Source organism: Panicum virgatum, chromosome 2K, assembly GCF_016808335.1.
Source record: "Panicum virgatum strain AP13 chromosome 2K, P.virgatum_v5, whole genome shotgun sequence".
Taxonomy (NCBI): domain Eukaryota; kingdom Viridiplantae; phylum Streptophyta; class Magnoliopsida; order Poales; family Poaceae; genus Panicum; species Panicum virgatum.
The window spans coordinates 13,367,063-13,500,043 of record NC_053137.1 but is presented as its reverse complement, the minus strand read 5'-3'; the positions used below and the strand labels follow the sequence as shown (position 1 = coordinate 13,500,043).

General features: G+C 48.3%; 4 protein-coding genes, 1 long non-coding RNA gene and 1 pseudogene across 6 annotated transcripts; all 6 read left to right on the top strand.

Annotated features, from left to right (window-relative positions):
• The first annotated feature begins 9,760 nt into the window (after nt 1-9,760).
• LOC120667648 (DNA-binding protein EMBP-1-like) lies at nt 9,761-14,003 on the top strand. The gene is made up of 9 exons (XM_039947686.1): nt 9,761-10,118; nt 10,203-10,301; nt 10,409-10,557; nt 10,677-10,734; nt 10,840-10,888; nt 10,954-11,201; nt 11,375-11,452; nt 12,908-13,033; nt 13,399-14,003. Exons 1-9 carry the CDS (start codon nt 9,951-9,953, stop codon nt 13,570-13,572), a joined length of 1,149 nt encoding a protein of 382 aa, XP_039803620.1. The 5' UTR covers nt 9,761-9,950; the 3' UTR covers nt 13,573-14,003.
• A 20,291-nt stretch (nt 14,004-34,294) lies between these two features.
• Nucleotides 34,295-41,667, top strand: LOC120667639 (mediator of RNA polymerase II transcription subunit 33A-like). Its single transcript, XM_039947677.1, has 12 exons — nt 34,295-34,743; nt 35,364-35,474; nt 36,066-36,410; nt 37,155-37,465; nt 37,569-37,660; nt 37,750-38,086; nt 38,200-38,410; nt 38,729-38,843; nt 39,051-39,212; nt 39,303-39,978; nt 40,108-40,314; nt 40,404-41,667. The coding sequence occupies exons 1-12, from the start codon at nt 34,421-34,423 to the stop codon at nt 41,507-41,509; spliced, it is 3,996 nt and encodes a 1,331-aa protein (XP_039803611.1). The 5' UTR covers nt 34,295-34,420; the 3' UTR covers nt 41,510-41,667.
• Nucleotides 41,668-43,410: 1,743 nt separating this feature from the next.
• On the top strand, nt 43,411-46,016 carry LOC120667632. Its single transcript, XR_005672203.1, has 2 exons — nt 43,411-44,561; nt 45,773-46,016. It is a non-coding gene; the product is annotated as an uncharacterized LOC120667632 (long non-coding RNA).
• An 11,205-nt stretch (nt 46,017-57,221) lies between these two features.
• Nucleotides 57,222-63,703, top strand: LOC120667619 (protein phosphatase 2C 70-like). 2 transcript variants are annotated; one of them, XM_039947662.1, is made up of 13 exons: nt 57,222-57,504; nt 58,556-58,745; nt 58,896-59,069; nt 59,173-59,348; nt 60,000-60,158; nt 61,519-61,659; nt 61,725-61,786; nt 61,941-62,076; nt 62,563-62,657; nt 62,780-62,895; nt 62,995-63,124; nt 63,206-63,260; nt 63,367-63,703. In XM_039947662.1, the coding sequence occupies exons 1-13, from the start codon at nt 57,340-57,342 to the stop codon at nt 63,517-63,519; spliced, it is 1,752 nt and encodes a 583-aa protein (XP_039803596.1). In that variant the 5' UTR covers nt 57,222-57,339; the 3' UTR covers nt 63,520-63,703. The 2 variants fall into 2 exon arrangements, with proteins under 2 accessions (XP_039803596.1, XP_039803602.1); XM_039947668.1 differs by having other exon boundaries at nt 57,234-57,504; nt 61,525-61,659.
• Nucleotides 63,704-65,426: 1,723 nt separating this feature from the next.
• Nucleotides 65,427-93,825, top strand: LOC120695119 (annotated as a pseudogene).
• Nucleotides 93,826-130,894: 37,069 nt separating this feature from the next.
• LOC120695923 (adenylate isopentenyltransferase 5, chloroplastic-like) lies at nt 130,895-132,270 on the top strand. Its single transcript, XM_039979124.1, has one exon. The coding sequence runs from the start codon at nt 130,967-130,969 to the stop codon at nt 132,011-132,013; it is 1,047 nt and encodes a 348-aa protein (XP_039835058.1). The 5' UTR covers nt 130,895-130,966; the 3' UTR covers nt 132,014-132,270.
• The last annotated feature ends 711 nt before the right edge of the window (nt 132,271-132,981 follow it).

Here is a 132,981-nt window from a genome sequence, read left to right as displayed (position 1 = left end):
AGTTCGCGATGACGGCCGCCGCTGTCAATCCCTTCCTCGCCAAACGCGCCAGCGCATCGGTGAGGCCCTCGAGCCTGGCTTGTTGCGCCGGGGGCGACACCCCCCAGTCCCACTTCGCCGGACGCTCCCGAAGAACCTTGTTGGTGAACGCCGGGAGCGTGCCACTGAAGTTTCGAAGGTAGAACCACCCTCTGCTCCACCCGGAGTTGTTTGTCGTCATCTTGCTTGTGATGTAAAGGTTCCTCCGGTTCGGGCGGACAAGGAGCGTCAGGCCACCGGCGCGCGCGAACCGCCTCGGCTGGTTCCGCGCGTTTTCGACGAAGATTTCGCCACGGAACAGGTGGATCCAGAGATCCCAGTGGACGTCGATGCCGAGGTACCCCTCGCAGACGGCGACGAAGACCGCCGCCTGCGAGATGGAGTTGGGGCTGAAGTTGTGCAGCTCCACTCTGTAGTACTCGCACAGGGCCCTCATGAACTTGCTGACGGGGACGCCGAAGCCCCGTTCGTGGGGGCGCACGAAGCTTACGACGTAGCCCTGCGGGGGCTTCGGCTCGGTCTCGTCCGGGTGCGGGGAAATCCACGCCGGAGCCCCCAAGTCCGGGTTCCGCGGCAGCAGCCGCTCGGCGACCAGCTGCTCCAGCACCGCCTCGGTGGCGGAGGAATTCCCCCATGGCAAGGGCTCCTGGATGTCCGACATCTCCGAGAGTCGAGGGTGGATGCGAAAAGGAAGGCTCCGAAATGGCTAAGTCTCTTTCTCTCTCTTTCTCTTTCTCCTTTCTCCTTCTCGCTCTAGGCTATGGGTTCAGGAGGCGACGGAGGCGGAGAAGGCGAAACAGGATGAAGGCAAATGGCCAGGTGAACCCAAAATGCCCACTTTCTCTTCGTATTTATTCACCTAGTCGGGCGCATCCGTAGCCACGGCCCAAATCTACCGCATTGAATGCGGTAGATTTCGCTATCGCTGACGGGTGGGCCCCACGACCGCGGAGTCTCCCACGCGCGCACGCCCGATAAATGTGGCACGGTAACCGGCGGGCGCGGCGCGACTATTGCGCTATCCCATCCGTCAGCCGCCGCCCACGCCGCTTCGTCTGCCCGAGGCTGTCGCCTGAAAAGGCGCGCCCACACCGTTCCGCACAAATCGGGCCGCACCGCCCGCTACTGGCGGAAGACCCGCGCACGCGCGTGGCTCGCGACTCTGTGATGTTTTCAGATCACGACGGAATATTCCTTCCTGGGGGTCCCTTTACCCTCGAAGGAGTCGCGTTTCGAGGCCCTACTGATCAGGGGGTCGAAGCCTGGCCCTTCAGGGGGTTCGACAGGCGCCCCAGATCACCAGAGTCAGGGACTGCAGGGATGTGCCATACAAGCTACCCTCGAACGCGGAGTTCGAGACATCCTACGCAGTGTTCAAGGCCGGTCGAGGGTGCCTAGATGGGGGATCCCATCGAGGGAGAGCATCGAGCCCTCGAACCCTAACGAATGGGTTCGAGCCCCGCCTAGCGAACCCTCGCGAGCGCTTTATGAGGCGTGTCTATGGACCACGAGCCGACCCCTATCGAACGGGGCACGGACGTCCGCTTGAACAACCCGCTAATAGCTCACAGAAGCAGCCATAGCTCGCGGCCCGGGCATGGGTAGCATGGTGTGCTTCACCCCTCCTCCCTGCGGAAGGGCGACGAGGGTCGTAATCAAAGTCGAGGGTTCCCCTGAACGCCTTCACACGGGCCTGGGCTCGGGGGCTCCCCGCACGCCACGGTACAAACCACACCCTAGAATAAGTCGACGACCGTCCATTGTGAAGCTCCATGTGTCTGATCAAACCCTCCGCTATTAACGTACGCTCCCCTAATGGCTAAGCTGAACGCCGGATCGTTATACCAGCACTAAGAATGCTGAGGCCGGCTAAAAAAGTGCCGATGCCGGCTGAAAAAGACGCTGGATGGCCATCCCAGTAAAGCTACCCAATGGGACAACGTTTGTAGCCCTTGGACGAGCACAAACGCTCCTCCAAGGCCTCGGGGGCTACACCCGCGGGTGCGCTGACGCGCCCCCGCGAAGGAGACTTCACACATATTCGAGGGTCGTAACTCTATGTACACCCCTATACCTTCGGTAATCCTCCTCGCAGAGGAGAAAGGGGACTTTATTGCTTAATGCGAATAAAGATTACAAACGGTTACCGGCGCGAAGCCATCAAAAGATACAAACACATTGCCACCTGTGTGGCAATTTTCCCTGTCTTGGGGAGGAGCAAGCGACGAAGATAGGCACCGAGCCCTTAGCTGACGCAACAGCAAGGCTTCTAGGGATGCGAGAAGCGGCCCCCAGACCTCACGGGTCCAGCGGGAAGCTCTCCTCGCAAGCCTTCTTCTAGCGTCTCCTCCACCGAAGACTACGCGGGGGGTCGAGCTGGCGGACAGCGCCCTCCGCACCGTCTCCCCGAGAGCAACCTTGTCGCCTGGGGGGACGATGCAAATAACAGCCGCCCAACCTGGCACGAACGCCATGGTCAGGCGTCTCCATCCCCCTTCAGGCCAGGGGACATCGCGGAAGCAGGACCCCACGGGCCCAATGCTCTTCTGCTGATCCCACTGAACCTAAGGGATGGAGCGCACGCCCACTCCGGTCTTCCCCAACCGCTCGCAAGCATTCCTCTAGCGCCAAAAGCCTAAAAAAGCCAGGCCACCCCGTCCGGGGGCCGGTCACGAGAAGGCAAAGGAAACATTACAAGAGTTGGGCGACGCTGGAAAAAAGAGTTGGGAGGTTGAAGAAGAAAGGGAACCCCACGACCCCTATTTATAGCTGCGCCGGGCACAAAGCTTCACGATTGGCGAAGAGCGGAGGCTTGTATCGTCCGTGACGACGCGGCACTCCACGAACAAAGGATGCTGTAAGGATCACCGGGGTGTCCGACCCTAGAGGGGGAGGGGGTGAATAGGGTCGCTAATCGCTTTTCTATCCTAGGGCTCAATCTAATTGCATAAGATAAACCTAACACATCCTACACATGCTAGTTATGACTAAGGTTTATCTATGCTACCCTCTACTTACCCCAAAAGACTTGCAACCTATAGTCAATCCTAATCAAACTAACTAGGAAAGTAAAGGTAAGCAAGAAAGAGTAAATGCGGAAACGTAATGCGGTAAGTAAAGCGGTAAGGGAGAGGATATGCAAACTCCCGTGAAGACACCAAGACACACGATTTAACGTGGTTCGGTTAGGACACCAAAGTCCCTCCCTACGTCCACGGCCACTTGCTCACAAAGAACAAGTGTGATACCGAGTCTCTTCGCTTGATCACCGTCTTGCCACGCCTCCAAGGCTCCCGACAAGCAAAGGCTAAGTGACACCAAGTCACAAAGACGAGGTCACCGCCACCGTCTATCTCGAAGCGTCACCACGGCACCGTCTTCACTATCTTGGAGCTTTAACACCAAGTAGGGGCCTCCTTCCCCGCACAAAGTGTCGTTGCCACTCCACACCAAGTCGGAGGGTCACACGACGAGTACAAGTGTTTGCTTGCCGCAGCAAGACTTCTCTCAAGGGAGCTCTCGCAAGAACTAATCCCTAATCAAGCACTAAGCACTCTAACAAGTGTGCTTAAGCCTATATGATGTACAATGAAGCTCTATGGTGGTTGGAGATGATCTTTAGCTCTAGTATACTTCCTTGAACTCCAGCACACTCAAATGACCCGGCCTTGGGGGTATATATAGGCAGCACAAGCAAATATAGCCGTTGGAGAAAAGCTGCCAGAAAAACGCTTAACGCCGGTTAATCCGATGCTCCCCAAATCGCCATCGTCGGTTTAACCGGTGATACTAAACTGCCCACTGAAAACTAGCCGTTACGTGTACGGGCAATCAACCGACGCAATCGACCGGTGTATGTAATATTAGCGTCGGTTTAACCGGTGAGTGCAACTGTCCTCTGATCCTTGAAAAACAAACTCTCTGGACAACTGCACCGATGCCATTAACCGGTGCATCATCGGTTCATCCGATGCATGCATTTTTCTTGGTCTGCTTCTGTCATTGCACCGACGTATTCAAACTTCCTATCGTCGGTTCATCCGGTGCCAAACCCTAGCCCGCAGGCCATCTCTGTCATTGCACCGATGAGTACATTTTGCCTTACGTCGGTTTAACCGGTGATACTAAAACTTCCCAGACGTGCTCAAGTCAATGCACCGACGTGTGTAATTTGCTTGGCGTCGGTTCAACCGGTGACTTGATTTCTTTTAGGTTTCAGGGCGCTGCCCTGAGACCCGCGAGGGGCGGCTCCCCCTCGACCCCCGTCCGCTAACCGGGTAGCGGAACCCCCGTAGGGGCGGCCCTTCGGGCCTAGCTTCGCCTCTCTTCTCTTTGTCATCACTTGAACCTAAAAGCCTGAGTATATCATCTAAGCAAACACATTAGTTCAAGTGTTGCGTGTGTCATCAATCGCCAAAATAAAGCAGAGCTGAGCCCCTGGACGCCAAGCGGTGCAGCGTTGGCTCTGGCCGGCTGCCCTCGAACGGCGCGCCGCAAGGCGACCAGGAACGCCGGGGCCAAGGCCCTGCGTGCGGAGCAGCGCGACAAAAGCGCCAGCTGCCAAGCATCGGGCGCCACCGTCGCCCTGGCCCCCCTCAGCACACAGACACGTTTCGTCCTTCAAACAAACAAACAAAAGGGCACGCGCCTCGAGCACCCTGCCCGCGGGCGCACTACCCCGTCTGATGAGTTGTCACATCCGCCGGGCCGGCGTCCCGGCGCGCCTGGCGGGGGCACGGTAGTCTCCGATCACATCAAGGGAGAAATCGCCGAAATACCCTTTGGCCGAATCCCTTGACTCGACCAAAGCCTCGGGGGCTACTGTCGGGTACCACAATTAGGGACACCCTAATCAGGGTACTAAGATCGCTTTAAAAAACACAAACACCTGTTAAAGCAACTGGGCCCACGAAGGCCCACGGCCTGCTTCCCGTCCGGAAGAAAGGAAAGGACTCAAAGAAGCCCAGCGTGCGGCCCATTCACATTCCCCTCGAACCCACTGAACAATCTCCGCCTCGTTCGAGGGTCCCTCTCGGTTCCGCTGGGCAATCTCCGTCTCGCTCGAGGGTAGCGAAACTACCCCCGAGCAGAAAACCAATCTCCGCCTCGCTCGAGGGTAGCAGATATACCCTCGAGCGGGTAACTCATTCTCCGCCTCTATCGAGGGTAGCGGATCTACCCTCGAGCGGTGTCTCATCTCTCGCCTCGCTCGAGGCCGTCCATCGGCACAAAGGACAAACGGCTCTGCCGCCCAACCGCTCGCCGTACGAAGGCATTCAAAGCCAGCCACTCCACCACGGCTCAAAGGACGGGCGGCGTCAGGCCGCCACTCCCACAGTAGATATGACCGGGGTCCCATCCATTGACTCTGGTCACCACACCGCCATCCCGGACGCTGTGGCAGCGCCTTGGGACCTGCGACGCGGGACAAGACGGGCTCGGTACTGCTCCCGCCGACATCCCGGACCTCCCCCCTCCTCTCGAAGGCCCGGCGACGTCACGCGTCCCCCGGACCTTCTAGTGTGCACGCCAGCACTCCGACCAGGAAGTCCGGGGCCATCCCGCGCCATTACTACCACCGGAACACTGCAGGGCGTACGGCGCAATCCTCACAGGACGAAGGACGACATCCAGGACGACAGCGACGCACGCCGCCTTCCCACAGTGTACATCCTACAGTATCCGACCACTGTAACCCCGCGATTCAAGGGAAAACGACGACCTCCATGCCCCACTCGTGTACACCACCCCTCCTTATGCCTATAAAAGGAGGAGGTGGGTTTCCTTTAGCGGGGGCGGGCTAATCTCTCTGGTCTGGACTCTAGTCTGCTTGGCCTCTCTGGCTTCTCTCCTCAAGAGGACGCGCAAGGTCTACAGAGCACTCATCTCCACCGACTCCACTCTTAGCCGAGACTTGGGAGCTTCTCTCCCTCTCTCGCCTCGCTTGTACCCCCTACTACAAGCACTCCGGGTGCAAGATAATACAGTGCCCTCGCACACCCCCTTTGCTGGACGTACGGCCCCGCGGCCGGAACCAGGGTAAACCGTGCGTTACTGTGATTGCCTCTTGCATCATCATCTGGGACGAGAAAACACACAGCATTCACCAGTTGGGATCCGGGCCCCCGGGCCGGGACACCGACAGCGATGGAGCCAACGCAATTGATGATGATCAACGATTTATTTATACCGCCGATGAGTTGCGCATGTTGAAGTTAGACCACGTTGAAGTCCCTGCGGTATCAAATGCTAAGAACCTTAGCAGGATCGATAGAGCCATATGTTAGCCTCCAATTTCTGAAAATATTCTTCCCATGTATCCTTTGGGTATTTAGCTTCCGGATCAACAGTAAAACCTTTCTTTGCTCTTTCCTCACTTAACCTCTGCCTCTCCATCTCCTCCTCCTTCTCCTTCTTCTCATAATTTGTCAAAAGCTCCCTATCTGTGAGGGGCCGTGGGTACTTGCTTCGGTTCCTCCTCCAATAAACAATGCAATCCTCAAGAGTCGCCTTTTCTGCTGCCTTCTTTCCATACTCACGCCGTAGGTCTTCGAGTACAGGCCCTGACAGAAATGACTCAAGGGGCAAAGTAACTTGGTAATCCTTCCTTATCTTCAATTTTCTATTTAAAGTGTCTCGAGATTTCCAAGGCTCTTTTGTTCTGCCCAATTGCAACATTAGCTCATACCGGCCTTCGAACCACTCCCAATCACATGTCTTTCCCTCCTGAAAAATTATTGAGAGCCAAACATTCAGAAATGTTAATATACCAAATACTAGCACAATGACATAATCATAAGGAGTTTCAACTTTGTGGTTAATATACGAACCCAATACTCTCCGTAGCTATTGCCACATTAATATCCATAGCCAAGCTCTGAAGGAACTACGCCTTTTGTGGCCAGAATACCACATTTGCATCGAAGACTAGGAGTAGTTGTACATGGCCATGACTTCTTCCCACTCTCAAATCCTCGCACTTCCTCTTCTGTCAGCCAATGAGATCCAGGACCATAAATATACTCATTGAAGTCACATACCGGCCATCCATCCTGCATGACACATAACATTAGCGAGCATCTACTCCTGCAAAATTAAAGAATCAATGCTACGCTACATGACACTTACTCTAGTCTTTAGCGAGCATCTAAAAAAGGAGTGAACTTTGGAGGGACACCAATATTAGGCCTTTGAAGTTTGGCACGCAATGACATTTGGGAGGATTGTTCACACGATATATAGCAGCTTCTTGCTTCTCTTCCTCTGTCATAGGTGGTGGATTTGGTGGGGGAGGGACCCATCATCTAAAGTCATTGTACGCCCACGACTCTGACCGATAATAAGGGAACAGCCGAATTCTAGGATCGAACTTATCCGGACCATCGATCCACTGAAAGAAAAGGCAGTGGCAATGATTCAATGAATCATTCCACTTGCATATGTAGAATGCTCTACCAGCCGTCTTGGGATGCCTCGATTGCTTCACCTCTGCCAGCTGATTGCCCGGTTCACAACGACAAAATGGAACTGGAAGGGCAGGAGGGACTGGGGCTTCCTCATCACACTCGGATGGGACTGTCCACCACCAAGCAGCTTGTATCGGGCATCGCTCATTGCCATGTGCACTGCAGATACATAAATTCAATTGCCATGTGAAATAATAATAAAAACTTATGGAAACAAAAACAAAATAATTATGAAAACAAAGTATATACTAATTAAGCACAATATACCAGCGCTCAAAATATAATATGTACATTCCTAAAACTATGGAATAAAATTACATGTAACTCATATTAACATCCCCACTACTCAATCCTAGAAATCATATTAATCGATGCATGCACGTACTACCTCACGTCCAAATCGATAGCAGAGTACCATCTAAAATCCTAATCATAATAAAACTATCAACAACACCATCATTTCTCATATCAAGAACCTAACCCTAATAAAAAACCATCAATAACTACTAATGCACACGGTTAAACGATGAGATATTAGGGGCAATACCTTCGGGGAATGGTGGGGAACGATTCCCCGTACTTTTTCCCCTCAAAAAATCCGATTTTGGGGGGATCTGGGGGGTGACGGCGGCCGCCGGCGACCCTGGACGCGCTGTGGTCGGGGTGGAGCGAGGGAAGGAAAGGGAGGGTGGGGGAGAAGGGGCCGGCGGCCCAGGACATTGGCCTTGTCGCGCCAGTGCATGTGGCGCGACAGGGAGGGCCACGTCATCGCCGACGCGGCGCAGCGCTGGCTCGGACCGCCAGCATGGCCACCCTGTCGTGCCATGCGGGCTGGCGCGACCAAACGGGCTACGCCATGCAAATAAAAACCAATATAGGTTAAACTTAAAATATTATTAAAAGAAGTTAAAAATAAAAAATTTCCCAAGTCGTCACACTGACCTCACTTGACACGGCTAGCCAGGAAGAAGGCGCTCTTTTCGTTTTGAAAGAAAGATAATGACACACCTAGGCCGACCTCTTTCTTTCTTGTCCGATCCCCATTGCACGGGTACGTACGTGCACCACGGCCGCGCAACACGGACATGAATCGCGTGCCTTGATTACTCATGAGCTGTTAAAAACTACTCTCTCTGTTTTAAATTATAGGTCGTTTGACTTTTTTGACTCTAAATTTATCCATTCGTCTTATTTAAAAATTTGTGCAAACTATTACTTCAATTCTTTGTTGTGGGTTGTTTTATCAATACAAGATCTTCAAGAATGACTTAAATTTGACAATGTTTGCATAAATTTTTTGAATAAAACGAGTGGTCAAATTTAAAATAAAAAATCAAACAAACTGCAATTTGAAATGGAGATAAGTAGTACACTTGCTTGCGGTGAGCTCCTCTTTTACGGTGTGATGCTTCATCTTTGCCATTCCGTAGGACCCGGTGGTATTGGCTCTACTCTAGGGCTCTTCAAGAATAGGCATGTAGGTAGGAAGTTGTTATCACTTATAGATTTTTACCATATTTGCTTCACTTATAGATTTTTTTCAAGCTCGTTGGTGGTTTTTGTCTGGATGGGACGGCTTGTTGTGCCTCATCTTTATTTCTTTATCGCACCTGCCAAAGATTGTAAGCGCGTAATTGTAGTATACCTAATAACAGATGTAATGATGCTTCAAGTGTTTAACTTGATACTTTTAGAAAACTAGTAAGAAATTAGTTTTTTTATTATTCAATTTTAGAACCACGCGAACCCCTTGGAAATACGCCGCCGGGCCTCTGCAGCCTGTGGCCCCTCCTGGGAGCCGTGGCGTGAGGCCCAAGACCCAAGGCCCAAAGGCCCAGTACGACGACTCCCGCAGCCCGTGCCGGGCCGCCGCTGTCTGAACGCTTCCAGCTCGGTGCGCGGCGCGGATCCCGCCGCGTCCGACTCACCCCCCACGTCCCCCTCCCGCTGACCCGCGGGCCCCCACCCCCACCGCACCCACCGAGCCACCACCTGTACCCGACCGCCCCTCCACCGAATGGCTACTTGTCCTCACACTGGCAGCCACCGCCGCCCGAAACTCCTACGCGCACCCCGCCCCCGCCTCCCCCAGACCCCGACGCGTGGGCCCGGGGCCGAAAGCCCCCTCCACGTGTCGGTCCACGCCGGGCCCCCTCGAGGCCTGCACCAACGGCGAGCCGCCACGTCGGAGGAGCGCCTGCTACGCGCACGCGAGGAGCGTACACGCGGGCGCGGGCCGCGCCGAACCCTAGCGGCCTTTTTGGTCGCTCCGCCCGGGCGGCTGCTGCTGCTGCTGCCGCTTCCAAGCACCGCCCCCCCGGTAGGCTCACCGCCGGCGACGCGCAGGCGCAGGCTCCCCCACAGACCCCAACCGCCACCGCCGTTTTTTTTTTCCTCCCCGCTACACCCGCGGAGATCCCCAGATCTCGGCCGCGGGAGCTCGCCATGGCGTCGTCCTCCGACGAGCAGCAGCCCAAGCCGCCGGAGCCGCCCGCCGCGGGCGCCGTCGTGGCCACCGCGGCGGCGCCGCCGCCGCAGACGCACGCCGAGTGGGCCGCCTCGCTCCAGGCGTACTACGCCGCCGCGGGGCACCCCTACGCCTGGCCCGCGCAGGTAAACTCTTTTTTTTTTGGGCTTGTGTCCTCCGGCGGGTTCTGTTCTTACTAGGGTTTCCTGTGCTCGTGTCCTCCGGCGCAGCACCTCATGGCAGCGGCGGCGGCGGGGGCGCCCTTCGGCACGCCGGTGCCGTTCCCCGTCTACCACCCGGCGTACTACGCGCACGCCTCCATGGCCGCGGTGAGTGCGCGAGGCTCGTCCCCTTCTGGGCGCTCCAGTTCGGGGGAATCGGGCTTGGATTCGGAGGGGTTTTGGTCGTGAATTTGCTGCTCTGGTGTGCCGTGCAGGGCGTTCCTTACCCGACCGCCGAAGCTGCCGCTGCAGCGGCCGCGGCGGCGGCCACCGCGGCGGAAGGGAAAGGCAAGGGGAAGGGCGGCGGCGCGTCGCCTGAGAAGGGCAGCTCCGGGGCGTCCTCCGGCGAGGACGCCTCCAGGAGGTACCGCCTCTCGCTGCTGCCTTGTCAGTCTGGTTTTAAGTTTCCTTTTGTCCCCTTTCCTTTTTTCTGGTTAGATTCTGGTTAGATTCAATTTTTAAATTTTTTGGTTGCGTGTGCAGCGGCGACAGCGGCAGCGAGGAGTCGTCGGGGACGAGAGACAATGACATGGACCATAAGGTGCCAAGCAACTTGCTGTGATGCAAGGGACCGTTTTTAAATCGCATGGTTTTCCTGCAATTAGTATAATTCTGGCTTTCTGTGGCTCGTGTTTGTTCTCTTCAGGATTCATCGGCGCCCAAGAAGAGGAAATCTGGCAACACGTTGGCTGAAGGTTGGTTTTGTCTTTAGCATTTTCTGCTGGAAAGGAGCGGGCGGTTAATGATTGTTGTTTGCCAGGCGAGCCGTCCCAAGCTGCTGTTGTGCGCTATGCTGCCGTTGAGTCGCCATATCCAGCAGTGAAGGGGAGGTCTGCCTCAAAGCTTCCGGTGTCTGCGCCTGGGCGGGCGGCGCTTCCTAATGCCACCCCGAATCTAAACATTGGGATGGACTTCTGGAGTGCTTCTCCTGCCTTGGCCGCTCCTGCGGTGCAGGGGGAAGCGAGCCCTGGGTTGGCGCTTGCCCGGCGTGATAGTGTTACTCAGCTGGTATGATTGGCCTTTGCTTAATCTTATTATGGAAACATCCTGAAACTGATTATATCACGTGCACTGTAGACTGTCTCTTGATTCATTGGTTTTGTCAGCTTATACAAAGTTACAGATCAAAACTGAGTCTTATTCAGACCTATGTATTTGATTAAATATTCATATTTCTTCAGGATGAACGAGAATTGAAGAGGGAGAGGCGAAAACAATCTAACAGGGAGTCTGCAAGGAGATCAAGGTTACGCAAGCAGGTAGTACTGGAATCAGTACATTCTCATTTCCTGTCGAATTTCATGGAGAGAATTAACTCATTATAATTATGTTTTCTTAGTGTAAATTCTGGACATATACACTAGTTTCTGACCAACTTGGTGAACATCTGTTTTCATGGTACCTCAAATAAGACAATGAGATTAGAGTATGCCACAACAATTTGGTGCCAAATTTGTCCAAATTTAGCTGTATCCTGGTTACCCCACCATTAATTGGAATCACCAAAAATAACTCTGATATTAGATTAATGGATATTAGTTTATTTTGTATAGAATAGTGTGCTTGCTTTGCCCTTGGCTCTGAGAAATGTTTTTGTGAAAGAATGTTACACAAATGCTAGAGTTTGATGAACTGAAATACAAATTAAGTTTCAATTACCTTAGAATTTAACTATTTTTTGTGGCCTAGGACATGCTTTTCCTGGTAATGTGCCAAGACCACTTATAGGTGTAAATTTGTTTAGGCAACCAACAATATTGAAATATCTTATCACACTGGAAAACTAATAATCAGGGCAGTTTATTAATTGTCTGGAGCCTCATCTCTTTAGCCACTTCCTTTGATAGGCGTGCAAAAAAAAAAGATGTCGATTTTCGTAATTACCATTTTTGCTCCTTTTTATTCCTTGTTTGTTACTCTTGAACTAATTAGCTTGTCTTGAACGTCATATACGCAAAAACGGAGGGAGTATTTTTTGTGATCTCTAATTCGGTTGTTGCCAGTATTATAGCAAACCCAAAACCTCGCAAAGCACAAGCTTAGATGTTGAATAGTGTTTTCCTGCTAGTAATGTCTGAAAATGGGGAATTTTTGTCAGCAGTGTCTATTAGGTTGTATTTGCTAATTTTTTTTCTAACCTCATCTCACATCAAGATAAATGATCTGGTGCCCCTCTTTATTTCATGCCATTGACCTGCTCTCGGTCACTCACATTTCAATTAAACTATGTTGTTTATCCTCAACTAGACCACTTAGTATTCTTATCTGGCTGCCCGCAGTAGTGATGTGCACTCATCTGTTAAAAGCCATTGAGCGCGCAATATTAGCTTTCAGCTTCAAGATATTATACATTTGCCAGCGAGCTATAGTTTCTCATTCGGCCAACCTTGTAAGTTTTATGCAAAATTTCACTCATGTGGCGTGGGTCTAGCTAGCCATGGGGGACCTGAAAATCCATGTAACTTAGCTACTTAAACCTAAGGTGCCAAGCTATTACCAGTTACTTTGCGCTAGATATATTATAACAGTATGTGGAGTATTAAGTTATTGTGGAGCAATGATTGTATGTACGTGAATAATAGAACTACTGATTTTCTAAGACAGAAACTTGTTGCCTTCATACCCTGAGTGAAATCAGTTTTTTTCTTTGTATTACCAATCTATATGTTTATAATTATGAAAATTGTTCACATTTGCCATGTCTTATTTTTCAGCAAGAGTGTGAGGAATTAGCCAGGAAGGTAGCTGACCTAACAACTGAGAACAGTGCTCTCAGAGCAGAACTTGACAATCTTAAGAAGGCCTGCCAAGACATGGAAACAGAGAATTCACGTCTACTGGTGAGCACATGGAACTCTGCTCTCATTTGTCACCATCACTTGGTGACGTTATCCACCTATCTACATATCCTTTCTTTTATTGTACTTGCACTTGAGTGGTCCAAGAAGGCCGAGCCCTAATCTATATCAGAGCAAATTCCCTCTTTTTTTTTACTCAAAACATTTAATGCAATGAAAAATGAAAGCACGGTTCTCCATAGGGATATGTACATAAGGGTGATCCATAGATAATAATGCTGTTCGGACCTGGAGTTTCCCTATATACAGATTAAAAAAATACAGATTAGGGAAACATTTATTCAATTTTCTTCTTTCACATCGTTTGTTGTCATGTCAACATTTCTAACCTTAGCGGACTTGTGAAGGGTGGGATGGCATACTCCCAGGGACCAAGCGTCACAACCACATTGGGAATGAGCATCGATCCACCAAAAGTGCAGCATCATGACGATGAGGGCCAGCTTCACAAAAACACTAGTAATAACAGCAACGGGAACTACACGGGCGCCAGCCACAAACAGGAGGCTAACACTAGGTGAGAGACAGGAGTGATGAGGAAGTGACAAAGATGAGATGAGGTGTTTCTTATCTAACCACAACACCCATCATCAATCGGTGTGTTTTTTCTTAGCAAAGCTGTTGTTTTAGCCCTCACAGCCCGCCGGGGCCATGTAGAGTCGCCCCACTGCAGCCAAGTATTATTTATGGCTCGTTGCGGTGTGCATTTGTGTTTTCGTGTGTTGTGTAAACCTATTGATGTAGCTATTGTAACAAAACCTAGAGAGCCTAGAGGTTTTTATGTGCTAACTCTCCTGATGAGGGATGTAACCGGCCAATTTGGTGCCTGATCGATGGTTAGATGAAATGCGAGCAAATATCATTTGATAGCCTGCCTCGCCTTGTTGTTTGGATGGTTGCACTTCTGTGGGAGAAAATTTTTTATACGGGTTAATGAAAGTTTGATGGTTTATGTGTTTTTGTGATTGGGTGAATACCATTCATAATTGCCTTACATCATTGGACAGTCATGTAATGGATCTAGCAATGTTTGGAAAGCCATATTTGCATCCAAAGCCCTTGCAAATTACATGCTTGTAAAATTATACACCTGGTTTGGGAAAAGTTGTTTGGATGACACGCAATCTAATTCACACCTGTATGTCAGTCAGCATAGGCGCCGCAGAGTGCGTTGTGACAGGGAGCATGGCAGCCACCATCCTTTCAGAATACAGGTCTCTGGATGCAGGCCTATGGGTATACATCCTGCTCGGATGCAGGCCTATGGCTATACATCCTAGGATGTGCTTTGTAAACTGATCCTTCAGAATGGCTTGGCCCATTGTCAATTTTTTTCATAATTGACAATCAATTATCAGCGGATATCTCAAGGCATCCAAGGGATTTCAACGAGGACCATCAGAAGCTCCGCCGCCGCTGCAGTTGCCACAAGGGCACAACTCGACGTTGCCAGTGTGGCCTCTCGGAGTGTAGACGCCGCAGTGTGGCCTCTCGAGTGTAGACGCAGCGCTACCGCAACTCGATGGAGACAATGCCGGTAGACGCCACGTTGGAAGCTTCAGCGAGGAGCAAATCTTTCAGAAGAGACGCTGCCACCACCGTCCATGGCGCCCACGCTGGAGGAGAGAGAGAGCTTTCGGAGTAGCTGCAGCCGCCAGCGCCTACGCGGGAGGAGACAGGAGAAGACGATGGAGGAGAGCGGAAACAAAAAGTTTCAACGGAATGAATTGCAAATGTTATTAGTTTACCTTACAAATAACCCAAACAAACACTACCTTGCTTGCCATATTCTCATGGCATTGGTTACCGTAGTTCCTGCTTTGCCGATGTCCTGTTTTCATCTTCCCTCGACGTCCACAGCGTAGCGTAAAGGCCTAAATGGTCGTTAGGCTTCACATTTGATCTCCTCCAATTTCTCGAGAATCATAAGACATTCTGTGTGCTGACAAGTATAGCTATATGTGAAGTGGAAATGGGCACTTAGTGAACATGGCAAATAATACTGTATATATTGCTTAAAGGCTGTAATGGATGTATATACACACATACATATGATAGAAACAGAGCTTGCATGCACGTCTCTTCCCATTTTTTTTTTGCCATTCTGGTGTATGCACATGCATTTCGTGTGAATTATTCAACTCATTCATTTGGAGCGAACTCGAACAGTGTCAAGATCTTTTGTGTCCGTTTTCCAAACATACAACATGTTTGTGCAATTTGGCAGATTATGATAAGAACACTAATTTTATTTAGAGTCTGACAAGTAGGTTAGCACTGACGGCATAGTCCTACATGCATCGTCCCGCGTTCTGAAAAGCAATCCTGTGACCGGGTTGACATGCACCGACGAACGACCTCACAACCTTCCTTCTATGGCGATGTTCTCTATTGCTCCTTCCCTCTTTCTCCACGATACCAAGGACTATACATGACCTTTTGGCTTGCCATTTGATTTCCTCCGATTTCTCACAAATCGCCGTACATTTTGTGCCCATTTGATTTCCTCCAACTTCTTAAAAATCACAGCTGTAGTTGTGAAGTGGAAACGAGCACTCGGTGAGAAGTGGGAAATGAGAACTTGATGTGTTCACAGCCAGGGCATGCGTTTGTTCATTGATGAGCTTGCAGAGGGATGTAGCGACTTAGCGAGCATTTCAATCTGAGTGTAAGAGACAACGATGGCATGATAAATGTTGGCGATTTTGTGTGCCAGGACAATGTGCCATATATGGGGTGTGTGGTAAATGACAAATCATGCAGAGTTATTTATGCACATCAAGTTATGCTTTGCATGTTTTGACTGAAGGAGAATGATAGCTTCGATCACCGGCAGAACAACCTTTGGTTTTGGAAGTTTCAGTATTGCATTATACTCTTTTCTCAGGCCTATAGACTTCCTTATTTTTGTATTTCCATTGTTTCTTTAACTGTTTTTACATGCTGTAACGGTGAACCTTAGCATTCTTGCAGTGTTCCTCAAGTTGAACAGTTAATGAAGAGATTTCAAAATGGCAGCAACAGATGGTTTCTTTGCAGTTTCAGATTGCAAAAACTTTACGGACAAATCCTTAATTGTGTGCCCATGTCTCGTTTATTTCAGTAGTAGTGTGTGTGCCCTATTATATTGTCACAAACTTACTAACAAATGTTGGGCCCGAAACATATGCGACAGCACGGGCGGCTCTTTTGTATCAAGTGATGTTGCTTCCCTGCAGAATTGTCTTCAATCTCCTGGCTTCACCTTGATTCTTTAAAACAGGACTAGGTTCCTGAGCTAGACTAGATTAGTTGTGTCTGCATTTGGCTTTATCCGATTTCTCACAGTGAGTCTTGCATATTCAGCGTCATTGCAATGCATCCTTTTACCATTGCGCTCATCAGCCATGATACACCTTAGCATGGACCAACTGACAGAAATTTCAACACTGTGATCCTGAAGTTCTCTTGCAGTACGGCCTTTAATACACAATGAGCCATGGTTCGTGGCAGGGTTTCAGCTGGTGATCCTCTATCTGGTTCTTCACCAGTTGACCCCTGTTTCCCTGTGCATCAATATTGATTAATCATGGACGAATATGGAAAGACCTTATCCGCTTGGTGAAATTGATCGCCATTCCGGCTGCCGTCTCATTCCTAGGGCGCGTTTGGTTTACTTCCCACCGCAACCTGGCTTGCTGCAGCGATGCAGGCTCCCGTTGGCAAGGCTTAGCCAGGCTCATCGCAGAAATTGTTTTGTTGCCTGCACAACCGACGCCCAACAACTTTTTCTCCTCTGCACACTCATCCAGGCAGCTCGTTTCTGCACTGCACGAGCCAGGCTCGGTGGAAACGCTCGAATCCTACATTTCCTGGGAGCCTGGCTCGAGTGGTACGGTTGCATGAGGGTAGCCTAGCTCAAGCGTCCATTGAAGCAAGCAAACACCAGGCAGCTGCATGCCGTCAACCTGGTCAGGGGGCACACAGGCATCCAAACACGCCCCTAGTTGCTTGCTAATGTCCTACAGTAGTTGTTGAACCTTAAAGGCAACCTGGCTTTCCTACATGCTGCTCTGACGACATCATTTGGTACCTAGGAATCAATGGTGTACTTATCAAAGTCGGAAAAGTTATTCATGAATACATTTCACAAGTTTCATGGTGTTGCCGATCAGATTAGGCAATTCGACAACCATGAGATTCGCTGGCTAACGGGCCGGGCTCAGTGAGCCACATCACTCGGGCCATGAACCAGCAAATGATCCTACAAATGTTGGATACTGATGGGATAAGGAAAGGGAAGAAGAGCGGAGAGAGTTTCCAGCAAAATCAACGAGGCTCTCCGCCTCTGGCGGTGTCTGGCGAGTTTCCAGCAAAATCAACGAGGCTCTCCGCCTCTGGCTGTGTCCGGCAAAACATTTGTGACATCCTTTGCCATCCAGATGCTAGTGCCTGACCTCCCCTGTTATCCAGATGATAGTGTCAACCCATCTTACCTTATTTGCTATTGTGATGCCATCACATAGCCAACTGGTGCTTGCACCGGGGTGTAGGAAACAATGGTGAACTTATTTGGCTTCCTCCAGCTTCTCAGAACATATAATTAAGTCCATATTGCTGACACATGGCAAGCCTATGATCAAAGCTAATCGGGTGCTAGGATTTCTACCTTTGTGATCGAAATGGACACCTGATGAAGGAAGCAAAGCTATAATGTGTTTATGGAAGTGTCAAATGCATATATATGCATAGACTCAACAGAGCTATCTTTCCTTAGCAAGTTAGCATTGTGTCAGTTCATTTTTGCTAGCTTATGCATGCATTTCTTGTGCAGTCATTCCACAGGAATGATAACATTGGTTGCCAGGCCTATTCTGTTGCGTCCATTGTGAATTTAGGCAATTGTTTTGTGCAAAAGTCGAAATTTGGTTAGTCTACTAAGTACATATCAGTATAAACATAACCGTTACTGTTGGCAGACAAATAATTTTAAGGAAAAGGAAGCGGAGGGAAACAAAAAATTCCAGCCTTGGTTAATTGGTTTATTGTTGACGGCTTATGGGCCTTAATCTCCACTTACGTTCTAGATGGAAGCCCCATTTTCCTAGTCCTTCCGGATACTGTCGCGTTACCCAATCTCTTCTGCCTCAGTCATCACAATCCACTGCACATCTTCTCTGACATAGATATCCAGATATCCAATTAATCATTATTCATTTCTATCAGCTCGCCCACCGCTGGAGCTAGCCTTGGAGTTTTTTAATAAAGGAAAATCCCACCCTTGAACTTATAGGTGAATATCTACAGCAATAGTTACGGGATTTCTTAGACTCTAAACCTTAAAGCCTGAAACGAGGATCTGAAAACATAAGAAGGAAAACTAAAACATAGAAAGAAATCAAGAAGACTAAGCTTTAATCCTTCTCTTCGTCCACGTTTCATCCTTGCACAATCTTAACACAGCACCAAATCATCACATCTATCCACTTCTTAGAAACTTGATGTTTGAATCGTCTGCTGCCGCTAAGGTAACAAAGCCAAACCGAGAGACCTCCAATGTAACGCCCCAAGAAGAAAATGACATCAAAGATGCCATCGCCACCCCATCCAGCAAGTTAGAATTATGTTTTCATCCGAAGACGATCCAGAAGATTCACCGACTGCAACAGTTGCAAGAAATAGTACAACAACGCCTTAGATGAAAAACGATGAAAAAACACCACCGTTGTCGACGCCATGCAAGATTGGTGAAAGGTTTTCGCCTTGAGCTCCCGCGGTCCCGCCCAGCCCCCCCCCCCCCCCTCATGAAGCCATGGTAACGCCACTGTTGAGATCGGCCTAACGATGGGGACAGCTGGGCATTAGCTCCGGCGGCGCCTCCACGGCTGTGGCGTCAGGGACCAGGTGCTCCGGACAGCATCCGACAATGAAGTCGATGAGCTCCTTGCCGGACTCGTCGATGTCCGCAGGCAGGGACGAGATCCGGAGCAGCATGGCGACGGCCACCCGTGGAGACGCACGGCACAGAGCCTCAGTCCGAGCCGCCGAATCAAATCCCGGTCGCCACCAGCCCTAGATCTGAGAAAGGAGGCCTCGACCTCGCCATCACCTTCATTGCAACTGAGCGGATTTCTGTTGGCTTGCTTGGGCAGCGAGGAGGGGAGGGATGGGGAAGGAGGCGCCACGACTATACATCACGCGCGCTACAAATTTATGATCCATTGCCTAAAGGAAGGCAGCAGCGGGACGTGGGGGCGCGCGCACCAGCGTAGCTAGACCAGGCACGCAGAGCACATGTGCGGCACAGCGTATAGAGGTGCAGCACACCACAGCTCTCTCTTGAAGATCCCTGTAAGTTAAAGTTTTTCATTTTTTATTATTTTTCTTTCATATTTTTATTTAATTAACTTGTTAACTATGAATTGATGTAAGTTGTAGAGCATAGGCGTGTCCTGTAGAGTTCTTTTATAATTTATTATTATATATTAACTTGTTTAATACGTGTATATATATGCTTATAATAATATTTTCTAAATATAGATATATTTTTCTCTGTTTCTGGGTATAACTAATTTGTCCGTAATGCTAAATTATTTGTTCTCTTTGTAGATTAAATTGGTCAGAGATGTTGATTCATTTGTTCGGAGTATTCATATCCCAGTAGTTATCCTATAAAATTAAATATTCGCACTGTTTACTATTTTTGTTCGTTGTACATTATTATTTGTTCGTGGCATTTAACTTTTTTTTGTAAGAATAATTATTTGTTCGTGGTGTTAAAATATTTGTTTGCATTATTTTAAAATTAATTATTTAGTGTTAATAAAATATTTTTAAAATATCGAGAAAACATATGCAAGTGTGGTCTTATTTTTAAGATCTTATCACAAGAAAGATAATGGTGCAATCTAAATTTAATTTGGATGTCCGGTTTTATAGTTATAATTTTTTTTAGGTTTGGATTTGCATGCACATGGTGATGTTAGCATTTTGTCTATGTTTGCATGCATGGCAAGTTCTCTTTTCTATGTTTCTATCGTGCTAACACAAGGAAAAAATCGAACCGCGCAGTGGGACGTGAAAACAGTCCAACCTCATTAATGGGCCGAAACAGCTCAAACAACCGAACCCACCCAGCGTATTTTTTGAGGTGATGGTTTCCTCGATCATCACCTGAAGTGACAGCCCGCGCTGGATAACGAGCCAGCTCGGCTCGTGATAGCTCGATTCGTTAGCATATTGGTTTGGCTCGGCTCGCTAAAAAGCTCGAGCCAGCACCAAATCATAAAAACACATATAGAGATTATAAAAGCAAGTGAGCAACAAACACAAAGTATTTATAATTTTAACACTAAAGAACATAAATCCATCTATCAATTGATCCACAATTCCATAGTTTACACATGACGATAAGTCCAAAATTTCAGGATTGGACTGCGATGAACTATCGAGGGATGTTAACTTGGCTCGTTATGGCTCGCGAGCAGCTCGCAAGCCAGCTCGAGCTGGCTCGATATAAATCGAGCTGTCTTGTTATAAAACGAGCTGGCTTATTATAAAACGAGTCGAGCTCGAACCGAGCGAGTCGAGCGAGCCAGCACGTCCGCTCTAGTAACATAACTGCGCCCGGGAGGAGGGGGTTCGCGCGCGACAATGTTGCCTGAACGAGGCTCAACCAGATGATTTTCGGCCCAATAGTGGTAATTTCGGCCCAAGAGAGTGGAAAGCTGGTGGCCCACAAGAAGTAGACTTATGAGGAGCGGTATGAAAGTCAGACTACTGTAGTTGCATGTTAACTCTTAGAAAGGAGTTCTTTTTCTTTTTTCTTCTCTTCTAATTTTCTTTTACTTCTTATTAATTCTTTTACATTTTTTCTGGACAGATGCGTTTGTTCTTCATGTTAAATACTCAATTTTTAATTTGAAGTATTTTATATATCAATATTTTCATGATGTTGAATTACTTTTTTATTTTGTAGACTAAGGGCCTTTTAATTTTTTATATTCCAACTTATTTAGCATGTGTATATATGGTTATAAAAATATTTTTTATGATGTAGATGCATTTATCTTTATATAAAATTATTTATCTATGTGTAACTAATTTGGTCGTAGCATCAAATTATTTGTTCGATTTGTAGATTAAATTGTTTCGTAATATTGACTTATTTGTTCGTGATATTTATATTTATTATTTATTCTATACAAGCAAATGTTCACGATGTGATATATTTTATTTGTTATATATTATTATTTATTCATTATTTTTAACTTTTGTTCTTTTAAAACAATCTTTTGTTCGTGCTATTATTTGTTCCAAGTAGCTGAAATTTATTTTTAAGTATTAAAAAAATAATTATTTTAAATATCATGTAAATATAGACAAGTGTGATCTTATTTTGAAGATCTTGTCATAATAAGGTAATGGTGCAATCCAAATTTAATTTGGATGCTCGGTTGAATATTTATAGTTTTTTGTTTCAAATTTGCATGCATGTTGATGATATCATCATCTCTGTTTTATTTTGCATGTAGAGAATCTGTTTTCTTTATTATTTTGAGAAATATCTTTTTTCTTTAGACGGAACACAGGGTGCATGGTAACCATAAAATGAGCTTAATTGCAACTCAAAATACCAACTGTGGGTAACTTGACCTCAAGCGGGAGGCTCGGGGTGACGCTGAGTGGAGCTATCACATTAGCCCATCTCTTCCAGGATTTCATGATTTGGACCTAAATTGGCCCAACAAATAGACCCACTAGTGTTTTGTTATTAAAACAAATTTTTTTGTTGCTAGAACAATTTTTTGTTGCGAAACAATTGAATCGTTCCAGCAACCAAAAAAGTTGTTCCGCAACAAAAAAAACATTATTCCACCTTATGTGATGATTTGACTGTAAGTTATACGTGTGACTCCTAATATTTGCCTCTATTACTAAAAATACATTTGCCCCTCAAGCGATATATAACCGCACCCACGCGGGGGCCTGCGTCCGCTTGACTTCCTGTGCTAGCCTTGGAGCTGGAGCTACACCGATAAATGTTGCACGGTGATTTTCTATCTCGTCACGTTTACTATTTTCCCATAAATCATATTTGATGGTTGATTTCCTAAACCTGGCCTCAACATGCCAACGAGAAATATCAAAAACAGGTATATTCTTCTATTTTTTCACAGTATAAACCTTTTCGTAGTAGTGACGTGTTAGTGACTTGTTATCATAGGAAAAGGCCTATTTGAAAACAACAAATTATTGTAAATATTTATTTTAATTTTGTTCCAGAAGTGTGTGATTGTAAATATATTGCTGAAGCCTCGCATGCATACATGGCATATGAAGATGCATGATACAAATAAAAACTTCGCGCATTTGGTGTGAACTCACTCAACTGAAACGATGCGTAGCATCACATCCATTTTGTAGAGCTATCCAATTGCCTTTCTCGAAACCATAGAGTTAGGCAGTTAGCCAATGGTCATCTGATTTGTCACCAAGCCATGAGACACACACCAAAAAGATCATAACATAGGCCAGAGAGAAATTTTTGTCTGTTATGTAAATGTTATAACCTGTTGATCATTACAACTAAATGCATGTACATGCATGTCGTGCGGAAACTCATTCAACTCGAATGAAGCAGCCATTGATTCTTAGACACAAGTGGTGAGTCCATGAACCTTTTGGTACACCGCGTGTAACCGAGGTGAAACCTAATTCTTTTCACTAGCTTGCAAGCAGCTATTATCCAAGTTGGTGGCTAGGTGGCAGGTGCCCATCTATCACTTGCCACATTGTCCAAAAAGAATGCGCCTTATAGCACAAAGGTGTCTGGTTTCAATATTCTAGAAGGCTGCCCATCCTTCTTGCTGCATTCTGTCCAGCACAGTGATTAACTTTTTGCTAAGCCCTGTTTAATTGGTGAAAAGTTGTAGCATATTTTGTTGTTACTTGACAAATAATGTCTAATCATGGACTAATTAGATTTAAAAGATTCATCTCGTGCTAATTAGTTAGACTGTATAATTAGTTTTTTAATTGTATTTAATACTCCACGCATGTGTCCGAACATTCGATGTGACGGGTACTGTAAATTTTTTTTTGGAAACTAAACAGGGCCTAAAGAAATTAGAGCTGGAAGAGAGTCGACAGTGAGAGGTGCCTAACTTTTTTTTAATCTCGAGAGGTGCCTAAGTGCCTAACCTAGTTACAGTTGTTTAGGTCACCAAGACACTAACTCAAATAGAAAAGCAAAAAAAAAAAAAACATCCGTTGATGCCTTATTTGTCATCTTCACCCCCAAAGAGATATATAACACAAAACTGGTGAGCAAACAAGCGTCGCTAATTTTTGGTTCGTGGTTACCAGTCATCTTCAAGTGCTACTACTTTTTTTTTTGAAAGTTCAAGAGCTACTACTTGACCTATCAGCGAAGAACAGGTGGAGTTTGAAGGCGGAGAACGGGTGGAGTTTGAAGAAATATGGGACATGTCGGAGGATGTCTTGTCTATTGGCTTCTTTTTTGCCACAGGATGATATAGTTGATAGGATTCGTGACCTTCTCACTTCATGGTGAATAGGTGCCGCTACTGCATAGTAGTAGCTCTGTGATATGTAATCTGTTGTTTTGTATATAGTGGCTGCATACATGAGTTTTTTGCAGAGGCTAGAACGTTATTATCAATAACCTTGCTTCAAAAAAAAAATCTACCATAAAAGTCGCCAATAGTCTATAAATAAATAGTCTATGAATAACCCGGCCCTTTTTGTGATAGAAGTATGGATTTTGAGGACCGTGTGGCCAAAATTTGGACGTGCTTAGAGTATGGATGAAATGAATTGAAATTAGAGAATTGCTCTGGTATTATATTCTACTGTTCTTATTTTTTTTTGAGATTACACAGTATAACTCAGACACTCACACTCCTATGAGCACACGTGCGCAAACCCTACCCCTATGAGCATCTTTGAAGACTGAGCCGGCAAATCCTCGAGATTGACAAAGCCACCACAGACGCCATACCTTATCTACAATCTATCTTCGCATGAAGGTGCATGCTAATGAACTTTTCATTGTTATCCACTCGTACCTTGATTGAAACTGTTTCGGGCTAGTATGACCAATTAGTGAAAACTATAACTGGCAGTTCCAAGGCCAACATTGTTGTATTTTTCATGCATACAATCCTTGCTGCCGTAGACAATAGCTGACTCCGTTACATAAGGGCTCAAACCATTCCATCTGATGGATCCATACATGATGCTTTGTTCAACCTATATCTTAGAGAAATCACACTTCATGATTCATCTCTTGAAACTGACCTCGACATGCTTGTGACAGCGGTGCATCTTGAAGCACGACTTCCGGATGACTGGACTGGGCATTTGGCTTCTTCCAATTTCTCACACTAAACCTTACATAATGGGAGGCGTATGTGACTTGTAATCGTAGGAAAACCTGTCAAAAAGCAAGATTAGATTGAAACATATATAGTAGGTGCTAGATTTGTCCTTTGAAAGGATCGGACACTATAAAGCTCGATGAAAGTAGCAAATGTAGGATGCACATGAAACATATTGAAGCCAGACATGCAAACATATATAAGCACAGGAACACAAGCTACATAGACATGGTGTTTGTATGCAGCTTGAAACAAGAAGAAAGGAAAGAATGAAATAGTCGTGAAAGACCAGGATGAGAAAGTTTTAATATGAGTTTGTACGTCAGTAATAACACAAAGTTTTAGTATGATTTTGTACGTCAGTAATAACACTCTATATCATTTGTACATTCCTTGGTCAACTCGCCCAAACTTTTGGTCTTTGATGATTTTTTTTGTGGCGAAATTCGTTTATTCAAATCTTGTCAGCACTCGGCAATAATTCAATGCAGACGGCCGGAGTGACCACAGAATTTTCGTTGATTGAAATCTTGGTGGGCTGGGGTGGTCTGCAGTTGACGTACACAAGCAGAGAAGTTTGTGTTAGCAATCGAAGGGAATTGGAGGGGAAAGGAAGAACGAGGCTAGAACAGGATAAGAGCTCGGAGGACATATTCCATTAGGAGAGAGTTCTGATTACATTTCTTGCCGAGTTCTGATCTCGTCTTGTCCTCTTGTAGCTGCCGGCCACAGAATCACACACGCAACTCACGCACGCCACTTACACGGGCCGTTGCCACTCTGGGCCCGACACATGCACACTGGGAGTCTTGGGCCGAGTGGATCGCCGAGGCCCAGGCGTAGAGGAGGAGGAGGTAGCCTTGCTGGTGGTGGTAACATCTCCCCCCTGTAAAGAACCCGCTTGCCCCCAAGCGGGTGCAGCCGGGAAGCGTTGACGGAGAGCTTCCATGTCTTCCCAAGTAGCGAGAGAAGCTGGCCAGCCGGACCACTTCACCAAGACTTGTTGAATGGAGCGAACGCCCTTGGTCACCATCTTCTTGGCCAGTACCTGCTCTGGGAACTGACAAGGAGCATCGAGGTCAGGAATCAGAGAAGAAACCTGATCTGTCTTGGAGATGGCTTGCTTCAGCTGGGAGACGTGGAAAACGTCATGGATAGATGCCGACGATGGAAGTTGTAGCTTGTAAGCGACCGGACCGACTTTGCCGATGGCTTTATACGGGCCGAAGTACTTGAAGGCTAATTTCTGGTTAGCACGTGGCGCCAGCGATGATTGCACATATGTTTGGAGCTTGAGATACACTGAATCGCCCACCTAAAAAGAACGATCAGTCCTGCCCTTGTCAGCTTGCATTTTCATATGGTGTTGGGCGCGATGCAGGTGCTGTTGGAGAAGTGTGTTCATCAGCTTCTTCTCACGGATCCACTCAGAAATGTTTGCTCCCACACCCTGAACTGAAGGCAAACCCAGGCTGCGAGGAGAATACCCGTACAAGGCTTCGAACGGGGAACACCCGATAGCAGAATGAGCTGAAGTATTATACCAACACTCAGCCGAGCTCAACCAATCCACCCATTTTGAAGGGCAGGAATTGACAAAACAGCGGAGGAATGTCTCGAGACATTGGTTGACACGCTCAGTTTGCCCATCGGTTTGAGGGTGGTAACTAGTGCTCATGCGCAAAGAGACTTTGGTCAGCTTGAATAGCTCCTGCCAAAATGAACTGGTAAACACTCGATCCCTGTCAGAAACAATAGAATATGGGAGACCATGAAGCTTGTAGATGTTGTCGAAGAATACTTTGGCAATACCCACTGCTGTGAAAGGGTGTGACAGAGCCAAGAAGTGGCTGTACTTTGTGAATTTGTCGATGACAACCATCACACAAGATTTTCCTTGAGACTTAGGCAGACCCTCGATGAAATCCATCGATATAATTTGCCATGCCATGGAAGGGACTGGCAAAGGCTGCAAGAGGCCAGGGTACTTAGAACGGTCGGGCTTGTCTTGTTGGCAGGTGGAGCAGCTAGCCACAAAAGCTTTAACATCAGACTTCATTGTTTTCCATGCAAACAACTGCTTCATCCTTCTATACGTGACCGGGAAACCGGAGTGGCTTCCGGAGGGAGAGTCGTGCAAAGCTGACAATATTTGATCTTGTAACTCTTTGTTGGAACCCAGCCATATCCTCTTTTTGTATCTGAGAATGCCTTCTTGTAGAGAAAAATGAGGGACGGCTGAAGGATCAATGGACAGTTTGGACAGCAATACTTGAGTAGCCTCATCGTTGTCATAACCTTGAATGATGGCCGATGTCCAGGAAGGGACACAAGAGGAGACCACAGATAAAACCTGGTCAGGAACATGAGGGCGTCGTGACAGTGCATCGGCCACGTGATTTTCAGTACCTTGCTTGTACACAATCTTATACTGAAGGCCTAACAGCTTGGTGAAGACCCGTTGTTGCCACGGAGTGTTGAGCCGTTGATCAGTCAAGTGGATCAAGCTGCGTTGATATGTGAAAATGGTAAATTCTGCATGTTGAAGATATGAACGCCACTGCTCAACTACAAGAAGAATGACCATGTATTCTTTTTCGTAGGTGGAGAGTCCAGCTGACTTGGGACCGAGGGGTTTGCTGATATAAGCAAGTGGATGGCCAGACTGCATGAGGACAGCGCCAATACCATAAGCACAAGCATCTGTCTCCAAGGCAAATGGTTTGCTGAAGTCTGGAGTGGCGAGAACGGGCGCGGAGCTGAGGGCGGCCTTGAGTGCATCAAAGGCTGCTTGGTGAACTGGTGTCCAAACGAAAATGGCATGTTTTTTGAGGAGGTCAGTAAGTGGCCGAGCAATCACTGCAAAATGTCTGACAAACTTTCGATAATAGCTGGCCAGACCGAGAAAACTGCGCAGTTCCTTGGTATTGATAGGTGCAGGCCAGGACACCATATCTTGCACTTTCCTTGAATCTGTAGAGATACCCTCTACGCTGATAATGTGCTCGAGGTAGGAAATCTGCTGCTGTGCAAATGTGCATTTGGACAATTTAACCTGCCATTTGTCATTGGCTAGCAACTGTAATACTTGACGGAGATGGGCAATGTGTTCCACAAATAAATGGTTGTACACCAGTATATCGTCGAAGAAGACGAGCACACATTTGCGTAACAAGGGCTGGAGAGTGCAGTTCATGGCACCTTGGAAAGATGCAGGGGCTCCGCAAAGGCCAAACGACATCACCTTGAATTCGAAATGGCCAAAGTGCGTTTGAAATGCAGTTTTGAACTCCTCGCTGGCCTTCATGTGGATTTGGTGGAAGCCTGAGTTGAGGTCTAGAGTGGAAAACCAAGAGGCACCGGCTAACTCATCCACCAATTCATCAAATACGGGAATAGGAAACTTGCCCCGAACTGTCAGAGCGTTGAGGTAGCGGTAGTCAACACACGGACGCCATGATCCATCTTTTTTTCTTGACCAACAACAGAGGAGAGGAGAATGGACTGCTACTCGGTTGAATCAGACCCTTGTCCAGCATATCTTGCACCTGCTTCTCAATTTCATCCTTGAGGGCTGGGGGATATTGATAGGGACGAATATAGACCGGCTTGGCACCCGCCACCAAGGGAATGGAGTGATCAAATGCCCTTTTTGGAGGCAACCCGTCAACTGGAGCAAAATCTGCTAACACTGCAGCAACTGAAGGGTCGACTGAAGGAGTCAACTTGGCAAGCTGATCAGACACTGAAATTTGCAAATCTGAACCAGAGTGTTGGTTGGAACAAGAGGCAAAAGGCCCTGCAACAATACGGTGGAACTCCCATACGGAATTGACATCCACTTCAACTTCCAGTGGACCTTCATCGGGCTGAAGGACTCGAGCCAGTCCATTCCCAAGATCAAGTCAAAATGCTGGAGGGGAAGGATCCGCAAATCAGAAGTGAAACTGCAATCTTGGATGCTCCAAACCGTGCTGGAAGGTGAGTGGAACATTGCAGAATTTCTCCATTAGCTACCTGAACTGAAATGGGACCAGACAACTGTTGAACACCCTACAACTTGTCAGCAATGTGAGTACTAAGAAAGGAGTGTGAGCTGCCTGAGTCCACCAATATTACCAAAGGAAGATCCTGAATAACACCATCGAATCTCATTGTTTTCGTGCCATCAGCACCGGCCAGAGCTGCCTCAGATAATGCCACAAATAACTGCATCTCGGCTACTGAACCACCATGGTTAGAGACAGAGTCTGTACCTGTCGGTAATAGCTCATTATCATCAGAGGTTACCTTGAGCAAGTCCATAAGTTCCTGCACCAAATGAAGCTGCACAGTCGGTGCGCACTGGTGGCCAGGACGCCATCGCTCTGCGCATCTGTCGCAGAGGCGACGAGCGCGGCGATATGCTTTCAGCGTTGAGAACTTGCCAACATCAGGCCGGCCGGGGACGGGACCGCGCTTTTCTTCCGCCACGATTGCAGCAGTGGGTGTCGGCTTATAAATGCGTGGAGGAGCCGGTAGCGGAAGAGGAGTACGTGGCAGAGGCTTCCACTGAAATCCCGCATCAGGGCGACGGGGACCCCGCTTGTGCACCAGGCCGGCCACTTCTTCCTGCAACAAGGCGAGGGAACAAGCAGTATCGAGAGTGGATGGACGCTGAACAAGAACTGTAGAACGGATATCATCACGCAATCCATCCATGAAACGAATCGTGTAATACATGGGATTTGTGGAGTGATCATAAGCAATGAGTTGATCCACCAATTCAGAGAATCTCTCAACATAATTAGCGACCGTACTAGTCTGACGAATATGGTAAAGCTGCTTAATCAAGGACTCCTGCTGATCTCGGCCAAAACGCTCAAGCAACATAGAAGAAAATTCAGACGAAGTGGATTGCTTAAGACGCTTGGTCACAGATTGAGACCAACACGCGGCCGGCCCGTCTAGCTGGTTCAATGCTAAACGAACCCAATAGCTCGAATCGACAGAATACATCTCAAAGTAGTCCTCACACCTAGAGATCCATAGTTTGGGATTTTCACCATCAAACCGATGAAAATGCAATTTGGGTAACTTGCCTAGCATGTGGTTGTCACGGGAAAACCCAGAGGCAACAGGATTAGAGGGGGAATGGGGTGGGGGGGATGAACGAGAGCACGCACCCTTGACGGGGACGTGGGTGTGGATCAGGACCGATTCGAACTCCGCATCCCGGTATTGTGTTTCAACGCGGTGCCCAGCGGGGCCGTCGGCGCCGGTAGGAGCAGGTAGGTGCTCCGTCGCCGACTGCGGGGTGGGGAAGATGGGAGGCTCTGGAACAACACGCTCGCGGAAGGAGCGATCCCAGAAGCGGGCGACCTTGCCGAGCTCGAGCCGGACGTCCTCGACGGTGGCTTCGATGCGTGGACACCATTCGTCGAACACTTGGGCCGCGTCCTCCAGGCGAACAATCCGGGCGCCCTGAGATTGTTCGAGGTCGTGGAACCGGCGGTCCCACTTCTCGTCATGCTCGGAGAAGCCCTTGCGGAGCTCCTCGGAGAACCGCTGCTGCATATCATCGAGGATGATCTTGACGGCAGGATCCATAGCGCCGGCACATTTTTGGAGGCGGGTGAAGTGGTGATGGTGGGAAACGGGATCGAGGATAGTGAATCTGATACCAGAATGTTAGCAATCGAAGGGAATTGGAGGGGAAATGAAGAACGAGGCTAGAACAGGATAGGGGCTCGGAGGACAGATTCCATTAGGAGAGAGTTCTGATAACATTTCTTGTCGAGTTCTGATCTCGTCTTGCCCTCTTGTAGCCGCCGGCTACAGAATCACACACGCAACTCACGCACGCCACTTACACGGGCCGTTGCCACTCTGGGCCCGACACACGCACACTGGGAGTCTTGGGCCGAGTGGATCGCCGAGGACCAGGCGTAGAGGAGGAGGAGGTAGCCTTGCTGGTGGTGGTAACAGTTTGGTGTGGGTAATCCCGTTTTGAGACCATTGGCAGCTTTAGATCATATGACCTGCCACCATAGGGATCATATGAACTGCAGCTAGTCAGGCGGCAGACTCTTGTTCTCCTTTCACTTGGACTTTATACCAGCACTACTGTCAAATTGATTAACCCATTTCAGTTGCATTACCAACATTACCAATTGTATTGCTTTGAGTAGACCAAATTGCACTGCATATCTGCAGCAGTTGTGGCGTCATGTCTCGGTCGATTACTCCATAGTTGATGGCCAAGAGACGTGACATGCCTGACATGGTGGCAGCAGCAGCAATAATAAAAAATGTTATTCACGGAAAAGATTGAGTGGCCCGCTCATTCATCTCCTTTTATTTGCGAGTAGCCACGACCCTGTTTAGTTCAAAAAAAAATCTACAGTACCCATCATATCGAATCGTTATACACATGTATGTGGTATTAAATGTAGTTGAAAAAATAATTAATTACACATTCTAACTGATTAGCACGAGATGAATCTTTTAAGCCTAATTAATTCATAATTGGACATTATTTTTCAAATAACAACGAAATATACTACGGTACCAAAATCTAAATTTTTTTTGCGAACTAAACACAGCCTAAGTTGGCCGGAGGCTAGTTGACACACCATCCATCACTCGTCACATTGTCGTCCACACACCAAGGATCTACCTTATAGCAAACTTAAAGGTGGCATCCGTCGCATCGAAAAAAAAAGTGGCATCCGTCCGTGCTCTGGCCGCCCATAGTTTTGCAATCCCGTCCATGGTTCACCAAAAAAGATACTTGTAACATGCAACTTCTTGTGAGCATATTAATTTTTAGAAGCAGTGTCACTGACGGCCTCGATCCCTGCTACATATGTAAAAATTGTAAGGGAACGAGCCGTAGCTCGTGTGGCAAGCGCTCCAGCTTTGTTGGTACCAGTCGTGAGATCGAGCCGATTCGATGCGATCTTCGAATCCGAGTGTAGTTGTAAGTTTGATAAATTCTGAGGCGTACCTTGTTGCACCCCGAGTGTAGTTGTAGGTTTGATAAATTCTGAGGCATACCTTGTTGTGGTGCGCGTGTGTGTATGGATATGAACCGGTAGTGCCGTTGTATCTAAACGAGAGTCGTCGACAAACGAAACTATAAACCACACCTTTTACTTTGTTCCCGCAAACTCTTTCGAATCGGAGCGTATGATTTTTGTTGTTTGATTTCCGACGATACTAATTGGTGAGGTTATCCCTAGTTCAACAAATTTGATTTGTCGTAACTTTTTACCATTTCCAACGTGCGCCGTTGGGCAACTATTTTTAACATTTCCGCCGTGCACCGGTCGATTTCTTGAACAGACAGATGAGGAGGGGGAAAGAAAAAAGATCCTGCGCTCCTGTTGCTAACAGCGCCGTGACACGTTGACACTGACACCAGGGTTCACTTGCATGCTACGATTAGAGATTGCAACCGAGTCTAAAAGAATTTTTTTGTTTTTTTTATAAAAAACAGCCGAACATCAGAATCAAAAGCCCAACGCCAACGGACAGTGAAGTACTTACGTTTTGCGGCGTCCATAAATTTCCTCTGGTCGAAGTGAAGCACCGATACAGCAGATGCAGAATCTATCCCTACCAAATTTCTTTTTAAAAAAATCTAGCCCCCGTGCACACCTACTCCGAGCATTCAAAAGATTAAAAAATTGAAAGAAATTGGTGGAAGTGGGGGAGAAAGTGGACTGAATCAGGAAGAAATAAAGCGTACTCTCATATCCTCATCCTCCCCGTCATCATCACCGTGGCGCTTGCCCTTTCGATCCCCACTGACGCCGACGCCGACGCCGACGCCTTGGTTGGTGGGTGGGCCCGCCCAACCGCCGAGCAATCCAGGCAGGCGACGGTGGCTCCTCATATCAAGTGCCGCCGGCGAGCGGCGGTCGGATCGGACAGGCACCCACGACCCACCAGGCACCAGGCGTGCCCCGGCCCGGGCCGTTGCGATCGCCCGCGGAGCCCACGGCGGGGGTAGGAATAGTGGGCGGCCGGCGGGGCCCGCGGCCACCCGAGAGGCCGAGACCGGGCGCGCCGCGCGCGAGCGACGGGGGCGCTCTGCTCTGCTCTGCTCTCTTTCGGCGAGGGGTCAAAGTGGGGGTGCGCGGGCCCACGTGTCAACGGGTGGGGCCCGGTCGGTCGGGTCGGGTTGGCCTTTCGTACGTATCCAGGGAACCACGTCTGAGCGGGCCCACCGCGGTGGGACCACTGCTGGGAACTGGGATCCGGTGCGGGCAGTTGGGGCCTTGGTTTTGTGTAGTAGGGAGTACTAGGTAATTTTGACCGCTAATTACGGTGTTAAATAAAGTCAGTTTATAAAACCAACTCCAGAACTCTGCGCTAGGAACCCTAAAGAATCTAATGAGACTTTTGGCCGCGTGATTAGAGGATAGTTACTGTAGCATCACTGTAGCCAATCATCGATTAATTACTATCATTGGATTCGTCGCAAAAAGTTATACTCATCACTAAAAAAATTTTGCAATACTTTATTTAGCACTCCATGCATTTAAGATTCTTTTCTCGACTTGCATGCACTAGAAACTTTAGTGGGAACCAAACAGGGCCTCGGATTGGAAAGGAAAGTGGCAGAGGAGGGCTCCACCACTTCTATATATTTTCTATATATTTATTAGATATACACGATCTGCATACAAAATTTATGTATCTAGACTTTTATCAAAATAATTTATAGTTTGAAATGAAGGAATGTAATATACACAGATCTTTATAATATATATTGCCCACGCATGTTTTCAGACGTGGTGCTTACAAAAATATATTGGTGCACAAGGTTCTTTTGTCTGATAAAAAGACAGTGATAGATGTGACGGAGTCTTGTTCCAGAAAAATACCACATCTTTTATGGGTTCCCAAGGTATATGTACGTGCAAATCATGACTCATTAGGCTACGACTACTATGAACTATTATAGCACCCGTAAGATTTGGAATGTGAGTTTATTACTCATTACTCTCTCTGTTTCAAATTATATGTCGTTTAATTTTTTTACACCAACTTTGAACACTCGTCTTATTCAAAAAATTTGTGCAAATATAGTCAAATTTAAGTCATTATTGAAGAACTTGTATTGATAAAGCAAATCACAACAAAAAAGTGATATTTTATACAAAATTTTGAATAAGACAAATGGCGAAACTTGAAATAAAAAGTCAAACGACCTATAATTTAGAGCGGAGAGAGTAGTATATATTTAAGTACTCACGAAATACACGTAACACAAGTAACATAGACGGTTGTGGGTAAATAGATGGGGTTGGTGAACCCATCGATGTTGAAGAACTGCATTGACAACCACCACGAAATAAGAACAGGTAAGAAACCATCAAAGAAACCTTTGCTATCACGTGAATGCCATCTAATCAAATCACGACGCTAATAATAGAGTGATACAAGTTTAAAACTCTCCGCATTATATTGCTTAGCTATTCGATTGGGACAATTGAACGCATCAGCCAACCGCTGCCTCATTTCAAAACCATACATCACCCAATAAGTTCGTGTGGATTGTGGTTCAACGGCACATGACAGCATCACAAAATCATTGTTTTTTTAAAAAAAATATTACAACTCTGTGCGAGTTTTGATTTGCTATGAAAAAAAAATACTATTGGCTGATACTAATTTGATGTGAGAGAATGACTGATACTAATTTGAGAGAAAAACAGTACTACCAGCGTACCAGCAGCAGCCCGGCCGACCAGGGGATTTCGGCCGCCCAGCCGCAGACGATCCGGGAGACGGCCCCACCGGGCAACGGCGCCGGTGGTGCGGTGGGCGAAGTGGTTACACCCACGCGACGCCAGCCCACACCAACCCAGCAGCGGCAGACACCACTTCCGGCCCGCTCCAACCGGGCGACGGCGAGCGAGGCGTGAGGAGGAGGAGGAGCACCCACCACCGCGGGCGGGTGCGGGTGCGAGTGCCACGCCCACCCACGCGGCCGGCCATGGCGATGTCGGCGCCGCCGCCGCCGCCGCCGCCGGCCTCGTCCTCCTCACCCCCGGCGTGGCTGGAGTGGGCGGCGGAGTACACCAAGGCCGCGCAGGCGGAGTCCCGCCCGCCGCCGGAGTGGGCGGCGCGGGTGGCGGCCGCCTCGGCCTCGGCCGCGGGGGAGAGCGGGGACGTCCCCTGGTCCGCGGGGCTCGCGGAGGTGCTGGCGCGGGCGCTGCTCTCCGGCGGCGGCGCGCCCGCCGCGTGGAAGTACGCCGAGGCCGCGCTCGCCGCGCGGCTCGCGTCCCCGGCGCTCCTCCTCGCGATCCTCTCCACCAGGTACGGTCCCGCCGCAGCGCTGGCGGCGGCTTGTGTCTCCGGTGGTGTGGTCCGTCCGTGGCGGGTGGTGGGATCGGGAATGGCGAATGCGCGTGCGGTCGGCGCTGAGCTGTCGGGAATCGCAAACGGATCACTTCCACCTCGAGTGCACGCGAGCATTTTTTTTTCCTCCCCTCCCCTTCCGAGTACAATACACGGTTTTACAAGGATGTTGGTGTGCTTGGCCCCAAAAATTCCAGGGGAAAATGTGCTGACAGTGTCAATGTACGTAATCGACAATGTAGATAGAACATAACAGTGGGGGAATGACTTTTTAAATACTACTATAGTCGGTTGGGTACTTGGCGCAGGCTATTCAAGTCTTCGCTGGAAAACCTCGTCCTGTTTTTTCTGAGAGAAGCAGAGTCTTGTAATAACCAACCCAGATAGCTTGACTTGTGTTTTGGAATTTGAAAAAGTAGTTGGATTACCAAGTGGCGAAACCCACTTAGCAGTAATTATTTCATCGGTCGCTATTGTTGTCGTGCAAACTGCAAAGTTTGTGGACCGTGTGGTATGATGGAGTCATGACTTTTCACAGTGTTGTTTTCATGGGCTTCATGTGTCCTTCTGTCGTGCAGGGTCATTCCTCAGCGGTTTTCCAGGCCAATGGAGTATAGACTCTATCTAGAGCTCTTGAAAAGACATGGGTTCAGCTTCCACTATCAGATGAAAGCGGCAAATTTCAGAAAGTGCGGTTTCCCTCCTGACTACTCCCTGTAGTTTCCTAACACGCTCCATGTACCAATCAGTAATTTCTAATGAGAATCTGAGTCACAAGTGCAGTGATCGGTATGATTTAACATTTGTTCATGACAACATTAAAAGTGAAGTTTCAGTTTAAGGTTCTTCTATTTGTATAGTGGATAAGTGGCTGTATCCACCGTTTCCACCTAAGGGCTCCAATTTTCCTCTGATGGGAAGTCTACTTGTCTTGCAGTAATGAATATAATTTATTCGTTGAACTTGTCAAGGCATAATTTATTCCAGAAGGTTTTCTGCAATTTTCCTTATATCTTTCTTTAGACCATTCCTGATATTCTTCTATTCCTATTACTTTTGTTATTGTTCATTGTTAAATAAAAGTTTAGTTTGTTTCTTGAAAATAAGATTGTATGTGCTTATATGTGTGTTTTTTTTTGGCATCATATGCTTGTGCCTTGCATGTTTCTCTAATCGTGCATTCGATCCCTCTAGCAATCTCCACTGCAATGGTAAATTTGTAGGGTTACATTTTCTGGAACAATAAGAGGCCCTTTCTAAAGCCTCTCTTATGTTTGCAGGATCATGGATTTAATAGATGGGAACCTTAGTCTTTCCAAGATATTTGGCATTTCAACATGTGAACCAGGGGTTTTTGTTGTGCATTTTGTTCTCTGTATTTTATGGCAGTTAGTTGATGTTGTTTTGGATGATGAGAGCCTGTTAGAGTTAACCCCAGAGAAGAAAGCTCAATGGCCAACCAGTCCTGAAGATGTGAGCACGTTTGAAGGAACTTTTACTGAACAAAGAACTGAGAAGATTGAGAAGTTACAGAAGATGAACACTGTGACAACTATGGAGCTCATTGAGCATCTTCTTCGTAATAAAGTAATTACTCGTATCCTATCATTGGCACGCGAAAACATGTATGGCTTTTCAACTTTCAGTACTCTTTTACTTAGTTGTTTCAGGTCTTTTTTCTTATCACATGGAAATGATGGATTCATCTATATGCAATAATTTGTCATTAGTAAATTGTTTCCAATAAATTTGTCACATAACTGTACTGCCTCTGTATTCCATAAGCCCATAGACCTCAAAAACTTTACTCAAGCTTATGAAAAATGCCTTGGTGTAAACCTGTTTGTGTGGGTTTCAGCTTTTGGGAGCTAAAAATAATTGCTCAAGATATGCTAGAACATATCAGAACCAATATATTTATGTACTGTTCTCTGTATTGTTTTTCCCTGTGACAGTGTAAACATTTGACTTGATATTCTAGAAGGACTCAGGGTTATGCCAACGGAAAACAAAAGGTTTACATTGGCTGCACTTCTGATATTTTTTTTATTTTACTTCTTAAAGAACCAAGAAAAGTTTTGATAGAAACTGTGGCAATGGGACTCAGCTTTCTGATGGTATGATGGAGCGATCGGTGTGAATGCTAACATTAACTACATACTTCAGTAGTTCACTAGAAGCTCATGACTGAAAGTCTGAAACATAGCAGTCATCTTGTGTTCATATAAATAAATGAAGTAAGGGTGAAAGGATAATCTCACTGAAGATGCCAATTGAATATACTTGCAGTTTTCTTTTCCCCCCCTTGTATGTGTAAAATCTTGCACTTTTAATTTAAATAACATTGTTGAAAATCTCAAATGTTTCAGGCAATCTCACTGGGGTGCATTTACGAACCGGTTGCATTTGCTTGCAACAAACTCATCTACCTTACAAAATTTAGCAATATCCTTGGAACCATTTCAGCAATTGATTCTAGGTGATTGCAATGTATATGGAGAAACTAAACATAATATGCGTAAAAGATTCCACCCAATAGTGGCTTCTAACCCTCTATCTTCACCAAATGGACGATGCCTTGGTGCTAGCTATTCTGCACTATGGATTCCCATCGATATGTATCTTGAGGATTGCCTTGATGGTTCAATCGCCGCAACAAATTCTATTGAGATTTTAAGTGGTAATTTCATCCATCAATAAAAATAAATTCCTTGGTTACCTTGAATGATGAATCCATTGTTTACTATTGCTTTGGACTGCTGCTAAATTGGTGGAAATTGCAGGTTTGGTCAAGGCTCTTCAATCAGTTAATAGATCGACTTGGCATGATGCTTTCTTGGCTCTTTGGATGGCTTCACTTCGCCTTGTACAAAGAGTGAGTCTTCAATCTTCACTATGATTTTTTAGATTTCAGACAACCTTACAGTCTTTCGAAACCTAATTTTGGTCTTTCGGAACAAGCAGGAAAGAGAACCGATTGAAGGTCCTGTACCTCACCTAGACACAAGACTATGCATGTTGTTGTCTATCACAACACTAGCAGTTGCCGACATTATTGATGAAGCAGATTCACTTTGCAATGAAACAGAACTCAACAGTCATACAAAAGAAAAATCGATTGGTAATCTACGGAATGAATTGATGCTAAGCTTACAGATACTTGGTGATTATGAAAGTTTGCTTGTTCCTCCTCCATGTGTTGTCTCCGCAGCCAACCATGCTGTTACCAAAGCTGCGATGTTCATTTCGGGAATCAGTATTAATAATGGCTACATGGAAAATGTCAATGGGATGAATTATTGTATGTGTCTTGAAACATTTATCTTTGAATTACATAAATATTTGACAATCTAGTTTAACATTATAGTTAAGGATGCAAGCTAATCTGAATATAAATTCTCTATATTTTGTCAGCTGGAAATATGCGACATTTGATTGTGGAGTCATGTATCTCAAGGAATTTATTGGACACATCAGCTTACTACTGGCCTGGTTATGTTAGTAATCATGCCAACTCCGTATCTCTTACACTCCCTAGCCAACTTGCTGGGTGGTCATCTTTCATGAAGGGTGCGCCATTGACTCAGTCACTGGTTAATATGTTGATATCAACTCCCGCTCCCAGGTGTGTACCTTTTCCCCCTTGAAAAGTTAGCCTTGCATAATTTGCCAAGCTTTGAAATTGGCAATTACCAGGGCCTCATGATTCACAAAAAGAAAAATATATTTGATCATAATCATCATGTACATGGCTATGTGCTTTTTTTTTGCTTCAAAAAGAAAAAAAACAAAATAAGCAGCCGCATTGTAGAAGAATGTATTAAAAAAATCACTAGAGCTGAGCTATTAATATCCCTATATCGCAGTATCAGCATATTTGTTAATTGTCATACTTTGTTGTTGGTAATAAATCACTGAATGAAGCTCATAAACTTGATGGAAGCTTGGCAGAGGTCGAGAAGTTATTTGAAGTTGCTGTTAATGGGTCAGATGATGTTAACGTTTCTGCTGCCACTGTTTTATGTGGAGCCACTCTTTTACGTGGTTGGAATTTTCAGGTTAGTATATCCTAATTTTCAGATCCATAGTTTGACTACTCTATGTTAATCCTATCTTTGATTAATTTAAAAACAGTCATGTATTTATGTACATGGAAGCAGCATGCATTGCCTCCTTTTGTTTTCTTGGAGAACTAAATCTAACATCTTGCCATTTTGAGGTTATTAATATTTAATATTTAAACGTTGTGGTTTCCTGTCTTGTAGGAGCACACAGTTCGGTTAGTTGTTGAACTGCTTTCACCGTCTGATCCAATTGATTATTCTGGAAGAGAGAGCCAATTGATAAAGCTTGGACCAATGCTCAATGTTATTCTTTCAGGAATATCCGCTGTGGACTACGCTCCAATCTTCTCATTCCATGGCCTGGTATGGTTAGCATGTCCACATATCTTGACTTCTACTTAACAGTTTATATTTACATTTTGATTCTGAACTATTTCCTCCCCATATCACCAGATTCCAGAGCTGGCTGCTGCTCTTATGGCAATATGTGAAGTTTTTGGGAGTCTTTCTCCAAGTGTTTCCTGGACGCTGAGAACAGGAGAGGAGATATCTGCTCACACAGTCTTCTCAAATGCATTCATTCTTCTGTTGAGACTTTGGAAGTTTAACCATCCACCACTTGAGTATTGCGTAATGGGAGATGGTGCTCCAGTTGGCTCGCAGCTAACTCCTGAGTATCTTCTGCTATTGAGGAATTCCCAAGTTTTATCATCCAGCAGTTTGGCAAAAGAACGAAATGGACAAAGAAAATTACAAATTCCTACTTCACATCCATCATCTGAGCATCCTATTTTTATGGATTCGTTTCCAAAGTTGAAGTTATGGTATCGGCAACACCAAGCTTGTCTGGCCTCAACTCTTTCTGGACTTGCTCATGGGACACCTGTACGTAACAATGTGGACAGCCTTCTCAATCTGATGTTCAGAAAGGCTAATAAAGGAGGCACGTCTATAGGTTCTATATCCGGAAGTAGCAGCATAAGTAATTCTTCCGGTCCTGGTGGTGACGATCTACATCTTTGGCCTCAGTTGCCAGCTTGGGAGATACTGGAAGCTGTTCCGTTTGTGGTTGATGCTGCTCTTACTGCTTGTTCACATGGAAGATTATTCCCACGTGAACTAGCTACAGGTTGGTTGTGTTCAGTTTAACACAATTTCAGAAACTAGTGCTACTTTTATTTGAGAATCACAAGAGTAACAAAGAATACTAAACCACCATTCTCATCAGGGTGCTTGACCATGTCTTTTCATTTTTCAGGCCTGAAGGATCTGGCTGATTTCCTGCCTGCATCTCTTGCTACAATAGTAAGCTACTTTTCAGCCGAGGTAACTCGGGGTGTCTGGAAGCCAGCATCCATGAACGGATCAGATTGGCCTAGCCCTTCCGTGAACCTATCCATGGTTGAAGAGCACATCAAGAAAATTGTAGCTGCTACCGGTGTTGATGTTCCCAGGCTAGTTACAGGTGCTCATCCTGTTACCATTTCCTGCCATGAGTTTTGCTACAGCCAACATGCCAATTTTCTTGCAGAATCCAACTCTGATATGTTGCAGGAGGAAGTTCTTCGGGTACGCTTCCATTGCCATTGGCTGCTTTCGTGAGCCTCACAATCACATACAAGCTTGACAAGGCATCAGAGCGTTTCCTTAACCTTGCTGGCCCAGCTCTAGAGAACCTCGCTGCAAGCTGCCCATGGCCAAGCATGGCGATTGTTGCAGCACTGTGGACCCAGAAGGTGAAGCGGTGGAGCGATTTCCTAGTGTTTTCAGCTTCGCGCACGGTGTTCCACCACAACAACGACGCAGTCGTCCAGCTCCTCCGAAGCTGCTTCGCTGCTACCCTTGGCATGTCATCCACATCAGTCTGCAGCTGTGGAGGTGTCGCTAGTCTTCTGGGCCACGGGTACTGCCCTGGCGGTTTCTCACCAGTTGCGCCAGGAATCCTGTACCTTCGGATATTCCGGTGCATCAAGGACTGCTCCATACTTGCAGAAGACATACTCTCCCTTCTGATGCTCTCAGTGAAGGATATCGCCGAAACAACCGTACCCAGACAACGTTCAGACAAACTAAAGAAGACCAAGTATGGGATGAGGCATGGTCAGGTATCTCTTTCCGCTGCAATGACGCAGGTGAAGGTGGCGGCATCTCTGGGCGCAACGCTCATCTGGCTGTCCGGTGGCACAGCCCTGGTCCAGTCCCTGATTCAGGAGATGCTCCCCTCGTGGTTCCTGACCGTGCAGGACCTGGATCAGGGCGGGACCAGCGGAGGCATAGTGTACAAGCTGGGCGGCCATGCGCTGGCCTACCTTGCGGTGTCCTCGGGCATGTTCGCCTGGGGCATTGACCCGACTCCAGTGTCCCGGCGCCGTGAGAGGGTCACAAGGTCGCACCTGGAGTTCCTGGCGAGCGCCCTGGATGGCAAGATCTCGCTAGGCTGCGGCCCCTCACTGTGGCGCGCCTATGTTGCCGGGTTCTTGGGCCTGGTGGTGGAGTGCACCCCGTGCTGGGTGCAGGAGGTTGAACTGAGGGTGCTCAAGCGGCTGAGCAGTGGGCTGCGGCAGTGGGGCGAGGACGAGCTCGCGGTGGCGCTCCTCCGCCGCGCTGGGCCTGAGGCCATGGGCACCGCTGCCGAGCTGATCCTGAGCAGTGAGTGGTGAAGCCGATGCGCGTGCATGGCTGGCATTGTTCGTCGGCCCGTCGCTGATGCTGCCGTCTGTACATAGTCTGCCTATGTGTATGTGTCATGGCGTGTGTTGGATTGATTTTGTCGTTAAATTGTTAGACGCTTTGATCTCGCTAATACTAGCCAATCTAACCGCCACTTATCTGTTTTTGAGTCAATCACCATCCAACAGAAAGCATTAGAAAAAACAAAATAAAACGTTTTAGAACTTTTCTCTTGGTGGGTCTAATTTCAAGTTCTTGAGAAAGAAACTAAAAAAAATAGAGAGTAAAATACACTGGTAGTTCCATAAACTTGTGAGGGTACGTCAGTATGTCGCTTAGGTTTAACAATTTTGAAAGTGCATTTCTGTAACATCCCGTATTTTCACGGAATGTTATATAGTGCAAAAATGTGAAATTTCAAAAACTTTTTGTGTGCATGTGTAATTAGGTAGAAATAATGTAAGGTTGATCTCTTCTTCCATCTCGAATTCCTAGTAAATTAAAAGCAAAACAAATATAAGGATATAAATGTTAGTGTGCTATATTTGGAGTTGGAGTTTATTCGAATCTCCCTTGTTCAAAATTTGGTTTGAATGTTATTGATTGAATTGAGTGGAATTTAGTTTGAATTAAGCCATTCAAACTAAATTCATAAACTAACTAACCTCTAACAAGCCAGCCCAAGACCCACCTAAACCTACCTCAGCCCGGCCTGCCAGCCTTTCCCGCGCATGGCCCGAGCCGGCCCAAACCCGAAGGCCACCTTGGCCTGTGCACACCGCACCCGTAGCCCAACCCGCACAAATCCCGCCGGCCTGATCCGCCCGCTCGGCCTGCTCGCACCGCAGCCAGCCCAGCTTACCGTGCCCCTCATCCCCTCACCCGCTCGCTGCCGCTGACGAGCTGGACCCACGCCGCAGCTTTCCCCTCTCACCCCTGTTCTTCTCTCTCGCACGGGCGATGCCGCGCGGCCCCGCCTCCTCTGCTTTATCCCGTCGCCGCCTGCCTATCGGGGCGCTCGCGTCACCACCTGCTCCGCCTGTCCCCGCTCCACGACACGGGAGCGCAACCACCCGCGGCCGCGACTCCGTATGCGAGGAGGAGACGCCCCTGATGCGCGCCACGTAGCCCCGACCGCGAACCGCCATCCGCGGGGCAATCCTCGGCGTCCGTGCCGCCGTGAGGGCCAAGCCAAGCCCAAGCTTCCGCCTATAAGACACCAATCGGCCTCCCGTGAACCCTAGAGCCCTCGGGTGCTTTTCCTTTCCGCCGTCGGCACAGCAAGAAAGGGGAGAGGAGCCAAGAACAGAGGAGAGAGGGAAGGAGAAGAAGGAGAGGAGGGGCGCCAAGAGAGGCTCGCCGCCGCGAGGAGGAGCGTCACCGCCCGAACAAGACGCCGGCGCCGCACCTGATGGGGGGAAACCAGCGACATCGTCGATGACCCAGCGCCCCGATCGATTCCATCGCCGTTGCTGCGTGGCACTGCTCGGCCCCGACCCTTCACGGCCTCGCCTTGCCACAGCCTCGCGTCCGTCTTCTCCGAGCCACACAGTGAGCGCCGCCGCCCGCTCTCGCTGTCTCCTTGTGCTGCCGGCCATGGCCGATGAACCCTCTCCTAGCAAGCCCCTAGGCCACCCCGTCCCTTCGTTCTACTGCAGGGACCCATCGCCACCGCCATCGCCTTGACCCTCGCTGTCGTGTTCACCACGCCGGCCCGGGATGCCGGTGCCCTGCGTGCGCGTCGCGGCCGCGCTGCGAACCTGGAGCACCAGGGCTCCGCACGCGCGCGCACGCCACTTCCTTTTTCCCCACACACCGGCGCCACGCCACGGCTGTCGCCTCCCCGTTCTGAGTGCCCGACCTCCGCGCATGGGCACCCGGCCGTCGAACCCGAGCCTCACCATGGCCACGGTCGCGCGAACGTGTCGCGCCGCCATAAGCCTCGCCACCGCTCGCTTGCCCACCTTGTCGGCACCACCGCGGGCCTGGAACGCCGGTCCTCCCGCGCGCGTCTCGCCGCCCAGCCTCGTCACGTCCGTGACTAGTGCGACTGCCGCGCGGACATGCCGCGAGCCTATGCCCAGTCCTGCCCGAGCTCGCCCAACCCGGCCTCACGCACACCGCCCCGCCACCTTAACATCGCCCGCTACACCCTCAGCCATGCCTTGCACACACGCACACTTTGGCCACACCGGATCCGGCCCAGCCACACCCGATCCTGCTCCCGCTGACGGGCAGGTCCCGCTTGTCAATGGTGAGAGAGAAAACCGCCCTGCGGGCCCAGCCTGTAAGGGAGAGAGTGAGAGGGAGAAGATGGGCCATGGCCCGATCCAGCGAACTGAGCCGGCCAGACGAGCCGTGGACCAAGCCGGTCCGAGAAGCCGAGCCAAGCTTCTTGGGCCAACCCGAGCCGGCCTTTTCCTCTTTCAGCCCAGTAAACCAAGCCGCCACTCCCTTTTTCCTTTTTACCCAGCTGACATGCGGGTCCCACGCGTCAGCCTCAGGGTGAGGCTGACAGGTGGGACCACTGACATGTGGACCACGCTGACCTGGACGTTGACTGTTGACTGGTCAATGTTGACCAGTCAACGCTGACGTCAGCTTTGACCCCGCTGACGTCAGCATGAACCGACCCTGCGCTGACGTCATGGTGATGTCAGCAGGACACATGGCATTCTCCCGTCCTGCCACGTGTCGGCCCTGTGTGTTTTCTTTTTTCGAAAATCATTTGTTAATTTCAGAAATAGATTTAGGCTTCAAAAATTGATAATAAATTAACCGGAGCTCCGAAAATTATGAAACCAGTTTCATAATTTTTCTAAAATCATGATCTACCCGTTAGAGTAGGTTTTGGTGTGATTTGGATCTTATTTGGATACTTTTGTGTACTTTTGCACTTTGGCCCCCTTAGTAATTCGTATTTACGAATAGGCCCTTAGCGAGGAGGAGCTGATCGACGCCCCGGACGCCCAGAGGACCCAGGAGGACGTACCGGACTACGAGAAGACTCCGAAGACCTAGGACGACTACGAGAAGTCTCAGGTTCACGCCCATCTATGACTTGATTACCTATTAGGCATTGCTTGCTAGAACTGCTATCGCTTTATTACTGTTATGAGATGAACCTGCATAGCCAATTGTGTGCCCTTATTCATTGAACTCCTAATATAAACCATGTTTGAATGGTTGGTATGCTTGCATGTGTATGTGTGGGATTTCCTCGTGATATGATAGTCTTGGCGTGAATGGAGATCCACCATATCAGGAGTTGGTGATTAGGGCTTTTAGCAGGGGGCGAGCAAGTTGACTTTGCTGGGGGTGTGTGTTGGGCACACCCTGCGAGCACCTGTTGCGGGTGCATGTAGGTGTCGTTGGACACGGTTGGACCTTTGAGGTGTTTGTGGGCCATACCTGTATTGGGTGCCAGTCGCAGACCGCTGTGGCGGATATGCATGAGGACGGAGATGCTCGCCCCGGCATATAAGGAACCGGTTGGTGTAACTATGATTAGTGGGACTTTGTGAGCGTGCACACCACTTATCCACTATGCGGGTGGATCCGGTCCGAGGCTATTAAGCGTGGTGCCAAGCCTGTAGGCGGATGTAGTATCGGTGCAGGGGGAGTAGGTGTGGACCTGACATTCCCCGATTCGCGGGATTCAGGGGAATCCTATTCTAGATGGCTTCACAGTCCCAGGGCGACCTCTTGCGAGAGAACGCGCCCAAACCCGGAAAAGCAGGATGGTGCCATGGCTGCTAGTTCTTGTTCTTAGTAGACCGGTGTCTCGATGTCAGTCGGCTGGCCTCCGGCTGGCAGCGATTCGAGTGGGTACAGGTGTACAACCCCTGCAGGGTGAAAACTATACGTATAGCCGCGTACTCGGTCATGTACATTCCTACTCTTCTGTTACTTCCATTAGTTAGTGTGACTTGATACTTTTCTACCTCTCTCTAGTCTACTTTCCTGCTTGGATAGCAGCTGAGGTGCGAGGAGAGGGAGTTCTCGCACCGACTTGGTTATCAGGGACTTGGGTGAGTCTCGGAGGTGTGAGTTGACCGGGAGTCCGGGATGCTGGAATGGAGTCCGGGATGCCGGAACGGCCCGCGTCAGGTGACTTGGCAGATGCTATACTTTGTTGATGCTACGCATAGGAAACCATAGCCTTATCCGTTGACTATTTCTTATATCATAATGCATCCACTTAAAGCTTGCATACGGATGGTGACGTGAACCTATCCCGTCCTTGGGGATAGTTTGGTAGATGCAGGATCTGACTCGAAGATCGACGATGACTTTGAAGGATGGACTAAGGACGACTCGTGCTCCGCTCAAGTTTGCCTGTGGATGAAAGAAGATGTCAAGATGAAGGATACCCCAGAAGTCTAGCTACCGCTTCCGTTTTCTGGTTGTTCCCTTTTAGCCCAATGGGCTTGTACCAGATGTTTTCGTACCACAATCCACTGGTTTATGTAATAATTAAACTTTTGTTGTGTTTTATCGCGAAGTATGACTGTGATATGTAATTGAAATGAGTTCTGTATGTGATAGCTACTGATCCAGGGACTATCACGACGATACAGGGAGTCGGGTTGTCCGTTCAACAACCCGGTTCGTTTCAATTTCTTGGTTTATAAACTTTTTAAGTTGTTCACCGTAGGTCTATATGTATCCACATAACACTGATGTGGCACGTTACTGAGGATGCTAACGTGTATTATGATAAGAATTTATGCTTTTGCCCTTAGCTTCTCCACCATGCCATCTCTAGCCTCTGGTATTCTAGCAAGTCGCTTGTGGATCCCGCCACTTGCCGATTCTTTACTGCATGCAGTCCCTTACGTGAACCGCCTCTACAAATAATATTCTACATGAATCAAAAGAAAAGGTTATCCTATTGCCATCGGTAAAAATTCTATTATGAGGTGATAAGGAAGGTGAAACTGCATCTAGACCCCCTAACGGGTTTTGGTGGTTGAATGACAATACAATTAAAAAATTGATGAGTTTGATGAGTTTTGGATAGGTCTCATTGCAAATATGTATACCAAAATTAATATCTCAAATTGAAAAAGGGCCAGTAAATTGAAAAGGCAAAAGAGACAGTTGCAAGGGTTATTATTTGGTCTCAATGATGGCATGCTTGTATGAATGAGTAAAGATTGATAAAGCATTGATATTTTGATCAAGAAGGAAGAAATGTGATCGAGAGTTCAACATTTCAATAGAAGTGAAGATTTTTGATTGCTTGATCACAAAGTTGGTATATGGATTAAATTTGTTGAATAAATGGAATTCAATGAGTATATATTGTGATGCAAGGCTATGTGTGATTTAAGATGGCAGGATGGTTAAGGGTTAATAAGAACTTGGCTACGAGGTACTAAGCGAGGGAGAAGGACAAGTAAAGGGCTTGGCACCGATGAACCCATGCTAGGTGAAGAAACAAGCTAGTGCTAGAATTTATGGACCAATCAAGGACATGGATAGAGTTGCTAAGCATCAATCTTTGTTGAATCATATGGATTTAGGTTTCTTGAGGATGCAAGTTGAATATTGATTATATATGATGAGAAACCTCAAGTCAGTAGCTCAAGAAGGATAGTGCTCAAGAAAGAGATATGAAATGTTTGCAAACCCTCAAGTGTGATATTGAAGAAAAGCGGCATGGTGAAGATATTCAAGCTTATGATGATTTTATTTTATTTATTATTTGATTTTGAGTATAGGTAATGTCGTACTATCAAGAGGGATGTGACGTTGATAGCTCTGTTTATGTCTTGCTGCTCAAACCTAACCTTTCAAGTGCTAACAAGAGAGAAACACTTATCACAACACTTGCAATGGGTGGTATTGGACATTAATTTAAGTAAGAATGGGTAGTCTCTGAATAAGCTTTCCATAGAGTCCAAGAACATCAAACTTGGAGTCCGGAGTAAAAAGTTATGGACGTTTTAGTTGGACGATGTCTGGAATTTCCAACCTCCATCCAGAGGCGGGCTCAGATTAAAAGAGTGGGTATTCAAAAATGCAAAACCTACAAAAATTTAACTGGTTTAACACTATTATTTGGCAAGTATGCTCTTGATTACCATTGATTAGTAAAAATAATGGGTATTCAATGAATACCCATGAATACCCCCTAGGCCCGCCCCCGCCTCTAGTGGAAATTTCCGGTCCGGGCGATGGAAATTTCCGATGTGGGTGGAAATCTCCAACTTGAGGCGGATATTTCTGTAGGAATATGGGGTAGCAAAAACAAAAATTTTCTACTGCATAAACTAGGATTACTGCAGTTATAGATCACGGGATTACCACTAGACGCGGTTGCGGAACTTCTGTAGCATGTCGGTGTAGTGCAGATAGAAGCCGGCAGTGCAGTTGCGTGAACCTCCTCACGAACAGCTCGTCCTTGTGCAGCAAGCGCAGCACCTCCACGAAGTCCACACGTACGGAAAGAAGCTTCGCTCTCCGATTGCTAGATCTGCGAGAACGAACTAGAGCTTGATGCGCGGGAGAGATGGCGGCAGCCAGCCAAGGGGGCTAGGGTTGGGGGCGCCCCTCCCGCTTCCCCTTGCTTATATAGGCCTGGGGCGCCCCTCTAGGTGGGCCTTAATGGGCCCCACCTTGGGCGCGCCCTTCAAGTGGGCTGCTCCAAGTCCCCACCATGATTCTAACCCTATGGGCCTCTCTAGGCCCATTAGTGCATCAAAGCCCAGTCTAATTTGGATCTCATCCTCATTAGGCTTCTGGCCCTTAAGTGTGTGACCCTATGGGCTCACGCATGAATAGACATGGCCCAGTACTCCTACTAGCCAATAGTTGATAGCGGTCTCTAGTAAGACGTGTCAACTCCTATGCACGCGCAAATCATATATGTCGAGCCGTCACAATCTTATACATGCTATTCCTTTTGCCTCATGTTATTTGGTCTAGCTTGAAGCCGACCACTCTTTCTCGATCCTGTGATTCGGAATCCTTGGTTGACTCTTAACCCTAGCATGGCCATGCATTTCCTGATCCGAATCACTCGAGGGGCCTAGAGATATCTCTCTCTTGTAGAGAGGGTAAATTCCGTCTTGACCGACTATGTCTCACAACATGCTTCTTGACAGACCCGAAAACCACCTTTATAACTACCCAGTTACGGTGCAACGTTTGATGGCTCCTAAGTAAGTCGGTTCACATCTTGAGTACATACGACGATCTCAGGTCTTAGGACACAGCGTACATATTGTGTAATGAGAAGTCATCATCTCGTGTTGGGTCAGTTCAATCTCATGTCTCACATGAGCCCACATTATTAGTTTGATATCACCATGTCCATGACTTGTGAAACGTAGTCAATCAACTAATACATTTGCTAATCTAATATTCATGTGTGTCCTCACATGAACTCCGACTAGGAACACTTTAGAATATTCATACAAGTAAAGAGTTTCACAAATACTTCACATAAGCATTAATCAATGCAAGTTGTCATCCATGAATATTCAAGGAACACTTTATTAACCATAAATACAAGGAAATATGATTGCCTCTAGGGCATATTTCCAACAATTTCTGGTGCGTGCGACGGTAATTTCCGATCGGAGTGAAAATTTCCGACCTGAGCTGACTTTGGGCAAAACGGCTAGTTTTTGGGGGTCTTCTATATATAACCCCCACGATCCTTTCAATTGGGGTGGCTGAGTTCCTCTACGAAACACGCATATACACAGCCCTAATAAGCTCTCCCCTCTCTAGACTTGCAAGAGAATTGAGAAGAGTTGAGAGTGAGTGAGAGAGAGAGAGAGATTGAAATGGAAGATTGAGTGAAAGTGATTAAATCCATTTTTGAGCACCCGAGTTTAAGGCTGGATATCGAGCCGGCTTGTTAGTATAATGAGCTAGCTCAGCTCGGCTCATTATCGTCGCGAGCTAGAAGATAGGCTCGACTCGACTTGTTTGCCAGCTCGAGCTAGCTCATTAGCTCGCGAGCCAGCTCGAATTAACGTCAAGGCTAGGCATCACTGAGGCGAAGCGCAGGGCTGCCATCGTGGCGCAGAGCCACAGGCAGGCGGAGGGGGTGTCGTGTGGGGCGGCTGGTCGGGGCGCGAGGCAGGCGGAGGCGGCGGCTCGCAGGGCCGCCGGCCGCGGCGCGAAGGCATGCGCTGGCGGTCTATCGTCTGGCGGCCTCCTGCCAGCCTGGCCAGATGAGGAGTGCTGGAGGCGAGGACGGTGGGCAGCGGCAGGCGACAGGCAGAGTGTGGGGGTGACCGTGAGGTAAAGATGGGGAGGATCGTGGGATATGTAGAGCTGAACTGATAGAGTTAGGGTTTGGAGAGGATTTTATACCATCAGCTGGATTGGGCTGATATGGGCCGAATTAATTTTGGGCTCGAGTGCTGGCAGCCTTTGGCTCGTTTTGGCTCACGAGCGAGCTAGCTCGTAATCGAACCAAGCTAGAACATTGGCCGAGCCACTAATTAGTTGAGTCGAGTCGAGCTAGCGAGCCACGAGTTTTTCGTCTAGCCATACCCAAGTTCATAGCAAGAAATCATTGAAGCATTTGTTATAGATGCACCCAACGAAGACGTTGGAACTCTCAACGGAGGGATCTGAACTTCGGAAAACAAATCATTGTGTCTCCCTTCTTGGATTGCTTTTTCTTAAGTTCTTGCTCTACTTCATATATATTTTCCTGATCTATCTTGTGAGCTTTTGGTTGCAGGTGGTTGGTTAGAAAGCTTTTACACATCTCAAGTAACATCTTGCAACTTATATATTTGACTAGATGTGGATAGGTATACCTAGATCTAAATTTATCTTTGAGGCTGTCTGAAATTTCCGGAAATATTTGGTAACCACCGGAGATTTCTGACAGAAATTCCTAGTAGACTAATTTTGCTGCAAGTATTTGGGTAAAAATTTCAGAATCATCTGTTCAACCCCCACTCTAGGCGACATCATGGTCCTTAAGGTTCATGCACAAGAAATCGTGGGTTCGAAGCCTAGAAACTAGAAGCTTTTGCTATGTTCTGGTAGTCAAAAGGTAGAAGCCGAAATAAACAACATCGCTAATGAGCTGAAAAGCTAGTTAAGAGATGCTTTCTGGTTTTTGGTGTATTTAGAAGCTAAAAATTTATTATAAAGACAATAGAAAAAACCAACAGCCAAAAAAGAGGTTTTCAGCCAAAAGGCCAGAGATGGGTGGACCTCACTTCACCTACACAAAAGCAAGAGATGGGTGGATGCACACTTGCTACTCTCTAAACACTAATGATATCCTTAATCTTCACTTAAGGAAATTACAAATCACTTCTAGTGCTTCACTTGCTCTTGACCTCCAAATATGAGTATGAGTCTTTTCTAGTGGTAAAAGAGTTTATTTGGAGGAGTAAATATATAGATCCACTCTAAAGAACTAGTTGTTACCCTTCTATTATGCAAACACAATATTGACCGATTGTTCCAGTCAGTGCCTGGAGACACCAGGAAATCTATCAGCAAAATGTCTAATTACCTTTCTACAGAATATTGACCGATTGTTCCAGTCAGTGCCTGGAGACACCGATTGTTCCGACTGATGCAATCACTATCCTTCTACACTGGCACTGGACCTTGCTATCATTCCAGTGGCATTTTGCTGATGTCTAATGCATCACTGACTAATTCGTTCACAACACTACACACGAGCACCGGACCAATCTATCATTCCAGCAGCATACCTTCAAGTACTGACTACCTCAGTTAATGCAAATCAACTAAGCACTAGATCAATTGGTCATTCCTGTAGCATGCTACAGAACCCGGACCGAATGGGTCTATCAAAAACTTCGGTCACTTCTTAGTCTTGATAACTCGTCCAATTCAATTGTTTTAAGTTTCTAACTCTCTTCTAAGCTTCCCATGGCTTATTTGAGCTATATAGTAATAAAATTTAACAAATGTGCATCACACCTATACTCTAGGCTCATCTAGATCGAACTTATACCTTCCACCCTTTTGTAATACGAATAAAGAAAAAACAAAGTCCTATACTACTCCAAGTACCTCTCAACACCCAACAACACCTGAAACTAGCTTATCTTTAATCTTCTCATATTTCATTTTCACCATTAGAGAAAACAACAATGGTAGGGGCCAAGAAAACTATGAAAATCCATCATTGCACTTATTTAAAGATTGTAGCTAGAAAACACATTCTAGTCATAATGATCATATTATCATTAATTGACAAAACAAATTAGGAGCCTAAGCTAAAAATTCTTTAGCTATCTGACTTCCTATCTCATGATGGTCACATAGATTCATACTTATATAGCTTTTCTCATTGTTAGAAATATAGTCCTAGAACATGTTCTCATTTGGCACACCTTGATCATACATTCATGTACAAAATTTTGTAGGATGTTAATTATGGCCAATTCCAAATTTTGTACATTTATTGATTCTCTCTCTCTCTCTTATATATATATTGTATATTTATTGATTCTCTCTCTCTCTTATATATGTATACTCATGAATATTAATTAGATTAAAAATAAACATGCATATTTTTTTTGAAACTCCAATGAACTTTGCTAATATCCAAATTCAAGTCCTTTGTCACTTCTAAGCCATGCTACATTGAATTAAATCCCCTTCAGGTCTCTAATAATATCAAACCGAGCCAACCACCTAGGATAAAATCAAAAACCGATATACATCAAGACCCCAATGCAAGCATGTCAAATATCACACATGGAGAAAATAAGTTCAGAATTTTCTTTCCACTAATTGACCTCCAATTTTATCAGAACCACAAATATGGCACCTGAAATGACCATATTGCCCTCAAGTGCCACCTACTTAACGAGGTGTCACTTTCTCATATAAGCTAGTCATGCAACATAACACCTATTAAGCAAGATGTCACATTTCTTAACCATGAAGTTTTGCCATGGCACATCATGACACTAGGTGTCCAGTTCCCAAACCATCAAGACATGCAAATGCCACCTTACTATACTATGTGTCACTTCCTTAAACACCAAGCTAACCGCCATGACATATAACTGACCAATGTGTCATATCCTCTAGCTTTCCATGCTATCCATTAGCCAGATATGCATTTTTTTATATAGGAAAAGATTGCATTTTGCATCTATAAATAGAAGATGAAAGCCACCAAGCATAGTACCATTTTGTGTTGGGCTTCTCAAGGTGAGTTTTTCCTCACTTTCTCATATTCTATCTTTCTTGCTCATGATCATGGCTAAATGCAATTATGTTGATGCCATGAGAGATGGACATGGATGTCCATTATGGTCAAAAATAGAAGAGAGAATGCAAATCGAGTTGGAGTCGAGCTCCATGGCCTAGGCATGTCAGAGTGCTAGTGAGCCTTTGCTCGCCTTTGGCTCCGATTGCTGTGATCTGCAAAGGTTGTCTTGCCACTGCAAGAGCAACATCCGCCACATATCCACATTGACGGTAGTGGTGCTAAGTCATGCCTAATAGAAGGAGAAGGAGGTGCAAATTAAAAGTGAAGAAGAAGGATACCAACATAGAGATCATTGAGGTGGAGCCAGTGATGATGGTGTAAGCCATCAAAGCCATTGCCATGTCCACAATGTATGCGGTAGGGTTTGAGACTTCCACCCCAAATTGGCTACGAGGAGGGGGTTAAGGGGGTCACCAAAGTCGGGGAAGACAAGTTGTAGATGGTGGAGTGGTCAATCAAGCTCATAATGGTTGCCGGAGAAATAAATCTAGGGGTGACCCTAATGATTTGATTCGCCTTGGGTTGGTGAAGGCAAGTACGATGGCTAAGCGGGATCGATACAGGAGTTGGAGAGTAAGATACTTGTGGTGTGCCATCTACAAGGAGTTAGTTGAATAGGTAGCAGAGGCAAGAGAAGCATCAAGAGCGAGAGAGAGAGAGAGAGAGAGAGAGAGAGAGAGAGAGAGAGAGAGAGAGAGAGAGAGAGAGAGAGAGAGAGAGAGAGAGAGAGAGAGAGAGGAGTCGGGCTCAGTTAGGGTCGAGTTAGGCAAAGGAGGTGATGTGGTCAGGTTGGTACCACCTGGGCCATGATGGTCTTTTATTGAACTGGGCAGGTTGGCCAAACGTGTCTAAGTTGGGCCAAGGTTTGACCAAACATAGATTGGACTGGATTACATTGTTTGAGGAAATTCCCTATATAACACTGAATAAAAATCTGGTTCCTCATATGGCACTACAAAACTTTATCTTCCTTATCTGACACCTAGATTTAACTATTATTCCTTTGTTGACACTTTAGTTATATCAATTATGAACTTCAGTCAATTCAATCTCAATATGTCAGATATTTGGTATGCTGCTAAAAATACTCCTGATATATGGAAAACCTCTATTTTTCATTGAGTAATTATCTAACTAAAGTTGTTTTTGGAAAACATAATCTGCAGCTTTATATTATCCTTTGGATAATTCACTGAAAATTATTCAATTTAGCTGTTGCATGTTCTATATATTTCACCATACACAACAAGAACTTTTATACTAGATGCAGCCGCATGAAACTCACCACATATATCATTAGATAAGAGGAGGGGTAAAGATATCTTTTTGGTGGGATATACTGGCCAAACTAATGGAAGTGTCAAGAAAGAAACAAACTTATATGTCTGATGTCAAATAAAGAACATAAGTGTCGAGAAATGAATGAAAAATAAACACCGGTGTCAAAAATAAGGGATTAAAAAAATTAGTGTATATAGGGAACTGGATTTTTATCTGATGCTATATAGGGAATTTTCTCTTTAAATAAAGGCTAGACTAGGCTTGGGCTTAAAGCCTGATAGTTTGCATGACCAATATAATTCTTTATTCTATAAAAATAAAACAAATATGGCTAATTAACTATGAAACCCTCCAATTTTCTTATAAAGGTGCTAGATAATAGTAAATGCTGCAAAAAATAAAACAAACAGATAATGCTTTCAACTTGTCTTTCCAAAAACAACCTTGTCCCTATGAGAGAGAGAGAGAGAGAGAAGCCTTCTTACATACCCAATGCATTATCAGGAGTGGACAGACCTCAGAGACATGCATGCTAGTTCACTCAAGATCACAGTAGTGTCTCAAATGAAGAGTACGAGGCATAACGCAACCGCCTCGGTTAATACATGGTTAACCGAGGCGGTTGTGTTACGTTGCCTGCCTTGACTAACCGATTAAGGTTGTACGGCCAGCGGCCCAGCAACGGTTAACCGAGGGGGGCCGCCGGCCCGCCCGCCTCCAAGGCCATTTTAAAAAGTCGCAGTTAATATTTTTTTTTCTAATAGTGCGATCTCATCAAATGATCTCATTCCATTTTCAGGTACATACCGAACTGGCAACAGAGTGACAAACCAAGTTAACATCTTTGCCGACGACTAAGGCAAGTTCCAATCCTTACTCATCTTGTTGCTAAACTATGTTTAAAGCGATGTTTTCACCTTATGATATATATAAATGATACCATGCAAGCCCGTTTTTAGGTCCGTGCGGCCCGTGCGACCGCATAGGGCCCTCAAATTTCAAGGCCCCCCCAAAATATAATGAGTATACTAGGTATAGTTATATAGTAAGTTTTGTTCTAGTTGTCTTTTGGCCCAATACGATGCAAACTGTGGCCCAAATATGTCACAGAAGAGGAAACATGCCGCTCGATTGTTGTCTTTCGATCCAATCCGCAAACCGCCGCGCGATCGTTTCCGCTTTCGCCGTCATCGCTCGCTATGCATGACGCGAGTCGTGACGTCTGCACTCCCGCCTTTCGGACTTCGCTGGGCACTCGTTCACTAGGGCCCTAGTTCATAGTTTCGCAATTTGCCGGTACGGCCCTGATACCATGGTAACAGTAACTTCAAAGAATAGAGTAGGCACATGATGCTAAGATTTGGCATCTTGGCGGCAGCTGCTTCTTAGCTTCGTGTTTCCCTTCCCTCTGCTGCTTGTCTCATGCTCATCCGCATCATTCCCCAAAGATTCCTGGTGCGCCTTTTGCTAGCAAATTAAGAATTATTAAATCACATTAGGTTAGTCTCACATCAAATCCAGAGCGACCGACGGATCAAGCGACGATGATGCTAGCTAGCTGCTGCCATGAGCCAATAGTTAACCATTGCCCAGCATGCCACCGCGCGCATAGCCTTGCCGGACACCCGAGAGCTCGCAGCCACACCGTGACCCGGCCGCTTGCCGTCGGCGGCGAGCTGGTGATCGATCTCGAATCATGGCGGAGGTGGGTCGCCGGCGCTGCCCGGCGGCGGTTGGTTGGTTGGTACGGCTGCGTGGGTGAGATCATTTGGTTGACTTGTCTTCGGCCACGGCGCTCCAGTGCCTGCTCGCCACCTTGCCTCTTGTGCCAAAGCAGGCGGCTCGGTTTTTTCTCGAGCCGCGGGTCCCCTGTGCACGTCACCGGCCCGCTGATTTTCCAAATGTACGTGAGGTTAACTTTTCCAATAGATATTAGAGTGCTTTTTCAGGCAAATGAAATCGGCATCAAGAGATGTCCAGTGGGTGGCAACTAAACGTTGCTGTACAGTTGGTCACCTACTACAAAGGAGAGCGTACGGCGCGCTGTAATTGCATTGGCCTAAACCCCCAAGAAAGGACAATCAAATATGTTCGCGGGGGAGGGGGGGCATAGAAATGAATGATAATTTTGAATGATCTTAGTGAACCAGCCTTCGATTTATTGTCTGGCGAATTTTTGGAAAACCTTGATCCCGTTTTTCAGTTTGGATGAAGTCATATGGGACCTTTCTACTCCAACATCACCCCCCCATTTGCCATATGTTATATTATATTCTAATTTATGATATAATTTGTATGTTTAGTAATTACCATGGATAAGCGTTGGTATATGGTTGGACGTTATTATTTGGGACTAAGATTGCAAGTATTACTCTCCCATTTGTCTTTACCCTTCCAAACAGAAAAAAAATCGCATTTTATCTACCTGTGGTGTTACCCCTACGAGGATGAATATCTATATCTCTTTCAATTTTACCCTCAAACAAAACATACCCTTAGCCTTACATGCTGAGTAGAGCCATTTAGAATGACAGAAATAAACTCTCCACTTAACATAGAGATATTCAATGGCAAAACTTAAGAAACAAATTAAGAAGTGCAATCACACCAAGAATTACACAACTAAAAAGAGGGATATAGTCCATGACAAGGCTTCCTTGTTGCTGATTTGTGCACCTTAGGAACATAGTGTATAAATTTTCAATTTTTCTAGCCCACGCGGGACATGCCAATACTGAATTATGTACTAGGATCTCTTTAATTTTAAATCATTTTTAAGATTTATAGGATATGATACATAATAGATAGAATAATTATATGGCGTTTGGAGAATTTTAATTTGGCATGTAGACGTTCTACATACCTATTTATATATTATCCTGGTGGAATAATATAGGGCATGCGAATTTTAAAAGTAAGGGAAATAAAAAATCCACATTTCTCATCAAACATCATTATTTGTAAGACTTAAAGACCTAATATACTATTTGTAGAAATAAATGAATTGTAACAACAAATTATGTTCCAAAAATAAGATGAAGAACCAGAGGTGAAACTGTAAAGAGAGGATCAGAAGAGAAATGTGGGCGTGACAGGTCACAGGAGATGTGCTCAAGATTCATGTGCGCAGCGCAGCAACCAAAAAACCCCCCAAAATGTGCTTTGCCTCCCAAGAATAGGCCTCCCCAAGAAACCCCCGGACAACAGATTAGCTAGCACACGCGCACAGCGAAGAAATGGCGATGGCGATGCAGCCATCTTAGTCCCCTCCCCTTCCCCCCCCTCTCCCCTTCCATGGCCGCCCCTCCTCTGGCGCTCGTCGCCGCTGCCGTAGCGGCGCTCGCCGTCCTCGCCGTCGTCGTCTTCGCCTTCCGGCGATGGTGGCTGCGGCGGCGGCGGCAGCGGCAGCGCCGCCCGGTCCAGGTCGCCGCGGCGGTCCCGACCCCGGTCGCTGTCCAGGTCGAGATCCGAGCTTTCTTGTTTCCTTGTTCCTCTTTCGAATCGCCAAGAGGCGAAGCGGCGGTCCTTTTGATGCGAATCGGTGGTCTCGGTGTTTCTTGGAAAATTATTGTAGAGGCATGGATCGGTGATGGAGTGGGGATTTGGGGGGTTTCTTGGTGAAGCGCTACTAGCGGTGGATTCTTGGGCCTGCTATCTTGGGGCAATTTCTCTTCTTTGTTTGATTTCTTCCAACATTGGCGATTCATCCTGTGTTGAGGTCTATGGATGGTTTTCTTGGCTATTGGCTTGTTTCTTGGGTAGATTATGATAATGAACTGTGGCATTGATGGTTTGGTTCTGTCTTTGGTTCCGTCGTTGTAGCTCGGTCATGGTAAAGGTTGATTAGGCTCTCTTTGTTGCTCATAACGATTGAAGAAAAGTACTGTTATTACATTTTTATGCTTTGTGAGCAGGATATAGATTACTTGTTGTTTTCATAGTTGAAAGATCATGTTCTGAACAATGAATGCCTAATTCCCACATTTGAACAAGAAAACATCTACTGCCTAATAAGAAAGAACTGATTAGCTGAATTACATCTCCTGAAATCTGTTTCAAACATCAGAATATATTGGATTCTGTGAGATAATGAACGCTATTTGATTCTATAACCTCTTCAAAGAAGTATTAGATGGGGTTTCCAATCCAGTTTTTTATTCAGCGGCCATGGTTACAGCAAGAAACACATTTCCTCACACAAACATGTCATTCTTAAAAGTAAGAAAGATTTGTGTCAAAAGTCATGACAGAAAGATTGTAAAAACTAATGCAGCCATCCATGTTCTTAGCCATAGACTTGGGCACTTTCCTTGATGTTATGTTTGGAGTGGTTTCCACATCAGTTGACTCTATGCCTTGAAGGACTTCCTATGCTAACTAATTATACTGAAATGCAATTGTGTACCTAGGCATTTTCATTACCAGAGATACATCAAACTCTTCTTTTTCATTATTGTAGTTTCGGTATGCTTGTAATGGTATTCTAAGTATTCACACTCTCTACTTGCAGGATGAGGATATAGATAGGCCCCTTCTTTCTGAAAGTCAGGAAGGTCACTCTAGCCAGAGTAATAGCTTTCTTGGAAGTTCTGTAGGAGAACCTTCGAAGATTCAAACAAATAGGAGTAATACTTCATCTATAAGTCATTCAATTGCTGATACAGGGAGGATTTATCCTGCTGAATGTTGCACTACACAAGGTGATCAATAATCATACTCAACCCTCTAGTGTCCTAGTTTGAAAATCATCTGTATTCTCATCTATGCTGGATTGCTTGAATCTGATACATCCAATCATGGATTTACAAAAGCATTTTTCCAATTTCTAAAAATTGCTACTGATTTTGTAGGCGAAACTCATGTAATCAATGTTGAAAATGATACTTCTGAAGAGTTCCAATTAGGAAGCACACTAAAGCGGATAACACCAACAAATTGGCCAACACCTGATCAAAAGCACAGAAAAAAGGTTTCTGTAGAGGATAACCATAATGGAAGCATCCCAATGAAGGATAATACATATCGTAAGCTATCCTTCAAACTTGACTTGGACGTTTTAGTAGTCCATTCCTTGCAAAGATTGGCATTTATATGCCCATTTCATCCAATCTTTTGTTAGAAATGCAGATAGCAGCCTTGATCTACAGGTCATAGCTGGTCCATCTCATGGGATAAGCTGTTCTCGGCAGTCAAGTAGACCTTCTATGCTCCCAATAACTCTTGGAAGAGTTCCCCCAAGTGATATAGTGTTAAAGGATTCTGAAGTGTCAGGGAAGCATGCTCGGATAAACTGGAATGCAAAGGTCAGTATTCATAAACTGTTTATGCATTTGTTGTACCTTCAACTCAATGCTGTTTGAGTGTTTGTTTCTCTGTACTTCTAGCTTGCTGTCAAAACTGAATAAGTGATGCTAGTGATCAACTTTATAGTACCATTGTGTATGTTGTGATAATCAAAATTCAGTTGTATGTTTTGTCCAAATTCATTACCTGACAAACTCAATGTTGGGAATTTGGACTCTGGGGCTACATGTTTGATGTTTCAAACCTAATCACTTACAATATCATGGCGGCACGTTTTAGTGAAGCAATTAGTTCAGTAACTAAATGCAAAACTTTATCATCCTTTTCCTGAGTTCTGAGTGGAAACTGTTCCTGCAAGATTTGTCTTTTTTTTTGTAAACATTTCCATATTGTTAGCACCTTATTTGTGAGCAGAAATATATTTGTTGATTCTTTTTTTTTCCCTTGGTCGCAATAGTGAATATATATTGGGTAGAGCATTGACTTGCTAGAAAACTGTGTTGGGTAGAGCTGTCAAATTTTATTTGGTTGTTTCCAGTGTACTGATCATGTCCATAGTTATTACAGTCTTTGAGACCCTTATGTGCTGCAGTACAATAAGATTCTTCTTCATTCAAAAAAGTGATGTTTGATGTATTGGAATATTGCAGACATTGAAATGGGAACTTGTGGACATGGGCAGCTTGAATGGAACTTTCTTGAACTCTCAGGCGGTTCATCATCCGGATGTTGGGTCTAGGCATTGGGGTGAGCCTGCTGAACTTGCACATGGTGATATTATAACTCTAGGGACTTCATCAAAGCTATCTGTAAGTTCCTGATATGCTTCGAGCATCTCTAGTTTCTTTCAAGTTCGGTAACATATTTTGTGGGTCTTACATCCCAGTGGTTCAGTCGTGCAGTGTACTGAGCTTCCATTGTATGTCTTATAGGAGACTGAATCTTGATAAATTGATCTGAGCTGACTTGTTTCTAGAAGGAATTGATTGTATATGGTCATACCAGATCTAAGAAATAATTGCAAAAATTGGACTACAAACATTGACCACTCGTGATCTATATTCTGATCCTTATGATGTGTTCATGAGTCTTGGTCTGAAACACTTCTATTTTGTAGGTTTAGATGGCTATTGTATTCTCATATGTTTAGTTCAGACTTCAGACTGAACATAAAAAATTATCCACCCATTTCCTACTATTCATTATAAACTACCAAACTCCATCCACCTCTAATTCATGCTTCTGGTTGTGTGGCCTTACCCTTTCATTCTGTATGACAAACCATAAATCACTTATCGCCAGCTTGTATATACAATGAGCTTAATTTATGCATATGTGACCTAGTTCATTTTAAAGGTGTAGTCCCCAATAATGATTCTTTGGTGTTCCCTTGTATTCCAAGCCTATATGTAGAATTTTAGAACCCCTTATGATCATAGTCCACTGAATTTCCGTTCATCAGAGAATTTGCTCCCTCAAAATAAAAAAAGATGGCCTAGTATGTTTATCATGTTTATCATGGCGTCGCCTAGGCGACAAGGCGCTCCCCTTGTTTTGGGCTAAGGCGTCGCCTTGGCCCTCCTAGGCGTCGCCTTAGCCCGCCTAGGCAGCTGGGCGGTGGTGACTCGCCACACCTTGCCTTACCGCCGTAAGAACCATGATGCTTATATTGGAGAAATCGAGGGAATGCTACATTTTGTGTCAACCATATTGTCAACGAACTGACTAGTTGGTAGAGCTTGTGTTGTAAAAGGCTTTATGCAGGAGGTGTTTGCGTATAATGGCTAGGTTGTGGATAGGTGCTAGGATTGATGCTGTAGGTGTAGCCTAGCACCTGTGCAGGCCACACAACTGTGTTTTAGAGCAGTGACAGCTGAAAATATGCTGTCTACTGGCTTGCACTTGCTAAGTGATGCTCATCATTGTTTGTATTTATGGTTGCTTGCTTCGTTTTTCTACTTTACCATTTGAGGTTTGGTTGAAACACTCCAACCTTCACACTTCTGTTCATTAGTTGAAGTACGCACACTACATGGTTCTAATGTTTGTTGGTGCTTGTTATTATTCAGCTTATTTGAGCATCATAGCAACATTTCAATTGTTAGTTCTTTGATAACAACTTTCATGCCTTCTTTTTAACACTTGCATTTTGTTGCTACCTCTCTGAAGGTTCAGATTTCACTGCAAAATCAACGAGTTCCTGCTGGAGTTGGTATGGCATCTGATCCAATGGTAGCCCGTAGAAGTGGAAAGAAACTTCCGATGGAGGACATAAGCTTTTGCCAGTGTCCTCTGCAGGGGGTTGAACAGGTGGGTAATGAGAGTTCTTGCAAAGTCTTTATTGCTTTCTTTTTTGATGCCTGATTGCGTTGCAGTTTGGGCTCTTCGGAATCTTTGATGGACATGGAGGGGATGGAGCTGCCAAAGCTGTCAGCAAGTTAGTAGTGTTTCTTTCATGCATGATTATGCATGCCATTGATTTATCCATATATTAGTTAACTCCAATGAAACAACACTTCTTTTTGAATTCTTTTGTTTCAATATTTTAATCTGGATATGCAAAACTGATGTTTTTTCCTTTTGACTTCTAGGATTCTTCCAGAAACTGTGGCAAACATTTTATCTCATCCTGACACAAAAGAACGAGTTCTATCAAGTTCTGATGCTTCTGATGTTCTTAGATATGCTTTTACTTTGACAGAAGCTGCAATCGATCATCAGTATGAGGTTCGCCCTATCTCGTGATGTCTCAAATGCTATTTTTTCAACTAGGTTTATGTGTTTGCAAGGTTGTGACATTTATATTTTTGAACTGGCCCTGTATATCAGCATTGTCAAGAAACTAGCAGTGTTAGTGATGTCAACAATTCAGTTCATATTCATGAAACAGTGTCTTGTTGCTGATCCCTCCCCAGATTCACATTACTTGGTGATTTGGTCCAAAACTTCCGATCTTGCTGCTAAGGCTACTGATAACAGTACTTTGAACGTACCTCACTATCATAGAATGTAAAATCCTCCTTTATTCTAGAAAACAATGCCTAGCCAGAGACAGTAATGATTGTTTGCTTTTGAAATTTTGCAGTCTAATCGGCACCTCTTATAGGCCTTATGTTGTTTATATATTTTGCTGAGTTGTAATTATATGCTCTTCCCTTGAATTAGCCTGGCGAGATGAACTGCTATGGCTTACGATTTTTCTTTTTACCTCAGGGATGTACAGCAACAGCCCTTCTTATTTGGTTTGATCAGAATAAAAATTGTTTTGCCCAGTGTGCTAACCTTGGTGATTCAGCTTGTGTGATGAGGTAAGAGATCACCTAATTTTAGCATACCCTGCCAGCTAATACGTTAATTTTACCTGTTAACTTCCTTTATGAGAACGTTTTGACTAAAATGTCGCCGACCAATAATGACCTAACTTTTTCAGTGTCAATGGAAATACGATTGATATGACCGAAGATCATCGGGTAGCTAGTACAACTGAAAGAGCTAGGATAGCAAGAACTGGGCAGCCCCTGAAAGATGGTGAAGTTCGTCTTAATGGTACAATACCTTGCTCCATTTTGAGTTTGTCCTCCCCCCCCCCCTATGCAATTGATGGTGGAAGTCAAATCAACTCAATGTCTGTTACAATTCCAATAGGACTAAATCTTGCTCGGATGTTTGGAGATAAGTTTCTAAAGGAGCAAGACACGCGCTTCAGCTCAGAACCATATGTGAGCCAAGCTGTTTGTATCACCAGAGCATGTACAGCTTTTGCCGTTATTGCTAGGTAAATGCTTTTTCAATGCTAGAAAGGTAATGCTGCTTATTGCAACCATCTTCACCGTTCAGGTTGTTTGTATGTATGCAGTGACGGGCTTTGGGATGTTATCAGCACTAAAAGGGCGGTACAGCTTGTTGCCGAGGTAAAAGTTCTGAAGCTTGTGCTTTTGCTGTCATTGTTGTGCAGCTGCATTGGCCTTTCTTGCTTGTTTGTAGTCTCATGCTTGTTCTTGCCTCCACAATCTGCAGGGAAAGGAGAGGGACACCGGTGATAGTACCTCGGCGGACAAAGTAGCCAACCGCGTATTGAGCGAAGCTAGGAATTTGCGGACCAAGGACAACACATCTGTAGTATTTGTAGATTTCGACATTCTGAGAACAGACCCTTGTATTGCCAAATGACATGTCGGATTTCGAGGCGCCGTGTTCCATGAACGACCCCCCCTCCCCCGCTGCATATAGCTCCAAATTTTGTTTCAGTCTTGGCTGCACCCGTTTTGTTTCTAATGAGATGTGGTGATATTCACATGTATTACACCGGAATCATCTGTGAAATGGCATAGGAGCAATTTTCATAGTGTGCAAATCTGGTGCTTCAAGAGCCTATGCTTGTATTTCGTTGCAGTACTCTGATTTGTGATCCTTGGGTCAGGTGACTGAGCCGCCCAGCTTGTACTTTCAGCCTGGCAGATAATGCTTGTTGAGCTGCATGTCATGACATCACTTTTACCTTGCTGTAGAATCTGCATCCAAGGTCCAACAACAAGATGGGGCCAAGTGAAAACTGCTGCGATTGCCCAACCACCCAGCAGGTTTTTTCTTTGCAGGAGTTATTGGATGCACGTCCTTTCAGTTTGTGCACAAGGTTGGGGCTCAGAAGTTACCAATTGCCTGCCTGACAGAAATGGAATGCTGTGGGATCTGCCAAGGGCTAGAATCTAGTGGTGCATCTCCTGACACTCCCTTTATCCCCATCATGGAAGGGTCAGGCCGGAAGCAAAGTCCTGGCCCTTTTACACCTTTTCTTTGAGTAATGGCCCTTTTACTCCTTTGTGCAGCCAAAGAATTAGGGCCTCCCAATCCCAGGACCAGCAGGGGTACACATCAGGCTCTTAAATTTCCTCTTTGCAGCAGGGTAAAGAAGCCACTGCATGCAAGTGGTTGCAGCCACTGTGGCAGATCATGGGTGGTGTGCTTGATTTCCTTGCAAAAGATCCTCTTTGCAAGGGTTCAGTGAAAACATGGAAGACCATGGCAAAAGGAGTGATTAAGTACAGTGAACACTAATGCAAATAAAGAAACATCACTGTCAGAGTTTAAGTTTGGATGCCAGGCTTTCTCTTAATGAAATACGTGCACAGGCAAAAAAAAATGTTTGTGTGACAGAATAAGAACCGAAGGCACTGGGGTGCCTTGCCCCTGTCTGTCGCCTTAAACCTCCTTCCATTCCATCCATTCTTCTCTGTCGACTTGGACCCCCTTGGGCTGGATATCAAGCCAGCTCGGCTTGTTATGGCTCGGCTCGTTATGGCTCGGCTCGTTATAGCTCGGCTCGTTAACATATTGGCTCGGCTCGGCTCGTTATACTAACGAGCCAGCAGGCTAGCTCGGCTCGGCTCGTTAGCGAGCTCGAGCTAGCTCGTTTGGCTCGCGAGCCAATGTAGAGAGACAATATGAACACACATCATCACAGAGTATGGCTCGTTTGGCTCGTTCCAATTCTTGCTTCTTATGCTGCTCTTCTTACCCATTTTCCAGTATTGTTCCAATTCTTGCTTCTTATACAACTATTCTAACTCATTTTTTATATAAGCAACCTCTTGTTCATACCTTGAGGAGTCATAAAGCTGACTAAAATAGAACTGAATATATATCATTTTGAACTTAGGGTCAAGGATTGTAGCAATAACCATGACATTGTTCTTCTCTTCCAAATATTTATCAAATTTGTTTAACATTGCAGCACTCATTTTCTTCAAATATGAGTCATTAGAATTTTTTGTCTTTAACAATGCACCCATTTAAATTTGCTGGCTTCATAATTAACTGGCTCGTTATGGCTCACGAGCGGCTCGCGAGCCAGCTCGAGCTGGCTCGTTATAAAACGAGCTGGCTTGTTATAAAACGAGCTGGCTCATTATAAAACGAGTCGAGCTCGAGCCGAGCCATTAACGAGCGAGTCGAGCGAGCTAGCGAGTTACGAGTTTTTCGTCCAGCCCTAGACCCCCCTCTACTCTACCATCGCACGCGCAGTCGCCTCCCGGAATATAATTACCGAAAGAGGGCTGCGGGGGAAAACAGAGAGTGAATAGCAGATTGAAGGAACGGAGAGGGCAGAACGGTCATTTAGAAAAGGCACCGCATTGAATGCCGTGGCGACTGACATTTGTAACGGCCGAGAACACGGCATGGCGTCCATCCAAGAGGACTCGACTCGACTGGGCTACCCTTCACCAAATCCTCTCCTCCCTCCTCGTGCCTTGGCGATCTGGTGGGTGCATGACCTCCGCTCGAGCCGTCTGGTGTGCAGCCACCAGTCAACCCCCCCCTCTCTCTCTCTCTCTCTGGATCGAGCTGGCTGGTAGGTGCACGGCGGACGCCATGGCGGTGCAGAGGGCGCTGCAGACGGTGGCGGAGGTCACGGGGTGGACGTACAGCGTCCTCTGGAAGCTCTGCCAGCACCAGGGGTGGGTGGGTGGACGCGCGCAGCCGCGTGCCCGAGCGCCGCCATCCCGGACCCGGAGCTCGGGCTACTAGCTCTTTCTCTTGCCTCGCATCTCTTCCCTTCTGATCGTCTTCTTCCTCCGACAATCCGATCGATCCCCTCGTGCCCGCGGTCGACGACTGACTACCAATGTTGCGTGTGTCATGACCTGGGTGTTGGGTCACCATAGGAATAGCTGATCGGGTTTAGTACTGGGCCTGCGTGCCTTTCACCTTACTGGGCTGCGCCCATGTACCAACTATATGTATCTGTAGTATCATTTTAATGGAATCATCGATGAACAATTATCTACAGCCGGCACTGCCGAGCCCTTCTTCCTCCTTCCTTCCTCCTTGAGACGGCGCCGCCGTGCTCCTCGCCGTGTGTACGCCGGCAACCCCTCTAGTTATCCTGTGTCGGTCCTTAGGATCGTCACATCTGGTTATCAGAGCCATTTCCTTCGCGAATTTCTTCGAGTCCCGCCGGAGTTGGTGTGTGATTTGGGAACGAATCGAAGAATTTTTTTCTTCAAATCGCTTTCAAATCCTGTAAATCCCAGACGTGGAGACCTTGAATTTGCAAGGATTTGATCCTGGAGCCATTACCTACCACCCAAATCCCCAAATTCGCAAACCCTAACCAATCACCACCGCCACCGCCGCATATCAGCCGTCGCGCCATCTCCCTCGCCAGCTGCTGCCAACCGTGATGACCACCGTTAAGAGTATCGTCGCCGCCTTCGAGCTCGCCAGGATGCGACGCGAGATGGAACGCAGACGCCATCGGGTGGACGAGCTGTACACCACCACATCGGTGGTGCCGGCGACACCATCACCGGCGTCCTCGGCCTTCCGCAGCTCGCCGGCGTCCTCCACCACCCCGCCGCCCTCGACGGCCGCCGCCTCGGCCTCCATCGCCACCACGACGCCCAAATCGACGTTCACTACATCGTCGACTGCATCCACCACTACATCGCCAGCATCATCGGCGCTCCGCCCCACCAGCGACAAGCACGCTTCCGCGCCCGTGACTGCAACGCTGACATCCACAACTGCACGAGCCGACCTGGTTGCAGAAGAGGAGGTCTTCACCACCACACCCGCCAAGTGTTCGACGTATTGCATCATCCACGACGTGAGCGCTGTGCCAGCCACTTCATCAACCTTGTCATCAGATACATCTGCGTCGGCTGCAGCACCAGCTCCGTGGGTGCCTGCTGCGAGTACGTCACCAACACCTACACCGGCAACATCTACTCCGAGTATGCAGGAGGAGTTAGTAACAACCTCGCCCACAAAGTGTTCGGAAGCTTGCCTCAACAGCAATATTGAGATGGTCAAGACCGTGAGCATCATCACCACCGCCATCACCTGGACTGATCCACTGACCTTGTTTCATCCCACGGCTACTTCACAACTGGACATCAACAAGGGCTTCTCATGCGAGAGTATGTGGCATAGGTACATCACAAATTCCACCCTTGCCTACTCGATTGATGTGAAGTATTCATTTCTGGCCACAAAAATTCATGCTCAACAAAATGTGTTGGAAGGAAAGGTTCTGCTTAATCCAGTCTTGTTAGAACTGTTGCCTGCTACCATACTTGACAGTGGACCAAAGTCAGACATTCTGAATGCTGAGACAGTTAACATATCGCCAAAGCCCCCATGGCCAGTAGTCTATATAAAAGCTGATAGTCTAAAGGGAAATTTTACTCCTCAGATATGTTTTAGCCTTTGGCTGTGTATCAGTTGTGATGAAGTTACTAGGAAACATAGGCCAATACCTTGGCCGTCCTTCACTGTCCATACCATGATATTGTGCAGAGTCAATCAATCCATGGTGAAACCTTTAATTTGTGATATCAGTAACGAGTGCTTGCAGCTTGGGCTTGAATTAAATGGAACTACAATGCACATTGATGCAATTAAAGGGAAAGGCATTTCACTGTCACAGTTCAGCATTGTTCCTGATGTTAATTTGCTATGTGCATTGACTATCATTCCTTTCCATTCTCTTATGGTGAGAAGAACAATGATGTTAATCTGTATTCAGAAATCCGGGCCACTACATAAATATAAGAGATATGTGGTATTTCAGCTTTTGGTATTGCATCATGTGGCATTTGGCAAGGTGTCATGGCAAGTGTTACTTCTGTGCTATCCATTTGGAGTACAAGCTATACTTCCATGGTCATATTCTGCATATGAGTGTGCCTTAATTTGTATGGGTGTGGCAAGTATCATATATCTTCTATCAGATGCTAGAAATTGTGTCTGTCATCATGACTGCCTTACTCAGATTCAGCTCAGTTGCATTGGTGTGGGAAGCAACACTAACTTGTCAGCAGCACACATCTCTATGGCTAGCTTTGAAGTAATTCAGTTAGATGGTTTACCATATTTTGCCTATCCATCTACTGCTTCTTTACAAGTTCAAGGTGGTACTCTAAAGTTAAATAGTCCACTTCTCATTGTTGGGGTTCACATCAGATTGTTCTCAGATGATGAAAAGATCTTGCACATTATAGTTGGCCTATATCTTTTGTTTGCATGGTGCAATGATTCTATGGTTCAGAGGGAATCTGAGCGAACAAGACTAATTCTCAAGTGGTCAAGGCCAACTAGTGGGGAGTATAGCTCAGATGATAGAACTGATATTGCACAGCTTTACAGGTGCAATGGTGAGCTTATTACAGATGGGATTTCTGGCCAGACAAAGGTACCTCAGTATTTGCAACTCAGTGCTGTGATTTGGTCTGAAACTATAACCAATCAGCAACTGATCTGGTGGGATCTAGTTGGTATTGCACAATGGGTAAAGTGTAATGACTTGCGACCAATCTGTTTCAAGGCAATGCAACAGCTACTGGGATATGCCTTTGCTGTGGAGCTTTCACAGGAACTCATGAGAATGGTATGTGCACTTCAGAAGATACACTGCTGGGCTTTTCCTGCAAGTCTGGTAGGTCAGCTAATGGTCAAGCCTGAGCAAACAGATGTAACTATGGCTCTACAACAACTAATCTCATGGGATCCAGGTGGCAGTCAAGGTAATCTGTATGGAAACACAACTGCAGATGCAGCGAGTGAAAATGGCACCACTCTGCACTCAAATTCTCTGAAGGCTATGCATATTCTGTGGTGATTATATCTCTTGTTATATTGCCTCGATGCATTATTATCTGGATATCTCATTTATCGTGGTGACACTGATGATATTCTTCGTCTGGAGCTACCTATGAAGCAACTGACCGAAGCATCTGGTAACAGTCTGGTGGGAGGTATTCTGTCAAGTGCTATATGTTCTGTTGGTCTTTTCAATTGCCTGCAATACATGTCTGTGCATACGACACAAAGTAAAGGTTCAAGACTACGAGTTGCTGGCAGCCTAATCTTCATGCCTCACTTCTATTATCTGGTGATTGATGACCCCGGATGACTTGATCAAGCAAGGACAACAAATTTCATTACTTTTGCTATGTCCAATATCTGATAATTATCTGGCAAATGAGTGTCTCACAGCTTGAGGGCAGGCTGTTGCTTAAGGGGAGGAGAATGTCATGACCTAGGTCTTGGGCCACCATAGGAATAGCTGATCGGGTTTAGTACTGGGCCTGCGTGCCTTTCACCTTATTGGGCTGCGCCCATGTACCAACTATATGTATCTGTAGTATCATCTGAATGGAATCATCGATGAACAATTATCTACAGCCGGCACTGCCGAGCCCTTCTTCCTCCTTCGTTCCTGCTTGAGACGGCGCCGCCGTGCTCCTCGCCGTGTGTGTACGCCGGCAACCCCTCTAGTTATCCTGTGTCGGTCCTTAGGATCGTCACAGCGTGGCGTGCAGCGCGCTGGTGTGGGCGGAGGGCCACTACAACGGCGCAGTCAGGACGCGCAAGACGACGGTGGCGCCGCTGGGCGGGGAGGAGGGTCAGGAGGAGGAGGAGGCGGCGGCGGGGCGGCGCCGCAGCCGGCAGCTGCGGGAGCTCTACGACTCGCTGGCGGGGGAGGTCGCCGCCGCTGCTGGCGACAGCAGCCGGCCGAGCGCCGCGCTGGCGCCGGAGGACCTTACGGAGACGGAGTGGTTCTACCTCGTGTGCATTGTCCTACTGCTTCCCACCTGGCATCGGGTAAAGCATTACAAATTCTCACCACTACCGGAAACCGACTCTTTGCCGAGTGCTGGACGCTTTGCCGAGTGCCAAACCACGGGCACTCGGCGAACAATCTATTTGTCAAGTGCCAATAAAAAAACACTCCGCAAAAAAAAAGCTCGACAAATAAGGTTGTTTGCCGAGTGCCTAGGGGTTGGCACTCGGCAAAGAGTTGTTTGTCGAGTGTCAAAAGGTGGGCACTCGACAAGCAACCCATTTTTGAATTTTTTAAAAAAATTAAAAATAGCAAACAAATTTAAAAATTATGAGATTTGGCAAGATGTCATAATATCATATGTGTAAGTTGTGGGAAAAAATTGAGGAGGTTTTGCACACTTTGTCACGTACGTACTTACAAATCGATACATCTTCGAAGAAAAATCAAAGAGTTGAGAAGGATCTGATAAGATTTGGAGTCAAATTGATAATCAAATTGTTGTTTGAGTTCAAAACTTTTTGTATAAACAATAGACAACATAGATTGCTTAACGTGAAATTTTGGTGATTTTTCAGATCCATTTGGTATTTTTAAATTTTTTTTGCTTAATTTCTTTGCCGAGTGTATTTTATTGGCACTCGGCAAAACCTCTCTTTGCCGAGTGCTATAAAAACTTTTGGAGTGTTTCAAATGATCTCGGATGAAGAAACTCACAACATCAAAGTTGTAGACCTAGAAAAGTTAAGAAATTTTGTAGTTCACAACTTTTTTATTTGAATTCATTTAAGATCTCGAATATGTGTTTGAATTTCTCAAATTTGAAATTCAAATTTTGCAAATGACCTCGGATCAAAAAACTTACAACATCAAAGTTGTAGATCTCGAAAAGTTACGAAACTTTGTAGTTCAAAATTTTTTTATTTGAATTCGTTTAGAGCCTCAAACAAGTAATTTAATCTCGGGTTAGTATAATATGTGAGGAATCAAAATAGTATCTAGACACATGTGATGCATGGGTGGAGTGGTAGAGGAGGCTATGCGTGAAGAAAGAGGTCACGAGTTCGAATCATGGCTGACTGGTGTGATGCAACTTGATGATGGTGGATGACTGACTGGTGTGGTTACCGGGTAAAAATAATTTTTTTTGGTATTTTTTAAATGCTGTTTTTCAGATCCGGTTTCGAAAAGTTTGCCGAGTGCCTTTTGACACTCGGCAAAGTCGTCTTCGCCGTCACTACCTTTGCCGAGTGTTACACTCGGCAAAGTCTTTGCCGAGTGGAAAATGGCTTTTGACTCGGCTCCGGTAGTGCAGGAAACAGTCACACTAAATTAAATATAGACAACCTGATGGCTAATTTACCAAATCTAATTCATTTCTTTGTTTCCTCCATATAACAAACTACTAGATTATCAACTCGTTCCTTTAACATTCTTTTCAGAATAATGGATGCTATGCTGCAGCATGCATGCATCAGTAAAGTATTAACTATTTAAATGACAAGGACAAACAGTTTGCATTAGCGCATTAATTACAAAGACAGAAGCTAGGCTCTTTTATTTGTCATTGAAACAAGACAGGCTTTCATATATAAGTGATGAGGCGTGTACATGCATGTGTGTGCTTTCACTTTTCAGGTTGCCTGGGGAGGCAGTTGCAAGGGGAGGCTATGTGCGGCTCTGTGGGGCAAACAAAGTTGACAGCAAAGTGTTTTCAAGAGCAATTCTTGCCAGGGTACATACTGTATCACACCTTTTTTTTTTTGAAACAAAAAACAATTCGCACTCCTTCCGGTCTTAGATGCGGGTCATTACTGTCCAACATGATTTACATGGCAACATAAAATTCATATGTGTAGGTTTGTCCTCGCACGCATTATCATAATTTCATGCGTTTATTAGATACCACAACTATGTTCTAATAGAAATACTTGTCAAAGTTGAACCACGAAGACAATAAAAAATTAACAATTTCACAATTGCAATCATTAGATATCACAGCTATATTTTACTAGAGTATAGCTGTCAGTGTGTGAAATCTTGAGAGCGAGCGCTTGAGAAAAAAAGGATAAAATTTAAGAGAAACTCTTAAGACGTGGTAAGAATTAGAAAGACTAATTAATCATAGGGAAGCATGACAAAAGGTAGTAAGCCTTATGATTGCAATTGAAATTATGAACAACATCACTTTTCTTTAAAGATATGAGAATACAAAAACTAATTTTCCTTATTGTTACTCTTTTCATGTGGAGCATAACAAATATTTGTGGCAACATGTAGCAGAGTGCAGGTATCCAGGTATTCATAACTTCGCCTCAGAAATTACTCGATGTATGAGCCTTATATCACCTGTGTTTCACCACTTAGATAAGTTACTACTTACTTCTACTTTTATCTGACGCTTCATCAAAGTAAAATCCTTAGCATTGAATTTATTATATTTCAAATGAATTTTCCAATACTCAATATCAGCATGATTTCCACTACATATATATTGAATCCCAGGCTTGAGCTAATTAATGCTCATACATTGACATCAATGTTAACGCAGACAGTCGCATGCATTCCTGTTAATGATGATGGTGTCCTGGAAATTGGAACTACAGAGAAGGTGAGTACCGTTAACTGTTATTGTGCTTACTTTTTGGCTACTTAATTATGCATTGTAGAAATGACGTTGGTTAACTGTTATTGTTTTGCAAACTGATCAATAATTTCACAAATTCAACAAGTACTTTTGAACCATGATACCTATTAACCAAATCATTATATGGATATGTTGGAAAAACAGTAGAATCTAACGAACTTATGAATATATTTCAGGTAGCAGAAGACAGTGGTTTAATTCAGAATGCAAGGAGCATCTTCATGGATCAACATGGCATCCCCATAGTGCCTACCCTCTCAGGGCATTCAACTTCCAACCCATCCACACACATTAACCATCAGCCATTATTCCAAACGAAAATGGAAAAATACATTGGTGGCATAAATGTACAGACAAATAATCTCAATCCAGAAGACGAGCACATTGAAACGGAAGATGAAAATGACAGAATTGATTCAGAGACCAATACTGAAATGAATGGTTCACGGCGGCATCTGCCACTGGACAATAAGGGAAATGAGCAGGCAAGGCCCAATGCACGGAGCAGTGAACCGATGCAGATTGAGACGTCGGAAAGCTTAAGGGATGGTTGCACCAACCACGTGGATGACGAGATCTCAATGCTTATGGTTTGCCAGAACGGTAATATTCAAGCACAGTATGAATTAGGTTCATGGCATTTTCCCTATGAAAACATAGTAAGCAGTGAATTCCTACAATCTTCAGGTAATTTGGACTTTATGTACATATTAGGAGTAATGTCAAAGTAGATTCTTCTCATTTTCTTATTAAGTGTGACAATAAGTTAGACTTTCGGCGATGATGATCATGGAGAATTACTGTATCCTAATAGCATTTATTTAAGGAAGCACTGATCGTAATAAGACAAATATAAAAGGTCAACAAGCTATCAGATTCAGGACAGCATAATCTATTAAAAACATCTTGCATAATCTAAAAATGTACAATTTAAATTTTCGTACGGTAAAAAACACATATATCTAAAATTTCATTCTTCAAATTTATTCATATTAGGATTAATCTCTCAAAGTAGATTCTTCCTATTTTCTTATTAAGTGAACATAAGTGTTAGATCGACTTTCGGGGATGACGATCATTTATATGATTACAGAGAATTATTCTCCTATAATTTCTTAAAGGAAACACTGATCATAATGAGACAAATATAAAAAAGGTCAACAAGCTATCACATTTGGGACAGCATAATCTGCTAAAAATTGCATAATCTAAAAAATGTACAATATTTAATTTTTTGTTTGGTAACAAAAACAGACATATCTAAGTTTCATTCTTCAATTTATTCATCCATTTGTTCTTCATCCCAGCGGCACAAGATCAAGCAACACTAGCCGAAATCGCGCACTACATCGAAACGGTCCTGACAATCTTACGGCGCAACGCGTGCCAGCGAGCGCAAGCCGCCCCGAACATCAGAACCTGCTACCTGGCACTCTCTAAGAATTCATCGTTCTCAAGCTGGAACCGTAGAGGAACCAATAATGATCCCCAGCGGATGCTGATCTCCGAAGGCTCCCCACAGAGGATGCTCAAGAGCATTGTCGTGGTGTGGCAAACCACAGCCGGGTGGCGGAAGGCACCCGCCTAAGCCCAGAGGGTGTGTACTCGGGGGTTAGCTAGTCCTAGTTCGATCTCGCTCAAGAACACGATGAACACAGAAATTTAGAGTGGTTCGGGCCGCCGGAGCGTAATACCCTATGTCCACTGTGTGATGTATTGCTTGGGTTTGGAAGAGCTTGGAGCTGAGTCCAGCGTGTGTCTGGGGTGCTCTGGAGAGCGTGTCCTCTCTCGTGTACAGCAAGCGCCTCCCTTTTATATCTCAAGGGAAGCACGCACATGGCCGTTGGTCCCCGACAGGTGGGCCCAACGATGTAGTATAAACTAAGTACTGTTCATACATTAAGTGTCGCAGGCGAAGGAGATCTCCCTCCTGGATTTCCTTGCCTGCTCCCGGAATCCTCCGTCCGGCGTGTCCAGGCGCTGTCTTGTCGAAACGGCGCCAGGCGTAGCCAGCGGCGTCGCCTGCCACGTAGCTGGACGGGCTGTGTAGCTTGCGGCGTAGGCGGCATGATGGAAAAGTGGCGTGCCGTCGTATCCAATTAATGCGGCAGACGGGCTCTGCGCGGGTGCGGCGCAGGCAGCTGCACTGTGTACCTTGGTAATACGCGGCCCACAGTGAGGCCTGAAAAAAGCTGCCCCGCGTGCCGCGGGTGCAGAGCACGCCTCAACCATCCGCATTAAATGCGGTAGATGGGCGAGTCTTTCAGTGGAAGACTCGTGCCCGCGCCCGCACCTACGGGACACGTGGAGACTCCGGACCCCCTGGCGGTATGCTGGCTCTACACGCATGGGAGATCCGGGCAGGCGCGGGGAGGTCCCGGACCCCTATGGGGGGTCCGGGCCCCCGACCGTTGGTTCGGAGCTCCCCTCCTCTTGGGACATGTGGCGTCACCGGACCCGTCCCAGAGCGGGGAGCAGGTCCGGGGCCATTGGCCCGGTGAGGTAGGAGCCTGACCCGTGGGGCCCGGCAGCTCCGCCCCTTATGGTGTTAGTCACAGATGACTATGCGAGTCCTGCCTTGTTGCAGTAGAAGTGGGTATCCCTGGTACAGGGTACCGACAGTGGCCCCCGGGCCCACTTCGAGAGAGAAACAAACCCGCAGGTGGGGCCACTACAACGATTTGGCTCTGCTTAACTTGAAGCCTCTTAGTGCTGGGGTCTTGACCGGCTTTGACCACCCTTTGGGTTATTTGCTACCTCATCATGTCGCAACGGCTTACTGACTTATGGGTCCCACTCTCAGTGGTTCACCTAGTCACGCGCGCGACACTCGGCGTTGTTGCGGCCGGAGTAAACGGGATATTTACCACCGGCGTAGTTCGTGAAGAGCCCGGTCACGCCAGCGCTTAATGCGCGCACGTCAGCTCAGCTTCCGCATCGCTTCGCGCGTGGACGACGGTTCATATTCCGCCCTTTCACACCTTTGTGGTTACCAGCCCTCCCTGACTGGTGGGCCTGGGCCCCCTGTCATGGTTCAGCGGTTAACTCCAGGTGTGCGCGTCGCCTGGGTTGCAGCGATGGTTCTGGGGCGCGCCGGTTGGATCAGGCTTTATAAAGGGACGAGCCGCGTACCGCGGTTACTTTTCCGCATTCGCCTTCTTCCTTCCAATCTTTGCACCCCTTTGCCTTCGAGCCCCCTCGCACCTTGCTCGCCTGCGCAGATTTCTCTACACCTCCACAGCGTGATGGCGTCCCTCGGCCACCCCCGTCGATTCCAGACCGAGGAGGAGCTGAGCACGGTGCACCGCTTGCTAGGGAGGAGCACCCCAGGAGACTGGATGGAAGATCCGAGCAGGCTCGGTTCCCCTCGGCAACCTCTGCGCCGGGGAATTTGTGCTGTTCACCTCGCACATTTCCACCGGTGTGGGGCTGCCGATCTCTTCGTTCCTGCTACTGCTGCTGGAAGACTTCGGCCTCCAACTTCAACACCTCACACCCCACTCCCTACTCCTGGCGTCCATCTTCATCCATTTGTGCGAGATGTTCGTGGGAGTGCGGCCCTGCGTCATCCTCTTCCGCCACTTCTTCATATTGGTGAAGTCCGGGAGGGCGAAAGATGAGGTGGGGGCGTATTACTTTCAGACAAGGAGCGACCTGCCGACGCCTTACATTCCCGGCCTTACTGGCGGGAAGTGGGAGGAGTGGCGCAGGGATTGGGTGATCGCCACCACTGTAACACCCTAATTTTAAATTTCAGTATTTATTAATAAATTAATTGGCTTTAGTTAAATTTTCTAAGGTTTATTGTGTTTAGTTGGCATTTAATCTAATTTTTGTTCCTAATTAATTAAAATTTATCATAGGTTTAAATTTTTGTTGCATTCATGCTGGTGCATAATTTTATTTGAGTGTGGTTTGAATTCAAATTCAAATTTGAATTCAAACTTTGTTCGAATTAGATTTAGAAAGGAGAAGAATAGGAAAAACAAAACCCAAAACCCAAACCCATAGCAACCCAAAGCCCAAGACCCAGCCCAAACTTCTCTCCCAAGCCGGCCCAGCGCGGCCCATGGCCAGCCCAGCACGCTGGCCTAGCCTCTCCCCTACCCCGGCCCACTTCCTTCGCGCTCGGCCCAGCCCGCACACTGCCTCCCTCTCCCACCCGTGCGCGGCCCAGCTCTCCACCCGGCCCAGCCGAGCCCCGCAACGGCCCGCGTCGCCCGCACGCCACGCCCGCCTCCCTCAGCCCACGCGGCCTGCTTCGCCCGCACCGCGCGCGCCTCGCCCGCCCGACCTGCCGGCCCCGCCTGTCGGCGCCGCGTCAACGCCGCAGCCCGCGCACCGCGCTCCCGCTGACGAGGATGGCCCACGAGTCAGCCCCCTCTCTCCTCCTTCCCTTCCCCGCTCCGCGCAACCGCGCCCGGGATCACCGGCGAGCTCGCCGGGATCCCTATCCCGCCGCAATCCCCGCTCGGCCTCCTTCTTAACCCCAGCCGCACCCCCTGCGCCCCATCTCCACCCCGCCGCCACCCCGAAAACCCCAAGCCGCGCCGTGCTTCCGGAGTCGGAGCAGAGCTCCCCTGCGCCGCCGGTGAGCCCTCTGCCGCTCCGATTTCTCGCCGCCACTGGTGCTCTGGCCGCCCTGAATCCCCCTATCCCTTGCAGTGCCCCGCCCGGACTTCCTCGACTGCGCAGCAGGCCCGGAGACGCCCTGCCTCGACCCGTCCGCGAGCACACCGCCGAGTTTCGCCGCCGGTCCGCGCCGCCGCAGCCTCGGCGCCGGACCCCTCTTCGATTCGAGCCGCGGTATGAACCGTCGCCACCTCCCCTTTCCTTTGCACCTATTTTCCTAGATCGTAGGCCGCTCTAGCGCTTAGAACCTCGCTCGCCGGCGAGAGTCTCCTCGCCGACCCGCCGCCGTAGAGCCAGCGCCGCCACGGACGCTCTCCAGCCCCCGCCAAGGCCACCAGTGCGTCACTCATGCCGCGCATGTGCTCCTCGGCCAAGCCACGGTCCAAACCGAGCCTGGGAACGCCGGTTTGGCCTTCTCCGGCGAGTCCCGAGCCGCACCGCCGCGGAATTTGTCGCCGGCGGTGGCACGCCGCCGTTCCCCCGTGCCCCTTTCACCCCGGCCGTCAGATCCGTAACCGACGGGTCAGATTAGATCCAAAAGCCCAACCCCGCTGAGCCATCGGATCTAAAGCTAACGGCCCGGATCTGCGCGTACCCCTTCGGCCTGGCTCTTTTTCTAAAGAGCCCCTGAGGTTTTCTAGAATCAACCCGAGCTCCTAGACAGTTCAAAAGAAATTAGATTTAGGTCCTGTTTTTAGCACTTAACACCCTGGGTTTCTTTAAAATACAACCCGCTGTCCAGCCTGGTAGTTTTTGCGCGCTAGACCCTGGAACTAATGTTTATTTACATCCAGACCCTCGGTTTTAGCAGAAAGCCCCCTGGAACTTCAGTTTTCTTACAAATAAGCCCCTGAACCTTGTTTTTGGCCTAGATTACGCGTTTTAGCTCCGTTTTTAGCGTTCTTTATATCCACGCGATCGTTGTAACGCGTAGAATAGTATTAGAGTAGTTTAGTGCGCTGTTTTTATGTATTGATGTACTGTTTCATAGTTTTTGATAATGTTTGCTTGTATGCTTATTTTTCGTGCATTGTTTTGGCCATGTGTTCGTGAGTAGACGCTGAGCTACCTGAGGAGCCCCAGTACCAGTACCTGGAGCAGCCGTCTTCCGAGCACTTTGAGCAGCAGCCAGAGCAGTACGAGGAAGGCAAGTATAACATGAACCACCTATCACTTTTAAATACAATTTCATACTGCATTTTAATACTGTATGCCTTTAAGGATTTCCTAGCCAGTTTATATCCTTTATATATATCCTTTGGGTTGCATTTTGGTTAGTTGTGCTAGGTTGCTGCGCTATAACACACGTTGGTCCTTTTTAATTAAATTGATTAATGGTTTACTTGAACTTAATTCTGAGAGTGGCACTTTGTGTGGCTTGAGTGGCTCACTTCTCGTTAAAAGATGTTTTTTTAGAAACATGGTTTAGGGGGCCAGCACGGTGCTTACTGCCTGGTTGGCCACTCTCCATAAGGACCGGTTCATAGAGCGACAACCTGGGACAACAGCGCTACCACAAGGCTAGAATGGGATAGACTTGGCGTAATAACTAGATCTTTTTGGTTTGGAGTAACTTACCTGCGGGGCAAGAGTAGTAAGCTTCAATGGTCCCTGCTCCTCCGGCTTGGTCTGTGCTTGGATTGCGCTCCTGTGCTTGTACCCCCGGAGGTGGGCCCCATCGTCGCCGACCTAACTCTCGCGGTTACGCCTTACCAACGAGATTCTTTCTAAAGGCCTCGTAGTGAGTCGCTGGCCATCTCACCTAAGGAAGTGTGATGAACAACTGGCGTAGCTCACGACTTGTGGGTAAAGATGTGCAACCTCTGCAGAGTGTAAAACTGGTATACTAGCCGTGCTCACGGTTATGAGCGGCCCAGATCCTCCTTTTGATTAGTGAAGTTATCTCCTTCCGACGAGGGAGGTGCTTCTCGGGGTTTACCTTGGTGGCTTGGTCTTGGTTTTGGTTCTCAGTAGTGTCATGACTAAACTTGATTAATTACTATGTAACTGGGTTAATGATAATTCATCAACTCGTAGTAAATAGCTTTAATAAAATTTTGCCAACACTTAAAAGCTAATGCAGTTGAGTCAGCCAGCCTAGAGCCTCATAGTTTGTGTTATACTTGTTGAGTACAAGTTGTGTACTCACTCTTGCCTCTTCTCTACTTTTCCCTCTTGGCTACGCTACTGCTGCTCAGTTCCTGCCGACACGAGGGAGTTCGTCCAGCGCTACCAGGACTACGAGGACTTCTAGGTGCTTCGTCTCCCAGTCGACGTCCCTGTGGCGCCCTGCTTCGGCTTCAGAGAGCTTTATCGTATATTGTACTTCGCTTCCGCTGTATCAGACATTTTGTCATTATTGTAATAAATAACATTCGTATTCGCTTTATTATGTCTTTTTACGTGATATGTGCTATGATATACTGTTCATTCTGTTGTATATACGTGTGACTTGATCCTGGCACGTATATGATTGCTCGGTTTATGTTCTTTTATAAACCGGGTGTTACAACCACTGAAGCTAACGAGCGCCTCGCCTTGCCGACCGAGGGGCCCGCCTCTGGCCGTGGATCCTGGAGGGCCAAGCCGTCCCTACAGCCGGATTTCGACTCCGTGCTGGGCGAGATCATGTCGCTAGCGGAGAGCGGCCTCACCTCGCTGCACGTGCTTGGGGACTTCTTGAAGCGCCGGATCGCCCCCCCCTGAGGCAGCGGCCGCGCCCTGCTTGGAACTTCACCGGCCTCAACGACTGCAGCAGGACCCACCGCGGAGAAGGGAGCGACCTGACCCAGGAAGCCCTGGAGGTCCTGGTGCGGGCGGTGACGGGGGAAGCCTTCATCCCGGAGCATCTGATCCTTCCCCAGGGTGTCGTCCCCCTCTGCGAGGACTCGCGCCTGAGGACCGCGGTGTTGGCCACCCTGCCGACTCTTGACGACGGCGGGCTGGCCGCACGCCAGACCGGAGGCGACCCGAACCATGGGATCCGGATCCCTAGTGCGTCCGGGGAACAAGCCGTGCCGGACGTCGCGGGGTCCGGCCCCACTACCAAGGGCAAGCAGGCCGTGGCTGGTAGCCTGCTACGAGCGGTCCCAGCCAGGCCCAGAGCAGCTCCGGTGCATCGTCGGGAGATGCGGGCCGGCGCAGGTTGCAGCGGGGCGACGAGACCCTAGTTGGGGAGCCCGCCACGAAGCGACAGAGGTCTGCCGAGGACGTGGGCCAGGGCAGCTCCCGGGCCACCGGCCATCGCGGGACCTCCGGGGTGGACGCGCCGCCACCATCACCGCCGAGAAACACCTCCCCCCGGCAGCAACAGCAGCAGCGGCAGCCACGGGAGCAGCAGCACCGGCAGAAGCAGCCGTCGGGCCTCCACGGACGCTGGAGACCCATTGTCTCAGGGTTAGTGCTATTTTGGACACATCCCTTATTCTCGGTGCTTCGCTTTGTGCTGAAGGCCCCTTCTGTTTGTTTTGCCAGGGCTCTTCGCCCAAGCGGTTCTTCCGCTGCCGCTGGTCTGTCAGCAGGGGTCCAGGCGACAGGGGCCTTGGTGACGACGGTGGGTACGACGGCGGGTACGAAGAGCGCAGGTGTGGTGGCTTTCGCGAGCCCAGTGGCGCCCGATGCGGCAGTGGCGGATGCGCCAGAGTCAGGCGCGGCCGCATCTGATACGGCGGCGGCTGAGGTGTCGATGTCGAGCGCAGCCGCACCCGATGTGGTGGCGGAGGCGCCAGTGCTGGGCGCAGCCACACCCGACGCAGCGGCGGAAGAGGCACCAGTGCTGGGCGCAGCCGCACCCGACGTAGCGGCGGCAGATACGCCAGTGCTAGGCGCAGCCGCACCCAACGCAGGGGCGGCAAAGACGCCTGTGCTGGGCGCAGGCGCTCCTGACGCAGCGTCGGCGGAGACGCCTGTGCTGGGCGTAGGTGCACCTGGCGCAGCGGCGGCGGCGGGTGCGATGGCGACAAGTGCTACAGCGGTGAACTCAGCGGCTAACGAGGTCCTGATGCCCGCGCCGGAAGTTCCTACCTCCAGCTCCGATGCTATGCAGAGGAGGAGCTGGAGGTGGTTCTTGGTAGGCCGCTCCTGCTGGGCCCCCTGGAGGAGGAAGCAACTCCCCTCCCCTAGGTGCTGGTCCAGGTCCGGCAGTCAATAGTGGAGGCAACCTCCTCCGCCGAGGCAGCCTTCCGGCGGTAGTGGGCTGCCATGGAGAGCGAACGCCAGCGCCTCTCCGACTGGCACACCTGCCTGGAAGCGCACACGAAGGCTGAAGCCTCCCGTGCTATAGGAGCCTGGTCAAAGCTCAAAGCCGACCAAGAGGCCTACCGAGCCAACCTTCGGAAGGTGTTCGACCGAGAGCTTGCAGTATCAAGCCGGGAGAAAGCCCTGGCACAGCGGGAGGAGACTTTTTGCCTTGGAGGTGGTCAGCTTCACAGCTCAGCTGTCCGAACTAGAGACCAGGCTCACTGCCCAGCGGTCCGAGCTCGAGGCCCGCAGCCAGGGCCTCGAGATCCGCAAGTAGGAGCTGGACGGGCTCTCTGGGACCTTGGCTGGATGGCGGAAGGAGCCGGAGGAGAGGGCCAGCAAGCTGGCTATTGCTGAGCAGGAGCTGGAGGATGATAGGAAGTCCCTTGATAGGCGGGAATCCCTCACCGCCAGTATGGAGAAGCAGCTTGAGCGCCAGCGCGACTCCCTCAAGAAGCGGAAGAAGTCGGCGGAGAAGAAGACGGCTGAGCTCGAGGAGAGGCTCCGCAAGGTGGAAGCAGCCAAGGCAGCTCTGGATAGTCGGATCCAGGAGGCGGTCCAGGAGGCGGTCCGGAAGCTGCAGGAGGACCAGCGCGTGGGGGCCCAGCGGATCGTCGACTGGGCGGGCGAAGCGAGCTTGGCGCTGGTGCCATTTGGAATGAGCCCAATCCATGTGGCAGAGGCGCCTGCATCGATAGGTGACACCCTTCCAGTGCTGAGCTCCGCTTCGGATAGGCTCCAGCGTCTGGAGCCGGTCCTTGCTGGCCAGCTTGAAGCCGAGGGCCGCGAACTGATCCGGATGGTGGCGGAGCACATCCTGACCTGCCTCCGGAGCCACGACCCGGCCATCTCGCTAGCCCCCGTGCTTGATGGTCCTGTGGCGGAGACGGAGGCTGCCGCTCGGGACAGGGTGCGAGAGGTCATCGACTTCGTCGCCGCCTACTTCAAGCGGGAGCCTGCAGACTCCTAAGCTGCACATTGTACCTTTGCTTTGTTTTCTTTGAGTTATGTAACAAACATTGTACTAGTTGAATATTTTAATAGAAGAAAATTTCAACTTAGCTATTTGTCAATTGTTCTGGTTTGCGGTACACAGCACCCCGGCGCCCTGGCCCCCTGGCTGATAGGTTCAGTTGCTGGACCTATCGGCCGCCAGAGCTGTAGAAGACGCTTCGGACCCCCGCTTGAGGTTGGTCAAGCGTCCTTGGGCATAGGTGTAGCATAGATTGCAAGCCAAGCGAGCATATTGTTCCCTGTGTAGCAAAAAGAACTACAAATAGGCGAATCAATCTCGCTTGTATGGTAGTAATGATACTGCAACTTAGGTGTTTGATGCATGCAGAATCGATCCGTGATGTCTGGGTCAAAGCGAATGCTCCGGGCCCCCTGGGAGATAGACTCAGTTGGTTTGAGTCTGTCTACCACTGAGATTGGACCTTGATCTGCATGAAATCGTTGAAGCGGATGCCGGGACCCCCTGGTAGGTAGGCTTAATGATATGCGGCTAGGTACCACCAGCCAAGGCTTAACCTGTGTACCACTTCAAAGTCACAGCTTAGTAGCAGGCCCGCGGGACTTATTCTGGACCGACTCCCAGGCTAGTACGAGGTCCGGAGTCCAGATGCACAGGTCCAGGTAGTTCAGTGCTTGTTACAGAGTGGCGGAGTGTGTAGGCTTAGGGTGCGGAACCAGGCTAAGGCACTACACAGGGCTCCGGACCACTCCGGGAAACAACACGACTTTTCCGGACCTGGCTCCGACGCTCCAGACCCTTCCCAGCAGTGGGTGAGGTCACTTTGTCGTACTCGATCCTTTGATATATAGAGCTGGACATGTCGTGTAGGACTTAGGAAGCCAACTCTTGAGCTGGAATGGGGTCCGGACCCCTAATTACCCGGCTCCAGGTACTAGAGCACTCGTTACAGGGTGGCGGAGTGTGTTGGCTTTGGGTACGGAACCAGCTAAGCAGCTACACAGGGCTCTGGACCACCCCAGGAAACAAGTACCCCCTCTCCAGAGTAGGTCCCTAGGGGTCCGGACCCCTCTCCCAGCAGCAAGAGGGTCCGGACCTGTACGGCAGTCCAGCAACTCAATACAGATCTTAGCTGTAGCGACAAGAGTAGAAGTGCACGCGGGGGTTAGAAAGGTAAAATCTCAAGAATCGAAATGCGAAACAAAATTTTGACACAAGGACAGAACCGGGGCAAATCTTTCCTTTGCAACCTGATGTACATGGCTTGCGCGATGGGTGCCAGAGGCCGGGTTTACGAGGGCGGACCTCTACCACTCTGGGCCGCGCGTTAGCCGACGGTGCGATGGATGCCAGAGGTCGGGTTTACGGGGGCGGACCCCAACCGCTCTGGCCGCATGCTAATTCTATCTTATTACAAAGGAAAAACTTATTTCCCTGCTCTGCCTAAGTGTAAAACTTACGCAGATGCTCTATGTTCCATGGGTTGGGCAGCGGCACTCCATCTTCTGTGGCAAGGCGAACGCATCCGGGCCGGCATACCTCTGTAACCTTTAAGGGCCCCTCCCAGCTGGGGGAGAGTTTGTGGAGCCCTGCTCGGTTCAGGATCCGTCTGAGGACGAGGTCGCCAGCCCGGAGCTCCCTACTGCACACGAACCGTTGATGATAGCGCCGGAGCGCCTGGTTGTAGCGTGCATTTCGGATTGCTGCTCGCCACCTTCGTTCGTCAACGAAGTCCACGTCGTCACGCCGCAGCTGCTCTTGCATGGATTCGACAAAAGCCTGGACCCGTGGTGAGCCCAGGTGAATTTCTGGGGGAAGGCATGCTTCAGCCCCGTAGACCAGGAAGAATGGAGTCTCCCCGGTGGCTCGGCTGGGTGTAGTCCGGTTGCCCCATAGTACGTACGGAAGCTCATAAACTCATTTGGCACCATGCTTCTTCAAGCAGTTGTAGGTGCGGGTCTTGAGTCCCCTGAGGATCTCTACATTCACTCTCTCAACCTGTCCATTGCTGCGGGGATGTGCCACGGACACAAAGCATAGCTGGATGCCGATATCCTCGCAATACTCTTGTAAGAGTCTGCTTTTGAACTGGGTCCCGTTGTCCGCGATGATGCGGTTTGGGACACCAAATCTGCACACAATGGACTTGAGGAATGCGACTGCTGACTTTTTGGTGATGTTCACCACTTTTTGAACTTGTCGATGGCGACGTAGAGGAACCGGTACCCGCCGACGGCCCGGGGGAATGACCCCAGGATATCCACGCCCCACACAGTGAATGGCCACGAGGGCGGAATCATCTGCAGAGCTTGAGCCGGTGTGTGTATATGCTTTGCATGGAACTGGCATGCTTTGCAGGACTTTACCAGCTCAGCCGCATCCTGGAGTGCTGTCGGCCAGTAGAAGCCATGCCGAAAGGCTTTGCCAACAAGCTTGCGAGATGAGGAATGACTTCCACACTCGCCTCCATGGATCTCCGCGAGCAACTCGCGGCCCTCTCCCTGGGAAATGCACCGCATGAGGATACCATTGGCGCCACGGCGGTAGAGGTCCCCTTCTACCACCGCGCAGCGTTTAGCCAATCGTACTATGCGCTCAGCGGACACATCGTCATCAGGGAGGATATTGTCTTTCAGGTAGTCGCGGATCTCGGAGATCCATGCATCGGGAGCTTTCTGAGCAGGTGGGAGCGGCTCTAAGTGGTCTCCAGGATCCTCGATAGAGCTCACAGCCCAGAGAGGGCACCATAGGTGGTATGCCGCCGAGACCGCTAGCTTCGAGGTGCTAGCTTGATCCCCTTCACCCAATTCAGCAGGCTGGGCGGTAGGTCTCGCAACCGTCTTTCGAAGACGCCCTCGGGCACGGATGCCCAGGTAGATGCTCTCGCGGCTAGATAATCTGCTACTGAGTTGAGTTCGCGGGGAACATGTTGTAGTTCCAAGGCGTCGAAGTCCTTCTCGAGCTTCCTCACGTGGATGAGGTATGCCGCGAGCTGGGGATTGTTGCAGCTGCAATCCCCTCGGATCTGCTTGATGATTAGCTGTGAGTCCCCCTTTACCAGAAGCTGCCAGACCCCCAGAGACAGGGCTTGCGTCAGGCCGAAGATCAGAGCTTCGTACTCCGCCATGTTGTTGGTGGCCTTGAACTCAAGGTGCACCATGTACTTCAGCTGATCTCCGCTTGGGTCGATGAGGACCACACCAGCTCCGGCCCACTTCTCGCGGGCGGACCCGTCGAAGAAGAGTGTCCAGTGGGGCTTGGTGAAGACTGGTGTCCTGATTTCCGGCTCCGTTGGTCCGGCGTTGAAGTCCGGACCCCCAGAATTGCTTGGGGAAGGAGTCCATTCCGCTATGAAGTCAGCCAGGATCTGGCTCTTGACTGCATGGCGAGACTGGAAGTTCAGTTGGAACTCAGCCAACTCTGCTGCTCACTTGGCGATATTTCCCGTGGCGTTGGAGTTGTGCAGGATCGCTCTTAGCGGGTAAGAGGTCACTGCAACAACTCGGTGTGCCTGGAAGTAGTGGCGCAGTTTCCTGGACGCTATAAGTATTGCATAGATAAAATTATGCGTCTCAAGATACCTGGCCTTTGCCTCATGGAGGACTTCACTGACGTAGTAGACTGGCTTTTGGATGGTCCGGACCCTGGTGACCGGGTCCGGCTCGCCCTAATCCACCACGTCAGGTCCTAGGGGCCCCAGCGGTTCTGGGTCCCCACTGGAATGAGGCTCCTCCGGACACCCCCCCGTCCGGGGTCTGGACCTTCAGGCAGAGGTGAGGCTGACGGGCCCCCGTGTCCGGGGTCCGGCTCACTATCCTTAGCCGGGGAGACCCTGGTGTCTCCCTGGCGAGTTTGCTCCGTCCTTTCGGCGACCAGCACCATGCTGACCGCCTCTTCAGACGCAGCAAGATACAGAAACAGCGGCTCACCGGGCTCTGGAGCCACCAATACTGGCAGTGAGGTGAGATGCTGCTTCAGCTCCTGGAAGGCTTGTTCAGCCTCTTCGGTCCAAGAGAATGGACCGGACCTCCTCAATAGTTTGAAGAAGGGGAGGTCCCTCTCAGCCAGCCTCGATATGAAGCGGCTAAGAGCGGCGAGAGATCCAGTAAGCTTCTTGATGCGGCTAGGAGGCCTCATCGCCTCGATTGCCTTGATCTTGGTCGGGTTTGCCTCAATGCCTCGATGTGAGACCAGGAAACCCAGCAACTTCCCTGCTAAGACGCTGAAGATGCACTTCTCGGGATTCAGCTTCGTGCGCGTGGCGCGGAGCCGGTCGAAGACGAGGGACAGGTCCTCCACTAGTGTTGACCCTACCTTGGTCTTGACCACAATGTCATCAACATACACCTCAACAATATCTCTAACTAGATTACAGAAGGTTTTGTTCAAAGCTCGTACAAACGTGGGCAAGGCATTCCTTAGACCATACGACATGACAATGTAGCAATAAAGCCCATCTACTGTTACAAAAGCAGTATGTTTCCTATCCTCTCTAGACATCTGAATCTGGTGGAAACCAGAGTATGCATCTAGGAAAGACAAAAGGTCACACCCGGAGGTGGAGTCCATGATCTGATCGATACGTGGAAGAGGATAGGGGTCTCTAGGACATGCCTTGTAGAGGCTAGTGTGGTCGATGCACATCCGAAGCTTCCCATTGGCCTTTGGGATGACGACCGGATTGGCCAACCACTCGGGGTGGTGGACCTCCTCGATGAAGCCAGCGTGCAGCAGCTTGTGCACCTCTTCGCGGATGAAGTTCTGCCGCTCCACGGACTGCTTCCGAGGCTTCTGGCGCACTGGCGTGGCGTCGGGGTAGATCCTCAGATTGTGCTCGATCACTTCCCTGGGGATCCCGGGCATCTGTGACGGTTCCCAGGCGAACACGTCCACATTTGCCCGGAGGAAAGTGATGAGCGTGTCTTCCTATTTCTCCCCCAGGTTCCCCGCGATACGGGTGGTCCTGGAGGAGTCCGCCCCGATCTGCACCGTCTTCACGGGGACATCGTCCGGATCAGACGGCTGAACCTTGGGAGCCTTTGCAGGCGCCCTGAGCTGCGAGGTGGACGGGTCCTCCTCGGAACGTGCAGCCTCTGCCGCCAGAGCATGCAGTCTCTCTACTGCGGCGACGGCAGCGGTGCGGTCACCCCGCACGGTGAGGACACCGGCAGGGGAAGGCATCTTCAAGACCAAATATCCGTAATGGGCAATGGCCATGAAGCGATAGAGTGCCGACCGGCCAATGATGGCATTGAATGGGAGGTTCGCCTCCGCAACATCGAACAGAACGCTCTCTGTGCGGAAGTTCTCCTCGGTCCCGAACGTGACCGGCAGTGTGATGCTCCCCAGAGGGAACACCGGATGTGGGCCCACTCCGGAAAATGGGCGAGAGGGAGTCAGCTTGGACTCCGGGATCTGCAGCTGCTTGAACGCTGCATAGCTAATGACGTTGAGGCCAGCCCCACCGTCTATCAGCACGTGATAGAGCCTGACGTTGGATATGACAGGAGCGGTGACTAGAGGTAGTACACCAGCCCCAGCCATATTCTCCGGGCAGTCGGATGGCCCGAATGAGATGGTGGTGTTCATCCACCTTTGGTGCGGCGCCGCCTTCGGGCCCCCTGGAGGACTTCTCGGTGAAGGGTCTTCACGTCCCGCCGGGAGACAAGTTCCCACCTTCCGCCGTACATTACGTACAGCTTCTTGCGGCGGTCGTCGTTGTCGGAGTCGGAGTTGTCGTCATGGTACACGCCCTTCAGCTCGCGAGCGGGGGATTGGTACCCCAGCTCCTTCTCCCCAGCAGCGGCCCTGCTGTCGGAGGCTTTCTCCTTGCCAGGTCGCTGGCGAGGAGGGGGCGAACCGTCCTTGGAGGACTGCTCACGTCACCCACTGACCCGCTTCGCGAGCTTCCGGATCTCGCGGCAGTCAGCGGCGCTGTGGCGAGCGGTGGGATGCACGGGGCATGAACCTCCGCCGCCACCATGCGGGCGCGGGCATTTACCATGCGCGTTCTGGCCCTCAGCTGCTGCCGCAGCAGCTGGTGCCACTGCTGCAATGGCTGGGCCGCCGGGTTGCGGCTCTCCGCGACTCCGGTTCTTGTTCTTCTTCTTCTTGCCACTGCCCTGAGCGGTAGCACCAGAGCCACCAGCTTTGGCGTCTCCGTCTTGGGGGACTGAGTGCCATGCACGGCCCTCAGCGGCCCTGGCACACTTGTCGGCCAGGGTGAAAAGTGTGGTAACACTTTCCACCTCGTACGTAGCCAACTTCTCGAGCATCTTCTCATCACGTACCCCCTGACGGAAAACAGTGATAATAGATGCGTCAGAGATACGAGGAATGGTACCCCGTACCTTGGTGAAGCGCAAGATGAATGCCCGGAGCGTCTCCCCGGGTTTCTGCCTCACGGCGTGGAGGTGAGCCTCCACACCATGCTGCTAGTATGCACTGGCGAAGTTTGCTGTGAACCTCGCGCAGAGCTCCTCCCAGGACTGAATCGTCCCAGGAGTGAGGTTCATGAGCCAAGTCCGGGCTGGCCCAGACAAGGCTACATGAAAGTAGGATGCCATGACGGCATCGTTACCACCGGCTGCTGTGATGGCGGTAACGTACACCTGTAGGAATTCCGACGGGTTAGTGGTACCGTCGTACTTCTCTGGCAGGTGTGGGCGGAACTTGGACGGCCATGCCACTACACGGAGGTGCTCCGCCAGCGCAGCGCAGCCCACCCCAGCCACCGGGGCGCACGCCTGTATCCGGGCGTTCCCCGGAGGCTTGGGTGCTGCCGCGTCCAAGTCGGCATTGAGGTTGCGACCCTCAATGTTGAGACGACGCTCTCGCGCCCTCTCCACGGAGATGCGGGCGTCCTCACCCGGGCGCCTGCGGTTGAGCTCCGCCCGCAGGTTTTCTGTTCGGGCACCCCTCACTGTGGGGGAGCGCACGGAAGCCGACGCACCGCCCTGGCGTCGGTAGTAGAGCACCACCGCGTTGCCAGGCGGAGGCCGTTGCCTAGTCCTTGCAGAACTGGGGGGGGCCTGAGCCAGATAGAGGAGACGATCAACGTCGTCCCGCCACTGCCTCAGGGCGTCTGGCGAAGCTGCAGCAGCCGGAGGGTTGTGAAGCAACTCCCTAGCCGCCGCCAGCGCTCCGCTGCTCGCAGCTTGTGAGGGGGCCCTTGATTGGCGCCCTGACTCTTGCCGGCGAGCAGCGCGCCGCTGCCGACGGTGGCTGCTCCCCAGGCACGGTTGCCCCTGGAGCAGGAACGCGAGAGGCGTGTGGCGTGGAGGATGCCACACCCTCCGTCATCTCCACGTCGTCCACACGAACCATGGAGACGAAGAAGAGATGAAGTGAAACCAGCTATGACCCCTACCCGGCGCGCCAAATGTCGTGGTGTGGCAAACCACAGCCGGGTGGCGGAAGGCACCCGCCTAAGCCCAGAGGGTGTGTACTCGGGGGTTAGCTGGTCCTAGTTCGATCTCGCTCAAGAACACGATGAACACAGCAATTTAGAGTGGTTCGGGCCGCCGGAGCGTAATACCCTACGTCCACTGTGTGATGTATTGCTTGGGTTTGGAAGAGCTTGGAGCTGAGTCCAGCGTGCATCTAGGGTGCTCTGGAAAGCGTGTCCTCTCTCGTGTACAGCGAGCGCCTCCCTTTTATATCTCAAGTGAGGCGCGCACATGGCCGTTGGTCCCCGACAGGTGGGCCCAACGATGTAGTATAAACTAAGTACTGTTCATACATTAAGTGTCGCAAGCGAAGGAGATCTCCCTCCTGGATTTCCTTGCCTGCTCCCGGAATCCTCCATCCGGCGTGTCCAGGCGCTGTCTTGTCGAAACGGCGCCAGGCGTAGCCAGCGATGTCGCCTGCCACGTAGCTGGACGGGCTGTGTAGTTTGCGGCGTAGGCGGCATGATGGAAAAGTGTCGTGCCATCGTATCCAATTAATGCGGCAGACGGGCTCTGCGCGGGTGCGGCGCAGGCAGCTGCACTGTGTACCTTGGTACTACGCGGCCCACAGTGAGGCCTGAAAAAGGCTGCCCCGCGTGCCGCGGGTGCAGAGCACGCCTCAACCATCCACATTAAATGCGGTAGGTGGGCGAGTCTTTCAGTGGAAGACTCGTGCCCGCGCCCGCACCTGCGGGACACGTGGAGCCTCCGGACCCCCCTGGCGGTATGCTGGCTCTACGCGCATGGGAGGTCCCGGACCCCTATGGGGGGTTCGGCCCCCCGGCCGTTGGTTCGGAGCTCCCCCTCTTCTTGGGACACGTGGCGTCACCGGACCCGTCCCAGAGCGGGGAGCTGGTCCGGGGCCATTGGCCCGGTGAGGTAGGACCCTGACCCGTGGGGCCCGGCAGCTCCGCCCCTTATGGCGTTAGTCACAGATGATTATGCGAGTCCTGTCTTGTTGCAGTAGAAGTGGGTATCCCTGGTACAGGGTACCGACAGTGGCAGGCGCTAGCGCCAGATGTCGTGGCTCTAAGAGGAGGGCCACAGCCGGGTGGTTTAGTACACCCGCCTAATCCTTGAGGGTGGATACTCGGGAAAGTGCAAGCTATTCGATCGATCTACCCCTTCAGCAAGAACACATGAGCACTCGAGGATTTTTGAGTGGTCCGGGCCGCCGGATCGTAATACCCTACGTCCACTTGAGAGTAGTATTACCCTTGTGTCGGTGGGTGAGTCTATCCTCTGCCTTCCAGTCCTCTTCTGGACCTGAGTCATTTACTAACGGGTGTCCCCCCTTTTATAGAGTAAGGAGAGCGCGTACACAGGCGTTGGACCCCGATAGGTGGGCCCAACAAGGATGTATACATTACTAAATAGATATTAATGGCGCTACAGTGGTGGAGCATCTCTTGCCGGGTACGCTTCATCGCCTTGTAGATGCTCTGACCGAGGGGGGTCTTCTCCTGTCCCATCAGTGGGATGCCCGTTGAGGCAGTGTAGGTTGCGGCGTAGACTGTTGGGCCTACCGCGTAGGCGTTATGATACTCCGTAGCCGAGTTGTCGTGTCTAACTTGCGTAGCAGACTAATGTGCGTGGTGTGAGTGGCGCCAGCGGCTGTACTGTGCTCCTTGGTAACGCGCGACCAACAGCCCGGCAAAAGTCTCCTTGGGTTCTGCTGTGGCAGAGCGCACTTAATACCTCCCGCATTGAATGCGGTAGGTGGGCAAGTCTTCCCGAGGAAGCTTGGCAGTCACGCGTGTGCCTGCGCCTGCGGACACATGGCGACTCCGGACCCCACCAGGCGGGGTGTCTGCTCCCTCTCTGCTGAGGGGTCCGGATAGTATATGGGGTCCGGAACCCCGTGGGGTCCCGGGCCCCCTAGCTGAGCGCTCCTTTTCTCCGGGACACGTGGCATCACCAGACCCTCTCTAAGCTTGGAACGGGTCCGGGGCCGTTTGTCGGGAGAGTAGGGCTCCGGACTACAGGGGTCCGGCTGCTCGGCCGTCAGGGCGTAGTTAAGGATAACGACGAGACTCTTGTCTAGTCACACCGAGGGTACCCAGTGCTGAGGTACCGACAAGCATCCTGTTCATCGGTGCACCTGCTGCTGGATACAGTCATCAAAGGCACAGGCGAGAGGTCGTCCAGCCACCTGAGCCCAGCAGGGACGACGGCGGCGGCGAAGGCACCAGCCGGCCACGGACAGGACAGGGCCAGGGCCAGGCAGAGCTGAGCGGCAGCCATGTTCTCAAGGAGCGGAGGAGGAGGGAGAAGCTCAACGAGAGGTTCATCGCCCTGCGCTCGCTGGTGCCCTTCGTCACCAAGGTGCCTGCTGTCTGAAATCTGAATGTTTCTAAAGGCTGCAGGCCTGCAGCAAGAAATTATTTAATTTGTTCTCCTGTTGGCAGATGGACAGGGCGTCGATCCTGGGCGACACGATCGAGTACCTGAAGCAGCTGCGGAGACGCATCCAGGAGCTCGAGTCAGGAGCCCGGCTACTACGGATGGACGGCCACTACCTGACGGCACCAGTAGTCCCGGAGGAGAAGAGAGCTCATCAGAGCGCAAGCAGCTCCGCGGCAATGGCGGAGACGGGGAGCAACAAGGTGCGAGCCGTGGAAGCGAGCGGCGGCGCCGGCGGCGCGGGGAGGCCGGCGGCGAGCACGGAGGTGCAGGTGTCCATGATCGGGAGCGAGGCGGTGGTGGAGGTCCGGTGCCCGCGCAGGGATGGGCTCCTGCTCCGGGTCATGCAGGCGCTGCACGGCCGGGAGCTCGGCCTGGAGGTCACCTCCGTCCAGGCCTCGTCGTCGGCCGGCGACGTCCTGCTCGTGGAGCTGCGCGCCAAGGTTAACTGTAGCAAACACTACATCTCCTTTCTAAAATATAATAACTTTTTAACTTTGTCGGAGTCAAACATTTTCATTTCTGACCAATAATATATCCAAAAGTAATTGCTATTAAATAGAAAATATTATATATTATGATAGTTTGGTTTCATTATGAATAAACTAATATCATCTTAAAATTATCAATTTATATATATTTTTTTTCGAGAAAGAGTTCACACTGTTTTTATAGAAAGCCAATAAACGTTCATACAAGTCGAAAAAGGAAAAAGCCGCTGGGGTTTCCAGCTTACAATAGCATCAACTCCTTTTAACTGACAAGCGGCCAAAAAAGAGCGTGAACGAGCACCGTGGAAACAAAACACTAGAACAAAAGCTAACTATAACTACAGGACTAGGGATGGCAACGGGTACAAACCCGTCGGGTATCACTAACCCAAACCCGCACCCGCCAGGATAAAATCGTACCCGTTAAAAAACCCATACCCGTCGCGGGTATGATTTCATGCCCGTACCCGTACCCGTGCGGGTTTTTTTTACCCGCGGGTTTCCCGTACCCGATAGAAGATGCAACAAAATTTAATAGAAAACATAAACAAATACACAATGCATTATAGCCAAATGAGTCTATGAATAGGTAATCATCGATGGGAATGGAAGTACATGAGCCTAAGTCTCTCTTAGCATGTGATTAGACCTTATTTTGATACAAGACCTTGTGACATTAGTATTTAAGGTTATATGTTGTCGGGTTTATTGTACCCACGGGTTTGCGGGTTTGGGTACTTGAAGAACAAATCTGCACCCGCAAACCCGACAGGTACGAAGTTTATCCCATTAAAAAACCCGCGGGTATAGAATTTAGTCTATGCCCGTACCCTAATAGAGTAAAAACCCATCGGGTTTCGGGTACCCGTTGCCATCCCTATACATGACTTTGCTGCAATCAGCTACTCCACGAAGCAGGCATCTCCCTCCCCCCTACTTTCAGCAAAATTCTGAACCCACGTCCGGACCTGCCTCGTCAGGTCATCCAGTCGTCCTCGGTCAGCGTCCTTAAGAAGCAGTCACCACCTCTGCAGATAGGACAAGATTTTGAAAATTATGTTAGCGGGATCGCTTACTAATACATTTTCGATCGCCATCTTGTTTCTGAAGGTCCATAACACCCAAAAGATAATGGTGGAGCAGAAAAGTTTAAAGCTGCATTGGGGTGAGCTCAGAGGTAGCCAGGACTCTAGCATATCCTGCATTGTGTCGGGTATCTTCTCCCACCCCAGTGCTTCTTTGAAGGAAATCCAGATGAATCGAGCTTGATGACATTCAAAGAAGATGTGATCCACGGTTTCCGGAACTCTGCAAATGATACACCTATGATCACCCTTCCACTTTTTCTTTTTCAGGGCTACCCCCGTCTGCAACCTGTCCTAACCTGCCAGCCACATAAATACTTTGAGTTTCAACGGTAGCCGCGAGCCCCAAAGGCGTTTCGTACGCCTGTTTGTTACACCCCTAAAGGTCATAAGTCTATACATTGATCTGGTGGAAAAAAATGCCTGATTTCTCATACACCCATTTGACTTGATGTGGGTGGTCCTGCAATTGTACCGTCTCAAGGAGCTCCATGATATCAGACCATTCATTATATTCATTTTCGTCCAGAGGACGGTTTAAGTCCAAATCCCACACCCCCTCTTTGTAGAATCTGTAGACTGCTCTCATTTTCCTCCTGCTGTACCTGTACATCTTAGGGTATGCCAGTTTTAATGGGATGTCCAGGAGCCAGGTATCTTCCCAGAAGAGAGTCTTCCTTCCATCATTTACTTGGAAGGTGATCCCCCACTTGGCTTTATGTGCTACCTTGAGGATACCCTGCCAAAACTGAGATCCTCTTTTCCTTTTTATCTCCACAAAAGGTGTTGCAGTGTAATATTTGGCTTTCAATAATCTACAGCAAAGGTCATCAGGGTCATCTTTCATGATTCTCCAAGTCCATTTAGATAACAAAGCTTCATTCATGATTCTGGTGTTGATTATCCCTACCCCCCTCTCCCCCCAAAGTCTTTTGGGATGCAGAGGTTCTCCCACTTCATCATGTGATATTTCTTTTTCTGATTTGTGTCCCCCCAAAAGAAATTAGCTCTCATAGAGTCCATCTCCTGGTGGGTCCCCTCAAAGAGCTGGAACATCCCTATAAGATAGGTTGGTACACTACTAAGAGAAGAGTTGGTTAAAATTAGTCTCCCCCCATAAGACAAGTGTTTGCATTTCCATGGTTGAAGTTTTTTCCTCATTTTCTGGGTCATCACCTTGAAATCCTTTAAATTCAGGGTCCTGTCACTAATGGGGATCCCTAGGTAGGTCATGGTTAGTTTCCCCACCTTGCAGTTCAGTAAGTTAGCCACCCTTTGGTGTTCTTCTTCCCCCACACCCATGACAATCACCTCACTCTTGTGGTAGTTGATCTTAAGGCCTGACATCCATTCAAAACAGTATAGCAGGAATTTCATTGTTCTGATGTGTTTGTCATTGTGGCTCACCATGATGACAATGTCATCAGCATACTGCAAGTGAGTAATCCTCTTCTGGATCAAGTGTGGTATCACTCCCTCTAGCAGACCAAAGCATCTGCTGCCAGGTTAAAAAGTAGAGGAGATAAGGGATTACCCTGTCTTAATCCCCTATGAGTTTTAAAGTATGGTCCATTGACACCATTGATATTGATGCACACTTTGCCTCCCCTTACAGTGCTCATAATCCAAGTTTTCAGTTTGTGATCAAAGCCTTTTTTGTCAAGGACCTCTTCCACAAACTCCCAATTGATGCTATCATATGCTTTTTCAAAGTCAATTTTGAAGATTACCCCTTGTAGTTTCTTATCTCTCATCTCATGCATGATCTCATGGAGCATCACAGTGCTGTCAATTATGTATCTCCCCTTAATGAAGGCTGACTGACAGGGGCTTATGATTTTCTTTGCTACCCCAGCTAGTCTGTCCATCAGTAATTTGGTGAAGATTTTAAAGCTCACATTCAATAGACATATGGGTCTAAATTGCTTAACAGTGTTGGCCTCTTTTACTTTTGGCAGTAGAGTAATTATCCCATAGTTTAACCTTGATACAGCCAGGTTGTTCATGTAAAAATCGTTGACCATCTCAAACAGGATATTTTTGACACTCTCCCAGCATTCTTTGTAGAAGGTCACACTGAAGCCATTAGGTCCAGGGGCTATGTTTTCTTTCATCCCAAAGACTGACTTCTTGAGTTCTTCCATTGTGAAAGGTCTGGTCAACCATGACACATCATCAGCAGTGAGCCTGAGGTCCTATGCCAAGGCTATTTCTGTAGCAGAACCGCCCAAATTAATCCGGCTCAAGTGCGCTAACCATCACCCAAAAGGTAATCCCGGCTAACACACACTTCAAACGGAGTAATCCGGCAGTGTTGTCGGGTAAAGTCCCGAAGAATCCACCTGAGCGTCGATCGAACCCAAAGTTTACATGCAGCTCACACGAAGGTGAGTCCAGAGAGTACAACATTTCACAAATATATTACATTACCGAGTCTTAACTTAATCATTACAAACCAAGTTCAAAAACTCAGAAAGGTACTTGAAATTCAAATTGAAAGTAGTTCAGAGTTCAACTGCAGCGGAAATAAAGCGAGTTCTAAACGACGATACAAGATGTCATGATGAAGCCCGTACATGACATCACTCAGCATTGTCATCATTGGCCGGAGTCGTATCCCACTCCACCGACCAACCAGGAGGTAAAGTACACGACCAAGTCAAGCTAGCTATCTGATCTTCAAACGTATCACCTGAAAATAAAGTTGAGCCACAAGCAAGGCTGAGTATACTAATACTCAGTAAGGCTTACCCGACTAGGATATACTTAGTCCTCTAACTAGACATGCAAGGCTTATGGCTGGAGGGGTTTGGTTTTGCCGAAAAGCAATAAAGAGTAAGTCCTTATTTTCAGATTTTAGCTTTCAAGTTCTAGTTCACTTAACCATTCTACATTAGCATCTATCCAATAGCATATATGGTAGAAAAATAATTATCTTTCATCATCCAACCAGATTCATCATCATATATTCCACTTGTTACTCTATGTGGCAAAAGGGTTAAGCAGTCCCAATATCCGTGAGAGGCGGACGATTCGAATCGAATTTGTTAACCTGGCCAGGCAGACCTAAACACACGCATGGGAACCGAGTCCCCACGCAACATTTCTCCTTTCTTTTCGGCTCGTGGATCAGGGTCACCCCCTTCGACTACAAGAGCCCCACGCCACGGTCGACGCCGGGTCGTGACCACGCTTGCACCCGCATGTGGCCGCATGAGAAACAACGTTCAAAGAGGGTGAGGGAAAAGTCCACTCCCCGGGCCGATCAGGTACTTAAGCATACCGATTACCATATTTCTCGGCATGTGGTTAGTACGTTCAAATGCTTAACCACCACTACCACACACTGCGGCCTTAACATTTTTCACTAAACAGACGGGGCATCAACAAGTACCATAGCCCCGCCCATGGACCTTATGATTGCAGCATGTAGTAGACATTCAACTCCTATGAGCTCGCGAGTGACAGGAAATCACTCGACTTCTACCGAATCATTAGCATAGCTAACTAGCGACCTAAACCAACTAGTGTTCAAGCATAGGTACCTAGGATCATGCAACTAAGGTTTCAATCAACTCCTATAAACTTAAATGCACAAGTATATAGAAACAATAAGTTGCATAGAGTTGAAAGTAATAGGTCATGCTCCGGGGCTTGCCTTCCTGAGCGTAGCTAGCCTTGTGCTCTTCCGAAACTTGGTTTGGGTGTTCAGTGGCTTCAGTTAGATTCACTTGAGCTTCGCACTACTCACTCTTGGACTCCGGCACTAGCTCGTACGTACCGTCAGCGAGAGTAGTCGAATCTACATGAATGCATATGCATGAGTTGTTGTGATGGTAACAAAATTTATATTAATCCACTGTAAGATTATAACCTAAGTAACCCAAGTTAAGTTGTAAAGCAACTCATCTACCAAATATTGGGCAATCGTTTATAGAGTATTAATTATCGTGATTTAGTTCATAAAAGAACTAGGGTAATTTTCCAAAACGCCACTAATTCATTCCTAGTCATATAACATGTGCAAGCTAGGTATAAAGTGAAAGTGTAGTTAATTGTATCCTCTGGTCATGAAATTTCCACACATGGTAAGAAACTTAATTAACATCCTACTGTAATAATTTCAGCAAGTTTCATGTAGCAGAAAAAAACATGATAATTATTTTACACAGCCACTGCTAGAAACAAGATTAATTTGTATAGATCAAACCAGGTCAGTACTAGTACTGAAAATTTAACTAAGTGTTTATGATCCTATTATGAGCCAACTGTAAATTTTTCAGATTTAAAGGAGTAGTACACTAGGCATGAAAAATGTAATAAAATAGAGCTACATGGAATAAAATTAATTTTCACAGATAGTTCTACTGAGTTCTAGAGGTTCAAAATTTTCCAGAATGATACAGTACTCAAATAACAGCTCTGGTAAAAATATTAGATTTTTACATGCATAGGAACTTTTTTCCTTGATTTAGTGTAAATATCCATGCTATTAATTAGTTGGAGTGGTTCCACTTATCTAAAAATTCTCAAAAAATTTGTGCAGTAACTAAACATCAATTGAAAGGTTTTGTAAAAGTTTCAGCTCATGAAACAAAGTTAACCATCAATTACAAACAAAACTAATTAATCAAGACATAAAGAAGAATTTAAATAAACCTATAGTTTGGTGTGTCAAATGGACTTCAAATTTTTACAGAGTCCTACACTTGTAGTCTACAACAATCTATCCAAAACTCACCTACATATCATGGCTAGAACTTGAGATTTAAATAAAGGACTAATAAATTTGTATTTAAACTAGAACAAAAACCAGTGAGCAAATGAAAAAGTGCATGTAACAAAAGTTGTAGCTCTAGTAACAAGGAACTCAGATCAATTGTGTTTGTATTTTTTTGATTTTTCTAAGAATTTATATCAATTTTACAAGTTTGCTATTTTTGAAAACAAAAGAAAAAGAAAACAAAATCTTGCATCTAGGCCCCTGGAATGATTTGGGGGCTTGCAAATATGCCCCTGGCCAGAGCCAGGAACAGAGGAGGCGGCGCCCGGCCGAATCCCGGCGAGTCTGGCCGGCGGCGGCGAAGGAGGAGAGGGGGAACAACACGAGGAGGCCACGCTCTACCTCTAGGTGGGCTCGATTGGGGCTGGGGGCGACCAGAAGGGGCTCTCCGGCGTGCAGTAGCGGAGGCGGCGGTGGCGGACAACGGCGGCGCCGCTCTGGTGGCCCTGGGCGGAGGCAAGCGGGCCGGGGAGCTTCGGGGCGGCGAGAGGGATCTTGCTGTGGGGAGTATTGGGGCTGGGGAGAGGCGGAGGCGCGGGGCGCCGTGGAGGCAGGGGGCGGCGGTGGGGCGGGCTTGCTCCGGCGAGCTCCGGTGGTCGGAGTGGACAGAGGAGTTGGCCGGTGAGCTTCACTACGGTGAAGGGAAAGTGGCTGTGTGGTTGGTTTGGGAGGAGGGAGGCCGGGAAGGGGTGCTCCGCGTGGAGCTAGGGGGAAGCGGCGGCCATGGCGGGGCGGCGGGTGTTCTGGCGTAGGGGGGAAGCTCGGCTCGGCTCTGGAGAAAGGGAAAGGAGTGGAGAGGCGAGGCAAGGAGGCTTTGCCTCGAAGCAACGGGGCTCGGCGAGTTAAAGAGAGGGGTGCGGTGTAGGGAACGGCAGGGCAGGCGCGTGCGGCGAGCGGCGTCGCGATGGGGCGCAGCGAAGAGGGTTGGGGCGCCGCAGCGGCGACAAGATGGGGCGAGTTGGCATGCCCGGCAGGAAGCCATGAGTGGAAGCGCAGCGAGGAGAGTTGGCGGCATTGTAGAGCGGCGGCGGCAGGCTACTCTGCTCCACCCCTTTGTCAACGGCGTGCGGGCGTTCGGCAGCGCCTGGTTGTCGTCACTTCCTTGTCGTTCTCCTGTGGCGTATGGTGGCCAGGCGTGCGGCAGCAGGCAGCGTCGCACTGGCAGCGGGGCTTCGCTGCCCACCCTGCCGTGGCACCAGAGAAAGAACAGAGGAGGGAGAGAGAAGGAAGAAAGAGAAGGGAGGAGGGTCAACCAAAGTTTGACTCAAAATGATTCAAATTTTTGTATTGAAACTCGAAAAACGGTGAACATCAAGGTTGTAGGAAATTCAAAGATTTACAACTTTCGTGGTGGGCAAAATTTCATTCGAGTTATGGTTTAAAAATTATTTTGAATTTCCAAAAACCGTGATTCGAATGACTTATCATTTCATGTGCAAAATTTTGTTTTCTCCCCTAGATTCCAACTAGTCATTTGTTAATTAAGATAAGGGAAAGGTTCCTACTCAATTTCATAGGCACAAGTGGATTGATTTGAAAATTAAAGCAATGTATATGTCACTGCACGCGTACACTTGCACATATGCACATATACATATACATATATACACATGCATTTGTAGACAATACAAGAAATGTATTATTTACTCTTGATGATTATGCATGATGACATGGTTAATGACCTTACTAATTATTATCATTTTTTTAAAACACCTGAGGTGTTACAATTTCTTTTAGTTGAACATGACTTCTCTCCTTTCTACCAAAAAGCATTTTATAGTAATCACAGATCTCTTCCTGTATTGCTCTGTTATCAGTGATAGTAGATTGTAACATCCCGAAAATTGACTAAAATAAATCATGCGCTAAGGTGGTGTTTCATCGTTGAGCTCGAGATCCTTCAAAAACTCTAAACCCTAAATCCCGAGAACCATTTCTCTGTCCCGAACACCCGTTGTCCCATCCACCTCTGCGTGCGACGCGCGCGCGTGGCCGACCAGCCGAAGACCACGCCGCGAATCCCGCCTGCACTCGTTGCACGCGACCGTCGCGCGTGGCCGGCTGGTGCCGCATCGCGTCGGCGCGAATCCCGCCCTTCCTCTCTCTCCATTTCCCTCTCCCCTCCTTTTTTCTTTTTTCTTTCTTTTCCTTTTCCCATTTTCTTTTCTTTCTTTCTTCCTCTCTCTCTCGCCCGACCGCTCTAGCGCCGCCCGGTCCCGCTCGGCCCCCCCCTCTGCGCTGGCCCGCTCCCGAGCACGCCCCCGCGCGCCGCTCGCCGCGCGCGCACCAGGCTCGCCCCCGACCTCGCCCCACGGCCGCGCGCGCCCCGGCCGTGCCCCGCCCGCGCACACCGACCGCGCCACGTCGCGGTGTCGCGAACATGCGCCCGCCGCAACGCGCACCCCGGCCTGCCCTACCCCGCTCCCCCTCGTGCGCGCGCCCACGCTCGGCCGCAGCTTGCTTGGCGCACACGCCCGCTCCGCCGCGCCGCCCGCCACCGCCTTGCTCCCTGCCCCGCACTCCGTGCGCACACGCGCACGCGCGCACGCGGCGCGCCGAACCACGCCACCCAGCTCCTGTGCGTGTGCATTGGCCCGACCACGCGCACACGCCACGGCCGTCTGGCCGCGCTCGCGCGCACCGGCCACGCCACGCCCTGCACCCCCGTGCCCCACGCCGCTGTTGCCCGCCGTTGACGCCCGAGCCACCGCCCGCCGCCTCCTTGCCCTTCCAGCGCCGCCGCCTCCACGCTCGCCCACCGCCGTCTGGTGTTATGTCGTAGCCTGGTTAATTATTATTATCATCTGTATCGAGTGTCCTCCAAGGTTTGTACGGTTTTGAACCATCTGATGTAATAAATGTGGCATCAGCCTCCTGGGACTGGTGCTTTGTATCACATTTAAGTCTTCTCTCTTGAGGGGACGCTTCAGGTGGTATCAGAGCCGTAGGTTGGCCGTAGGACGTGACCCTAGGAGCGAAACCCGTTTTCAGGACCAATCACCTCAGGACTTCTCTATCCTTTCCTCACACAAACGCTTACCTTTGGTTCTTGCCCTGTTCCAGATGGCTGACGATGGATGGATCGGCGGAATCTATTTCGCAGAGCCCGGCCTTCCTAAGTTGTTGATACTCAGCCTGGAACACATTGGAGTTGTGGATCCGCCAGAGTTTCTTTACCGGGAGTACGACTCCAAGGGCACTCTTCGGTGTGACCTGATGATCTTCATAGCGAGAAGCACCCGCTACCCTGATGTGGACCCTTGGTTCATCTCCACCACTGGATTCCGTTTCCCGGATACCTATCGGAAAGCCGCCCGTAAGGCCCTGCGACGGCTCCGAATGATCTACAGACATCACCTCCAGCGGACTCCTATGGGATTTTTCCCGCCGACTGAAGGAAGAGGACGCACATGGATTGCCAGGATGAGAGGACTTGGAAGAGAAGAAGAAGACCTGGAAGACACGGTCTCTCACCTATCTATCTATCTCACCGGCCTGGATGAGCTCTATCGCGAGCAAGCAGCACAACTGAAGCAGCAAGTCCACAGAGCAGAAAAGGCAACCCAGGAGCTGGATGAACAACGGTCGAGGACCGTACATGCCGAGTATTCCCTAGCCGCCCTCCAAGTCCAAATGGATGAAAAAGAGGAAGAACTGGAAGAACAGCGGGCAAGAGCCGCACGCGCCGAGGACTCGCTAGCCGCTCTTCAAGCTCGTATGCGGAGGTACGAGGCTCGCTGGGGAATAGGCGGATGGATAGAAGAAGACGTAGAAGAAGAACCCGAAGAGGCTCAATGGGATGTAGGCATTCAGGCCGAAGAGGAAGAGCCCATGGAAACCCATTGGGATGTTGGAACTCAAACTGAAGAAGAAGAACCTGAAGAAACCCACTGGGATAAAGGAACTCAGACCGAGGATGACATAATGGATCAGTATCTCCCACTGAAGAAGCGCCCTCTTAGGATCGAGGAAGAGTCTCCATGATAGGAGTTGTCTCCAAGCTAGAACCTTTAATAATAATCATGTACCCATGAAGTTGTACCCCCCCATGATGCCATAAATAAAAACCATCTACCCCTTTGTGTACCTCAAATAATTGTGCAAGTTTTTCACCATATCTTTATTTTCAGATGGCTGAGGAAGGATGGACCCAGGGCGACTGCCAAGCTGCACCTGGTTTCCCCAGCCTCTTGATCAACGCCCTGGAAAGCCTTGGAGTCACGGAACGCCCAAGATACTATAGCAGAGAGTACGAGCATCATGGCACTCTCCGCTGCCGGGTGATCCTAGTCGTCGCCAGAAGTAACCGCTACCCCGACATCCAGTCATGGCGAGTGACTACTACAGGGTTTAGGCACCAGGACACCTATCCCCTAGCCGTCAGAAAAGCACTTCGTTATCTGTGCCGGATTTTCGAAGGACACCTCACCCCCACACCAATGAGGTTCTTCCCACCAGCCATCAGGACACCAGTTTGGGAAGCTCGAATGAGAAGCCTGGAACGGCGCCGTCATGAAGAAGTCCTCCTGTACCAAGTAGCTACCTACCTAGCCTCCTTGGATCAGATCTTTGACGAGCAAGCCAATTTGCTGAGGGAACAGACCCATCGAGCCGAGCAAGCAGAGCTCGCGCTAAGACTGCAGCAGATCCGAGCAGTCCAAGCCGAGGCAAGAGCCACAGCAGCGGTCAGCAGTGAAGCAGTTGCTCAGGAGAGCCTCAGGCAAGCCCGAGACCGGCGTATGCAAGAATGGGCTAGTAGTGGAACCCCAGTCCCGGCAATAGGAGAAGACCATGTTCTACTCGGAACGCCCGTCATAGGATGGGGACCACTCGTTGGAAACCCACTAGCCCCACCCGAGAATCCTGGAAGGTCTACGGCCGCCACCGCAAGAGAAGCCGTGACACAACCCCGGGAAAACGGAGGTCTAGAGGACGGCGAGCCAGGACCACTCATTTCCCCGGAGGACGTGAGTTCCCTTCCGAGGGAGGAACTCACACAAGCCAATGAGTCTGCCTGAAGCATGAGCAACCGACAAGGAATGAAGCCATGTGGTCCGAAGGAGATCTGTGCCCCCTTTTCTTTTGAAGTTGTGTACCCGGACGTGTAGTACGCGTTCTAGTCGTGTCCCCGTGTTGTACCCCCCCTGCAGTAATAAAGTTGCTTGTGCTTGTTGTTTGTGATGATTGCTTGTTGATTGTGTGCTTGCCGGCAGTAAATAGATACTGCCTTTTCAAAAATACGACTTAAACAACTTAAACATCACCTAATCTTAGTCCCAATCCACTCGTTCTGCAGATGGTTTCCCGGAGCATCACAAGGGCCTCCCGCGTCAGGGACCCTGCAGCTGCTGATGCAGGAGTACACCCTGACGGGCAAAACCATCCTCAGGAAGAACAAGAAGTGAGTCAGGGCAGAGGAGAAAATCATGGTGCACAGCTGCCACCACCACCACCACCACCTTTCGTGGACCTGGCACAAGTAATCCATAACCAGACTCTTATACTGGAGACACTGGCCAATGCTCTAGTGAACAGGCAGCCACGAGAGCAGACCTTTAATGACAAGCTGACAGCTTTTCTGAGGGCCAAGCCACCCACTTTTGCCGGATCCAGCAACCCCTTGGATGTAGATGACTGGCTCCGCGTGATCCAGAGGAAGCTCGAGCCATTTGGGTGCCAGGATCGAGATAAAGTCCTTCTGGCAGCACATCAACTCACCGGGACCGCCTTAGCCTGGTGGGAAAATTACTGCACTGCTGCCAGAGATGCCTCCACCATCACCTGGAATGAATTCGTGAGGGAGTTCCGCCGTTATCACATCCCCTCGGCCACCATGAAGCGCAAGGCAGATGAGTTCCGCGCACTTCAGCAGGGGAGTATGTCGGTGGAAGAATATACTCACCAGTTTATGGAGCTGTCTCGATATGCGCCAGATGAAGTGAACGACGACGAGAAGAAGCAGGACATGTTCAAGAAGGGACTAAACCCAGAACTCAGGACCCTGCTCACTCCTCAGATCTATCCTGATTTCAACACCTTGATGAACAAGGCAATCCTCACCGAGAAGGCTAAGATTGATGAAAGGAAAGAGAACAAGCGCAAGTTTCTGGAGAGTAAGTCTCGCCAGCAGGATCGTTTTCAGAAGACCAGAAGTCTCAGCTACAACGCACCAAGGTCCCAAGCCCCAATGCAGTACAAAACTCAGTCTCAAGTGACAGGACCACGGGCCCCTAACACACAGCCCAGAAGCCAGAACACCATGAGGGCCTCACAGAATAATGCGAGCCAGGTCACCAACAACAACAGCAACGTGAGAGCCTGCTTCAACTGCCGTGAGACGGGTCACTTCATCGCCGACTGCCCCTATGCCAAGAACAAGCCTGCTACTTCGGCTTTCTCCAACACAGCGAACGGACCCAAGCCACAACTGACCGGTGCCAATTGAGTGCCCCTCCGTGGCAACAGCAACAACAACAACAACCAGCAGAGGCAATCCCAGCAGTCTTTTGGACGAGCCCGTGTCAACCACATCGACGCACAGGAAGCTCAAGGAGCCCAGGGCGTAGTACTCGGTGAGTACCTAGTCAGCTCAACTCTTGCAACAGTACTGTTTGATTCTGGAGCATCACACTCATTCATATCCTCGAGCTTTGTGGAGAAACATAAAATACCTACGGTACTACTAAAAACACCCCTATTAACCCGGACGCCCGGAGGAGACATCAGGTGTCAACTGGGTTGTCTACGGGTAAGGATCAATTTAAGTGGGGTAGAGTTTTTAGCAGACCTAGTAGTGCTTAAGTCAGAAGGGATAGATGTGATCCTCGGAATGGACTGGCTAAGCAAACATAATGGCCTCATAGGTTGTACGGACAAGGTAGTACACCTAACAAACCCAGAAGGAGTCTGAGTGACCTGCCACACCCGGGAAAGTGGAGCAAACCCGATGGTATTCAGTATGGAAGCCAAGAGCTTGGAAGAAGTCCCAGTAGTGAATGAGTACCCCGATGTCTTTCCCGAAGAACTTCCGGGTATGCCACCAGATAGGGACATAGAATTTGTCATTGATCTTGTTCCTGGAACCGCCCCCATAGCCAAAAGACCTTATAGGATGGCAGCCTCAGAATTAGCAGAATTAAAGAAACAGCTAGAAGAACTACAACGAATTGGCTTTATCAGGCCAAGCTCGTCTCCTTGGGGAGCCCCGGTTCTATTTGTCAAAAAGAAGGACGGAAGTATGAGGTTGTGTGTAGATTACCGGGCACTAAACGAAGTCACCATCAAGAACAAGTACCCCCTTCCTAGGATCGATGACCTTTTCGATCAATTAAAAGGAGCCAAGTACTTCTCAAAGATTGATCTCAGGTCCGGATATTTTCAGCTCAAGATCAGGGAAAGCGACATCCCGAAAACAGCTTTTGTCACCAGGTATGGTCAGTTTGAGTTTACGGTGATGTCTTTTGGACTGACAAATGCACCTGCCTATTTCATGAACCTCATGAACAAAGTGTTTATGGACGAGCTAGATAAGTTTGTCGTAGTCTTCATTGACGACATACTTATTTACTCAAAGAGTATTCAGGAGCACGAGCAACACCTGAGGGTAGTTCTAGAGAAGCTGAGAATGCATAGGCTATACGCCAAATTCAGCAAGTGTGAGTTCTGGCTGGAGAAAGTAGCTTTCCTTGGTCATATCTTGACCGCGGAAGGAGTAGCAGTGGATCCCGAGAAGGTCGAAGCAGTCTCCAATTGGCAGCAACCAACTAATGTCTGTGAGATCAGAAGTTTCCTCGGATTGGCTGGGTATTATCGGAGATTCATTGAGGGATTTTCTAAGATAGCCCGGCCCATGACAGAACTGCTCAAGAAAGAGAAGAAGTTCACCTGGACGGAGTCGTGTGAAAGGAGCTTCCAGGAGTTGAAGTGGAAATTGACAACAACCCCAGTGCTAACCCTGCCGGATATTCATCGGGATTTTGTCATCTATTGTGATGCGTCCCGACAAGGATTGGGTTGTGTACTAATGCAAGATGGGAAAGTCGTTGCATATGCTTCCCGTCAGCTCAGGTCTCATGAGCAGAACTACCCAACCCATGAATTAGAACTTGCAGCCGTAGTGCACGCCCTTAAGATTTGGAGGCATTATTTGATTGGAAATAAGTGCGAAATCTTTACCGACCATAAAAGTCTGAAGTATATCTTCACCCAGCCAGACTTGAACTTGAGACAAAGAAGATGGCTGGAATTAGTCAAGGATTATAATTTGGAAATTCATTATCACCCAGGTAAAGCCAATGTAGTAGCCGATGCCCTAAGTCGGAAATCCTACGGGCCCAAGAATGACCATTTACAAGAGGAAATGGCACGATTAAACGTGCATATTGTCCCTCGAGGCTGCAGCCAAGTGTTGAACATTCAATCCGCTCTAGAAGAAAGAATCAGGAAAGCCCAGAGATCGGACAAGGGACTGATGGAGATCCGGAGACAGACCGGAGAAAATAAGGCACCAGACTTTAGAGTGGATGATAAGGGAACGTTATGGTATAAAGATAGGATTTGTGTGCCCCAGAAGGGAGACTTCAGACAGATAATCATGGACGAAGCCCATAACTCGGCCTACTCCATCCACCCAGGATCCACCAAAATGTATATGGACCTAAGACAGAAATATTGGTGGGATGGGATGAAGGCAGATATTGCACGATTTGTCGCCCATTGCGATACTTGCCAGAGAATCAAAGCTGAACACCAGAAGCCAGCAGGATTGTTGCAACCCCTACCTATCCCGGTTTGGAAGTGGGACGAGATAGGAATGGATTTCGTGGTGGGTCTGCCTAGGACCCAGAAAGGACACGATTCCATATGGGTAATAGTGGATCGACTTACTAAATCAGCTCATTTCATACCCGTACGAACCAATTACGGCGGAGAGAAGCTAGCTAAGCTTTATGTGGAAAATATAGTGAAATTGCATGGTGTGCCCAGTCGGATTGTTTCAGATAGAGGGACCCAGTTCACCTCAAGATTTTGGAAGAGTTTGCATAAAGCCATGGGCACCAAGCTAGACTTTAGTTCCGCTTATCACCCGCAGACTGATGGTCAGACAGAAAGGGTAAATCAGATTTTGGAAGATATGTTGAGAGCATGTGTTCTCACTTATGGCAAAGATTGGGAACAGAGTCTACCCTACGCCGAGTTCTCATACAACAACGGGTATCAAGCAAGCTTGGGCATGTCGCCGTTCGAAGCTCTTTACGGAAGAAGATGCAGGACCCCTCTGATGTGGTCAGAAGTTGGAGAACGTGCCCTAGTCGGGCCCGCACTCATAAAAGAAGCGGAAGAAAGAGTCACCGAGATCAGGGAAAAGATAAAGGCGGCCCAGTCTCGGCAGAAGAGTTACGCCGACAAGAAAAGACGGGAAGTAAATTTCAACCCAGGAGATTTCGTGTATCTCAAGGTGTCACCCATTCGAGGAACCCGAAGATTTCAGGTACAGGGAAAGCTGGCTCCCCGATACATTGGACCATACCAAGTTCTAAAGAAAGTTGGGACAGTAGCATACTGTCTGGAGCTACCAGAAGAAATGTCAGATATACATCCAGTGTTCCACGTCTCGCAGCTAAGGAGATGTTTGAGGGTACCCGAGGCAGAACACGTGCCAGTAGAAACAATAGATTTACAGCCAGATCTACGGTACCAGGAAATACCGATCAAGATCCTAGATACTATTACCAGAAGAACTAGAAACTCTGAAGTGCGAATCTGCAGAGTCCAGTGGAGCAGACACGGTGTAGAAGAAGCGACCTGGGAACGCGAAGATGCTCTAAAGAAGGAATTTCCCCACTTATTCAGGAACCAGCCGAATCTCGAGGACGAGATTCATTTTAAGTGGGGTAGGTTTGTAACATCCCGAAAATTGACTAAAATAAATCATGCGCTAAGGTGGTGTTTCATCGTTGAGCTCGAGATCCTTCAAAAACTCTAAACCCTAAATCCCGAGAACCATTTCTCTGTCCCGAACACCCGTTGTCCCATCCTCCTCTGCGTGCGACGCGCGCGCATGGCCGACCAGCCGAAGACCACGCCGCGAATCCCGCCTGCACTCGTTGCACGCGACCGTCGCGGGTGGCCGGCCGGTGCCGCATCGCGTCGGCGCGAATCCCGCCCTTCCTCTCTCTCCATTTCCCTCTCCCCTCCTTTTTTCTTTTTTCTTTCTTTTCCTTTTCCCATTTTCTTTTCTTTCTTTCTTCCTCTCTCTCTCGCCCGACCGCTCCAGCGCCGCCCGGTCCCGCTCGGCCCCCCCTCTGCGCTGGCCCGCTCCCGAGCACGCCCCCGCGCGCCGCTCGCCGCGCGCGCACCAGGCTCGCTCCCGACCTCGCCCCACGGCCGCGCGCGCCCCGGCCGTGCCCCGCCCGCGCACGCTGACCGCGCCACGTCGCGGTGTCGCGAACACGCGCCAGCCGCAACGCGCACCCCGGCCTGCCCTGCCCCGCTCCCCCTCGTGCGCGCGCCCACGCTCGGCCGCAGCTTGCTTGGCGCACACGCCCGCTCCGCCGCGCCGCCCGCCACCGCCTTGCTCCCTGCCCCGCACTCCGTGCGCACACGCGCACGCGCGCACGCGGCGCGCCGAACCACGCCACCCAGCCCCTGTGCGCGTGCATCGGCCCGACCACGCGCACACGCCACGGCCGTCTGGCCGCGCTCGCGCGCACCGGCCACGCCACGCCCTGCACCCCCGTGCCCCACGCAGCTGTTGCCCGCCGTTGACGCCCGAACAGCGCCCCCTGCGCCGGTCGCCGCCTCCTCGACGCGTCACATCCCGCCTCACCGTGCGCGTCGACGCCGGCGACCCTAGCACAGCGCCGCCGTTGACGTCGCCGCTGCCTTGCCCCACCTCCACCGCCTCACTTGCCCTATAAAGGGGACCCTCGCGTCGCCCTCGAGCTTCATATCCCGAGCCACCGCCCGCCGCCTCCTTGCCCTTCCAGCGCCGCCGCCTCCACGCTCGCCACCGCCGCCCCTTCACTGGTCCTAGCCGCGCCACCTCCTCGAGCCGCATCCGCCCAAGGTGAGCCGGGGAAAGGAGTCCTCGCTCCTCCCTCTCCCTTCTCCCCCTTAAGCTCTCCCTCCGAGCTGCCCCCACCGGCGTTGCCCGCGGCCGCCGCCTGCCACCATGGCCATGGCCGCCAGAACCCCCTATGCAGGGCCCCTCCTCTAAAATTGGAAAGGGGAAATCGACCCCTAGCGCCGCCTGGCCCTCTCTTCCCTCCTCCCATGCGCCACCGCGGCCCAGGGCCGCCGGCCAGACGCCGCCGCCGCCCCTGTTTCGGTCGGGAGGAAGGGGAGGACAGGGCAGTTTTGCCCAAAGGCCCCCAAGCTTTTCTTCTTTTAGGACCCTTTCACTCTTTTGCAAAAGAAGCCCCATGATTCCCCTATTTAAAGAAAGACCCTGCAACTATATGAAACTAATTACAAATAAACCCCCGACTTTTCTTAGAATGACCCAAAGAATTTCCAAAATTCAAACAAAGCCCCTACCTTCTTAAACTTAATTACAATTAGGCCCTTGGACCCCTACTTAAGTCCTAAACGCTCCCTTGACCTATCATTTTATGCGCCTAACAACCTCGGATCTACCCAAAACTTTACCACGCCTCTCTTAATTTAGTTTTGACCATGCCATTAGAGGCACACCCAAAAATATCACTCCATGCCCTATATTTTATGTGTCCCCGTTTCGAGCTCGACGACAAATCTTTATTTTTCTGTGTGTTGATTGTGTGCTTGTTTGTGTGCACTGTAGACCACGGAGTGAACGAAGGAGAGCCCGTCAACGAGCAGTACTGTGAGCAGGTGAACGAGGACCCATTCCACGACCCCGAGCCCGAAGGACAGGACCTCCCCGAAGGCTACGAAGACGGCAAGTTCAATCTCATCCTTTGATGCATGTTTTTGTCCTAGTTTTTATAAACCCAACCCAACGGCCTGCTTTATAAAATTGCATATGTTTTACTTGCATGAAAACACGGTTGGATAGCCACCCCTTGATTTGTGATGACCATTCCTTGACTACCTAGATTAATGTCTGATTTTGCTTGGACGTTAATCGATTTTAGAACGCTTAGGACTTTATTCATAAATACTACTTGTTTTATAAAGAAAATGTGTGCATATTGGGAAGGGATAAATGTGGTGTTTTTGAAAAAGTGTGTTTAGACGGGATGGACGGCATTTCTGTGTGATTTGCCGATTGGTGTGCTTGTGCCTGTGTGGCAGAGCAAGAAGGGAGATATCCATCTTGTCGTATCTAAGGACCGAGTTGGTGTGTCATCTCACCTAACTCTACTTTCGTGCAAACCACTCGACCGTTGAATGGGCAACGGCGTAGCATAAATCCCACTAGTTGGTGTGATAGCCATCAGGAGAGCTGAGAGCAACGGGTGACTAAGGAAAAGGGATAAGCCCAGAGTGACTTATGCCCGGTTATACCTAAGTGAACGGTCGATGGCCCCTTGGTGCATCCCGTGATGGCTAGTCAGGCTTAGCTATGGTGGGTAATGGCTATGTTGGGATCTACACCGACACGACGGTGTTCGAGTTGTGGTATCCTACTTGTGGGTAAAGTTGCACACCTCTGCAGAGTTAAGAATCTATTCGAATAGTCCGTGCCCACGGTATTGGGCGAGTTACGGTGTGGTCACATAACTAGTGTTTCTTTGGGATGGGGCTGGTGTGAGTTGTTTTGGAATTGTGTCCGGCAGTTGTGCCGTGTGCTACGACGGACGGGGAGTCCGGTAGCAGTTTTAAAACCTGAACTCTGTGTTACTGCAAAAACTGATTTCTAGAAGGTTTTCCGTAAAATAAACCCCTGCATAAAATGTCGTTTTTCTACAAATTAAACCGTAACCTTATCCTTGATTTACCTATGCATATTATTCTGTTATAACCCCCTCCGTGGGTGTGGTTGGACTTGCTGAGTACGTTTGTACTCACCCCATTCTTACTTTTTACAGAAGAAGACCCAGACTTCGTGCCAGACGACGCTGAGTAGGGTTATCGTTCTACACCCAACCTTGCCTGTGGAACCGGCCCTGTCGAGATGCCTCCGCTGTCGCAGTACTCTGAGCCCGTAGTAGACCCTATGTGGTTCGCAGTCTGGTGTTATGTAGTAGCCTGGTTAATTATTATTATCATCTGTATCGAGTGTCCTCCAAGGTTTGTACGGTTTTGAACCATCTGATGTAATAAATGTGGCATCAGCCTCCTGGGACTGGTGCTTTGTATCACATTTAAGTCTTCTCTCTTGAGGGGACGCTTCATAGATCCTTCTGCTTCAATGGAGAAAATGAACTTTTTCCTTTTCCTCCCATTTGCTACTAGATGGAAAAAGGATGTGTTGGCATCTCCTTGAGTTATCCATTTTTCACCCTCCCTCCTCTGCCAGTAAATCTCTTCTGCTTCCATGACTTTCTCCAACTTCTCTTCTATGACATATCTCTCTTTTTGCAAATTTTGGTTGTCTTTTTCTTACACTAACTTCTCATCTATTTCCTGAGTTCTTGCCAAGAGATCTGTTTTAGCCCTCCTATACTCCCCTCTTAGGTTTGCCCCCTAACCTTTTAGAAATTTTTTGAGCCTTGACAGGTTCCCATGGCACTTGTCCACTGAATATGCCCCCACAGGATGTCTCTCCGAAGCTTCCCCCCATTTTTGTTGGATTAGCTCAGAGAACCCCTCTTGAGTTGTCCATTGTTTCTCAAAGAAGAACTGTCTTGGCTTCAGGGCTTTAGTTGTCCCATCACTCAACAACAGAGGGCAATGGTCAGATCCAATCCTAGTCAGGGTTCTGAGAGTACATAGGGGGAATCTTGTTTTCCATTCTGTTGACATCAAAACTCTGTCAATATTACTCATAATAGGGTTCTCCTATTTATTAGTCCAAGTAAATTGCTGTCTGATTTCTTAAGTTCCCTCAGTTCAAAGTGTTCAATGAAGGCATTGAAGGCCCCCATTAATCTGGCATCCCCATTCAGAGAGCTTTTGTCCTCATTCTCCCTAATTAGATTAAAATCTCCCCCCATGATTACACAGGAAGAGTGTGATTATCCAGTCTGGCAGATAGTTCTGAAAGAAAGTCAGTTGATTGTTCATGCTGAGCTGGGTCGTAAACCACTATGAGTATCCATCTGAAGTTGGACAGCCTGTCTCTGATGGTGGCTTCAATAAGGTACTCCCCCACAAACCAATCTTCCACTTCTTTCAGATCATCTCTTATTCCAACTATAATTCCCCCCGAATGTCCTTTAGCAGGAAGCCAATTCCACACGAAAGGGTTACCAGAGATGGATAGGAGCTCCTAACTGGTAAAATCCTGCTTGATTGTTTCATGTATCCCCACTATTTCAACTCTTTCTGTGATGATGATCTCCTTGAGTTGTCTTATTCGAGACCGTTTCCCCATTCCTCTGATATTCCAAAAGAGTGTAGTCATTTGATACTGATTCATTTTAGTTTCCTGCTTAATTTGGTGCTCTTGTTCTTCTTTGACAGGACCCCTCAGGAAGCTCTCTGCATGAGTTGTCTACTCCTTCCAGTGTCAGATTTTCCCCTTCCAAAACATGGGTTTGTGCTAATTTCTGCTGCATCTGAATTATAGCTTGCTTCAGCTATTGCCCCCCTTAGTTTCTCCTCAGCTTTCATAGTAGAAATTGTTTCAGCTATATTATTTTTGTTACTCCCCAACATTACATCACAGTTATAAGCAATTTCCTCTAATTCAGTATCAGAGGTTGAATTTAGAATCTCAAAAGCATTATGAGCATTATGAGATGTACCTGGCAGCTCAAGATCATTGATCTTATGCAGAAGGTTGGGAGCATGTTGTAGTATCCTCCTAGAGCTCTTCCTGGCAGCTTTGACAGGTTCCCTTCTTGCCTTCAGTGTTGTCCTCTTGGCTGATTTGGCCAGCTCCCATCCTTGTAGTGCTTCATCAGGTTCTTCCACTTCTTCCTGAGTTGCCCTCTCTCGCACCCCTGACCATCTGAGTGCTCTTCCTCAGTCAATTGATGTTCCTGCCCCCATTCTGCTTGTCTTTGGTGGAGTATCCAGCTTAGGCCAGCAGTTCTTCCTCATGAGGGTGACAGAGCCTTCTGTGTGCACCAGGAAGTGGACTTGGGGGGGTTGTGAGGAAGCTTTTTCTACTAACTTTTGGTCAGTTTTTTCTGGGGTCTATAGCCCTCCCTCCCCTTCCTGGCTCAATGTTAGTAGCTTTGTGATTGGGTCAAATGAGGCTAGAGGAGTAACTTCAAGGACCTTGTTACTCAGCCCCTCTTCACTTGCAGATTGATAGACCATCATCTATTTACCCCCATTAGCAGAGTTTGGGTTTTGTTGTCTTGGTGACTTGGGTTTGTTGCCTTCATGATAGTTCTGTGGGTTTGCCCAGTCATCTTCACTGTCTCTCTCATCTTCCTCTTCATCTCACCCATCAGGCTCTTGGTTTCTGAGAGGCCTTTTTGGAAGAGGGTTTCTCTTTGGGTCTTCCTCAGGTATGAATCTTATCTCATGCCCCTGTTTGTTGATAAAGATTTCCACACAGCCTCTGATCTTATCAATATCTCTTGCACCTATCTTTACTCTCACTGGGCCCTCTCTGATTAGTGACAATTCATCATTAGCCACTAACTCCCCCCCTAGTTTAGCAATTGGCTTAACAGCTTCAACATTTCTTGCAAAGCTAGGTATCCCAATCAACTTAACCCATCCAGCCTGAAGAACTGATGAAGTGCTTGGGTCCATTTCTGATTTTGATACAACAGTAGTGTTGTTGTGGAGTGCAAAGTTGATACTCTTGGACTTGGAGAAGGTGTCTAAGATCTCTTTCGTTGGGAAAACCACCAGGAATTCATTATCAGATATTTTCCTCACCATCCATTTCCACTTTGCCATCAAACATGTGCTCAAGTTCTTCTTCCACCCACTCTGCTGTAGCTCGCCCCGCGGTAATCCTAAGGAGGCCCACATTCTCTTTTTTCTTCGGCTGATCAAGCCATGGAATTGTGAGGCTGTAGAAACCCTGTCCTGGAAAGCTGAATCCATGCATGTGAATCGAGCATCCCTGCGACTTGGGGCAGGACGATGCGATGTGCCCCTCATCCTTGCATCTGAAGCAAAATGGGGTTGGTGCAAGTTGCTTGGTGATGACGTTCCTTCCCACACCAGAAACAAGTCCCCCACTCCTTTGGCTTGAAGGTTGATTTGGATCCCTCTCCCACTTTTCTGTCCTCCCACCCCTTTGAGTTCAGATCTCCCCCTCTACCAATCCTTTTGTGGATAGATCTGTTACCTAGGGCAAGGGGAGGTCGATTCCGCAGGTCATTCGAGTGCTGCCAATCCGCCGGTCTTCGCTTGGCATCAGAGTCCTGGAAATCACGGCTTCGGCTACCTGGGAAAGTTGGGGCTCGCTCTTGCTGGATCCTATCACGAAACATCTCCTCCCTTCTCTGCTCAGCCATTCTGCGATCCTCCTCATCTCCTCGCTCGCAGTTCCTATCATCCTCATAGCGGCACTTGACTCCCCCACCATAGTCCCCTCTTCTGGGTTGTTTCCCCAAATCTCTCGACATTGCTGGTGATTTGGTTACCTCCGCGAATGATTCTATGAGAGGCGGCGGCGGCTTAACCCTAATGAGTTTGCGAGCACGCCATCCCCACCTGCGGATTTCCTCCTGTCTAGCGGGGTAACCTTTTTCTCCCAGAACCGCCGGTTTTGGGATCCAGAGCCAAGTACTTTTCGCCGGTTCGAGACGCTAGGAATGGTCGAAAATGTCCTCAATCGAGTGGCCAAAAGCACCTAGAATCTCCTTGTCTGGCCCATTTGTTGGAGGGGTGAAAGAGGAATCAGACTGAGGAACATGACATGGATTTGTTGTCGGGATTCTCTGCAACGAGCTCTCCAAATTCCTCCATGAAACGTCCAATTCCTCCATGCAAATCGCCACCCCCCTCTCAGCATCATTGGAACCTCTAGAATCCGTCCTGAACAGCGACCGCTTGATGTCAGATGCCAGCCTGATCTTCGCGACATCATCATCGTCTAATTGATGCTTCCGCCTACCCTATTCTTCTGCTGCCACCATCCGCAACGCGACCGCACACCCCTAAACCCTGATTCAGATGTCTCCGTTGGGGTGGTGGCTCAGAATTGCTGGCATGGGGTGGAGCAGGGCGATCATCCTCACCCCCCCCAGTAGGAGCGCTGGATGTTCGCCGATCTCCAATCATCTCATCGCTGGATCGCGTCCCGAATCACCTGTTCATCCTCCGTCGCAGGAACACCCCCCGTCAGGTTCGTCGCCCACGAGAGATCCCCTATCAAGTTGCCGCCGACGGCAAGCCCGCATGGCGCACCCCTCGAAGCAATCTCTCACGGCGTCCCCCCCTTCGACGTGAGGATCATCGGCAAAGGAGCGATTGGGCGAGGGCATGGCGGCGGAGCCCCGCGCCTCTCTCTCTCTCTCTCTCTCTCTCTCTCTCTCTCTCTCTCTCTCTCCTGTCGGGCATGATGGCTCCTCGTCCGCTCCTTTCAAAAACTCCTGCTAGATTCTTCGCTTCGAACAATTCACTCAAACCGCCTTGGGGACCGGTGGCGTGGAGTTCTGTCCTCACCTGATTCATCCATCACAAGGCAAAGTTTTATATATTTTTTATCATCTACCGTCAAAGTTTAAAAGATTTGATTTGGAGAAAATCCAAAAATAGATACATTCTGGGACGGAGGTAGTATATATCACTATCAGCAGCATCACAAGGCATGTAATCAGTGTGAGTTGGGTGAAGTCTGAAGTTGGTCTAGCATTGTTTGCTGCAGGTGAGGGAAGTGCATGGGAGGAGGAGCAGCATCAACGAGGTGAAGAGAGCGATCCATCTAATCATCTCATCTGACTGACTCATGTGTAGCAAATTAAATAATCACAAAAGATTGTGCTACAAAAAAATATAATCTATAGTTGAGTTACAGACGATGATCGACCAGACTGCTTTGTTTCAATTGGTCGCTTCTGGTGTATGTACTGTACATGAGGAAACCTCATTTCGGTGGATTGCTTTGTACAATTTTACCATCGGTGCGTGGAATAAGCTGTACCCTGCCGTTGATTTGATTTCTGCAGGGGGTTGGATTTTTCTTTTAAAAAGCCTGCAAATTACCTTTGACATCCTACGAAAAAACTTGGTTCAGTTGAGACAGTCTGCTTCAAATTCAAATGCCTTCAACAAGCACAGGTCCAGACATTAATTGCATGCAGGAGCAGTATCTGCAGTTTATTCTAAACAAATTTTAGCCTTGGACCTTCCCTACTTTGTGTTGCGCAATGATTAGTGCTTCCTGATGAAGTGTTTGTGTACAAAACACATGTGCTGCAGACACTAGTGAATTTTAGATAAAATCATCAATCAAAGAGGTTCTGATCTAATGGTGAAGACACATGTACCAAAAAGCAGAAGAAAATGAACTTGACCAACCCCGAACTGGATGGACTCGATCGTACTTATTCTAAAGCATTTGGTGATTATCAACCAAGACTTCCTACAATGTATTATTTGACACATTTCCATGAAAAATAAAACATTTGGTCTAGTCTTTCTCGTCTCCGATCCCTGTGTGTAATACATTCTTATGCCCTATGTTATTATGGAGGATCCATTTTGGGATCACAGGGATTCATACGTATGACTTCAGCATCATTGAGAGTTGTAACTAATAGCCCTCTATTGGTCATCATAACCTGATCAACATGCTCCCATGAATTAATTATCTGGCAACCTTGCATCAAGTTTTGCTTCAGGAGAAGCATGCATGTGAACCATTCTGTCAAATTGCAAGCCCTGGATCTGCCCCGTTTTTGATGTCTAAATATTTGTATCTATGTTGGCACAATATCCCGCTCCAGCCCAAGGCCCAGGCGTGACGCCCGGCCCAACGTCCGTGTCCATGGCCCAGAGTGGCAGATATAAGTCTGAGTGGGAGAGGAAGAGAGCTAATCAGTTTTGTACTCCAACAATATTATTCCCTTAACAAAGATGACCTCTGTTCGTCCTCCTCCTCTCCGCCTCTGCTTGCTTCTCCGATCTCTCTGATTCCTTCTTCCTTCTCCCTCCGCTACCAATCTGCTAACATCTGGTATCAGAGACTCGATTCTGCAACCTGTGCTGGATCTCCTTCCCCATCCCCACTACACCCGCTCCCAGAAAAGCCTCGGCGCCATGGACCCCAACACGAAGCTGCTCATGGATGAGATTAAGAAGCTTGGGGATCGCTTCTCCGCAGTGGAGTCTCGCGTCGACAGCCTGGAGTCTTCTCTCGGTGATCGCTTCAAGGTGGTTGAGGCCTCCTCGTCTGAGTTCGCTTCCTGGCGGCCCGGTGTGGACGCGGCCGTGGAGGATCTCAAGCTGCAGATCGGTGCCATCAACAAGCAGCTCGATCGAGTGGTCCTCGATCGGGGATCCCATGAGCCGGGCATCCTCTCGAGCCCGGAGGCGGCTGCGGCGTCTCCACCTGCCGGCAACCCAGCCGTCGGCCCTGATGGGCACCGCCATGACCTTCGTAACCGGGAGCAAGGGTATGGGTCTGTTACGACCTTCACCCACCTCCCGGTCAAGGGTACGTCGTCGGATCCACTCCCACCCCCTGGTTTTGGCCCTGATTCGCGTCTCCCTAGTTTTTACCGATTTCAGAGTTCGGCTGGCCCTGCTATGTTTCCTGCTTCTGGTCGATTGCCTAAACTGAATTTCCCCATTTTCACTTGCGAGAACCCCAAGCTTTGGCAGTCGCATACTGAAAATTACTTCGATATGTATGGGGTCGATAAGTCAGTTTGGGTTGGGTTTGCAGTCATGCAATTTGAGGATGCTGCAGCCCGTTGGTTGTAGTCGATTGAGCGCAAACTTATGTCTCTTAATTGGGAGGATTTTTGTAAATTGGTTCGTGATAGATTCGGGCGTGATCAGCACGAATTACTGATCCGTCAGCTCTTTCACATTAAACAGACCGGCTCGGTGTTAGAGTACATTGAGCAGTTCTCTACACTAGTCGATCAACTAGCTTCTTATTCTTCTTCTCACGATCCCCTGTACTTTACTTTATGATTTATTGATGGGCTTCGTGATGACATTAAATTTGTAGTATTAGTGCAACGCCCCCAGGATCTGGATAATGCTTGTGCGCTTGCTTCATTGCAGGAAGAGGTGGGGGATTCCTCTCGCCGATGGGAATTCCAGCGATCTGATTCGAGTTCATCGTCCAAACCTCAGTTTCGAGGGGCTCTTCCTCTGCCAGCTCCTCCTCCTCGCGATCGGCCATCCCCTACCGTGACTGCTGATGCTCGTCGCAGTGGAGACGCTGCCCAAGTGAGTTCTCCTGATGCCAAATTAGCCGCTCTGCGAGCATATCGTCGCGCAATGGGCCTTTGCTACAAATGTGCTGAAAAGTGGAGTAGAGATCACAAGTGCTCTCCCACAGTGCAGCTTCATGCAGTTCAGGAACTCTGGGAATTGTTTCAGTTGGAGGATATGTCTGTTGACAGCCACTCTATGCCTGCTGAGTCTCAGAGCAATTGTTTTTGGCTATTTCCAAGGCAGCAGTGACAGGTCAGGGAGCTCCCCGTACTATGAAGTTCTTGGGTTCTATCCAACATCAGTCTGTATCCATACTTGTTGACTCTGGGAGTTCAAACTCGTTCATCAGTGCTCAGTTAGCTCAGCGGTTGTCTGGAGTTTCTCCTTTGCAGCATTCAATTATAGTGCAAGTTGCTGGCGGTGGTACATTGTCATGTTCTGCTGTGTTGTCCCAAGCAGTTTGGTTTGTTGGTGACATTGCCTTCCAGTCTGACCTTAGAGTCCTTCCTTTGGCAGCCTATGATATAATCATTGGGATGGATATTGGTTGGAGGCTTACAGCCCCATGAGTGTTCATTGGAAGCATAAATGGATGGAAATTTCCTATGAGGAGCATAAAGTGCTGCTGCAAGGGGTGGTTCCCGACCTCCATGAGGAGTTGTTGCTTCAAGTTTGTGTACTCGCTCCTTCAGGGTCCTCACACACTTCTGTACAGTTGCTGCCTACTGAAGTTCAGTCCTTGCTAGATCAGTTTGAGCATCTCTTTAAGGAGCCGGTGGGGTTGCCTCCTTCCCGAGCTTGTGACCACGAAATTCCTCTCATACCGGGTGCCCGACCAGTTAACATCCGACCCTACAGGTACCCCCAGCACTATGGGATGAAATTGAGAAGCAAGTGCGCGATATGTTGCAGCAAGGAATCATTCAGCCAAGTGTCAGTTTGTTCTCATCTCCTGTCCTGTTGGTGAAGAAGAAAGACGGGTCATACAGATTTTGTGTGGATTTTCGCCATCTCAATGCGCTGACTCTTAAATCCAAGTTCCCTGTGCCTATTTTTGATCAGCTTATGGATGAGTTAGCAGGAGCTTCGTGGTTCTCCAACCTTGATTTATGGGCTGGGTTCCACCAGATTTTGTTGTAGCTTGGCAAGGAGTACAAGACGGCTTTCCAAACTCATATTGGGCAATATGAATTTAGAGTCATGGCCTTTGGCCTTACTGGTGCTCCTGGGTCTTTTCAGGGTGCAATCAATGTTACTTTGGCGCCTGGTCTGCGCAAGTTCGTGATAGTCTTCTTTGATGACATCCTAATATATAGCCGGTCCTATGAGGAACATATGCAGCATATTAATCTGGTGTTGCAATGGCTAGCCAAGGATCAATGGAAGTTGAAATTGTCCAAGTGTACGTTTGCTCAGCGAACTGTGGCATATTTGGGCCACATCATCAGTGAACAAGGGGTTTCCACTGACCTATCTAAAGTGCAAGCTATAGTGGACTGGCCAGTTCCATCAACTATTAAAGAGCTCAGGTCCTTCCTTGGTCTAGCTGGCTATTATCGGAAGTTTGTGCGCCACTTCGGCATTGTGTCCAGGCCACTAACTAATTTGTTGAAGAAAGGTACGCTGTTTGTTTGGACTTCTGAGCATGATTCGGCATTTGCAACATTGAAATCTTTCTTGTCGACTGCCCCAGTATTGGCTCTCCCTAATTTTGCTGTCCCTTTTGCAATCGAGACTGATGCCTGTGATAGTGGAGTTGGTGCTGTGTTAATTCAGCGAGGACACCCGCTAGCTTTCATTAGTAAGGCTCTTGGTCCAAGGACAAGAGGGCTATCTACATATGAAAAGGTCTTGCTATTTTGGTGGCTGTGGAGCAATGGAGGCATTATTTGCAGTGTGGTGAATTCATAATATACACTGATCAAAGGAGTCTAGTCCATTTAAATGAGCAGCGCCTCCACACCCCTTGGCAGCAAAAGGTATTCACCAAGTTGCTGAGTTTGTAGTACAAGATAGTGTACAAACAGGGTGCTGACAATAGAGTTGCTGATGCTCTATCAAGAAGATCTTCTGTTGATCAGATCCTGGCCATATCCTCTAGTACCCCTTTGTGGTTGGCGGCCGTTGTGACATCTTATGCTTCTGATCCTCAGGCTACAGAGTTGATCACTAAGCTGTCTCTCAAGCCTGGTTCTGTTCCCAATTATACGCTGTCTGGTGGTGTTCTCAGGTTCAAGAACTGCATATGGATTGGCAATGATAAGGCTCTTCAGTCCCAACTCATTTCTGCAATGCATTCCTTCGCCTTGGGTGGTCACTCTGGCATACCTGTCACTTACAGTAAGCTCAAGCAATACTTCTTTTGGCCGGCGATGAAGTCTTCTGTACAACAATATATCCAAGCATGTGGCATCTGTCAGCAAGCTAAGCCTGATCGGGCTCGCTACCCTGGTATGCTCCAACCGTTGCCTGTCCCAGATTCAGCGTGGCAGATGGTCTCTCTTGATTTTGTGGAAGGCCTTCCTCGGTCAGGTTCTTACAACTCAATTCTCGTGGTGGTGGACAAGTTTTCCAAATTTGCTCACTTCATTCCACTCCGACACCCATTCACTGCTCTTTCTGTTGCTAAGGCATATCTGGATAATGTGTATAAGCTTCATGGCCTTCGGTTGTCCCTTGTTTCTAATCGTGACCGTGTCTTCACAAGCAAGCTTTGGCAGGAGCTGTTCTCTTTGGCTGGTGTCCAACTGCGCATGAGCTCATCCTATCATCCGCAGACCGACGGACAGACAGAGCGCGTCAATCAATGTATGGAGACGTTCCTTCGCTGTTTCGTTCATGCCTGCCCGACGAAATGGATTCAATGGCTCTCCCTGGCTGAGTTTTGGTATAATACGAGCTGTCATTCTGCTCTGGGGCGTTCTCTGTTTGAAGTGCTCTACGGTCACTCCCCGCGTCACTGATTGGCTGCATGAACGGGAAGTGATGCAAGGGCTTGTGAAGCAGCATTTGTTGCGTGCCCAAGAACGGATGAAGCGCCAAGCTGACAAAGGCCGGTCAGAGCGTTGTTTCAATGTTGGAGACTCTGTTTTCCTTAAGTTGCAGCCATATGTCCAGACGTCACTTGCACCTAGAGCTAATCAGAAGTTGTCCTTCAAGTTTTTCGGCCCTTTTCGCGTGCTGGAGCGTATTGGTTCTGTCGCCTACAGGTTGGAGCTTCCGCCGTCAGCTTCCATTCACCCGGTGTTTCATGTGTCGCAACTCAAGAAGGCAGTGGGTGATCAGGCTGTTTCTCCTGTGCTGCCAGATAGCTCTGCCTACTATCAAGTGCCAGAATGTGTGCTCCAGCGTCGTCTCTCTCCTGGTGATCGTCCTGTACTCCAAGGATTGATCAAATGGTCAGGTCTGCCCTCTTCGTTGGCAACCTGGGAGAACATGGCTGATCTTCGACGACGCTTTCCACGAGCAGCGACTTGGGGGCAAGTCGCTTTGCAAGAGGAGGGGAGTGTTGGCACAGTATCCCGCTCCAGCCCAAGGCCCAGGCGTGACGCCCGGCCCAACGTCCGTGTCCATGGCCTAGAGTGGCAGATATAAGTCTGAGTGGGAGAGGAAGAGAGCTAATCAGTTTTGTACTCCAACAATATTATTCCCTTAACGAAGACGACCTCTGTTCGTCCTCCTCCTCTCCGCCTCTGCTTGCTTCTCCGATCTCTTTGATTCCTTCTTCCTTCTCCCTCAGCTACCAATCTGCTAACAATCTAGGATAAATAACTGGTAGCTAGTTGCCCGTTGCCCCTTGTTTCGTTTAAGTGCAAACTCGACCAAAGGAGGCATGACAGCATGCATGAGTTGGGCCAAACCCAACAACGCAAGCTGCTGGCCACCGACGTTAAAGATAGGTGAAGAAGCGGAAAACACCTCATGCCCTGGGCCGCTTCACGTCCGGGCTATCTGCATGAGTGAGTGGTCATTCCTGCTGCGCTCACTTGGGCGCCGCTGTCTTTTTTTTTAAAGATCCTGAACCATAGTGTATATTAATAAGAAGAGGAGACACCACAATTACAACACCTACAGAGCTACACCTACAACTAAATTTGATCGGATTGGAACATCGATGGCGCTGCATACTGGTCGGTTAGATTAAGACATCAACATGACAACCACCACTCAAACTCAAGAACAACCAGCGACCACCACTTGCACACCACCGTCAACCCAACCACGACCGAGGTCGCCGTCGCTGAGCTGCGCGCTGCATGGAGGATATGACCACGTCGTTGGGCACCATCATCGTATATATCTGCCCCTGCTCCTGCTCTGCTTCCTGTCGCGCACAGCGCTGCTTGCCGACACCTGCTGCTCGTGCTCCCATGCTGCATCTAGTCACCAGCTCTTTCTTCGCGGCGAGATTCCGGCCGAGTCCGTCGTCGCCCTGCCCTCTGTCTTGGCCCCTCTCTCCTCATCATCTCTGTCTCGCGGTCTCGTCCGTGTCGCAGGGTCACCACGAGCACCTACAGCTACAGGGGCTGCCACGCACCTGCTCCGATCCGCCTACACCGGTTTTTTAACAAATGTTGATACGATTAAAAATAAATTTAAATATATTTTCAAATAATTTATATAGTTCAAACATGGATGGTAAAGCTTTACACTAGATGTTGTCACTTAGGAGTATCTTTTATTTACTAGGAAAATAATTAATTGGTTTAATTTGTACTAAATTTAAAAAATAAATACTGACTAAGTTTTACTTCATCTTTACTAATATAAATTAAATCAAGTTAATTCTTATATTGTGTATTCATTTTAAATATCCTTTAAGTATGTTTGCCTTAACTAAAATAAATCCGGTTTATAGCTTCTTTTCCTTTTATAATACACATCTTTGATAGTTGTTTCTTTTGAGCCGTACCTCTGTTTTTAATATTTCTTGGGCTCCCGTGATCGATCGTAGCTTTGAGCCTTAGCCTTTAGTGTGCTCTTTTAATGCTTTCTTCTATGGTATTGTGTTCATAGTTATGCTTGTTTGCTTGTTGCTTGTATGCATGTTTGTGCTGATACTTGTTGCATGTAGAAGGAACACAGTTCGAGAGCTGTAAAGATGAAAAGTTTCAAGAGCAAATGTTGAAGACTCTGAGAAGCTATTATTTGGAATGAAGGCAAGTATATTCCTTGATCATACTTCATCCTAATAACTTTCATTTATTTTACGCTTGCATGCATTAATTTGATGGGTTCCTATTTTATCCATAATGTTAATCCATCTCCTTGAAAGGCGGGTTATGCATTTAATTGTTGGGTAGTTTGCTTAATTGCAAAACTATGGTTACGAATGGTTTATGAAAAGACTTGACACATAATTTACATATTCAAGAACCACTATGACGATAGAATGATGATTAAATAATTAATTTAAAATATGAAGAACCACCTGGAAAAATAGTGCAACCACAAGGATTATATGGCTCTGGTCTTGCTAATTAATTAGATGTCTCTAGATTGTTAGTAGCTTACCGAAAGGCGCATAAGGGGGACTAGATTCAAGAGGGGTATTCTGCTTGTTGTACGGGTTTGTTTGGTTTTTGTGACGCCTTGGGGGAGCCTGGGAGGTATACTCGCCTAGCGGCTGAAATCTCAGCGGCTACTACTTGTTAGAGTCTTTGTAAAGGCATAATAGTAAATCCCTGCCACTCGCCAAAGAGTGTTTAAGAGGACTCGGGCAAATTGGGAGACAAGACTTGTAAGTAAAGTGTGCAACCTTGTAAAACTAATATACCAACCATGCTCACAGTCAAGAACAGCTCGGACCATCACAAAATTTATTTAGATTGAATCTATGTTAATTTAGTAATCTATTATTCCAAATTTATTTATTACTCAATTATCTTTTTATTTTAAAAATATAGGTAATATTCATTTATTGCTTAGTAAATATATTTTTAATGTTTAACTATTCATTAAAATGGTTACCACTTTATTCAACCAACCTTTGACATTGTTTAAACCTTGCATGTCATTTATTTCCTAATATACTTACCGAGTACCAATCATTTGCTAAAAACGTTGCTTAGAAAAGAGAGTTTTTATGAAATTTTCTAAAGATGTTGCTGAGTTCTAGACGTACCCAAGTCCCGATCGATTGTCTGTGAAGTGTGGAGCTGTCATTTCTAGGGTAAGCTGTGTATCTCTGATAGTCTTTTAGTTGTTATAAGTCTCTTTTTCATGATATTGTTGCTATATGTATGGATTTTAATTCTGACATTCATAAAATTATCATTCGATTTTGTTAAGAAAACCGGGTGTGACAGGTAACTCACAATCGAGATGGGATCCTATGGGGCGGCCTGGATTGGCCTGTAGTAGGATATTATTATACTCGTGAAATAACAACTTCTTTCATATAAATATGAAAAAAGTTCAGTTTACAATCTTAAATTATTGTAAAAGTTTGATTTCCAACATTCAACTACAAAATCAGATAAAAGGGCCATCCAACTATAAAAACTGGACAACTTTGGCCCTTAGGATGGTTTCAAAGTTGGTTTTGTATTTTTTTTAAAAATAAAAAAACTCCTTAGATCTAAAAATCAAAACTAATTCATTTTAGATTAGAAAAATATAAAATTTATACCAAAAGTTTTCTTAAAATGCAACATATCTATTATTGATCTATTTGAATCTTATTTATTCAAAAATAATAGGTATAACTACAAGCAAATAAATTCTAGGAATATAAAAAAGTTAGATCCAAATAACTAAGAAGTAGCGTGCCAATAAATAGGTTACATTTTGAGAAAAAAAATGATACTAGTTTCATATTTTTGTGAATTAAAATGAATTACTTATGAATTTTTAGTTTAAATTTGAATATTTTAATTTTCACATAATGAAAAACCACATTTAAAACCGCCCTATGAGCCAAAAGTTGCCCGGTTTTGACGGTTGGATGACCTCCATTATCCGGTTTTGTAGTTAAAGGTTGAAAATCAGACTTTTGTGATAATTCGAATATGTAAACTGGACTTTTGCCTATAAATATTACTATATTAGGCATGCAGTTATGAGGAACAAGGTTGTGATGAACAAGTAAAATCATGAGATGATTCCACCACGGACCATAACATAAATCCGTTCAAGTAAACATGCACGCTGCGCCGCATTCATCAAATCCTGTTGATACAGCGCGGACTCGTACCGAATCTTCACATATATACCAAACCAAGTGCGATCTAGTACCCCGGGACGCCATGATGAGTATCAGAGCCAATGGTCTCTAATCTTAGCTACCAGCCCATTGTTTTCTTGTTGGAGCATCTGTACTCCCTGATCAGACCGGCCTTTTGCCAGATTATCCCTGCAAATTTCTAACTAGACCAGCGCATCTTTTCCCCTTACACATAGTGGCGGCAACTGGACAGCAAGATGGCACGAACACAAAGCAACAAAAGCTTATGCACGTACATCCTCTCTGACCTAGCGTTCATTCGGTGATGATGATGCTTCCAGGACTGAACTTTGCTTAGCACTGTGCATTTTAATTTAAATCTCGTCACTATGTGTGTGTATCTGTTGGCGCCAGCCACAGAACCTCCTTCCCGTAGCCGTTCGTATCCCTTTTGCCAGTACAATAAAGAATAGACTAGCTAGATCAAGGTCAGTGGCTCGTGGGGTACATACCATTTTTCTCTTGGTGCGGCTAACCACGTCTCCCAACTGGTAAGGTCGTGCTTGGAATAGTGTTCCATGAAAAATAGTGTTCAAGAGCTCCTTGCATTGGTCGATCTCCTACAAAATTTATCTGAACTCATCATCACTTTGATGGTCTCTGTGATGATCTCTGCGGCTTGCCTGTCTCCTCTGCGTGTCCCCATCCCTATCCCTGCACACGTAGTGGAGGCCGACCATTCGCTCCCCTCTACAAGCTGGGCCATCTAGTTTCTCCGTCTCCAGCCGCACGTCACGGAGGCAGCTAGAAGTTTGTTCTTGCTAGGGGATCTCGAGTTTGGCAGCATGGAGTTTGATTTCGGGATTTCTTGGGTTCGAGTTGGTGGTGAAGGAGAGCTTCTTGATGGCTGCTGCTGCGAGCATGAAGTCGATGGTTTAGCCTTCACGGAACTTCGGAGCAAAGCGTAGAAATTTGGCTGACAAGCCATTGTATTTTAATTGGTGCTGATTTGGGATTTTTTGCCCCCTCCATTAGTTCTGTTATTAGCCGCTGTAACTGTAATTATACAAGTGGCACGAAAAAAGCAAATGTGTGCTGGACATGCTCAGGATGACCAACTGACGGCTCTGTTTTCTTCTCGTGGAGGGGAGCGAATGGTCGGCCTCCACATGTGCAGAGGAGACAGGCAAGCCGCCGTGGGGCTCATTGAGGTCCAAATGATGTGTGCTTTCTCGTTGACTTGCTGACCCCCTTTCTCCATGATGACCTTGTAACAGAAAAAAAGAGAGTAGCAGTGAGAAATAAATTAAAAATAGCCTGGAAACAAGGTAGAAACTTTGGAGAACTACAATGCCTATAGTAAAAACTAGCCATTAGTGGTGCAAAGTGAGCAACACACACAAGTATAGAACAAATAAGTGTACACTACACAAAGTTCCATAGGACTAACTACAAGTTCATTATTTTGCAAGCTATTTAGGTAGAGAGAAATATACATTACTTTCCGAAGGAAAATATGCATGACTTTACGTGTTGTATCAATATGCTGTTGAGCTGCTGCCAAATAAATATGAAATATATATTAATATCAAAATACTACCCGCGCTAAATCGACGCACACATTTCGATCGCGCGCAATGAGCGGCTGTGAACGCATACCAATATTACATTCAAATTTAGAAGAAGTTATTTCCACAACTCACATGAATGATGAATGGAGAATTGAAGAATAAAAAACTATACGTACCACTAGGGGTATAAACGCAGCTTATGTATGTCAGCCTACATCGCGTTTGCCTAGCTGGGCGAGTGGCGATAGGGGTGGTAATGGGCCATGGCCCTAGTGGTCACTTCACAGTCCAATTTGATCCTTAAATTTTTTAGCTAAAAATTGTATAAGATTAAAGCCCAACTTTTTTAGGCCCGGCCTTTAGATTATCTAGGTCAAATTTGACGGCCCGTTACCACCCCTAGTGGCGAGGGGGCCATAGGACAAGATTAAAGTGCTTATTACACATATTCAACCATGCGTGGTCTATAAAAACAAAACCTAATTAGTATAATTATTTATTATGTCCTTGTAATTCTCAAGTGGCAACTCATAATATAATTTGCTCCCATGGTGGTTTGGTGCTCATGACCTTGTTGGTCATGGCCAAGGAGGAGTGCATGCCGAAGGAGGGAGAAGAATGGTCGCCGACATCAAGGAAGGGCCGGATGACGAGTCGAAGGAACAGCTGCCACTGAAAAGGAGTGGCACTGGACATTGGAGAAGCCATCGGCCACCGGCTGGAGATCCACCTAGTAGGCATGTGGAGCTGTTGTAGTAGAGTTGGGGCGCGGCCGAGGGTGGGAAATGAGAGAGTGGTCGGGAGCTTATATACGTGGGATGGTTTTGATTTCTATGGTACTCTTTAATTTGGTGTATCTCAGTTATCTACATTTTTCGGTTAACCAAGGGTTAGAATTGAATTAACTGACTAAAACTTTGTTACCTAAAAGTGGCAATTAACCAATGTGTTACGGTGGTTGAAAAGATACCACGAGGTAACCTTTCCTATTTTGATATGGGTCGCACTGTTTTGGTATACTTTTCTAAGTACCTCTTGGTATCCCTTATGTCTTAGCTGTCGATTTCAGTGTGATGTACGATCCTCAACCATTGTTAAATTTCTCAATTTTGTGAAAAAAAATCGATTTCGGCAGTTTTTTGGTCGGTTCTTAGTTTCGGTTAATTTTAGCCGCCCTAGTAATTGGCAACTTAAAAATTTACCTCCTGGCCCATGTGCTACAGACATAAAAGCCCATATCAATAAGACAATGATGGGAAATCAAGGATTGCAAACCCTTAAACACATACTTGTTCTTAGTAAGAAAAAAAATCATATAATAGCTTTGTCAAGCAACTTTTTTTCGACCACCTGAATTATTGTTTGTGAAGCAACTTATGCGCGCTATACTATATATGTGGCCGACTATCCATAAGCTTTGAACAGAAGAAAAAAGATACAATTTTGGATCACAGGATCTCATGTCAAATAATCCTGCATGACATGTGAGATCCACGGATCTGCATTCAGCCACGTTTGCCTTAAATCTAATACATGCTTGCTCGTTGCAACTGCGCATGGCTTCGTGCGCTGCACGACCTCTCTCTCTCTCTCTCTCTCTCTCTCTCTCTCTCTCTCTCTCTCTCTCTCTCTCTCTCTCTCGTGCCATTTGTATCTGCGAAAGATGCGCGCAAAATCTGTATCAGCTCATGATTTCGACAAGAATTTGGGAGATATGGAGGCAATATTTTGTAAAGGCAAACTTTGTTGTTACATACAGCTCAGCTGAGTCTCGTCCTTTCTGTTGACCTGCATCCATTTTTTTTCATTCTCCAAATCTATTGTTGAATCTTTCTGCTCCCGATATGGTTTTTGGGATCATGCTGATCCTGTACTGTGCGGCTGGAGCAAGTCTGGAAACTCAAGACTAGATCAGCACGAAAATGCCTCACACACTCAACCAAACTAATTGAATTAAGGTGACTTCACCCGCAAAAAAAAAAGGTGACTTGTGCTGTTAACCCATGAGTCAAAGCTCAAAGGTTCACCATCTTAAGAGTACTTCATGCTATGTGTTGAGCTCCACGAACGAACCTTATCAATCAGTATGCTTAATTTTACACGCAAAAAAAAAATCAGTATGCTTATTTCAAAATTTAGGTTAATTTTGTTAGTAACCAAAACAAATTAAAGCATCAACAAAATGATATGAATCCTCAAACAGTCTCTTCTTGATAGATTTTCCTTCTGCGTATCTTTTCTCCAAAATGTACCTATATATATCCTTTTTCATTAGCCCCACATACACCATTTGCCGCATATATAACTATAAGAGTTAAAGCAGCGACAATTCACTAAACTAATTCGCCCCCAGCCCCACTTTGTAATGGTTCGTGGGGCCACCTGCATCATGAACATCTGTAGTGGAATCCAAATGTTAATTGTGCATGCATTTCCACAATAATGCCTTACCTGAAAAAAAACATTGTTCAAATAAAAAACTAGAAACATCTAGGGATGTTTGAATCTATAAGGAAGTCCATGAAATCGGTAATTTAGTCATTTCTCAAATTCTAGCATTTGATTTCCGTTACATCTCTCTCTCTCTCTCTCTCTCTCTCTATATATATATATATATATATATATATATATATATATATATATATATATATATATATATATATATATATATATATATATATATATATATATATATATATAGGCAGCTTTTCATCTTCGCTAGGCCCTATTTAGTTGGTGAAAAGTTGTTGGTTTTGGTACTGGAGTACATTTCATTGTTACTTAACAAATAATATCCAATCATAGACTAATTAGGTTTAAAAGATTCATCTCATGCTAATCAGTTAGCCTGTGTAATGAGTTATTTTTTAACTATATTTAATGCTTCATGCATATGTCCGAACATTCGATGTGACGGGTACTGTAGATTTTTTTTTTGGGAACTAAATAGGGCCTTAGAGGGCATCATTGAGATCTAAATCCTCCGTATATCACGCATTTGTTTTCAATCATATCAAAACCCCCTATGAACCCACTTCATTCACATTTTGTATTGCAATGAGAATCCATTATTTGTCCACTTGTTTAGCCAGCACATTATAAATACCCACCCAACACATCCATAGCCAACTCACAAACTAACTACCAGAAGATCTCAAGGACTTCTTGACCAGCTAGCAGTTAAGTAGTTAATTAGCAACTTAATCGCGACAAAAACAAGCCATGTCACTCTACTTGGCGCCCACGGCCGCCATCGTCGCCGCCGCCACCACCACCCTCTCGAGGCAAGTAGTAGCGCCGCCGATCGACGTGAGGCGGCTGGAACGGGGCATGGCGCTCCCCATGCCACCAGCGCCGCCGCTTGCAAGCGCTACTAGGTACTTGGGCGCCAAGCACAAGGCCGTGGTGGTGATGGGCGCGACGGGGACCGGCAAGTCGCGCCTCGCCGTGGACCTCGCCCTCCAGTTCGGCGGCGAGGTGATCAACGCCGACAAGATCCAGGTGCACGCCGGCCTGGACGTGGCCACCAACAAGGTGACCGAGGAGGAGCGCGCCGGCGTGCCGCACCACCTGCTCGGGGTGGCGCGCCCCGACGACGACTTCACGGCCGCCGACTTCCGGCGCGAGGCGTCCCGCTCCGCCGGCGCCGTCGCCGCGCGCGGCCGCCTGCCGATCATCGCCGGCGGGTCCAACTCGTACATCGAGGAGCTCGTCGACGGCGACCGCCGCGCGTTCCGGGAGCGCTACGACTGCTGCTTCCTCTGGGTGGACGTGCAGCTCCCCGTGCTGCACGCCTACGTGGCGCGCCGCGTCGACGACATGTGCGCCCGCGGCCTCGTCGGCGAGGTCGCCGCCGCCTTCGACCCGCGCCGCGCCGACTACTCCCGCGGCGTCTGGCGCGCCATTGGCGCGCCGGAGCTCGACGCGTACCTGCGGTGGCCCGGCGGCGACGAGGACGAGGAGCGCGCCCGGCTGCTGGCCGCCGCCATCGACGACATCAAGTCCAACACCCGCCGGCTCGCGTGCCGGCAGCGCGCCAAGATCCAGTGCCTGGCGGAGCTGTGGCGCGTCCGCCGCGTGGACGCCACGGAGGTCTTCCGGAGGCGCGGCGACGCCGCCGACGAGGCGTGGCGGCGGCTCGTCGCCGCGCCATGCATCGACGTCGTGCGCTCCTTCCTGCACGACGACGGCGACGTCGCGGCTGATGATCATCTTCCACCTGAAGTGCCCGCGTTCGCTCCCACGCCGGCGGCCGCCGTCGCAGTGTAATCAACCGCCTCGGCGTTGGCAGCTGCTTTCACGAGAACGCGTGGTTGAAAGCACGGAGAAGCCATCAACCACCATTGCTTGGTGCGACGGCGGCAATGGCCGACATCAAGAAAGAGAATGTGAATGTGAGTGAGCGTGGGGAGCTTAAATATAATTACCGTTCGGAAACATGGGAATTTCGCGGTAAATCTATAGAGGTTAATTAGTGTAATTCATGCGAGAATTCTGGGTTTGAAATTCCTACTAGAAAAAAAAAACTATGCTCCAAGACAGAAGAGTGGTCAGATAAAATTGGGTTGCAAATTCCATCATTTACAGAGCTCTAGCACCTGTAATTTTGTTCTTTTTTTCCATCTATATATCTTGTAAATTCTATGAAATGATGCTTACTTTTGAACTCCTTCCTTTTCATTGCTACCTACAACGTGCATACATGGTGTGTCACCGAGCGTGTGCTAGCTGTTCATCAGCTGCTGCTGCTTCTTTTTTGCGTTTTGTCGTATCTGTCCGCCTGATGATCGAGGGAGATGAGCATTGCCACTTTATTTACATTTTTCTGTACCTAAATAAAATTAACATTGTAATATATGAGGCGATGAGCATAGATAACATAAATGCAATGATAATTCGATATTCGTTGTTTACTCCTGTAGTGTTAGTGGACTACACACACGAGTACCAGACAGCTGTGAAAAAAATTCATATATGTATTTAGAGTTTGATATTTTCAACCTCTGCTATTTGGGATTTTAACACTACGGCCGTGGGTCAGCCGTGGCACATGGCAAAGCCTTTGCCTTGTGCCCGATAAGTTGCACACGGCAAAGGCCGTCTTTGCCGATGCCTGTTCGCCGTGTGCCCTTTTCCGTGTGCAACACACGGCAAAGGTTTTGCCGTGCGGATTTGAGCCTTTGCCGTGTGCTTCTGGCACACGTCAAACTCACTGCTTCCCATAGTGAAGGGACTGT

What these genes read in the sequence shown, in the direction of transcription:
- LOC120667639 (XM_039947677.1), top strand. Translation starts at nt 34,421, where the DNA reads ATGGCGATGTCGGCGCCGCCGCCGCCGCCGCCGCCGGCCTCGTCCTCC. An exon ending in TCATTGGCACGCGAAAACAT is followed by an intron (nt 36,411 to 37,154) that starts GTATGGCTTTTC and finishes CAAATGTTTCAG; the next exon opens with GCAATCTCACTGGGGTGCAT. An exon ending in CACTTCGCCTTGTACAAAGA is followed by an intron (nt 37,661 to 37,749) that starts GTGAGTCTTCAA and finishes CGGAACAAGCAG; the next exon opens with GAAAGAGAACCGATTGAAGG.
- LOC120695923 (XM_039979124.1), top strand. Translation starts at nt 130,967, where the DNA reads ATGTCACTCTACTTGGCGCCCACGGCCGCCATCGTCGCCGCCGCCACC.
- LOC120667648 (XM_039947686.1), top strand. Translation starts at nt 9,951, where the DNA reads ATGGCGTCGTCCTCCGACGAGCAGCAGCCCAAGCCGCCGGAGCCGCCC. An exon ending in CGCACGCCTCCATGGCCGCG is followed by an intron (nt 10,302 to 10,408) that starts GTGAGTGCGCGA and finishes TGTGCCGTGCAG; the next exon opens with GGCGTTCCTTACCCGACCGC. An exon ending in GGCGAGGACGCCTCCAGGAG is followed by an intron (nt 10,558 to 10,676) that starts GTACCGCCTCTC and finishes TTGCGTGTGCAG; the next exon opens with CGGCGACAGCGGCAGCGAGG.
- LOC120667619 (XM_039947662.1), top strand. Translation starts at nt 57,340, where the DNA reads ATGGCCGCCCCTCCTCTGGCGCTCGTCGCCGCTGCCGTAGCGGCGCTC. An exon ending in TGAATGTTGCACTACACAAG is followed by an intron (nt 58,746 to 58,895) that starts GTGATCAATAAT and finishes CTGATTTTGTAG; the next exon opens with GCGAAACTCATGTAATCAAT. An exon ending in GATTCAGCTTGTGTGATGAG is followed by an intron (nt 62,658 to 62,779) that starts GTAAGAGATCAC and finishes TAACTTTTTCAG; the next exon opens with TGTCAATGGAAATACGATTG.